This window comes from Aquarana catesbeiana, linkage group LG03 (genome assembly GCF_042186555.1).
Source record: "Aquarana catesbeiana isolate 2022-GZ linkage group LG03, ASM4218655v1, whole genome shotgun sequence".
Taxonomy (NCBI): Eukaryota; Metazoa; Chordata; class Amphibia; order Anura; family Ranidae; genus Aquarana; species Aquarana catesbeiana.
Genome location: NC_133326.1, coordinates 649,585,995 through 649,730,173, shown reverse-complemented (window position 1 = coordinate 649,730,173; position 144,179 = coordinate 649,585,995). Strand labels below are relative to the sequence as shown.

General features: G+C 44.7%; 2 long non-coding RNA genes and 1 pseudogene across 3 annotated transcripts; 2 read left to right on the top strand and 1 right to left on the bottom strand.

Annotated features, from left to right (window-relative positions):
- Positions 1-28,291: 28,291 nt before the first annotated feature.
- Positions 28,292-66,534, bottom strand: LOC141133322 (uncharacterized). 2 transcript variants are annotated; one of them, XR_012243048.1, is made up of 3 exons: positions 66,266-66,534; positions 56,686-56,803; positions 28,292-32,156 (listed from the first exon to the last, which is right to left on the bottom strand). It is a non-coding gene; the product is annotated as an uncharacterized lncRNA (long non-coding RNA). The 2 variants fall into 2 exon arrangements; XR_012243047.1 differs by lacking the exon at positions 28,292-32,156 and adding an exon at positions 33,510-34,694 and having other exon boundaries at positions 66,266-66,531.
- Positions 58,416-133,734, top strand: LOC141133323 (uncharacterized). Its single transcript, XR_012243049.1, has 3 exons — positions 58,416-58,520; positions 95,027-95,116; positions 132,954-133,734. It is a non-coding gene; the product is annotated as an uncharacterized lncRNA (long non-coding RNA).
- Positions 116,658-116,790, top strand: LOC141135817 (U2 spliceosomal RNA; annotated as a pseudogene).
- Positions 133,735-144,179: the final 10,445 nt, after the last annotated feature.

The following is a 144,179-nucleotide window of genomic DNA, read 5'->3' as shown; positions in this document are numbered from 1 at the left end:
ATTGGCAAAAAAACTTTGTTTGTATTGTCATTACTATGCTAATATTATAAAATGAAAGTGTATGCTGTGATCATAGATCTCCTTTAAAAATGAAGTATGGGTTTTTTTTTTCCCCATCATACTTACCTTGGTGGATGCAGCATCGGTCCAATGCTGCATCTGTCCCCTGGCGCCTCTGCACTGAGAACCGTGCGATCGAACACAGTGATTTTTTTAGATTGAAAATGTATACTTTATTTTGCAAGAAAATATACAAAAAACAAATACTTAAACAGGGTACATTCAGTACTGCGACGCAGCGCATAAATACACTACATAACAGTACATTGCCAAGCATACAAATAAATTACATTCATCCTGCGGTATGATGCCTAATGTGTTGTGCAGAGTAATAATACCCCGAAACATCACATCATGCATGACGCCGCATTACCCTGAAAGCAGTACTTCAAAACCATTTCACAAAAAATCCGGTCATACAGTCAAATAACATTCAAATGGGCAACGGGTGTGATGGGGGGGGGGGGTGGAGGAGGTGGGGTAGGGGAGGGAGTAAAAGAGTTCACAGGCCCGAAGCTTTATTTGAACTGCCAAAGGATACACGGGGGAGAGGGGGGGGGATGGGGAAATCTTCAGACTTCCTCTTCCTCCTTGAAGTCCATCAGGTGATAGTCTCTGAGCAGACTGTGAACCAGTCTGCGACAGTCCTCGATGGACATCCTCTCCCGCTGGTGGATGAGGCGCTTTCTGGCGCACCATAAAGCGTCCTTAAAGCAACACAGCACCCGCCAGGCACCGTCAATGTCCTCCTGTGAATGAGTTCCACAGAAGAGTCCGTTCAACACAGTGATGGCTCAGTTTTTACAGATCCCCGAGCAGAGAGCTGCTGACTGTCAAGCAGCAGCTCTCCACTCTGCCTCCCCATGCTCTCTGGACCTGTGGAGGGGCGGGGAGCGGCCATCTCAGACTCGCTGAGAGGCTGAGATGGGTATCAGTCCAGGCACCTGGCGGATCCAGACTTTATTGTCGTGATGACATGGTGCCTGGACTGATGGCAGTGACGTCAGCAGAGAGCAGACTTCAGACCGCTCTCTCCTGAAAATGGGTCATAGGAGTGCAAAACAAATTGCACTCCTGTGACCCATAGGCTCCTATGTGAACGGGGGCTTAGAGTGGCTTTTTTCCTTTGCAAGGTCCAATGGAGCTCTACCACAGCCACCCCATTCGTGCTCGCTCCTGTGAGAGTTAGGGCCCTTTAACACTGGGGCGGGGGCGGCGGGGGCGGTAAAGCGGCGCTATTGTAAGTGGCGCTTTACCGTCGGTATGCGGCCGCTAGCGGGGCGGTTTTACCCCCGCTAGCGGCCGAGATAGGGTTAAAAACCACCGGAAAGCGCCTCTGCAGAGGCGCTTTGCCGGCGGTATAGCCGCGCTGTCCCATTGATTTCAAGCCTGTAAACCGCCCCAGTGTGAAAGGGCCCTTATTCTAAGGTAATGAGAGCTTGTAACAAGTAATAAAAGTAAAAGTGACTTGTAACAAGTATAAAGTAGGTGTCATCCCAATTTGCCTACAAAAGTAGAAATACACTTTATAATAGCTCTCTTTTCTTTTTTTTTAATTTAATTCTTTATTTAAGTATCAAGGAAATTGGTACAGCGTTACAGAGTAGCACTAAGTAACATCCGAACACAGTCAACCTGAAAAAACATGCATAGCTCATCTAATCAAGCTGTAAAACTCAACTATTTTGTGGTTCCCAATTTTACCACAAAATAGGATGTTCCTACGTAGCCAGTAACCAATTCCCCGAAATGACTTTTATATATGAGAGCCGAATACTCGGTCCCAGAAAGCACAGTGTAGTATAGAATAAGGAGCGTAGACTCCTAAGAAAGAATAGAAGGCGAATATTGGATAAGAAGGAAAAATTAAACACAAAAGAGGGAAGATGGATGTGGGGGGAGGGGGGAAGGGAGTGAGTTCCCTCCAGCAGAGAGAGACCACCCTTCATGACCCAGTACACTCACTGGCATATTGAAAAACTATGGAGACTGAGATGTAAGCAATATCTGATCCCTGTAATAGAAGTAAGGAGACCAATTCTTCCAATACTTCTCCTCCTGTTCAATGCCATGGTGAGATTTTCCATAACCTGAATTTCCACCAGTCTTGTCCACCAATCAGCTATTGTGGGAGGACATGTACTTTTCCATAAGGCCGGAATAATAGCTCTCTTTTCTACCACAATATCTTCATTCTAACCAGAGCCATTCGTCCCTTTAAATTTTACATTTACAGAGAATCGACACTTCCTGGAGTGTCGGATCCTTCTATTCCCAGGCCGGCTCCAGCTTCATCTCTCTATTTCAGCTGCGAAAATCACAAAAGACGAGCGATGAAAGCGGCTGCATAGTAAACACAGACCCAAAGACTGTGACCTACAATGTTTTGTAGTTTTTTTTTTTTTTACATGAGCAATCTTTTTGGTCTTTAGGGTGAAAAATAATCCTTTCTGACCCCAGAAGGGCCGTTAGATTAGCTACCTGAATCCCAATATTACCATAATATCCAATTACTATTCTAGATTATATAACGTTTTTAAAAGAAAGCAGTGTAAGTACCTGATTGTGGCTTGGTATTAGCCTCTTCTGATCCCTGTACAGCAAAGCTCAGAATGAGCATGGGAGAAGCAACACAAGGAGTGTCCTCTGTGATGTCATCGTGAGGTGGCTGTCTCTTCTGGGTTTGGAAAACCGCTTCCTGATGACACACCACCAGGCTCTTTTCATGAATGGGAGCCGATGCCGCCTAGGATATGTGATGTGCATATCCAAAGAGGCTTTGGGAACACAGCATGTAATTCTGGCCTAGACTAAAATGGAGTACAGATGCAGACTGGAACATGGAATTTTTTTCTTAAAAAAAAAGTAAAAAACAAGTAAAAAACAAAAAATAGAAATTTTTCTTGTAGTGGGGCAAGAAGGGTTGAAGTGGAGAAAAGTTACATTTTAGTGTAAAGCCAGCCATAGATGCTTCAACTATGGGTAGTCTGATTGTACCCAAGTCGATCCACAATCAACTTAGGTACAACCAGCATGTTGGATTTCTACATGTGATTATAGGAAATGAATAAACTCCCATAGGTTGGCGTGTAAATTGCCATCATCCCTGAAGGAATTTTAAAATAGAAAACCTCAAAGATGGGATTTTAAAAGCAATTTTAGACAAAAAATAAATAAAGAATATTGTATATAAAAAAAGATATGAATTTATTAATACAAAAAATGGATCATAAAAAAAACAGAATAATTCTGTTTTTATGATAATTTTTTGTATTAATAAATACATATTTTTTTTATATACAATTTCTTTCTTTTTTTTTTTTTTTCTAAAATTGCCTTTAAAATCCCATCTTTGAGGTTTTCTATTTTCAAAATCTATATAGCCCTTAGCAATAATCACTGTGTGTTCTCCAGGCAGGGATGGTTCCGGACCCCCCACCGCATATATGCTGCGGCAGGGTGGCCCGGCTGCGCAAAATCACATACCTGTACATTTTTTTTTAGCACTGATCACTGTATTGGTGTCACTGGTCCCCAAAAAGTGTCACTTAGTGTCCAAATTGTCCGCCGCAATGTCACAGTCCCGCTAAAAATCGCTGATTGCCGCCATTACTAGTAAAAACTATTAAAAAAAATTAAATGTCCCTAAATCTGTCCCATAGTTTGTAGACGTTATAACCTTTGCTCAAACCAATCAATATCCGCTTATTGTTTTGTTTTTTTGTTTTTTTACCAAAAAATATGTAGCAGAATATATATTGGCCTAAACTGATGAAGAAATTTGATTTTTTTTTACATTTTTTTATTAAGAATGTTTTATAGCAGAAAGTAAAAAATATTGTTTTTTATTTTTTTTTGTTTATAGCACAAAAAAGAAAAAACGCAGGGGAGATCAAATACCACCAAAAGAAAGCTCTATTTGTAGGAACAAAAAGGACGTCAATTTTATTTGGGTACGGCGTCACACAACTGTGCAATTGTCAGTTAAAGCAACGCTGTGCCGCATCGCAAAAAATGGCCTGGTCAGGAAGTGGGTAAAACCTTCTGGAGCTGAAGTGGTTAAAGTGTTTCTAAACTCACAACAGTTAAATCAGTCTGTATATGCAGTAAAGCATGCTTGTTATACTCACTGTGGAACCTAAGGGGTCAATCATCTGCATTGTGTAAAAAGGCTGTTTGATCCTGTCTTCTCTGATCCTCCCCTCCTTCCACTGTCCCCTGATGATTTCCTGAAAACACAGAGTCTATGGAGTCAGGGTGCACATGCTCAGTTTGGTGTGTATTGCTAGAAAGTTTTTTTTTTCTTGGGAGAATGCATGTGATCAGCACTGGGCCAATCAGCACTGTCCAGACAGAGGGTCAGGGGTCTTGCAGTCTCATAGGACAGTCAGAAAACTCCTCCTACAAGCTTTAACCAGTGTTTGGCTGGACACTGATAGAATTCACAAGTCTGCTATAGACTGCTGATGAGAAACGGTATTTAGCAGTTTATATTTACTAAAATAATTGTATTTCCATGTTCTGCGTACTGTGGGAGACCAGATATAGTGAATGCAGGGTGTTGGGTTTAGTAATACAAGTTCTGCATTAACTGCTCTTACTGTAAGGAATCCTTTCGTAAACTAAGTAAATTCTCCTTGAACAGTTACTGCCTGTGTTCTGTATTATTGTGATTCACTAGCTGGTTCCATGTTCCTTTCAGCCCACATTTACTCTTGCAGGACTGTTTATTGTCCCTCTCTTGTGATGTTCGTAACAATTGATTTTTCTGAACACAGAGGCCTCCCCGCCAAGGGCATGGCCAGAATCCACATGTGAGCCAACCTTTAGAATGATGCTGCAGCCTTGCCCCGAAGGTCACTGACTGACTGTAGAGACAACTGTGGAGATTAATCTGATGACATTTAACTAATCAGTGGTGGGACTTGGCTGAGACAACGTCTCTTACATCACATCAGAACACTGCCATGTAAAGTTATTGTCTGCTCTGGGACTCATAGACTATGCTTTCCTGACTCTACTGTGATGTCACATTTTATATGCCGTGCTTCAAAAAACTGTAAAAGCAGTTCAAAACTTTCATCCAAAAATCTTTTTTTTTTCCTATTCTGAATGTTCAGTTTTGTATTTGAAATAACATTTTTCTGATCAGAGCTTGTTAAAGGATCACTAAACCTCCACTGTGCAGCTCGTTTTGCACAGAGTGGCCCCGAACCTGGTCTTCTGGGGACCCTCGGCGGCTGCCTTGGCTCCCCCCTGCAAGGACTCAACACTTTTTCATGCGAGCTCCCTCGCATGGTGTTGAGTGCTTGCGGGCGCGCTCCCGTGATACAGCCAGCAGCCATAACCGCTCACTGTATCACTCGGCCCCGCCCCCCCGGCGCGCCACCTCTTTGGATCTTATTGACATCAGCGTGAGCCAATGGCTGCGCTGCTTTCAATCCATCTACTCTAGTCAATCAACGGCCAGGCTGAGCGGCGAAGAGGATGTCGGTGGTGAGCGCGGGACTTTCGAGGGGTCAGGTAAGTAAAACGAGAGGGCTGGGTGGGGGGGGGGGCGGTATTGTCAGATGTTTTTTCACCTTAATGCATTAAAGTGGAGTTCCACCCACTTTGACAACTCTTCAGCATCCCTCACTAAACTGTGCACTGTAAACAAATTGGATATTTTTACATTTTTTTCCTCAGCACCTACTGTATATCTGCTGTATTCATTTTTCACTTCCTCCTCCCTGGCCGCGGCCCAGCGCATCATTTCCTGTTTGCAATGCCTTCTGGGAAGGGGCGGCAACTTCCTCTGACACTGCCGTTGCTATGGAAACCTGACCTGAAACCTATTACGCTGCTTGTGCTGCACTGAGCATGTGCGAGATCTGCAAGGATGAGATCCAGGAAGAAATACAGTCTGGCTTCAGATGCCCACACTTAAGATGGCCACGGCCTGCTGTAAGTTTATACAATAACAAACTACTGCTATAAACTAACAAAACAGACCTTAGTTTACAGACTAACTTTACTAGAATACATTAAGCTTGTGTATTATAGGGGTATTTTTATTTAAAAAGTATAATTTCGGCCAGAACACCACTTTGAGGTGAAAAAACTTTTACCTTTACAACCCCTTTAACAGATGCAGCCAGGTAGCGTAAAAATAGGCAGTTGAGCCACAATTTTACTATCCCCCAAGTTCCCTCAAGATGAAGAAGAGGGTTTAATGTCACTTTAAGAAAATATTTTTGATAAAACTGTCCCAAAGTTTCTTACCTGGAGATCCTGCCAGTAACAGTACTTCCTATTGCAGGGTGATAAGGCTAAACCAGTGTTTCTCAACCTTTTTTCAGTCAAGCCACCCTTTAAAATTATGGACAGCAAACATGTGCAGAACGAAAAAATTAGTTTGGTTTAGTTTCCGATAAATTCGTTATGTTACTAATTTCGTTTGGTTTGGTTTACTTTTCGTTAATTTTAGTTTTGTTTTCGTTAAAATTTGTTTCATTTATTAATTTTCTAACGAATTCCAGCTTTTCAAAACGAATTTGGATCGACTGATTCAAATTCTGTGTGAAGAAATAGCTGGTTGTTAAGCAGCGGGCCGGGTTGTCCTTAACAGCCATGAGTTATCATCTGTCAGCGGGCTTCCCCACTGACAGATGAATGTAAAGAAAACATACTGGCCTGAATTAACCACTTGCCGACCGCTGCACGCCGATATACGTCAGCACAACGGCAGCGGTGGGCAAATGGGCGTACCTGTACGTCCCCTTTAATTGGTGGGGCTAGCTGTTGCGTGCCCGCTGCGTACAGCGCGACCGTGCCTGCGATCGTGTCACGGAGCCGGCGATCGTGTCACGGAGCCGCAGAACGGGGAAGTGCCTATGTAAACAAGGCATTTCCCCGTTCTGCCTTGTGACATGACAGAGATCCACTGCTCCCTGTGATCGGGAGCAGTGATCGCTTTCATGTGAGTTAAAGCCCATCCCCCCCACAGTTGGAGTCATTCCCTAGGACACACTTAACCCCTTGTTCGCCCCCTAGTGTTTAACCCCTTCACTGCCAGTGTCATTTATACAGTAATCAGTGCATTTTTATAGCGCCATAATGTCGCAGTCACAATAAAAATCGCAGATTCGCCACCATTACTGATAAAAAGAAAAAAAAATAATAAAAATGCCATAAAACTATCCCCTATTTTGTAGACGCTATAACTTTTGCGCAAACCAATCAATATACACTTATTGCAATTTTTTGTTACCAAAACTATGTAGAAGAATACATATCAGCCTAAACTGTTAAAAAATTCGTTTTTTTATATATTTTGGGGGATATTTATTATAGCAAAAAAGTAAAAAATATTGCGTTTTTTTTTCAAAATTGACGCTCTTTTTTTGTTTATAGCGCAAAAAAACCCCCAAAAAACGCAGAGGTGATCAAATATAACCAAAAGAAAGCGCTATTTGTGGGCTGTGGCTCCCCAAGTAACCAAGATAGTCATACACAAATCCGTTGCCATCTGGGAGCTGCATGCAGCTGTCTAGGGGCAGGTTCGTGAATAACTGGGGGGGGGCAGGAGCGATGATGTCAGCGACAGCAGTATGGCCACACCCACTGTTTGCTGTGGCACGCTATGAGCACCACATTACTACTATCCTTGGGGCACCCAAAGGTGTCCCAGGCTGCTAAAGTGTTCGGGTTTGGCTTGAAGAAAAACTGGCAACCCTGAGACAGGCAGAACTCACAATATGAATGGTAAGCTTATATTGGATTATTAAATATAACTATTTGTCAGGAACCTAAGGTCAGCTGGGCTTATGTTTGTGTGCATGCTTATACTTGTGAGCATAGATGTGCACGGGCGCGCCCACAGATTCAGTGGCCTATTTAAACCAGTGGCCTGCCTAGCATCATTGCTGGATGGTCTTCAGCTGCACCTTGTGACTGAAAGCCTACTGACCTTGCTCTTTCTGACTATTCTTCAGATTCCCCTTGCTTGCCTATGTCTGCTACTGATCCCTGTTACCGACCTTGGCCTGGACTCTTGATTAAGATTTTGCTAGCAGGTCGCCGACCCCTGCCTGTCTCTGACCTGGATTCTGATCGCGATTCTGTACCTATCTGCTTGGCTGTGACTGAACTTGGTTCGTGACCTGACTCCTCACTTCTGTTCATCCAACTTCAGCATCTCCAAGTTCGCTGTATCAACTTCCTGGCACCTGCTCCCTTCCGCTGCCCTCGCAGTCTCTTTCTCCATCACCAGGGGTGCTTGGATGGGAATTGTGCAAAAGGCCACCCTCATCATCACCAGCTCCACTAAAATGGACATGACACTATTGTTTTTATTGTTAATACAATGTTGATGTTATAAAATGAAGACGTTTTCATTTTTTTCTGAAAATTGTGCCGAAATTTCGATGCAATATTTTTTAGCCACCCATGGGGTTATACATGTGTACTTTTTTACTTTACGCTTAGTATAATCCCTAACGCTCAAAAAAGCCCCATAGTAATGTGTAGGCAGGTGCCTACAAGAGGGTTAACATGTCTTCCTATGAGAGTTCTTGTGCTTCCTATCTGTGCTTGTGCCCTCATGTTAAATGAGCCAGCAGGTGCAAAATATTACAATGTCTTGATGTTGCACCGGGTCCTCGGCTTGACATTGGAGCTGGAGGTAACCAGGCTGTAAGGGTTACCATTTTCCGCCATTTTCAGCAGGGTTACTGCCCCCTACAGGTCAATCCTTATAAAAGGGGCTGCCTCCAAGTTCCTGGGTTGAGCCCTGGGGAAATACTGCCAAGATGTAGCTGGTTACTCTACTGGAGTGATCATCCCCTTTGGGAGGGTGATGGGAGCCTAAACAGGGTTCCTGGTGGGAGGTCTCAAGCCTTGTAGCTACTAATCATGGACTGCCTTCATGGATTACTGCCAATCATGGACTCACCTATCAGGTTTTTATTGCTGTCTGTCCGCTAGGGAGATTCACCCTCTCCCCTCACCCTTGGTCCTGGTGATCGCTATCACAGAGAGTGAAAGAAAATACCAATCTCATAAAGCTCTGTTGTATGACGACTACAAGAAGCTAATACCAGGTCACATTTAGGCACGTACACTGCTTGCATATGAAAATTTCATGTATTAGTTACATGTGCGTTAATGTGTCTTTTATATTTGTCTATAGTTACATAGTTATTCTGGCTGAAAAAAGACACAAGCCCATCTAGTTCAACCAATAGAGTTCATCTTTCAGGATTTAGACTTTTACGACTGTCCCTCTGCAGCTATGTCTTGATGAGTCTGCACCTCTCTGTAAAGACTTATTCATATTTTGTATGATCCGTACAATACAATGGCGGGCCTCTGGCGTTATTTCCAGATGGTAGCATGGAATGCAGCCAGTCATCTCAGTTTCATAATTAGAGGTAATCCTCGGCTTTTCCCAGTAATCAGGGTAAGCCAGTTTAGGTTTGTAATATATATTATGATGGAATTTCTCAGTCATTTCTGGTATTTGCAGAGTCCAGCCAACAACCAGTGGTCGTTTGTGGCCTGTAAATCACAGAGCAAAAATCACAAAAATAAATATATAAAAAGCACTGCGGTCAGACGCTCTGCATTCCAAAACATAAAATGACCATAAAGTGAAAATATATCAAAAATATTGGTGATGGGACCATGCACCACAGCTGTAATAATATAATACCTTGAAGGGTAAGGAAGGTGCTTAGTTCTTTAACCCCTTGTCTACCAAGGTTTGTTTATAAATTAAATTTACCTTTTCACAGCCAACTCTCAACTCTCAGGTAAGTGATCCAGGCAGCTCTAAAGCCCCCTGTTCACTTTTACAGGGCTCCAAAGGTGACGCCTCCCACACCACCAACCACTCCTTTTTTACCAGTGCCCATGGTTGTTCCCAAGTTTCCTGTTCCTCCAGAGAGCCCAGGGCCACTGTAAAATTCCTGAACACAATGTACAGGAGGAGATGGAGAAACTCCCATTCCACGATCTCCCCTGTGACTAATTAACTTGGAAGCAACATGTAATACATCACTTCTGGGTTAGGAGCTGCCATTCTTTGGCTCCTTGAGCCAGAAAAGCAGCTGAACCAGCACAATCTGTGCTTGACCAGCTGCAATGCAGGGCAGGGGAAACAAAAAAAGAAGACCCCACGGCAGTTGTTTGATACACAGTGATTTAGAAAACGAATGTTGTCCAGTTATGCCACGTACACACGAGTGGACTTTTCGACCGGACTGGTCCGACGGGCCGAGTCCGGCGGACAATCCGACCGTGTGTGAGCTTCATCAGACCTTCAGCGGACTGTTTCTGTCGAAAATCTGACGGACTTTAGATTTGGAACATGTTTCAAATCTTTACATCGGAACTCCGCCAGACCCAGTTCCGATCGAAAAGTCCGCTCGTCTGTATGCTAGTATGCTAGTCCGACGGACGAAAACCGACGCTAGGGCAGCTATTGGCTACTGGCTATGAACTTCCTTATTTTAGTCCGGTCGTACGTCATCACGTACGAATCCGTCGGACTTTGGTGTGTTCGTGTTAAGGCAAGTCCGTTCGTTCGAAAGTCCGTCGGAAGTCCGTCGAAAGTCTGTCGGAAAGACCGTCTGACTTTTAATGCAGAAAAGTCCGCCCGTCTGTACGCTGCATAAGGGTTTATATCTATTTTAATGATACAGCTAGCCAGCTACTGCTGCCTATCCTCTCTGTCTTCCCCTTTGTAGCTCATAGTTGTAGCAAATGGCAGGTGCACTTTAAAACTCAGGACTCAGTCCGCAGCAGGGACCTTTGCTTTTTAGGACGCAGAGAGGTCCTAATCACCTGGTGAAGCAGATTTCAGACCATCAAAATAGCATTTGAGCACAATAAACTATTTCTTAAAATTCTTACCCCAATACTTACAGTTAAAAACTTTCGAAGCTGTTGGCTCCTGCTCTCAGTTCTGCTTTCCTGATCTTCTGGTCTTCACAGGAAAGCATTAAAGTGGTTCCTTTAAATGTACAAGTTTGTTTTCCTTAAAGTGATACTAAACACACACTTTAATTTACATTATCCCTTCTATTTTTGTATATGGATGATAGCACTGTAAATATTTTAATTAACCACTTAAGCCCCGGACCATTTCGCTGGCCAAAGACCAGAGCACTTTTTGCGATTCGGCACTGCGTCGCTTTAACTGACAATTGCGTGGTCGTGCAACGTGGCTCCCAAACAAAATTGATGTCCTTTTTTTCCCCCACAAATAGAGCTTTCTTTTGGTGGTATTTGATCACCTCTGCGGTTTTTATTTTTTGTGCTATAAACAAAAAAATACCAACAATTTTGAAAAAAACGCATTATTTTTTACTTTTTGCTATAATAAATATCCCCAAAAATATATATAAAAAAACATTTTTTCCTCAGTTTAGGCTGATACGTATTCTACATATTTTTGGTAAAAAAAATCACAATAACCGTTTATTGATTGGTTTGCGCAAAAGTTATCACGTCTACAAAATAGGACAATTTTGACACATTTTTGGGACCATTGTCATTTTTACAGCGATCAGTGCTATAAAATTGCAATGATTACTGTAAAAATGACACTGGCAGTGAAGGGGTTACCCACTAGGGGGATAGGAAAGGGTTAAGTGTGTCCTAGGGAGTGATTCTAACTGTTAGGGAGCGTGGCTACGAGTGACACGTCACTGATCACCGCTCCCGATCACAGGGAGCTGTGATCAGTGACAGTATCACTAGGCAGAACGGGGAAATGCTTGTTTACATTAGCATCTCCCCATTCTTCCTCTCCGTGAGACGATGGCAGGTATCCCCGCGGACATGGAGTCCGCAAGCCACCTCTTAAAGGGCAACCTACAGGTACGTGATTCTGCCTGTACGTGCCCTTCTGCTTCAGTATATTTGCGTGAGGCGGTCGGGAAGCGGTTAAAAAGTACCCTTTTCCTAATCGATATACAGCAGTCACATGACCCAGCTCTTTCCTTGCCTGTCTGCAGGAAAACATAAGCAGGAGGAGCTTCTAGTTCTCTGCTGCTGGTCACATGTTCAAAACAAAAAAAAAACCTTTGGAGTTACAGAGTAAAAATAACTAATTATTATCAATAAACTGTTTTAAATTGTCATACAAATATACAGTATATTTGAAATAAAATCTTTATTATTTTTTGGCAATAACATGGCGTGGGCAGATTTCTGCCAGTCACAGTCTGTGTCACACCTCTCCAGTCTGTGTCTTAGAATAACAGGGAGGTGAAGCCTTCATCAATCTACCGCCCCCATTGTGTTTAGCTGGTTAGAGGGAGAGGAGGAGGAGAGAGTGGGATGTCATTTACCACTGTGTATACTCCCGCATGTGTGACTCTATAGTCACAAGATCTGCTCAGATGTGATAGGAAGGAAAAGCTCAGCATAGAAAATCGCTGATAACTGAGCATGTGCAGAGCTGCCAACACTGCTCTGCAAAATGTCCAACTGCAGTGGGGACATGAACAGAAGGTGGAGATAGAGAACAGCATGATCAACCAGATTTGTTTCAGAATACAGGAAACAAATCTCATAGGGACTGAGTGAGTGAGTGCATTCTACAGTCAGTCTGTTCGTTCGGAGAAGGTTGAGGGGATGAGGAAGGAAGGGCAGGGGAGTGCCTTGCCATTCTAGGCTATGGGACTGTGTGTTTCTATTGATGCACGCAGCGTAGGGAGAGCAGCTCTAGTCCCTGTATTTGAAGGTGGCTCCATAGGATGCTGCAAGACGAAGGAGCCACTCTGAAACAGGAAACCTGGGTCAAGGGTCATGGCACCAGCTTAAACCTGGAACATACTGTAGGCAAGGATGAAAAGATAAAGATTCTGCATACTCAGTCAGGGATGACATGAGCTGCTGAACGTGCCTAAAAAAATATAAGTTTAATATCACTTTAGGGCGTTGCAGCAAAAAAAAAAAAAAGAATTCAACAAAGTTATTATCAAGATCAAGTAAATAACAAAGCTGCAAAGAAAAATGTGCAACATGCTAGGAAAAGGACACATGTTAACCTTGATAATTTGTTCTGCCAAATTTTCTCCTCTTAGGGCTAATCCCAGGAACACATCCAAGTATATTCCGTGTATGAATATTATCACAGAATTCAGAATCCCAACAGACATGAACTGAAGTGGCAATATGTCAGCTGGGTAAACTTTAAGCCATCATTAACTGCTTGCCGCCTGCCCACTGTCAAATGACGGCGGGGTGGTGCAGCTCTTGTTTTGGGTTGCCGTCATATGATGGCAAACCAGAACGGCCGTTCTCGCGCCCCCGCAGCGCGGCGATCGTGGCCACGCCGTGTTGCTAGGACATGGCGCGACCCCGATCTGTGTAAAAAGCCATGTCCACGGCTCTGATCATCAGTGACCTGATTACAATAAAAAAATAAAGTGTAACAATAAATGCCCACCAATGCCAGCATACAGTGCCCACCAATGCCAGCATTTAGTGCCCACCAGTGGCAGCAATCCATGCCCACCAGTGTCCACAAGTGCCACAAATCAGTGCCCATTAGCCATGCCAGTCAGTGCTGGCAATCAGTGCCACCTATCAGTGCTGCCCATCAATGCTCATCACTGCTGTCCATCAATGCCCATCAGTGTCGTCCATCAGTGCCACCCATCAGTGCCCATCTTTACTGCCTATCCATGCCACCTATCCGTGCCCACCAGTGCCACCTATCAGTGCCCGCCACTGTCGCCTATCAGTGCCCACCAGTGCCACCTATTAGTGCCCATCAGTGCCACCTAACAGTGCTCATCAGTGCCACATATCAGTGCCACCTATCAGTGCCCATAAGTGCAGCATATTAGTGCCACCTCATCAGTGCCCATAAGTGCCACCTCATCAGTGCCCACCAGTTCAGCCTATCAGTACCCATCAGTGCCGCCTCATCAGCGCACATCAGTGAAGGTGAAAAATTACTTAGTTACAAAATTTACTGACAGAAAAAAAGTTAAAAACCTTTTTTTCCAAAATTTTTGGTCTTTTTTTTTCTGTAAAAAACCCAGCAGTGATTAAATAACACCAAAAGAAAGCTCTATTTGTGTGAAGAAAATGATAAAAAATGTGTCTGGGTACAGTGTAGCCTGACCACGCAATTGTCATTCAAATTGTGACAGCGCTGAAAGCTGAAAAAAAGCCTGGGCAGGAAAGGGGTGTTAGTGCCCGGTAGGCAAGTGGTTAAACACATACCTCCCAATTGTCCCTGATTTGGAGCAATGTCCCTCTGTCCCTCGTTCCTCCTCATTTGTCCCACATTTTGGTCTGATCTATATAGTTGTATATAAAATGCACTTTTTATCTATCAAAAAGTGTTTTCCAGAGCTAAACCTTTCATCTGATTTCTAAATTGCTGCATTTGTAAATTCCAAAAGCCAATATAAAGAAATAGTAGTGGTAAAAAACAACACTTGTGGGTTTAACCAATCTTTTTTTTTTTGTACAATTCTCCTTAAAGGGGGCGTGGCAGGAGGTGTGTCCTATGCCTACATACTTTTGCTGATAGGTGTCCCTCATTCCCATCTCAAAAAGTTGGGAGGTATGATTAACCACTTACCAACCGGCCCATAGCCGAATGACGGCTGCAGGGCGGTTGGATAACTCTGGGAGGACGTACTATGACGTCCTCCCGGAGAAACGGTCCCGCGCGCCCCCCCGGGCGCGCACACGGGAACATCCGTGTTCGCCGGGTCCACGGGACCCGGCGCAACACGGATCGCGGTAAAGGGCCAATGACAGCGGCCCTTTACCATGTGATCGCTCCGTCCAATGACGGAGCGATCACAAATGTCAACAAAGGCTGTGCTGCAGGGTCAGCACAAGTTCATCGCTCTCCTCTCCTCACACCGATGCAGCTTGAGAGGAGAGGAGAGCTTCACAGTGCCGAACAGTGAGTTTTTTTTTATTACCAGTGCCCAGCAGTGCCACAGCAGTGCCCCAACAGTGCCACAACAGTGCCCCAACAGTGCCACAACAGTGTCATCTGTGCCACAAGTGCCATCTGTGCCACATCTGTGCCACCTGTGCCACATCTGTGCCATCTGTACCCTCTGTGCCACCTCTGTGCCACCTCTGTGCCACCTCTGTGCCACCAGAGCCACACCAGTGCACACCAGTGCCCACCAGTGCCCACCAGTGCCACACCAGTGCCACACCAGTGCCACCTGTGCCCATCAGTGCCACCTGTGCCCATCAGTGCCACCTGTGCTCATCTGCGCCACTGCAGTACCACATCAGTGTCACCAGTGCCCACCAGTGCCGCCTGTGCCCACCAGTGCCGCCTGTGCCCACCAGTGCCGCCTGTGCCCACTAGTGCCGCCTGAGCCCACCAGTGCCACCTCTGTGCCACTACAGTGCACACCAGTGCAACCAGAGCCACACCAGTGCCACTACAGTGCACACCAGTGCCACCTGTGCCCAACCAGTGCCACCTGTGCCCATCAGTGCCACCTGTGCCCATCAGTGCCACCTGTGCCCATCAGTGCCGCCTGTGCCACATCAGTGCCGCCAGTGCCACATCAGTGCCGCCTGTGCCCACCAGTGCCGCCTGTGCCCACCAGTGCCACCTGTGCCCACCAGTGCCACCAGAGCCACCTCTGTGCCCACCAGAGCAACACCAGTGCAGCCAGAGCCACACCAGTGCAGCCAGTGCCACACCAGTGCCACCTGTGCCCATCAGAGCCACCTGTGCCCATCAGAGCCACCTCTGTGCCCACCAGAGCCACCTCTGTGCCCACCAGAGCCACACCAGTGCAGCCAGAGCCACACCAGTGCAGCCAGAGCCACACCAGTGCCACCTGTGCCCATCAGTGCTCATTTGCGCCACATCAACCTCACCAGCTACCAGTATGGCAAAACAATTATTTACGGCCGAGGAGGCCTACCAGCGTCTCAGCATGACCGATGAGAGCAGCGGGGAGCTCTCTGAGTCTCTGTCCGATTCGGATTCGGCCTATGAACCCGTGACAAGCAGCGGGTCCGATACAGAATCAGAAGAGGAACGTGTGCCCGTGAAAAGAAGGCGTTCTGGCGTGGAGCAGCAGCCTACTACCACCTCGAGAGCAGTGCCGTCCACCTCCAGGGCAGTGCCGTCCACCTCCAGGGCAGCGCCGTCCACCTCCAGCGCAGTGCCGTCCACCTCCAGCGCAGTGCCGTCCACCTCCAGCGCAGTGCCGTCCACCTCCAGCGAAGAGCCACTGCAACAAAGGCCAGGCACCAGTAGGGTGTCATCTCAGCCCCAAAGGGATAGAGGCCATGCCAGCCTACCCTATGCCCTTCAAAACCCCCTGTGGCTTCCCCCTAATTCCGGAGCAGCAAATATCCCCCCTTTTACCGCCCAGCCAGGTGTCCAGGTGAACACCGATAATTTTGTCATGCTCGATTTTTTAAATTTGATTTTCACCGAAGACTTTCTATCATCCATTGTGGCCCAGTGCAACCTTTACGCACAGCAGTACATCGTAAGCAACCCTGGCTCTAGTTATGCCCATCCCTTTGAGTGGAGAGAGCTTACCATAGCAGAATTTAAAATTTTCTTAGGCCTAACTTTTACAATGGGTCTCACAAAAAAAAACGAAATGTACTCATATTGGTCAACTAACCCCGTCCACCACATGCCACTCTTCTCTTCAAAAATGCCAAGATCAAGATACCTTATGATTTTGCGCTTCCTTCACTATAATGACAACACCCAGTGCCCTCCCCGAAATGACCCAGCATTTGACAAATTATTCAAACTTCGGCCACTCCTAAATTATTTCTCAGAAAAATTTCCCCAGCTATATACCCCCGACCAGAATATTTCTGTTGATGAGTCCCTTGTAAAATTTACAGGCAGGCTTGGCATCAAACAGTTTATCCCCAGCAAAAGGGCCCGATATGGGGTTAAAATGTATAAACTTTGCGACCGAGCCACGGGGTACATTTACGCCTTCCGGGTGTACGAAGGCAAGGACACCCAACTGCATCCCCCTGAATGTCCAGAATATATTGGAACCAGCGGCAAAGTTGTCTGGGAGCTTGTTTATCCACTGCTTGGAAAGGGGTACCACCTTTATGTGGATAATTTTTATACTAGCTTGCCCCTCTTCCGCAATCTTCACCGGAGGGACACCCCAGCATGTGGTACTGTAAGAACCAATAGAAAAGGCTTCCCGCAAAAATTGGTCAATGAAAGGCTACGCCGAGGGGATACGGTGGCTTTGCGGAACCAGGAGCTATTGGCTGTCAAGTGGAGGGACAGACGAAACGTCCACATGCTGACAACAATCCACAATGACACCTACGTGGAAGTCCCAAGAAGAAACGGCCCAATCCAGAAACCTGCTTGTATTTATGATTACAATTTATTTATGGGGGGAGTGGACTTCAACGATCAGATGATTGAACCCTACCTTCCCACAAGAAAATCCCGTCACTGGTATAAAAAAGTGTCCATTTATTTTTTCAGTTTGGCCATGTACAACACTTACGTAATTTACCAAGAATCTACTGAGACCCCCGTATCCTATCTGCAATACCAGGAACAAGTAATCTCCTCCCTTTTGTACCCTGAAAGCCCACCAGAAAATATTCGCTCTGATTCCGTGAGCAGACTCCACGAACGCCACTTTCCTGACAAAATCCCCCCCCGTGAAACAGGCCACAGACGTCAGAAAAAATGCCGGGTGTGCTCCAGAAGAGGAATTAGAAGAGACACCACGTATTATTGTCCCGATTGTCCTTCCCAACCAGGCCTCTGTATAAGTGAATGTTTCCGCCGTTACCATACTTCTCTACAATATTAGGGAAGTATGGTAAACGTAATTCTCATTTCCTGTAATTTTCCTCCACACCCCTTATGCCACTGCACTGAACCTGATTTACCTCAGCCTTCTCCGGAATCGACCCTGGCCTGTTATACGACCAAGCTTCTGCCTAACACTAAAACTGTACCTACCTCTGCCTTCTCCGGAACTGACCCTGGCCTGTTATACAACCAAGCTTCTGCCTAACGATAAACATACCTCTGCCTTCTCCGGAACTGACCCTGGCCTGTTATACGACCAAGCTTATGCCTAACGCTGATTTGTACCTACCTCTGCCTGCTCTGGAACTGACCCTGGACTGTTTGACCACGTTTTTTGCCTGCCTCTTGGACTGATCATTTACCCTGCTATGCTAGTGGGAACACAGGGGTCTCACATATGTGAGGGGCTCCAGAAATGTTTTTCTGGATGAAGAAATCTAACTTTTTAGTTTTCTCATTCCCAGATTTAGGGTCTGGAGACTCGGAGGCTTCAAAGAGATTTGGGTGGGAGAAGCCTCTACCCCTGTCCCCATTCTTTCCTGGTCTGCTACTTGGACCATGTTCCTGCTTACTACCAGGACCAATATTTTGGCACTGCTGGCAATGTCTCTACGTGCACTGACCCTGGACTGTACAAGGACATTATCCCTGCCTGTACTATGGACAATATTCCTGCCCGCTGCTTGGACAATTCCATTCACTGTGGATGACCACGTCCCTGCCTGCTGCCTGGATCAGGGCTCTCCTCCTGTGGACAACTGCACTACTAAAACTACAGGTAATCTTTTGTTTACCCTTTGCTCAGCAGAATGTATTTTAGGGTGTAATTCTTGGTATGTTCATGCTATGTGTTAGAAATATGAAGGGCCTTCAAAAATGTGATAGATTGTAAGGAAATTAGATGTGTAATTTATGCTCCTAGAACGCCTGAATGTGCTACTTCAATGTTGCGCCTCTGTATGTGGCCAGGTTGTGTAAAAGTCTCACACATGTGGTATCGCCATACTCGAAAGGAGTAGCAGAATATATTTTGGGGTGTCATTTTTACTATGTACATGCTATGTGTCGGAAATATCTTAGAAATGGACAACTTTGTGTAAAAAAAATGCGTTTTCATTTTTTTTCCACATTTTCCACAAACTTCTGGAAAAAAATGAACCATTCAAAAGACTCATTATGCCTCATAGATTATACGTTGGGGTGTTTTCTTTCCAAAATGGGGTCACTTTGTGGGCGTTTCCATTGTCCTGGTGCTCCAGGGCCTTCAAAAGTGTAATAGGTGGTTGAGAGATTAGATGTGTAATTTATGCTCCTAGAACGCCTGAATGTGCTACTTCAATGTTGCGCCTCTGTATGTGGCCAGGTTGTGTAAAAGTCTCACACATGTGGTATCGCCATACTCGGAAGGAGTAGCAGAATATATTTTGGGGTGTCATTTTTACTATGTACATGCTATGTGTCGGAAATATCTTAGAAATGGACAACTTTGTGTAAAAAAAATGCGTTTTCATTTTTTTTCCACATTTTCCACAAACTTCTGGAAAAAAATGAACCATTCAAAAGACTCATTATGCCTCATAGATTATATGTTGGGGTGTTTTCTTTCCAAAATGGGGTCACTTTGTGGGCGTTTCCATTGTCCTGGTGCTCCAGGGCCTTCAAAAGTGTAATAGGTGGTTGAGAGATTAGATGTGTAATTTATGCTCCTAGAACGCCTGAATGTGCTACTTCAATGTTGCGCCTCTGTATGTGGCCAGGTTGTGTAAAAGTCTCACACATGTGGTATCGCCATACTCGGAAGGAGTAGCAGAATATATTTTGGGGTGTCATTTTTGCTATGTACATGCTATGTGTCGGAACTATCTTAGAAATGGACAACTTTGTGTAAAAAAAAATGCGTTTTCATTTTTTTTCCACATTTTCCAAAAACTTCTGGAAAAAAATGAACCATTCAAAAGACTCATTATGCCTCATAGATTATACGTTGGGGTGTTTGCTTTCCAAAATGGGGTCACTTTGTGGGCGTTTCCATTGTCCTGGTGCTCCAGGGCCTTCAAAAGTGTAATAGGTGGTTGAGAGATTAGATGTGTAATTTATGCTCCTAGAACGCCTGAATGTGCTACTTCAATGTTGTGCCTCTGTATGTGGCCAGGTTGTGTAAAAGTCTCACACATGTGGTATCGCCATACTCGGAAGGAGTAGCAGAATATATTTTGGGGTGTCATTTTTGCTATGTACATGCTATGTGTCAGATATATCTTAGAAATGGACAACTTTGTGTAAAAAAAAATGCGTTTTCATTTTTTTTCCACATTTTCCACAAACTTCTGGAAAAAAATGAACCATTCAAATGACTCATTATGCCTCATAGATTATACATTGGGGTGTTTGCTTTCCAAAATGGGGTCACTTTGTGGGCGTTTCCATTGTCCTGGTGCTCCAGGGCCTTCAAAAGTGTAATAGGTGGTTGAGAGATTAGATGTGTAATTTATGCTCCCAGAACGCCTGAATGTGCTACTTCAATGTTGTGCCTCTGTATGTGGCCAGGTTGTGTAAAAGTCTCACACATGTGGTATCGCCATACTCAGGAGGAGTAGCAGAATATATTTTGGGGTGTCATTTGTGTAATGTACATGCCATGTGAGAGAAATAACCTGTTGTGATGACAATTTGGTGTGAAAAAAAATAAAAATAAAAAAAAATCTTCATTTTGCAAAGAATTGTGGGAAAAAATAACAACTTCAAAAAACTCACCATGCCTCTTACTAAATACCTTGGAATGTCTACTTTCCAAAAAGGGGTCATTTTGTGGGTATTTGTACTTTCCTGGCTTGTTAGGGTCTCAAGAAATGAGATAGGCCTCAGTACATCAGGTGTGATCAGATGTGATCAATTTTCAGTGATTGGCACCATAGCTTGTAGACTCTATAACTTTCACACAGACTAAATAATATCCACTAATTTGGGTTATTTTTACCAAAGATATGTAGCAGTATAAATTTTGGCCCAAATTTATGAAGAAAAATTACTTATTTGCAAAATTTTATAATACAAATGAAGAAAAATGCATTTTTTTACAAAATTTTCAGTCTTTTTTCATTTATAGCACAGAAAATAAAAAACCCAGAGGTGATCAAATACCACCAAAAGAAAGCTCTATTTGTGTGAAAAAAAGGACGAAAATTTCATATGGGTACAGTGTTGCATGACTGAGTAATTGTCATTCAAAATGTGAGAGCACCAAAAGCTGAAAATTGGTCTGGTTAGGAAGGGGGTTTAAGTGCCCAGTTGTCAAGTGGTTAAACATCTGGCACTGGTGAGTACCAGTGTTAATTTTGGCAGCAAATTTCGATTTAGCTTTGTGCCGCGTACACACGATCGGAAATTCGGCCAGCAAATTACCGATGTGAGCTTTTGGTCGGAAAATGCGACCGTGTGTATGCTCCATCGGACTTTTGCTGGCGGAATTCCCGCCAGCAAAAGATTGAGAGCAGGTTCAATCTCAATCAGGGTCGGAAAAAGTTCCTATCCGAAAATGCGATCTTCTGTACAAATTCCGATGCGCAAAATTCCTACGCATTCTCGGAAACAATTCGACTCATGCTCGGAAGCATTGAACCTAATTTACTCGGCTCGTCGTAGTGTTGTACGTCACCGCGTTCCTGACGGTTGAAAGTTCAGAGAACTTTTGTGTGACCGTGTGTATGCAAGGCAAGCTTGAGCGGAATTCTGTCGGAAAAACCATCCAAGTTTTTTCTGACGGAAAATCTGCTCGTGTGTACGCGGCATTAGTCTTTTGACTAAAATGGAATTTTAGTTTTAGTCCCATTTTATTCTGTTGCAATTGTTTTAGTTTTAATTGTATTTAGTTAACTAAATCTCCAGTACACTTTGGTTGACTAAGCCCAGGTTCACACTGACAGCGGGATTGAAACGATTTCATTCCCGCATGTCAGTCTGACTTCGGGGGCGATTTCAGAGATATCTGTGCGGGATCCTGCACAGATGTTCGTACAAATCACACCCCGAAGTTACCAAAAGTAGTACAGAAACTACTTTTGGGAATTGGTGCGGTGCCGCACGTCAACGACATGCCAAATCGCATCAATGTGAACCTAGGCTAAAATGTCATTTTAGTCGTCTAAAATCGAAGGGGGGTAGTTAAATTGTAATGCATTATGTAAGCATTTCTCTACAATTTACAAACTCATTATATACTCCTGGAGTGAAAAATCTAATATGTTATTATTTAGGGCCAGTTCACACCATAGAAACGCAGTCCAGATGCGTTCCAGGTGCTTTTTTGCATGTGCGTTTTTGATGCGCTCCTGATGCAGTCCAGTGCTTTTATTCCCCCCTCTTTTTTCTTAACCTTTAATAAGGACAAGTGTGTTGCAGTGCGTTTTTGGTGCATTTAGGTGCGTTTTTGATGCGTATTACAGCGTTCCAGTACTGTCCAGTGCAGAAAAAATGCAGCATGTTCTACTTTTTTTTCTGGAACTGGAACTGACCGCATTGGTGCAGGGGCGGACTGATAACTCATGGGGCCCTCGGGCAATAGGAGATTATGGGGCCCCCGGGCACTGAGAGATTATGGGGCCACACAGTATACACACACACAGTATACAATCACACAGTATACACATACATGTACACACAGTATACACACACACAGTATACAATCACACAGTATACACATACATGTACACACAGTATACACACACACAGTATACAATCACACAGTATACACATACATGTACACACAGTATACACACACACAGTATACAATCACACAGTATACACATACATGTACACACAGTATACACACACACAGTATACAATCACACAGTATACACATACATGTACACACAGTATACACACACACAGTATACAATCACACAGTATACACATACATGTACACACAGTATACACACACACAGTATACAATCACACAGTATACACATACATGTACACACAGTATACACACACACAGTATACAATCACACAGTATACACATACATGTACACACAGTATACACAGACAGATGTAAAAAAAAAACACAGATTTATACATACTGTCCCTGGTTTTACTGAGGCTGACAACCCTGATGGGGCCCCCTAGTGGCCCAGGGACCCCGGGCAGTGCCCGAGTGGCTCAATGGTCAGTCCGCCCCTGCACTGGTGTGAACTATGCCATTGAAAACCATATAACCAACTTTCCATGCGTTTTTGATGCAGAAAAAAAACGCACTGGACTGCATATGGTGTGAACTGGCCCTTAGGGTATTTAGGTTTGAACATGCACTACAGACCAGTGTTAATTTTGACGTCAAATTTCAATTTAGTTTTAGTCATACTCTTTTGACTAAAATGCCATTTTAGTTTTAGTCACGTTTTATTCATCTCAATTGTTTTAGTTTTAGTCATATTTTAGCCGACTAACCTAGTTCTAATTTAGTCGACGAAAATGTTTGTTTGAGAAATTAACACTGGTGAGTACCGATAAGTGAAATGACTGTAAGCAATCTGTGTATATACAAGTCAACATACATCCATCACCAAAGACTAAAGCCGGCCATAGATGGTTCGAATCTCAGTCGGTTCAGCAAGAAGCAGCCGGGATTCGAACCATGTGTGGGCAGGCTGAATGTACCCAAGTTGGTTGACCCATCAACTTGGGTACAACCAGCCTGTTGGATTTTACATGTGATTATTGTTAGCGGACATTAAAGCCACTAGCAATAATTGCTGTGTTCTGAACATGGTCAGAAGGAAAAGAAAAGAAAAGAAAATCGCTCTGTCTATAGACGGCCTTAGGCTGGCTATAGATTATACTTTTGGTTGATCGAAAAAAAAAAAAAAAAAAAGGATTCTCTCATCCACACAAGCGAGGCAGATGGAGGAATCCTCCCCATTGAGTTACTGTATTTTTTTGCCGATCGTTAGGGCCCTTTCACATTTGCTTTCCGATCAGGTCCGCCTGTCAGTTTTTCAGGCAGACCTGATCGGACGCTCCATTCACCTCTATGGAGCGGTCGGATGTCAGCGGTGACATGTCCGCTGACACCCGCTGATATCAAATCGGATCCTCTCTGCAAAATCCAGATGGATGGAGACCCTATTTTTCCATCCGTCTGGCTTTATGTATTTCTTCCAGATCTGTGCGGTTATCCAGTGTCAGACCTTTCTTCTGTGTAGGAGTTTCCTGTAATAAAGACCGCTCACCGCTGCTCTCTCTACTTGTGCGGGGGGGCTAATCTTGTCCCCTCCTGTAGTTTTCTGCAGGCAGCCTTTAGTGGGTGGAGCCTGCTGGGCCCCTCCCACAGTTCTGCTCTCTGCACAGATAAAGTCAGGGCTTAATTCTCCGTATATGAGGCAAAAGACATCTAATATGTTTTTTGTTTTGTTTCTTTCTGATTTTGGGACAGCCTATTGCATGTATTGAAATGTACAGTGTAATATGTAATGATTCATTTTTGTTTTGTTTATACACATATTAGATGTCTTTTGTCACATATAGGAGAATAAAGCCCCGAGGAAGCGGTGACCACCGCAAAATATGTTGGCTTTTTCTGCACTATATATGTGATATGATACTTGATACTTATGTGATGTGTCTTTTATGTGTATTTGGGTGGCTTTTTGCCCTTCTGTGTTCTCTTTTTTACTAATAGTATATGTATTAATGAATAATTTTGACTGATATATTTATGGTTAATTTTCACCTTTGGAACTACCATTTAAAAGCCCATTTTCTATTTATACCGTCTCTCTATAACATTTATCGGGCTGGTGCTCTCTAATGCCGCGTACACACGAGCGGACTTGCCAACGGGCTAAACTCTGCATTTCCGAAGGAAAGATTTAGAACATGTTCTATATCTGAGTCCGTCGGAAATGCCGACAGAAAAAGTCCGATGGGGCATACACACGGTCGGAAAATGTCCGACCAAAGGCTCCCATCTGACTTTTTCTGTCGGGAAGTCCGGCTGTGTGTACGCGGCATAAGGTGTGGTTTGTGTGCCCTCCATATTAGGCCCTCACAGTTTATAACTTTAACACATTCAGATGAAAGTTTAGGTGCCCAGAGTTCCGCTTCAAGGCTACAAAATGCTAAAAACTAAAAGCAGATAAAAAGAAGTCTTTGGGATTAATATAAAAGAGAACAGCTGTGTGATTATTTGTAAAAGAATCTTAATAAAGTGAAACCCAGCTTGCCAAACTGTTTTCGGACAAGACATGGGAAAAAATCTACTGTTTTTTTTATATGAATGAAAGTGATTCTGTCACTTTCCCTCATCGGAGTTCATACTAGCCCACCCACTGAACCACATATATTCACCTTTGTCACACTCTCCTGCCATTCCACAGTACTGTCAGAGCCACTGGGTATAGGGGATCATGTGATGTCCCCCAAAATACAGTGAGCAGCCCGGAGCGGTCAGTCACCTGGCCTGAACACTATTAGGTGAGGGTTGGTTTGACATCATCGACCCCCCGAGAAAGGTCCAACACCATCTGACATAGAGCTATCGAATATTCATCACATGCCTGGCGAAGGGGTCCTGCATGGCTCCAAAACGTTGCACTTTGTTCTCTTTAAATGATGTGATCATTCTTCCATAAATCTTTTGGACGATGTTAGATGGTCTGTGGTGTGCTAGCAAATATATGCATATATGCATTGACTAGTAAAAGATTCTGTCACTTTGTCCTAAAAAGGGGAAGGGTATTAAAGGAGAATCCCAGCCTGAGCTTTTTAGGCTGGGCTTCTCCTATGGGTCACAGGAGTGCAATTCGTTTTGCACTCCTGTGACCTGTTTTCAGCAGAGAGTGGTCTGAAGTCCGCTGTCCGCTGACCTCACTGCCATCAGTCGAGGCAACACATCATCCCAACTTCCGAAGACTGCATCCGCCAGCTGCCTGGACTGATGGCAGTCTCAGCCTAGCCTCCCAGCGAGCCGCTGAGATGCTGAGACGGCCACTCTCGTCCCTCCACAGCTCAGCGCTCCCGTGAGCATGGAGGAGCAGAGCAGGAGAGATGCTGACTGACAGTCAGCAGCTCTCCACTTGGGGAGGAGTGAGAACCGAGCCATCCGCAATGTTCGGTGGCTCGGTTCTCAGTGCAGAGATGCCGGGGGGACAGCTGCATCCTCGGTCTGATGCTGCATCCACCTAGGTAAGTATGAATATAAGAAAAAATAAAAAAACATACTTCTCTTTTAAGTATATTAATGGGGAGATCCGCTTAAAAAAAAAAAATTAAAAGTCAACAGCTACAAATACTGCAGCTGCTGACTTTTAATAGTTGGACACTTACCTGTCCCGGGGTCCAGCGATGCAGGGGAACGAAGCCCCACTCGTCTCCCCCTCCTCTCTGTGGGGCCGGCATTGTCACTGTGGGTGCCCGGGCACGCACTGCGCATGCGCGAGCCACACGGCGCACTGTGACTGCCAAATCATCTGGGACCTATGACATGTCCCAAATGATTGCCGAGAGGGAGGGGGGAGAGGTGAACTGACTTCTGGCTCCGCAGAGCCCCGGGAGGAAGTGGGAGCGGAAACCCTCTTTTTAAACCCCCCCCAGACAAACAAACAAATGACATGCCAAATGTGGCATGTCAGGGGGTCACCTTCCCTTAAAGCGACAGTTCATGGGTGGAATTCTGCTTTGGGCTGTATTAAGGGGAAGGGTATTAAGTATATTAAGGGGAAGGGTATTAAGTATATTAGACTTCCTGGCCCGTTCACCATTTTTATTTGTAGCAGTAGTTTGTCCATTTTGTCCATTGCAATGAGCAAGTGGCAAAAGATATGGGACAGTGGATGGAAGATCCAAATGATCACACCTAAAGCATATATAAACAGAACAAAAATGTGGTGGCAGCATTTGTACAGTTAATAATGTATAAGACTAAGTGCTGCATAGAAGGAACCAATGTGCTTGAGTTGTTAGAACAATATTCTTAACAGGAATGGAGCCCCTCAAAATATCCTGACTCACGAGTTATCGGGGAGAGTAGGCACATCCCCATCACCTGAGGTCCAAGCAGTGTCACGTGTGTAAGCCTATAGAAATATTGATTTTCAGAAGATCTCTATTTGCACAGGAACTTCTATGTCATCACTGTCATTATTAGGATTATTTGTAAACAAATCCTTTTAAGAGTTTTCTGAATGACATCTAATGTCAAGGTCCATAAATCTTACAGTTATTTGTCAAAGTTCTGTTCGCTCTTTGAAAGACATAGCTTGGGGTGACATTCCAGTAAACTAGCCCTTGCATCTCAAGCAAGGACTATTTAGGAGGCTGAATTCAAAATTTGGTAACAGCTGCTCCATAAATTCATAATCAGCATACCTTCAGCTGATTTCCATTCACGACTCACTGTCACACAATGTCGACGTCTTGGTAGGAAGCAGACCAATCTCTTTCCTTGAAGATCTAGCCTAGTGGCAGCAGAGACTTTAATTATCAGATCAAAAACTTGTGTAAGCTAAAATTCCTGAAATATTGAACCTTAGTTTTCAATTTAGTCCCAAGTACCTATATAGAAATTAATTTCAAGTGTTAGAAAGAGGTCATTGGGTCTTTTAAGGTGCTTGCATTATTACTAAAGACTCAAAAAGATAGAATTATCTGATATTTCTTCAAAATTGTGTTAAAATGTGGATTCTGAGAGACGGTTCACACAGGGGCGACTTGTCAGGCGACATAGCTGCCTGACAAGTCGCGTCCCGTTCTGTACAATGGAACTGTTCTAATAAGCTCCGACTTAGAAAAAGGTTCCTGTACTACTTTTGGGGCGACTTCAGGCAACTTGCATTGATTTCTATACAGAAGTCATTTTGCAAGTCGCCGCTGAAGTTGTGTGCAGGTCGCCTCATAGAGTTGGCCTGCAAGTCGTGTTGCCCCTGTGTGAACCGGCTCTGAATGGCTATCCTACTCTAGCCATAGGAATACTCTGGTCTGATTTTGATTGATTACCAATGGTCCCTACTTTCTTCCCATTGGGAGCCACAGCTTGGAAGTGAAATGGGAGAGGAAGGGGTTTGTTTTGGGTTGTTTTACTGTATATGCTTTTATCTTTAGTTTTATGGGGGTTTTTTTGATGATGCATTATTTGCACTATTTTGCTATGTCTGAATGCACCTTGACGGAGCCCTCTGAGTGTACCTACCATGAAGAACTTTTAGTTTATGACCCTGCGTAGTCAACTTAGAGACCAAGTTTTTATTTTGCTTTTTATGGCTTCTCACCTATTATTTAGATTATTGTAATCTTGGGGTCTCCTAGCCAACTATTGTACCTTGTCTAGGTCTTTGTGTAATTTTTGTGTAATTTGTTTTGTATATTTTTTTACAAAAGCAATAAAAAGAAATTTATTCAAAAAAAACTTTTTGTTAAAATGTACATATATTCACTATCCTAGCAGACATATATCACAAATTAAAATGGAAACAATTCCCTCCTTGGAAAGACTACCCCATATATAGCCAGCCCAGCACATTACTAACAAAACGTGTGTCAAATAGTCAGGAGGTACATTTTGCTTGGCTTCAATGGAAGTCATTTTTCTCAATGCATTTCACATATCAAGCCTTATCAGGTGACTAAAAAGAGAAACTTTGTCAATATTCCTGCCGTCCATCCAAACCACAAACTAAATAGATAGATCTGAGTTTCTCTTGTATCCCAAACATGTCCCCATGCAGGAGGGGAGAAAGCAAACCCTCTGAGATATCTTAGTAGAGGCTGTGAGTAGCGTCCATGTGTGTCATACAAGCCCTATCAATTTTTAGCCTTCAGTTAACCTATCCCAAGGCTTCATCTGTGACATTGTTAAATTGAATCATTATATATATACTGTATACTCTAGTCATTGGTTTTATATTCAACTTCGCTCATTGAGATCTATTTATCCAATATGTCAAGGATCTGAGATAACCAGAGTGGACCCATGCACAATAATACTGTCAGACTTCTGCAGCTCCCCGCACGCAATAGGGGAGGGAAATGACCACCCTGTTTCACAATTGTCCTGAATTGTCCTGATCCGTGACCTTGATTCACCATTGGATAACATTTTTTTAGTGCTCAGCGAAGTTCAGTTGTTTCCTAGGGTCTCTAGTTAATTATCATAAACTCTATCAAACTACGTTAAATCTCAGTGACTGAGTTACTTAATCACTAAAGTCCCTGAGTCAAACTCAAGAACACCCCATACAAGGAAGGATTTATTCAGCTGTGTCCATAATTTAACATTGCCGGATCCCTAGTCATAACATTACATGAAAATGTAGAAGCTTCAGTATAAAATCTTCTTGGTGTTTGCTCTGCCTCTACTACTGGACACTAAAAACCTACAGCTGACTACGGCGATCACTTTGCACTGGCTGTACAGGCATGATCCATATTGGAGCATGGTCTTTCACAAGACAGATTTTCCTGCAAACATGCACATTTGTTCCAGGTGTATATGCTTGTATGGATTCTGAAGGAGGTAGGATTAGATCTTGAGCTCTGGATTATCTTGGTGGAAAACAACAGTAGTGCTCTGTAAATTCTAACCTACTTTGTACCACCAACAACAAAATACTTTATTTGAAAAGTGACACAACCAATGGGTGTGTATATGTACATATGTGGCACATAGTAAAATAGTGACGGTCCTGATCTCCTAGAGTGCTGACTGTAGCCTACCACCTGGTGCTTCTGAAGGCTGGGAAAAAGGACAGCAGTACAGTGGAAATATACAGTATGTACAGTATGAGTGCCCAACCAAGTTTTGTTAAGCAGACCGTGCTCAATTGCTTAGATTTTGAACTCCCTCTAGGTGCTCCATGTATTGGTTTGCATGAGGTGTCAGCCAAAGAACATTTGGTCCTCAAATAAAGAGCTGTCCAAGGCCAGGACAAGAACAACAGTAGTAGTGTGGACGAAAAACTATTTAAGCAGGACTGTGATTCTGAGAATGTCAACTCTTTAAAAGAGTTTGGCTTATTTCTGTATCAGTGGAAAGAGTAGAATTGCTGGGAAGTACATTAAAATTGTTAGGCATAGCACCTTTAGGTTGGACACGAGGACCCAGTGGTGGAGCCAAAGAGCAAGGTTTGCAAGGGCATACTTTTGCATACCAGAGAAAGTTCCTGCTAGGAACTACCGTGTAAGTAAACAGAGTTGCCCTTAGTAAAGTTCATGTTTGTTGTCATGAGAGTGTATTGCCTGATCTGTGTATCTCACCACTCATGTACCAAGTAAAGTGCTCTTGTTCTGCATTTCACTTATTTGTAATTTTATGGATATTTTTCAGGCTCCAGCCAATGCTCTTCGGTTTTCTTTTTCAATAGTATTCTTTATAGTGGTAAAAGTATTTTATGGGTAAACTGACTAGCCTCCTGTCCTGGAAGGAGAGATTTATAGATTTTTGCCAGAGGTAGGATGAACCTATACTCCAGCATACAAAGGTTCCACTCATGGCCTAGCACAAGTAAGAAGTAACAAGCTGTAGTCAAACTCAAAAACTGGTTCAAGTTTGTGCTGGACCTAAGGAAAAGATGACATGCTGACAGGTCATAATCAATACAAATGAGTGCTGGAAACACCTGTTGTGCTGAGACTCCATGTGCAAAAGGCATAAACCAGCTCTGGGAGAAAGTGCCGATAACAGCTCCTCTTGCAAGAGGCCATCCCACCTGCCACATGTAAACACTTTAAAGACAGACTGCTACAGAAACCTTTGTCACCCTTGGTAACCACTTGTGTCATTACACTGTATTAACTCTTGTACTGCTGTCTTCATACCCCAATGTGCTTAGCTGACCCACGCTTTAAACTATGTGTGCTGGTTACTTGCATTACACCCCTGGGTAACTTCAGACTAGGCAAGGACAAAGTTTCAAAATCTTTACTGGAGACTCTCAGCATAACAGTTCCAAAACAAAGTGCACAGACTTTTCCCTAAACTAATCCCTAACTCAGGCTTGTGGCTGCCCCAGTGTACCAGCACAGGCAAGAGTCCATGCAAAGCACAGGCCACAGTGGCAGTACTCCAGAACTGGTGTTCTTCAGGAAGGACTGCAGGTCCCGGCAATCCCCCTACATGATAAATATGACCGCAGGCAAACTTGTTCTCTGAGGTGGGCTGCTCCCCCTTCTCTCTTCTCTGTAAGCAGCTGAAGATTACATGCTACGGCTTGTCTGTGTCTTTCCTTCCCATGCCAATTGTCTGTACCTGGGCAGAGCCCTCCCCCCTTTTATTATCAGCAGAGGGAAAAAGACAGAGCTCAGCAAAAAGTGCGGGAAACCAGGGTAACTGTTTCCCTTCCGGCTGGGGCAGCAGCTGTCTCACTAACCAATATTTCAACCTGCTTTCAAACCACCTGCTTAGATACTGAGTTGCAAGGAATGACCATTCTAGAGAATTAATTTAGGCCCTACTTTGGATCACAACGGTTGCTTGGGGAGAGAGCCTGGTTAGCAATTGTCACAGCAAGCAAAATGATTATTGTTGTGAGTGGCCTTATTTAGATGGATCTAAAGCTCTAGGGAAAGAAGCATGGGGTTATTATTGGGAGGGGGCCACTTTGTGGAAGTCTTATTTCATCATAGGCCATTACTGGAGGCCCATAAAGAGCACATGTGTAGGACATAAGGAAAAGGGGCATTTGGCAGAAGTGGTATCATACAAAATAATCACTAATCCAGAAAAAGCCAGCAGGACAATAATTCATCCTATTGAGACCTGGCTGCATAAATGTCCCAGGTCATGACTAAGTAGGTTAATGGAGCCAGGATTATGATGAAAGCCCTACAGCATGCATGTTTAAAGCCCAACTCTGGGTACTGCCCCCCGTGCTCCCCCTCCCTGTTTGTGTGTTTATAGTTACGTTTTTTAGATGCCCATAGGCTGGTCATGTGATGCCACAGTGTCCTCTTCTTCTTAAACTTCTTCTCCTTTTTTTGCCCTGAAAGCTTTATATCTGCAGTGCAAGATCTTATGCGCTACTCGTCTACTAGTCTCAAAAGATTTGGAATGAGATATGATGATGTCATTACTTTTCTTTTTGCTGGAAGCTATGACATGAGAAAACAAAGCCCTGACTCTAGCAAGATGGCCACCTCTACACAGAGGCACAAAGCAGAACAAGGCATGGTAAGGCAGTAAAAGTGGAACGAACAGTTTCTGGGAGACCGCAGACAATGCTGAAGACTAGTCCTTTCCCTCCGTCTGACTTGTTTTGGGTACAGCTTCCAGGGTTCAGTTCGACATCTTCTGGGGGATACATAAAAAAATGTCCATAGAGTTTGACTTTAAAGCTAAATTTCAGACAAAACGTGGCATATGTTAACTGTCATGTTTGGTGAGTGATTAGATAATAAAGGAGTAGCAACAAACCGATATGTCATAAACTCGACTCTCCTCTGCTGTCAGCATGTTCCCTATTAGCACATGTGCATGCAGCAGAGCCTGTTGGCTCCTAGTGCTGCTTCCCATACTAAGTAAGGGATGGCAGAGGATGATTGCAAGACAGCTTTGGGTACTTACATTACCTGGATAATAAATATATTTTATATTTAAACAGATTCACGCTTGCATTTAATAGTACCTTTTATATCTGCTTGGAGTTCAGCTTAAAAAAAAACAGGTTAGCAATGGCAGATTTCATATTTCTCTTCTGACAGTTTCCCTTTAATGTTAACATTATTCTCTTTATCATACTGTAAATCAGGGCTCGCCAAACCCTTAGGTTGCTATGGCAACTAGAAATTGCGTCCTGGTGCCTGGGCTTTTGTCAGCCGTCCACATCCACCTCTCACTTGCCGACCACACTATTGCTGAAAGATGGCTACAATGCGGTTGTCCAGTTCTAGGAGGCCATCTATTGATGTCCCCCCAGGCCCCTCTTCTCTCCCCTCGCACACATTGGGCGCACTCTGTGATTGCTGATCACAGATCGAGGTAAAGGGCCAATCACAGAAGCCCTTTATCATGGGATCAGCTGTGTTTGATAATCGGCTATCCTGTGACAGGGGACATTTACACTGATAATCAGCATATGTATCAGTGACCATCAATACAGCAGATCAGTGACCAGTGACTATCAGTGACCATCAGTGCAGTATATCAGTGACTATCAGTGCAGCATATCAGTGACCATCAGTGCAGCATATCAGTGACCATCAGTGCAGCATATCAGTGACCATCAGTGCCGCCTATCACTAACCATCAGTGCCGCCTATCAGTGACCATCAGTGCCGCCTATCAGTGACCATCAGTGCCGTCTATCAGTGACCATCAGTGCCGTCTATCAGTGACCATCAGTGCCGTCTATCAGTGACCATCAGTGCAGCATATCAGTGACCATCAATGCAGCATATCAGTGACCATCAGTGCTGTCTATCAGTGACCATCAGTGCATCATATCAGTGACCATCAATGCAGCATATCAGTGGCCATCAATGCAGCATGTCAGTGACTATTAGTGCAGCATATCAGTGACCATCAGTTCAGAATATCAGTGACCATCAGTTCAGCATATCAGTGACCATCAGTGCCGCCTATCAGTGACCATCAGTGCCGCCTATCAGTGACCATCAGTGCCGCCTATCAGTGACCATCAGTGCCGTCTATCAGTGACCATCAGTTCAGAATATCAGTGACCATCAGTTCAGCATATCAGTGACCATCAGTGCCGCCTATCAGTGACCATCAGTGCCGCCTATCAGTGACCATCAGTGCCGTCTATCAGTGACCATCAGTGCAGCATATCAGTGACTATCAGTGCAGCATATCAGTGACCATCAGTTCAGCATATCAGTGACCATCAGTGCCACCTATCAGTGACCATAAGTACAGCATATCAGTGACTATCAGTGCCGCCTATCAGTGCTCATCAATGCCGCCTTATCAGTGCAGCCTCATCAGTACCCAGAAGATTTTCAGTCTTTTTTAGTTTATTTAGCAAAAAATAACAAATCTAGTGGTGATTAAATACCTCCAAAGAAAAGCTCTATTAGTGTAAAAAAATAAAAAAATGATAAAAATGTCTTATGGATACAGTGTTGTATGACCGCTCAATTGTCTTTCAAAGTGTGACAGCGCTGAAAGCTGAAAATTGGCCTGGGCAGGAAGGGGGGGGGGGAGGGTGCCCGGTAGGCAAGTGGCTAAAAAAACTGGCTCCTAACTTTTTTAGCTGCCTCCTAGATTCAAAGCTAATTTGTCAAGCCCTGCTGTAAATGTTAAATTGTTCCTAGAACACGTGACTTTGCAATCCACATCTTTGACCCGGGCACATATACCTTCAGGCGACCCTCTGTGATGAATTATTCACTAATGAGGTGATATGCTAAAAACCAAGACTTTGGCTGTTGACTGATCTAAGTGCGAGAAAACAAATCCATGTAGAAAAAAATTCAGTTTAACTGGACCTTGACTCGCCGACCTCTCAGACGTCATCAAACAGCGGCGACAAGGACGATGGCTAGATCAACTTTGCTCCGCTATCTGCAGCTTCACATTTCACACTTTAGCGGACTGAACAGACCATGCTGACGTATCTGCCTATCAGATGATAAACACACAGCGATGTACATGATACACATACTGTATATTGCTGTCCATGAACATGATGTCCATTTTTATGCAGCCAACAAATAAAATGATTCCATGACGTGTTTTTTTTATTTTAATTTTTTCCGTGTCTCTTTCTCTCTCTACTTCGTTTTTTTTTTTACTTTTTTTTTAACTTTCTCCTTGTATTGCCCATCTTTTGCCTGTACTATTTTCTTCTGTATCTGCTTCTTTTTTCTGCTGTAAAGAGATTATAAGCCAGTCAAAATATAATATAGGCATTAACATAATTTACGGTAATTTTAAAATTTTTTTGCTCCTTGTGTAGAATCTACAATTGTTACACAAGCCATATTGTAATTTTATGTTATTAAAAATTACCTTTCCTATAAAAAGAATTTACAAAAAAAAAAACAAAAAACCTTTCCCTTTCAATCTGTAGCACTTTAATGTTCTGTGAGATTTTATGGCAACCTGGAAGTGTTATGACACACTTAGTGTTTTTTAGTGTTTTTTCCTCCCCAAAATGTAATTTCCTGTTTGTATGATTTAAAAAGTTAAATATACCAGCACAAAAAGTTAATAATAAATAGATTTGTATTGGCTCACTGATTTTCCTGCAAGTCTGCACTAAGATATATTTAAGCATCCTCTACAAAAAGAAAATGTCAAAAATGAGATACTCCCTGAGGGTAAATTGCTTCTAAGGGATGCAGACCCTGCAACCTTTCTCATCAGAACACTGAAAGTGCACCAGGTAATTATAATGAGCCAGACCCTCCCATTCAAAATCAGTCTACACAGGACATGGTCAGAAACAGGTAGAAATCTGCCACAAAGTTTGTTAACCACTTGCCGCACGCCATATAGCAGAATGACGGCTGTAAAGTGGTTTCAGTATCCTGACTGGGCGTCATATGACATCCTCAGGATATTAAGCCACTGCGCGCCCCCGGGGGCACGCATCGCGGCGATCGTTGTTGCGGTGTGTCAGTCTGACACACCGCAACTCCGATCTAGGTAAAGAGTCTCTGACGGAGACTGTTTACCACGTGATCAGCCGTGTCCAGTCACGGCTGATCACGATGTAAATAGGAAGAGCCGGTGATCTGCTTTTCCTCACTCATGTCTGACAGACGCGAATAGAGGAGAGCCAATCGGCTGCTCTCCTGACAGGGGGGGTCTGTGCTGATTGTTTATCAGCACAGCCCCCCCTCGGATGCCACTCAGGACCACAATCATGCTGCCCAGGACTACCAGGATGGCCATCCACACTGGACCACCAGGTATGCCCCCCCCAGACCCCCAGGGAAATACTAATTTGTGCCCAGGCAGCTGCCAATCAGTGCCCACTCACAATGCCTACCACTGCCAGTGGCACCAGGGATGCCTATCAGTGCCTCATATCAGTGCCACGTATCAGTGCCACGTATCAATGCCCATCAGTGCCGCCTATCAGTACCCATCAGTGCCGCCTATCAGTGCCACCCATAAGAACCCATCTTTGCAGGCTTTCAGTGCCCATCAGTGTCGCCTATCAGTGCCCATCAGTGCCCACCAGTGCCACCCAGTGCCATCCATAAGTGCCCATCAGTGCCGCCTATCAATGCCCATCAGTGCCGCATATCAGTGCCACCCATCAGTGCCGCCTACCAGTGCCCATCGTCAGTGCCCGTCAGTGCCCGCTCATTGGTGCCACCTCATCGGTGCCGCCTTATCAGTGCCTGTCAGTGCCGTCTTATCAGTGCCCATCAGTGAAAGAGAAAACTTACTTATTTACAAAATTTTATAACAGAAACAAAAGCAAAACTTTTATTTTTTTCAAAATTTTCGGGCTTTTTTTATTTGTTTAGCAAAAAATAAAAACCGCAGAGGTGATCAAATACCGTCAAAAGAAAGCTCTATTTGTGGGAACAAAATTATAAAATTTTAGTTTGGGTACAGTATTGTATGACCGAGCAATTGTCATTCAAAGTGTGACAGCACTGAAAGCTGAAAATTGGTCTGGGCAGGAAGGTGTCTAAGTGCCCAGTATTGAAGTGGTTAAAATCCTGGCAATATAAATATACATTTTGTTTTTTTTTTGTAAACAAAATTGGAGTTACCATTAAGTTACCTACTGGTGTAGGGTGGCAACTGTCTACTGAGCACCACAACACATGTGCATGCATTGGGTGGCATCATGCATTTACGCAACAATAGTGTGAGCCCAGCATTATTGTTTCTGTCTTATCATCTAACTGACCTAGGGAGGCCTCTCTAAGAGCTTTAAGAGTATTTTTCAAAAATGTAAGTAACGTTATGGATTTCCCTATATTACGATGGCTGTAGCAAAAGTAGTCCAAAAGTGGGCACAACGTTTTTATTAGCTTACATAGGTTGTTCTTAAATATTGAAAGGAACGTATCAGCGCATAGTGGTCATGTGGATACGGATTTAGTTACAAGTGCTGTTGATGGCGCCAGAGATTGAGGCATGCGCAGTATGCGTCAGCGGCCGGCCTGAATGATGTCACGTCGGCTACGCCGATTGGTGACTACAGGCGGGGCGGATGTACAAGAGACGCTTCCTGCGTCTCTCTTTGTACAATCCACACTACCAGCCGCTCTTCACGAGACGGCTGTGTGGCTCGATGAGGGTAACAACCTCCCCCCCTCCATCTATCTTTTTCAGCTGATTACCCAGGTAAGCCTTGATGCACAACTGCTCATTAGACATTGCTAAATAGTGATAGATGACCTATACCCTACCTCCCACTATATTTATACTTACGGCAAATTATCTTCCTCTATGGGTTTATTTCCTCAACAGCCTCAGTACACCTAGAGATTGGGACTACTAACCTCTTATACATTTAACCTTATATGAATCTTGATGCAAGCCATCACGTACCTCTGACACCAGACTCTCGTCCATCAAGTTAAAATTGATGTCCATTGCAAGCTATTGATACTTGCTAATAAGGTTACTCCCACTTACATAGCTATAACCTACCAGGGTAAGTCCAATATACACTGCAAATCTGATTACCATTCTGAATGTGGAAAAACTCTATAAATATGCTATAGATCATTCCCCATACAATTATCAATCAATTTAATTTGATTACCTCCTCAAAATTTTATTATTGATATTTGCATATAATATATCCTCTATCCTTTCTTTCTCTTCCCTGTGTGTTCCTCCCCCCCCCATCCCTTCTCCCCCCCCCCATCCCCCTCCTTCATCCCCCTCCCCCCCCTTTCCTCCCCCCCCCCTTTCCTTCCCCCCCCCCTTTTTTTCTCCCCCCCCCCCTATTGTGTCCTCCCTTCCCTCTACCCTTACCTGCATATTCAGCTTATATCTTATGTACTATTTAACCTTCTTTTCCTATTATGTTACATACGCCCCTACATTGTCTGTCTTTCGCCATGACCCTGTAGGATGGATGCATGTCCTTGGGTCCAGGAGTCAGCCTCTCCTATTACACCATTACACGGTTTCTCGTGGTTTCTCCACTTACCCCTATTCAAAAATACTATACCATTACTTAAATTTACTATATTATGATGAATTATTTACCGTAAATGTATTGTTCATTACAGTACTCAATTCTGTGCTCCTGAAGAAGCGCATGTGGCGCGTAACATGTCGAGCCCATACAGAATCTGATTATCACCACTGCATAGCTTCTGGTTCAACGCAATGTAACTATATTGATCAAGACCTTTTGACTTTGAACACTGCTTTAATCACTAATTTAACCATATAGCTATGTATGGAGTGCATAATTTGTAAAACTGTTTAACGCTGAATTGAACTTTATTTTGCTTCTCTGTTTTATATTGCTTTTTAATATTTTCTAAATAAACTGGAATTTTAATAACATAATTAGTAATTACTGTGCCTTTAAAGTCTTGCGCCCACAATTTTTCTATTTCCTCCAATCTACATAGGTTGTTCAGATTTCACAAGTTGGTAGAGTAAGGCCCCTTACACACGGGGCTGTCCGCTATGTCGGACTCCGCTTGCTCAGCAGGGATCGATCCTTTGATCTCCGCTGGGCAGGCGGATGACAGGTCCGTCTCCGCTCACTGTGCAGAGATGGACCTGTCAGAGCCCCGCTGTCCTCTATGGGGGATCGGATGAAAACGGATTTGCCTGTCTGTTTTTATCCGATTCCATCCAATCCTCCAGGCAGATGGAGAATAGGGTTTCCATCCATCTGGATTTGGCGGATCGGATAGCGCCAGATGCCAGCGGACATGTCACAGCTGACATCCGGCACTCCATAGAGGTGCATTGAGTGTCGGCTCAAGTCCACCTGAAAAACAGACATGTGTGAAAGGGGCCTAACTCTTTCTCTATAGTAATTTTTTCTTTTTCATTGCAGGTAAACAATTGATTCCAAGCAGAAGAAACGTGCCATCAAGCAATGCCTTGTCATGGGTGACTCTTGTCAATAGTGTCATCGCCGTAAACATTCTGTAGCCTTCTGTGGATGATGGACAGCCTGCACCCCTACTTTGTTGCCAACTCAATGATGGCACGTTGCTCCTGCTTGGAATCCATTACTTATCTGAAATAAAAAAGAAGAGTTATTATAGAGTAAGAACTGCTCTACCAGCATGTGAAATTTGAAATACCTACAGTCATGTCCAAAAATATTGCATGGAATGTGTCAGATTTGGCTTTTTGTTTCTCCACTTTTTTGTGTCATACCAATACAAACAAAAGAAATAAACATGAGAATACCTAAACAATTGTGAATGCCGCACATTTCTGGGGGAAGTGGTGCATTATCTGAGAGAAATGCAGGGGTGCCAATATTTTTGGCCATGACTGTATGTAAGTTAACCACTTCTGGACCGCCGATATATGCCCTAACTTTGAAGAGGAATATCTTTGTTATGGCAGCAGCTAGCTGCCTTAAGCATAAAAAGAAATAACTCTGGCCAGACAGATGATACAACGACACAGGCCTTGCTGTTCTCAAGGATGGGGAATCCTAATAAACAACGAGATAAAAAGAAAAGAGGGGCGCACCAGCCATGTGCATTATCTTTTTCTAAAAGTGTTTATTAAATAAAATAATAAAGGAAATTACTCACAAACGGTAGTGGAACAAGGTGCAATGTGAAGACTGCACCGACTAGCAGCAAGTGGTTCTAAGATGAGCAAAATCTTCCAGTGCTGAGGAAGAAGGGATGTGCCCTTCGAAACGCATCAGCTGGTAGTGACGCTTGTGTGCTCTACGATCTTTGGAAGGTTTTGCTCATCTTAGAACCACTTGCTGCTAGTCAGTGCAGTCTTCACATTGCACCTTGTTCCACTACCATTTGTGAGTAATTTCCTTTATTATTTTATTTAATAAACACTTTTACAAAAAGATAATGCACATGGCTGGTGAGCCCCTCTTTTCTTTTTAGCTAGCTGCCTTAACCCTGGTATCCTCTTCTTCGGCCCGTGTTCCGGTTTCCGATAATAGTGGTCTCTGCGGCAGATTCGCTGCAAGATCACTTATATCAACGGCGGGAGAGGGCACCTCCCACTATGCTCCGGTGCCGTTGGTACGGAGTATGGAGACGAGTGAGGGGCAGATGGCCCCCACCCGTCTCCATACCATACGTTAAAACGTCACTTCCGCCCATAGCTCTTAAAGGGCCATTTTTTTTTTTTTTCAAATGACATTTTTTTTTTTAATTGCATTTTAGTGTAAATATGTGATCTGAGGTCTTTTGGACTCATATTTAGGAGGTCCTGCCATTTTTTTTTCTATTACAAGGAATGTTTATATTCCTTTAAAAGAACAGTGTAAAAATAAAAAATAAAAGGTAAAATAAATAAGAAAAAAAAACTTTTTAAACGCGCCCCGTCCTGCTGAGCAGAAACAAACACATACGCGAGTAGCGCCCGCATATGAAAACGTCATTCAAACCACACATGTGAGGTATCGCCGCGATTGGTAGAGCGAGACCATTAATTCTAGCCCTAGACCCCCTCTGTAACTCAAAACATGCAACCGGCAGAATTTTTTAAACGTCACCTATGGAGATTTTTAAGGGTAAAATTTGTCGCCATTCCACGAGCGGGCACAATTTTGAAGCTTGACATGTTGGGTATCAATTTACTTGGCATAACATTATCTTTCACAATATAATACAATTATTTTTTTAATTCAAAAAAGTGTATTTTTTCCAAAAAAAAGTGCGCTTGTAAGACCACTGCGCAAATATGGTGTGACAGAAAGTATTGCAATGACCACCATTTTATTTTCTAGGGTGTTAGAAAAAAAATGTATAATGTTTGGGGGTTCTAAGTAATTTTCTAGCAAAAAAAAAAAAAAATGTTTTTAACTTGTAAACAACAAATCTCAGAAAGAGGCTCGGCCCTTAACTGGTTAGTAAAATAGTTATGCCTACTTTTGCATTACCTTCGGTACAGCCCTTGTATAAATCATTCATAATTTATGTACATTTAAACCCAATCACTAAAATCTCATATAAGCTTCAACATGTTAGTGGAAGTCCAAAAGTTGTTTTCAATCTTTAGTATCTGCAGCTTTCAATAAAAATCTGCTGATCCTGCCATGAAGGTCCTTGTCCAGGTTCTTCCTGTTATGTCACAACTGCTCCTGTGTTGTCTCTCTGTTGCCTGTGCACCTAGTAGAGACTACAAGTGCCTGTGCCGACTTAGCAGTGCTGTGAAACTGATGCTGGCACAGGTGCAAGGAGACAGCAAGTGACTTAAAAAGGCTGTAGGAGGAGAATAGGTAATAACAATATTTTATGGGAAAAAAACACTGCCGTTGTTCAAAATACACAGTGCCTTAGCAAACTAAATGTCACCCAGTTAGGATTTAGGTCTACTTTCACAAAAACACATTGGGGCTGATTTACTAAACTATAGAGTGGCAAATCCGGTGCAGCTGTGCATGGTATCCAATCAGTTTCTAAAATCAGCTTGTTCAATTAAAGTGGTTGTAAAGATTTGTTTTGCTTTAAAATAACAAACATGCCTATACTTACCTGCTCTGTGCAATGCTTTTGCACAGAGCAGCCCCGATCCTCTTCTTCTGGGGTCCCACGCCGACGCTCCAGGCACCTCCTCTTCATCTGGTGCCCCCGCGCAAAGCCGATTTCCCATGGGGGGGGTACCCATGCGGGCTTGCTCCCGAGTCCCACTGCTGCGTCCATAGACACAGACAGCGGGACTTGGCCCCACCCCCTGCTCCCGTGTCACTGGATTTGTTTGACAGCAGCAGGAGTCAATGGCTCCTGCTGCTATCAATCTGTCCAAAGAGGAGAGAGACAGTGGCTGGAGCTGCTGTGCTTGTGCACATCGCTGGATCGGATGGGCTCAGGTAAGAAAAAAGGGGGGGGGAGCTGCAGCACAGAAGGTTTTTCACCTTAATGCATAGAGGTGAAAAACCTTAAAGAGGTTGTAAACCCACATTCTATGCATTAAGGTGGAAAACCTTCTGTGGTGGTGCCCCCCCCCCCCCGAGTCCCTGTTTTACTTACCTGACCCCGATCGTTCTCCGGCCGGGAACGGGCACACGCTCTAGCTGGTGTCTCATGTCCTGATTGAATAGATTGATAGCAGCACAGCCATTGGCTCCCGCTGCTGTCAATCAAATCCAATGACGCGGCGCCGGAGGGGCGGGGGCGGGTCCTGCATTCTGTGTGAATGGACACAAATGCAGGACTCGGGAGCGCGCCCGTATGGGTGTCCACCAGGGAAAGTGCTTCTCCAACGTGGACACTCGATGCGGGGAGGAGCCACGAGCGCCACTGAGGGACCCCAGAAGAGGAGGACCGGGGCCACTCTGTGCAAAACAAACTGCAGTGGAGGTAAGTATGACATGTTTGTTTTTTTTAAACAAGGGTTTACAACCACTTTAAGGCTTTACAACCACTTTAAGCTTTGACAAATAAAACGTGGAAGCTGATTGGCTACCATGCACAGCTGCACCAGATTTTGCACTTTCCAGTTTTAGTAAATCAACCCCATAGACATGTACGTGTTCCCCTGCCATACAGTGTATTAGTGGTTGGTTAATTTAGGAATGGATTTTTGTATATACAGTCCAGCAACAATAAGGACGGGACACAAATGGCAGCTTACACGTGAATAAACAAAAACACACATGCCGTTGATATAGACTTTGTATTCTCATGATAACGCGATCCTTTGGCTGAACCCTCAACCACAGTACAGTGGAAACTCCTATACTTCCCCATCTTGAAAGACAGGCACAACACTGTAGTAATAAAACATTATTACCACATAATTAATATGAGTCATTCTCCCAAATATTATTGTTCCAGGTGAATTGTTGGTTGTACCAGGGAGAGATTTATTGCCCCTGCAATATAGACTGCTGTAGAGGGCTCTGAATGCCTAGGTGGCCTGGGGGGCCCATGGGACTCATGGAGCTTGTGTTCACGCCTTGACAAAATTCCCCTCTATTGCTGCTCAGCCAACCTTTCAGTAAGTTAATAGGACCAGATCAGGGAGTGTTAAGCCTCATACACACGATCTGATTTCCCGCAGACAAAAACCTCGGACTTTTGTCCAAAGGCGTGTGCCTGGATTTTGTTTTGCATACAAACTGCAAGGAATTGTCGGCCAACAAACACGAACGTAGTAGTATTGTTCGGCGCATGCGCACTGTAGACTCTGATGCAGCCAGCGTCATGCTACGATTGCCTCCGCCCTCTTTTTGTCCACATGCCCCTCATGGCTTCCTCATCACACGTCCACATCCCGGCCGTGACGTCAGACGCCGCCGGGATGGAAGGAATATAAGAATGTGGCGTGACACCGCAATCTTCTGTCGTAGGCTGTCTGTCCAAAGGAGAGGTTATATCTCTCCCACCCTATGCCTGTTTGAACCTTCACTATTGGTAAGTGTCCTATCTGTGGCTCTGTTTGACTCCTAAATGGGCTACACATATGGACTTTATCTGACTGGTAACTTTTGCTTTCTAGCTGTACCCTTATACATCCATATTTTTGGATATCAGTCCTGCTGCCTATGATCATTTGATTGCTGGCTATGGACTTTTTTGGCATATTGATTCAATACCGTTTTTTACCTTTGCAGTGAGGATTCTTTACCTCTAGCAAAAAGTTTTTTGATTCTACTGAAGGTAACCTTTATGAAAACATGGTGCTCAGACTCTATGCCCCCTTTTTTCACATTAATTGTTCATTCCATCCCTTATACTTTTCTTGTCCTTTTTATTAAGGATATACCAATTCCATGTCCTTCTGTGGCCATTTTGGACGGATGCTTTTACTTGAGAGACCTAGATGTTGCTTGTGTATTTCTGATGTTATCCATCGGCAGTATTTTTACCAAATATAATTCATATTCAATCCTTGGCAGCCTGGTAAGATTATAAATTATGATTGATTGATTTGTTGTTTGATCTTTTGACTTTCTTGATTTTTTCAGTTTGTTATAAGTTCATGTATGACATGCCATCAATATAAATATATCTTCATGCTTTTCAATTGTAAATCTCATTATGTGATATGATATCTCATCCATGTTCCTACTCTTACTATTTTTAGTACTCCTTAATCTATACCAAAACTCCTGAAGAAGCTCCCAATGAGTGAAACATGTAGAGTGGTATTCTTTTGAGTGGTATTTTTTCGATTCTCTGCTTACCATTGGATGTGGATATTGAGATACATAAAATTTTTTAACTATGTTGTGTAATTTATATTAATTGTAATAAAATCTTTTTAATGGATAAGTCATACATGTTTATTTACCCTATTTATCATAAAATACAAACACCTTAAAAGTCCCGGGGTTTTTCCAACCTCTTTTTCCTCTCCCTTTTGACGTACTACGTGTTTTTTTTAGCTCTTTAGCGCCACCCTTTGGGCTCCTTCTGCTAATTTCGTGTCAGTAGAAGTTTGGTGAGTGTTGATTTGCACTTTTCATTTCGCGCTTTTCATTTAGTGCTTTTCGGTTCGCGCTTTTCATTTCATGCTTTTCAGTTCATTTCTGAATGGCCATTCGTCAACCAGACATGTTGCAGAATCGGAGGAGATAACGTGTTATTTATTATTGGCTTAGGAGTTATTGCTTTGACCCAAGTCCAGTCCAGGAACAGGAGGAGGAGGAGGAGTTCTTGGACCAAAAATTGGTTGCTTTATTAATCGTGACCAATTATGTCATATGCTTTTGCTGCGGGAGCTCCAGGAGAATAATCCAGATGATTTTTGGAATTATCTCCGGATGACGGACTCCTGCTTTCACCAACTCTTGGCATTGTTGACCCCCTATATTAAGAAGCAGGACACATGCATAAAGCTTTTATTTTATTTTTTGGTTGAATAATGATGATTTGATTTGTTATATTTTCTATATTTTTGGATGCATAGAATGCACTTTTTGGTTAAGTTCTATTGGCAGATAGCATGTCTAATTTTATTTGTTACATAGTAAGTGAGGTTGAAAAAAAAAGACACAAGTCCATCAAGTCCAACCTATGTTTTCTTTTTTTAATGCACAATAAAAAAATTGTGGAGAATAATACTTGTGTTGGCTTGTGTTTTACGTCAAATGACAGTTTGGGAGTAGGCAGTTACATTTAAAAAAATACAATGTAAAATTGACAAGGGACACCAACGTAGTTGTATCTTAATGGTGTTGTGGTAACTTGCCCAAAAAAAACCCCAAAAAATAATAATATTATTCTTGATATCACTAGAAAAAAAAGCCTTTGAAAATTAGTTTGCAATAACTCCATCAGTATCACCAGCAAAGCAGCTTCATTATTATCCCATTAAAGAAGAAGAGAATTGTGCGCTGCATTTCGAGATTTCATAATTTGCCGCGTCACAAATGTTAATTCTCCATTACGAACGTTAGTTTACAAGACCGACTCATCCTTGCTTCCGAGCATGCGTGTTTGTACTTTGGACTTTTGTCCGACGAACTTGTGTGCACACGCTCGGAAAATCCGACAACAGACATTTGTCCGTGAAAAATTTTAAAGCCTGCCATCCAACATTTGTCTGCGGAAAATCCAACAATTGTCTGATGGAGCGTACACACGTTCGGATGTTCCGCCAACAGCCTGTCATCACACAATTCCGTTGGAAAATCCAATCGTGTGTACGAGGCTTTACTGTTCAGAGCCCACTCAGTTAGGTTAGCACTCATCAGCTCCACTAACATAGACAAGTGGTTAACAAGTGCAAAGACACAACCGAGTACTTCTGGGGTGAGTCATTCAAACAAGAACTAAACAGTTGAAATCTACAAAGAGGGAATGCCCATTTCTGTCATGAGCATTTGCAAGGATCCCATAATTTATTTCCACAAATAAATATTTAGTACAGAGCTCACCCAGGACACAGGACTCACAAATCATTATGGGTTCTTAAAGTGGTTCTAAAGTCAGAGGGTTTTTTATCTTAATGGATTCTATCCATTAAGATAAAAAACCTTCTGTGAGCAGCAGCCCCCCTCAGCCTCCCCAATACTTACCTGAGCCCCATCTCGATCCAGCGATGCTACACAAAAGTCTCGGCTGTCTGGGACTCCCCTCCTTATTGGCTGAGACAGCAGCGGGGTGCCATGTGCTCCCGCTGCTGTCACTCAAAATCAGTGAGCCAATGAGGAGAGAGAGGGGGCTGCTTGCTGTGGGAGTACTCGGCAGGAGGGAGGGGCCAGGAATGCCGGCGAGGTAGCAGAGCAGGTAAGTACAGCGCCTTGCAAAAGTATTCACCCCTTGACATTTTTCATGTTTTGTTGCCTCACAACCTGGAATTAACATGGATTGTTTAAGGATTTGCATCATTTAATTTACAGAACATGTCCACAACTTTGAAGATGTTTTTTTTTTTTTACTGTGAAGCAAACAACAAATAGGACAAAATAACAGAAAAAGCCAATGTGCATAACTATTCACCCCCCTAAAGTCAATACTTTGTAGAGCCACCTTTTGCGGCTATCACAGCTCCAAGTCGCTTTGGATAAGTCTCTATGAGCTTGCCAAATCTTACCACTGGGATTTTTGCCCATTCCTCCTTGCAAAACTGCTCCAGCTCCTTCAAGTTGGCTGATTTGCGCTTGTGAACAGCAATCTTTAAGTCTGACCACAGATTTTCTATTGGATTGAGGTCTGGGCTTTGACTAGGCCATTCCAACACATTTACATGTTTCTCCTTAAACCACTCAAGCGTTGCTTTAGCAGTGTGTTTAGGGTCATTGTCCTGCTGGAAGCTTAACCTCCGTCCTAACCTCAAATCACACACAGAGTGGTACAGGTTTTGCTCAAGAATATCCCTGTATTTAGCACCATCCATCTTTGCCTCAACTCTGACCAGTTTCCCAGTCCTGACTGCTGAAAAACATCCCCACAGCATGATGCTGCCACCACCATGTTTCACTGTGGGGATGGTGTTCTTTGGGTGATGTAATGTGTTGGGTTGGCGCCAGACATAGCGTTTTCTTTGATGGCCAAAAAGTTGAATGTTAGTCTCATCAGACCATAGCACCTTCCTCCATACATTTTGGGAGTCTCCCACATGCCTTTTCGCAAACTCAAAACGTGCCATTTAGTTTTTGCTGAAAATAATGGCTTTCTTCTGGCCACTCTGCCATTAAGCCCAACTCTATGGAGCGTACGGCTTATTGTCATCCTATGTACAGATACTCCAGTCTCTACTGTGGAACTCCTCAGCTCCTCCAGGGTTACCTTAGCTCTCTGTGCTGCCTATCTGATTAATGCCCTCCTTGCCCGGTCCGTGAGTTTTGGTGTGCGGCCGTCACTTGGCAGGTTTGCTGTTGTGCCATGTTCTTTCTGTTTGGTTATGATAGATTTGATTGTGCTCCTAGGGACCATCAAAGATTTGAATATTTTTTTATAACCTAATCCTGACTTGTACTTCTCAACAACATTGTCCCTTACTTGTTTGGAGAGTTCCTTGGTCTTCATGGCAGTGTTTGGTTAGTGGTGCCTCTTGCTTAGGTGTTGCAGCCTCTGGGGCCTTTCAAAAAGGTGTGTATATGTAATGACAGATCATGTGACACTTAGATTGCACGCAGGTGGACATCATTTCACTAATTATGTGACTTCTGAAGGTAATTGGTTGCACCAGAGCTTTTTATGGGCTTCATAACAAAGGGGGTGAATACATACGCACATGCCAATTATCAGTTTTTTATTTCTGAAAAATCACAAACTCAAAATTTCCCGCGCTTAGGACAATGTTTTAAAGGAGAACTGCAGCCCCCCCCCAAAAAATGGAAAAAGCCACCGAGGTGGAATCCAAAAAATTAAGAAATCTCTGGTGGGGAATGTGGCGCTGTTCAGAAATATTTATAATAGGATACTAATATCCTACAAAGTGATGGTAATATATAAAAAATACTGTGAAAAAATCATGAACAAATAACATATCAGGTGTATGTGTCACAGGTGTCAAACAACATATAATAAAACATATGATTGAAAAATCCAGTGCAAATGCGGTGTAAATAATCCTAGAAAAAATATACGTGCACTCAAAAAAGGACAGCAAAAATAATAGTACTGATCTGCAAAATCGCAAAGGAAAAAGCATAAAAGATACCCAAAAACATTATATATCCAAAATATGTGCAGATATGAACAATAGTATGATAAATAGTGTAGTGATGTGGCAGAAAAAATCACCATCCAAAAGATATTAGTGTCCGAGCAGATTAAAAGTCTTATATATAAAAAGAAAAAAGAAAAAATTCTGTGAGAAGTGACTTTGCTTCCAAACGAATCCCGTGTAAATAATTGTGATCGTTGTGTAATCTCCTTCTCTGGAACCCCCAATTGTGTCCCCACTCACCGGAAAGCCCAACCCCTGCAGGGGTAATGGGCAAATGAAAGTAAATCCACCAGCAGGAAATCGATCGATGTCCCCCTCTATGTTTCCGTGATCTTCTTCCTGGTTGGGCTGTCAATGGTCTGTCAATGGTCCTCCAAAAAAGTCCACCAGATCATGTCCATATGTATGGGGAAGAGAGGAGCCCCATATATCGCGCGCACGTGGCCACAGGGCGGCAAATTCAAAGGGACGTACCTGTACGCCCATTTGCCCAGCCAAGCCATTCTGCTGACGTATATGTACATGCGGCGGTCGGCAAGTGGTTAAAGTGTATGTTCACTTTTGCAACCAAATTGGGATAATACCTACTTTATATTTGTTATATGTTCCCATTAACATACATGAACTTTAATGGCAGGCATCCCAGTCTTAGTCCTTAGGGTTCAATACTGAGTTGGCCGACTCTTTGCAGCTATAACTACTTCAACTCTTCTGAGAAGGCTGTCCACAAGGTTTAGGAGTGTGTCTATGGGAATGTTTGACCATTCTTCCAGAAGCGCATTTATGAGGTTGGACGAGAAGGCCTGGCTCACAGTCTCTGCTCTAATTCATCCCAAAGGTGTTCTATTGGGTTGAAGTCAGGCCAGTCAAGTTCCTCCACCCCAAACTTGCTCATCCATGTCTTTATGGACCTTGTTTTGTGCACTGGTGGGCAGTCATGTTGGAACAGGAAAGGGTCATCCCCAAACTGTTCCCACAAAGTTGGGAGCAAGAAATTGTCCAAAATGCCTTGGTATGCTGACACCTTAAGAGTTCCCCTCATGAGCCCAATCCCTGAAAAACAACCCCACACCATAATCCCCCCTCCAGCAAATGATTTGGACCAGTGCATAAAGCGAGGTCTATAAAGACATGGATGAGCGAGTTTGGGGTGGAGGAACTTGACTGACTGAATTAATTAATTTACAAAAATTCCCTGGCCAGCAATAGAAAATAATAACTATGCATAAAAGCTGGCAGAATGTTCACTTTCCAATTACAAAGAAGTAGCCTTGCTATGTAAATTCTCTTCACATCCGTCTGGCAGAATTAAGTCTGTGCTGCAAAGAGGATATCCGTGTGTGCATGCTCTGAAAAGAGAGGTTATTAGCTTAAAGCGTTTGTAAAGGTGTTTTTTTTTTTTTTTTAAAATAACAAACATGTTATACTTACCTTCACTGTGCAGCTCGTTCTGCACAGAGTGGCCCCGAACCTCGTCTTCTGGGGTCCCTCGGCGGCTGTTTCAGCTCCTCCCCGCAAGCATTCACCACCTTAATGCGAGCTCCCTCGCACGGTGGTGAGTGCTTGCGGGCGCGCTCCCGTGATACAGCCGGCGGCTATAGCCGCTCGCTGTATCACTCGGCCCCGCCCCCCGGCGCGCCGCGTCATCGGATGTGATTGACAGCAGCGCGAGCCAATGGCTGCGCTGCTTTCAATCCATCCACTGCAGCCAATCAGCGGCCAGGGTGAGCGGAGGAACAGATGTCGGGAACGCGAAGCTGACTTTCGAGGCGTCAGGTAAGTAAAACGGGGGGGCTGGGGGCGGCGGTTCTGTCAGAAGTTTTTTCACCTTAATGCATAGAATGCATTAAGGTGAAAAAATTTTTACCTTTACAACCCCTTTAAGGCAGCGCCATGTGTACTCTTTACACCTCTGTACGCTGCACTGTTCAGATAATCCAAGCTCTATTATAAAATAAGGTCAAATACCTGAGATGGGAGAAACTCTAGATGTCTCCTACTGAAATGTATACATTATTTGGTTTCACTGAACAGTCACATGCTGAGATTCTCAGTCACAGCCCGTTTCTCCTTCTTTGAACCTCTTAGTAGTTAAAAGGTGACAATGCATTTTTCTACAAGGTGTAACTACTTGAGTACCAGCCTGTAATACCCCTTCACTACTAGGCCATTTTTCAGTCTTCAGTGCTGTGATAGTTTGGCCAACAATTACTCATGCAAAGCTGTACTCAAATTTGTTTTTTTTAGATAGGTAGAGCTTTCTTCTGGTTGCAATTAACCACAGGCGGTGGTCTCAGCGGGGGGGGGGGGATCATCGATAGTTTCAAGAAACTATTAGATAATCACCTGAATGACCTCAACATACAGGGATATACAATGTAATACTGACACATAATCACACACATAGGTTGGACTTGATGGACTTGTGTCTTTTTTTAACCTCACCTACTATGTAACTATGTAACTTCAATACCGGGCACTTTTCCCCCTTTCCATTAAATGACAATTGCGCAGTCATGCAACGCTGTACCCAAACAACGTTTTTATCATTTTGTTTTTGTTTTGGTTTCCGTATGACTGCATAATTGTTCAAATCCAGTCAATGGTCTGTGTATCTGTTTAGATTCTTGAAGTCTCTTACAATACGAAGTCAAATGTAAACGAGTAAGCCATGTGATCTTAGAGATGAGTCACGTAGGTACCGCTGTCACTATCAACAAATTGTTGAGCTGTGGGCCAGGAATCTCTAGGTGTCTAGAGTAAGTGTAAATCTGCCTTCCGGTAGGGCCGGGTTATCGAATAGAGGTGTTAGGGGGCTCGGTTCGGTGGACAATGAATATGTCTCTTTCCTTCGGTACCATATCGCCAAAGCATCTCTGGTAAGGGGGGACAGAAGAGTAAGAGATTTATGAGTCTTATTAAAGCCCCAGAGAAGAGCTCTTAAGTCAACTGAAGAAAGATCCTGTTCCACCATTGTTGAAGCTTTGCATAGGGGACGGGGGAACCACTCCAGTATGCGAGAGAATATTGCCGAGTTATGATACAACTAAAAATCTGGTAGGCTCAACCCCTTTTTAAAGGTAGGGGAGCATAACAATTTATGCTTCAGTCTGGGGTGGCTCCCCTTCCAAACAAACCAAATTGCCATGGAACGGAGGGCATGAAAGAATGCGGATGGGAGAGCTATCGGGAGTGCTTGGAACAGATACAATAATTTGGGAAGTATGTCCATTTTTAATGTACTCATGCGACCGAACCATGACAGCGGTATGTCTTTCCTATCCTCGGAGAGGCGTTTCAGTTTCGTTAGAAGTGGGCTATAATTTAGGGCGTAGATCTCCGACGTGCATTTTGGGATGGCAGTACCTAGATAGGAGATGGAATTCGTCTGCCATTGAAAGGAGAAATTGGCTTTGAGGGAGGCCAGGGTGTGTTGTGTTAATGAGAGGTTCAATGCTTCAGTTTTAGAAATATTTAGCTTGTAGTTACTAAAGTGGCCGAACCTGTCAATCTCAGCAAGAATTGATGGGATACTAATATGGGGTTGGGTCACATAAAGTAGGAGATCGTCCGCATATAGAGAAAGTTTATACTGGGAGGAGGTAGTCTGGATACCATGTATATTTGGGTTTAACCTAATAGCCTGGGCAAGGTGTTCAATTACTAGGGCGAACAAAAGTAGGGATAGTGGACAGACCCGTCTGGTGCCATTTGAAATCGTAAGCTTATCTGATTGTGTTCCATTTACCAATATGGTGGCTGTAGGATTAGAGTAAAGAGACATAATACGTGTTAGCATTCTAGGACCTGATCCTATTTGTGTAAGGCTGGAGTGTAGAAATGACCAGCTAACCCTATCAAAGGCCTTCTCTGCATCACAGGAGAGAAGGCAGGTCGGGGTGTTGGTACGATGGGCATGTGTTATTAAGTGCAGTGGCGTAGCGTGGGTTGTCAGCGCCCGGGGCAAGGCAAGTAATTTGCGCCCCCTAACGCGTGGACTTTTAGCACTCAATGAGTCCCTTCGACTAGTACAGTATAAAACTCCTTACCCCCTATGTCACAGATCAGCTGCGGAGCTGATCTGTGTCTTACCTTTACTGCTGTAGGTCGGCTGGCACCTGTTGTTCCACTTGCTTGAGCAACACTTATTCCTGAGCACCCTTCCTGTAACCTGCTTAAACGGACTTCTCGTGAACTGATCCCTTGTGTACCAACTCGGCTAGTTCTCCTGATTACGTTGTCTGCTGCCCGCCCTGACCTAGGCTCACTATCTGGCTCTCCTTTTGCTTCATCCATCCATCCATCTGTGTCTGACAGTGTCTTCTGGTACTCTCCTTGCGAGCAGGGTGAACCCGGGGGTTGCTGTATTGAATCCAACAAGCTCCTATATCTTTCTTTTAGCATCTGTAGGGGGTTATTCCTGATGGTGGGCCTGGGCATTTAAAAAGGATCAAGATACTATAATATTAAGCCTCTATGTAGGTAAGCATATAAACAATGCAGTCAAGACCAGCTTCAAAAACGAGCCTAAGCCTTTTGACCTTCCTGGGTGAGATTGGATAAATTGTCTTGGGTCACACATAACATACACTAACAAGGAGGATAATGAAAAGGGAAGAACTCCGTGCTATGGGTGAAATGTACAAAATAGCTGCTCCCCTCAAACTGCTTAGTGAGCAAGCTTTGAGCTAGTGGGGGGTGTATAAAAATAAGGGGGCGCTTAGTAATAAATAATAAATTAACAGTGATCAATAATACATAATCGTTGTGAACAATACTGAACAGATATCAACATGAAATAAATATAATATAATGTGTATTTATTTCATGTTGATATCTGTTCAGTATTGTTCACAACGATTATGTATTATTGATCACTTTTAATTTATTATTTATTACTAAGCGCCCCCTTATTTTTATACACCCCCCAACAAGGAGGATAAAACAATCCAAAATTCTGTATACAACATTTGGCGCTCCTGGAAGTAAGAGATACACAGACCAATATTATTATGGTAAGCTGCTGCTTAACCACTTCCCGACCGGCCCACGCCGATGTACGTCGGCAGAATGGCACGGGTGGGCAAATGGGCGTACCTGTAAGTCCCATTGAATTTCCCGCCGTGCCATTGCGTGTGCACCGGGACCTCCGTGAGTCAGCTTGCGGGTCCCGTGGACTCGATCGCTGCGGGGATACCCGCGATCGCCTCACGAAGAGGACGAACGGGGAGATACTGATATAAACAAGCATCTACCTGTTCTGCCTAGTGACAGTGTCACTGATCTCTGCTCCCTGTCATCGGGAGCAGAGATCAGTGACGTGTCACACACAGCCCATCCCCCCACAGTTAGAAATACTCCCTAGTACTGACTTAACCCCTCCCCTCCCCCTAGTGGTTAACCCCTTAACTGCCAGTGTCATTTACACAGGAATCAGTGCATTTTTATAGCACTGATTGCTGTATAAATGACAATGGTCCCAAATATGTGTCAAAAGTGTCCGATTTGTCCGCCATAATGTCGCAGTCACAATAAAAATTGCTGATTGCCGCCATTACTAGTAAAAAAAAATTATTAATAAAAATGCCATAAAACTATCCCCTATTTTGTAAACGCTATAACTTTTGTGCAAACCAATCAATAAACGCTTATTGTGATTTTTTTTTTACCAAAAATATATAGAAGAATACGTATCGGCCTAAACTGAGGGAAAAAAAATGTTTTTTTCATTATTTTTTTGGGATATTTATTATAACAAAAAGTAAAATATAATGCGTTTTTTTTTTCAAAATTGTCGCAATTTTTTTGTTTATAGCACAAAAAATAAAAACCGCAGAGGTGATCAAATACCACCAAAAGAAAGCTCCATTTGTGGGAAAAAAAGGACGTCAATTTTGTTTGGGTACAACGTCGCACGACCGCGCAATTATCAGTTAAAGCGACGCAGTGCCGAATCGCAAAAAGTGCTCTGGTCAGGAAGGGGGTAAAATCTTCGGGGCTGAAGTGGTTAATTAAAGCAAAAAAATCCACACATAGAGCAAATGTCAAAAATCACCCTGGCAGGCGCATCACTTAACCTAAGGGCCCTTTCACACTGGGGCGGTTTGCAGGCGCTATTGCGCTAATAGCGCCTGCAAACTGTCCCGAAACAGCCGCTGCTGTCTCTCCAGTGTGAAAGCCCCGAGGGCTTTCACACTGGAGCGGTGCGCTGGCAGGGGCGGTGTGGGCGTCGGCGGTAAAACATCGCTTTTTCTAGCGCTGCTTTACCGTCGTTATTGCAGCGGTATTCGGCCGCTAGCGGTGTGGTTTTGAACCCCGCTGGCGGCTGCAAAAGGGTTAAAACCGCTCGTATAGCGCGGCTATAGCCGCGGTATAGCCGCACTGTCCCATTGATTTCAATGGGCAGGAGCAGTTTAGGAGCGGTGAATACACCGCTCCTTCACCGCTCCAAAGATGCGGCTCTAAAAAAAGTCCTGCTAGCTGCATCTTTGGAGCGGTGAATACACCGCTCCTGCCCATTGAAATCAATGGGACAGCGCAGCTATATCGCCGGCAAAGCGCCTCTGCAGAGGCGCTTTACGGTGGTTTTTACCCTTTCTCGGCTGCTAGCGGGGGGTAAAACCGCCCCCGCTAGCGGCCGAATACCGACGGTAAAGTGCCACTTACAATAGCAGCACTTTACCGCCGACGCCGCCCCCAGTGTGAAATGGGCCTAAGAAAATGATAAACACAGTGGTGATGTTTTTACTATTTTATGTCTGAAGCAATGATGTGCATTTATGGACACTTGCAGTGAATGAGAGAGAAATACTGTAGGCAGCCAGTATAGTGAAAGTCTTTCACAACATTTAAAGCCAGCCATGAGAAGGGAAAAGAAACTCCTTGGAGGACTGACTGACGCTGCTGACCACCATACATATACACTGATCTGCGGCTGCCGGCTGCATACAGTATTTCTCTCTTTCTCTCTCGTCATCCCCCCCGCCCCCGGGGCCATTATAACAAATCAAGGGGGAGTCTCACTCTCACTCACACTCACCTTGCTTGTCCTGCCTCACTGCCTGGATTGGAGGATAAGAGAAGGAGAAGACAGCGGCTACGAATGGGTCATGGGCGGAGGCGGGACTTCAGGAGCACTCACATGACCCCCATACGGCCAATCGCAGGGCGCCGGACAGTTAACATGGCGGCCGGAGCGCGGGGGACACGGAAACATAAAATTAGGAGGCGGCAGCCAGTAGTGACACTACTGGCACAAAATTGCGCCCCCCTAAATGTCGCGCCCGGGGCCACGGTACCCCCTGCACCCCCCACGCTACGCCACTGATTAAGTGTATGGTTTTGGTAGTGTTGTCCCTGGCTTCACGTCCAGGGACAAATCCCACCTGGTCTCTATGTATGATCTTGGGTAGGAAGGGTGAGAGGCGATTTGCGAGAATCTTGGTGAACAGTTTGAGGTCTATATTTAATAGGGATATTGGTCTATAGTTAGGGCATAAAGAAGGGTCTTTACCTGGTTTTGGGATAACTACAATTTGGGCCTGAAGCAGGGTTGAAGAGGGGAATATCTTCTCATCTAGAGCAGAAAAGGCTTTCACCAAAAGGGGTGACAATAGTAAAGGGAAAGTTTTATAAAAGCGAGGAGAAAACCCATCTGGACCTGGGCTTTTGCAATTTTTGAGATGCTTTATGGCCTGTATAAAATCATTATCAGACAGAGCGGACTCCAAATCCTCCAGATCGGAAGATGGGATGGTGGGGAGGGCAGTTTCTTCAATATATGAAGAAAGGTCCTGCGGAGGGGTACCAGAGTGGGGTTTAAATGGTGATGTCTGTGGAGATAGGTTGTATAGAGTCGCATAGTATTGACGGAATTCTTCAGCTATGGCCGAATTGTTCAGTATTTTCCCTTTAGTGGAGGAGTTAATAAATGGGATAGGGCTTCGCATCTGGCGAGGATGCAACGAATTCGATAGGTGTCTACCACATTTATTGGCTTGGAAGTAGTGAACGAATCTCCCTTTACTTCTAGCCACTAACGATCTTTCCTCCAAAATTTGCAAAAGATCCTTCCTGGCATTAATCAATTCTAGCTGTGTGGATGAGTCGGGATTGTGTTTGTGTGAATCTTCCAAAGCAGCTATGGTGGCAAGGAGGCGTGTTATGTCCGCCGTGCGTTCCCGTTTTAGTCTAGAGCCATGTTGAATGAATTTACCTCTGAGCACGCATTTAAGCGCTTCCCATTTTGTGAGAGGGTTTGTGCCGTCTCGTGCATGGTCGGTGACAAAGTGCTTAATGGTCTGTATGATATCTTGATTACAGACTGAATCAAATAACAAGTTGTCATTCAGTCTCCATGAGGATCTAGTTTTGCACGTCGGGATCCTCCCTAAACTTAGGTGAATAGGAGCGTGGTCTGACCAAAGAGTGAGGCCTATAGAAGTGCCTGGTTTGTAGTCAAGTAACGATTGGGAGATGAAGATGTAATCAAGTCTGCTATAAGATGAATGTGCAGGGGAGTAGTATGTGTAGTCCTTAGTGGTAGGGTGTAGAACTCTCCATACGCCCACCAGGGAAAGGTCAGAAAAGAGTGTTCGCATTCTGGTCAGAGAGGCTGGGGAAAGTGAGGACTTACCAGTGGAGGTGTCGAGACGAGGTATCAAGGCTACATTAAGGTCTCCTCCCAGGATCATATTGGTCGTGCTGAAGCGTTTCAGACGCGATATCACCGTGGACAGAAATTGTTGCTGGTCCTGATTTGGAGAATAAATATTAATAATAGTGTAAATCATGTTCATATATGACAGTTTAAGGAAGATATATCTCCCCTGAGGGTCTACATAGGAATCTAGCACATCTGGTGTAAATGTAACGTGAAATGCAATGGAAACCCCTTTGGATTTGGCAGATGGGTTAGTGCTGTGGAACCAGGTAGGGTATTGCCGGTGGAGTAATTGCGGGATGGTGTCGGACCTAAAGTGAGTTTCCTGGAGGAGGAGAATTTGCGTACGGAATTTATGAAAATTATATAATATTTGTCTCCTTTTCTCCAGGGTATTAAAGCAGTGGCGGCCCGTCCATAGGGGCGCATGGGCGCCGCCCCCCTCCAGGCAGTACCAAAAAAAAAAAAAAAAATGTCAAAAAAAAAAAAAAACATTTTTAATGCCGGCCCTTTAAAAAAAAAACAAAAAACAATAAAAGGTCCTTTAGTGCACTGTGTGCGGACACAGTGCGACGCCGGACACATTGCACTAAGGGGAAGCACCACGTCTATGCAATCATGAGATTGCAGACATGGCGCTGCATTTGCGGGTGTTGAGCCCGCCTTGCGGCGCTTTCCTAAGCGCCGATTAGCTTCTGCCCGGCGATCATAGTATATGTTACTATGGCCGGGCGGTTTGATTGACATCTCAGTTTGATGTCACTTCCTGTTCTCATTCTCCCATTGCGCCCGGGAGAAAGGAAACAGGAAGTATGAAGAAGACACCACTGGAGAGGACAACGGCAAGGTAAGTAGTACACTACCGCTGTGCTCCCGTGGAGAACAGGGGGGGGGCTGCACAGGCTGCATTGGGGGACACAGGCAAGGCTGCATTGGGGGACACAGGCAAGGCTGCATTGGGGACACAGGCAAGGCTGCATTGGGGACACAGGCAAGGCTGCATTGGGGGACACAGGCAAGGCTGCATTGGGGGACACAGGCAAGGCTGCATTGGGGGACACAGGCAAGGCTGCATTGGGGGACACAGGCAAGGCTGCATTTGGTGGACACAGGCTGCATTTGGTGGACACAGGCTGCATTGGGGGACACATGCAAGGCTGCATTGGGGGACACAGGCAAGGCTGCATTGGGGGACACAGGCAAGGCTGCATTGGGGGACACAGGCAAGGCTGCATTGGGGGACACAGGCTGCATTTGGTGAACACAGGCTGCAATGGGGGACACAGGCAAGGCTGCATTGGGGGACACAGGCAAGGCTGCATTGGGGGACACAGGCAAGGCTGCATTGGGGACACAGGCAAGGCTACATTGGGGGACACAGGCAAGGTTGCATTGGGGGACACAGGCAAGGCTGCATTGGGGGACACAGGCAAGGCTGCATTGGGGGACACAGGCTGCATTTGGTGGACATAGGCTGCATTTGGTGGACACAGTCTGCATTTGGTGAGACACAGTCTGCATTTGGTGAGACACAGGCTGCATTTGGTGAGACACAGGCTGCATTTGGTAAGACACAGACTGCATTTGGGGGACACAGGCTGGCTGTATTTTGTGGGACACAGGCTGCATTTGGTGGGACACAGGCTGCATTTGGTGGGACACAGGCTGCATTTTGTGTGACACAGGCTGCATTTTATGTGACACAGGCTGCATGTAAGGACGGACTCCGCTGGGGACACCTGATGGCATCTGGTGGCAGGCGACGTGGCTAGTGACACGCTCAGGGCTCCCACTGATTCTGCATTATGGTGAGTTGAATGATTTCATTTTATATTACAATGTAATAATAGAATTAATGCGCTTCAATTATCCTGACACCATAACAACCATGGTTCCGGGATGATTGAAGTGCTAACACCAGGTGTTTGGAATATCTTTATCTGCTGATTGTTAAACTTTCTAGAATACACATACTTCTATTGTTGTGTAGGATCTGGGCCTGCTGTCCCTCCATCCCTCTCTCCCTCCATCCCTCATTCATCTCAGATGCTAACCACACCACCTTAGAGCCACTCCCACTATTTTGCTGAAACCACTCCCATTTTCACCAAGTGGGAGGGGTCAAAAAGGAAGGGCGGGGTCTGGCGCCCCCCCATCCTAAAACTTCACCAGCCGCCACTGTATTAAAGCCCCTACAATTTAATGAGGAGATCTTCAGGGAGGGTTGCATTGCCATAAGAGGAGCAAGAGGAGAGAGGTACTGTAATGGATATGAGTGAGGCCCGCTGTCTCAATGGAGGGGAGAGAGAGAAGGGATAGTGGGAGGCTTAAACGCCCTCTAGTGGTAAACATCAGGAGAGTAAGCGTATAGGGTGAAAAAGTGAGAAAAAAGAAAGAGAAGAAAGGTGCCAAGGCCTTAAGGGCCATACTAGGGTGTTGTAGTCAACAAGTCAGCTAATACCAATATGGAAGCTGAAAATCCTAAGGGGGGGTATGAGGTTAGCGCACGGAGGGGCCCGCACACACTGGGGAACAACTTCAAAAACATTTTTATAATAACGTTACGGCTCAAGGCCCTTCTCAAAAGGTTAAACTTTATCCGACTATATTTCCGTAGGCCTCCAGAGGGTAAAACCCCATGAGTGCCTACAATTTAACAATAAGAAGGGTCATGTATCTGGCTTCAATATAAAACTAGATTCAATCAAATATTGCATAGGGTGGGGGGGGGGAAGGGATTCATTGAGGGGTGGGGCAAGTGAGCACCAACAGACATAACTCTCGGATATGAGATAACACACATCTAATGGAAATATCAAAACCTGCAAATAAAATTGTAAAGTGTTAAAGTGGTATAGGAGCTCAAAGTCCCAACATATCCGGGGCAGCTCCACAGGTCAAAGTCCTGCGAAGGAAAAAAAAGGTAACTGGTCCAAAAAGAGGACCCGACAAAGTCATCCAGCCGTCGATTTGGAGGCGTCTGATTTAGAACGTTTGTTCTTCTTGGATTGTTTGCGCCAGCCAGCAGGAGGTTGGAAACCAGGGGTTGCTGCATGAAGCGGCCAGTCCGGCAAAGAAATTTGTGGAAGTTCAAAGGTACCCAGGAACTTTGGGAGGTCACCCAGAGTGCGGAAGAATGCCGACTTCCCTTCGTGGGATGCAGATAGATTGAACGGAAAACCCCAGCGATACTTGATGTGTTTTGCTTGCAGGGCTCCCGTAAGGGGCTTCAATGCACGACGCATATCAAGGGTCAGCTTAGAGATGTCCGGGAGTAAAGATATTTGAGTGCCATTAAAGTAGATGGCTACTTGTGCACGTGCGGCTTGCATTATAGCATCTTTGATCGCGTAGAAATAACGTCCCTGGGATGTTCTAGATTGGGGTTCTTGGGGCCCAAAGCTCTGTGTACCCGGTCCAATTCCAGAGGGGCGTCTTTATCTTTCTGTATTAGATCGTTGAAAACGGCGATGACTGCAGGGGCCAGATCCTTGGTCTCGATCGACTCCGGAAGGCCACGGATGCGTATGTTATTACGTCTGGCCCTGTTCTCTTGGTCATCTTGGTGGTACATTAATTGCTGTATCTGTAGAGTATGCTCATGTAGGATGTTTTCATGAGATTGCAAGGCAGTGACAGTTTCTTCTACAGTATGCTCCACATCCTCCAGTCTGTTTGTGACAACTCTGCGCAGCTCTGCAATCTCCTGTTTATATGAACGCTCCAGCCTCTGCACACAGGACTCAAAGTCATGCTTATTTGGGAGGGCTTTGATGTAGGCCTCCATGTCCCAGCTATTGAATGACCTGTGCGATTCTGGGGAATGGCTAACTGATCGGACTGACTCATTTTCAGAGTCTGAAGGGGATCTGGTGCGCTGCCTGGTTCTCAAACTCAGTGTGGATCGTTGTGAGGCGGCCCCCTGTGAGGCTGTATGGGAGCCTGAAGAGTGGGTCGGCGCCATCTTGGATGAGGGGGGGGCCCGGTGATTCGGCCCTAAACGAGTGAAATAGCGATCAATTTCCCCCTGTATTTGCGGTTCTAGGGTATGCTGAGAGTCTCTGCCACCCCTCTTCCCCATCACAGACCTCTGATCTGGCTTTGTGAAGCTCTACGAGCCGTGGAATGTCCGGCGGGTGCGGGAGCTCCAGGAAGATGCGGCCGCTCACTCCATGCGCCAAGCCACGTCCCGGAATTCTTCTTTAACCTACTTCTTGGGAGCCATGGACATCATGCCCTGTTGAATGTGTTATCAAACCATCCTGGGCTCACAGGATAATAATGCAGGAAATGGCTGCTCTCGGCATCATTCAGGACCCACCCACTCCTGGAGGTAGAGAACCCTCAACAGGGCCGGGATACGGGGTGGGTAAGAGGGGCAGCTGCCCTGGACACTGTGGTATCATGTGAGGTTTTGGGACACCACAAAGAGATTGGGGGGAGAGGACTTGTGTTGGGTGGGGGAATATGGGGGGGGTAGTAGGTATATATTGTTCTAGGAGGGGGAATTTGGGGAGGTGTGCTAGGAGTGGTGATTTGGGGGGGGGGGGTTGTGCCTTTAGGGATGATTGAGAGCATTTGTGTTAGAAGGGGAAATTTGTGGGAGATCTGTGCTAGGATGGGGATTTGGGAGAGGGTTTTGGAAAATGAAGGGTAATTTTTTTTTGGGGGGGGGGGTATTGCGCTGGTAGTATATGTAGAATGATAACATTTGAGCTTAGCATGCTGATTAGAGCTCGATTTTTTTTGTAGGGGGAGTGGATTTTTGCTGACACATAATTCTCATACATCTCGGGGGGGCCAATTTGGCATGTTCGCACTGGGCTCTAGATAACCTTGTCCCAGCACTGACCTCAATGTCACATAATGGGCAGGAGACTGCAGGATTTAAAGCAGAACTAAATCTTCTTTTTACACCCATGTAAGCTTTTCATTGTTTCTAAGGAGAAGGTATCATGGCTGATTAGACAAATTTTTGGACAATCTCACAGTGTCTTTATCCCCCCACACAGTGAACTATACCTCATTAACTTGTGGGGAGGTGCAGCATGGCACAGCATCAGTAATTACACAGACTCCGATTGTAGAGAACAGAGCTTGTATTAATGCAGAATTCAGTAATTCACAACAAACCCGGCGGTAAGGCACCCGACTGGGAACACTCATGGCATGTAACAGCAATGTGTAGCAAAGCAGGTCCCAGATGTGCTGGCAGCATCTGTCTAGAGGGGTGGAATGCGGCCTGCCCCCTCTGGACCCAAATAGTGAACAGTAGGCTCAAAACGACGCGTTTCATCTAAGAAGACAGCATCTGGGGATGAAACGCGTCGGATCGAGCCTACTGTTCCCATTGCATTACCAGTCCTGCTATACAAGCGCTTGTTGTTCTACTTAAATGTGAGTGTTTCCATTTACCTTTTTAATAAATTTCCTGTTAAGCGGATTCACACTATGTGGGATTTTTATTTCATTTATGGCCATACATCTGTGAATCCATGTTACGGATTATATTTCTGAAGTTCTGCCTCTTGAGACCTGTGTCCCCTGGAGGAAAGTGGGATTACTAACTTCGGGTGTCTAAACATCCACAAAGGCTGACGTTCCCAGCCATTGGTGCATTGTCACCGCAAAGCTCTGACGACTCATTTGGCATATGCCTTATTGAGTCCATATGTTCCGGTAAGCCTCAGTTTTATCGGTGGTGATTTCCTTTATTATTCTTCACGCACTATTATGTTTATATCTGGAGGTTGATATCTAGTTCATCGGGATCAACACTTCAATAATACTTTTTGTCACAAACTTTTTTACTGTTTTGGACTAGATTTCAATGGTTTTAACCACTCTTCTTAGCATGGATTTTTAACGTTGATAACTTTGCACTTTATATTTATATATGTTTCTACACACCCAAGTATATTTTCCACACGTTTTGAATGTTTAAATATTAGTCATCCTCATATGACTTAACACCATTTATATCTAGCGCTGCACCAGTGCATGTAGTTAAGCAAATATAAAGCACTTAAAAAGATAATCAGCATTTTTTAAAATATTTTATAAGTTATGCTACACTATATTACCAAAAGGATTGGGCCGCCTGCCTTTACACGCACATGAACTTTAATGGCATCCCAGTCTTAGTCCGTAGAGTTCAATATTGAGTTGGTCCACCCTTTGCAGCTATAACAGCTTCAACTCTTCTGGGAAGGCTGTCCACAAGGTTTAGGAGTGTGTCTATGGAAATGTTTGACCATTCTTCCAGAAGCACATTTGTGAGGTCAGGCACTGATGTTGGACCAGAAGACCTGGCTCGCAGTCTCCGCTCGAATTCATCCCAAAGGTGTTCTATCAGGTTGAGGTCAGGACTCTGTGCAGGTCAGTCAAGTTCCTCCACCCCAAACTCGCTCATCCATGTCTTTATAGACCTCGCTTTATGCACTGGTCCAAATCATTTGGTGGAGGGGGGATTATGGTGTGGGGTTGTTTTTCAGGGATTGGGCTCATGAGGGGAACTCTTAAGGTGTCAGCATACCAAGGCATTTTGGACAATTTCTTGCTCCCAACTTTGTGAGAACAGTTTGGGGATGACCCTTTCCTGTTCCAACATGACTGCCCACCAGTGCACAAAACAAGGTCCATAAAGACATGGATGAGCATGTTTGGGGTGGAGGAACTTGACTGGCCTGACCTCAACCCAATAGAACACCTTTGGGATGAATTAGAGCAGAGACTGTGAGCCAGGCCTTCTCGTCCAACCTCATAAATGCGCTTCTGGAAGAATGGTCAAACATTCCCATAGACACACTCCTAAACCTTGTGGACAGCCTTCTCAGAAGAGTTGAAGTAGTTATAGCTGCAAAGAGTCGGCCAACTCAGTATTGAACCCTAAGGACTAAGACTGGGATGCCTGCCATTAAAGTTCATGTATGTTAATGGGAACATATAACAAATATAAAGTAGGTATTATCCCAATTTGGTTGCAAAAGTGAACATACACTTTAACCACTTGCCGACCGCTGCATGTACATATACGTCAGCAGAATGGCTCGGCTGGGCAAATGGGCGTACAGGTACGTCCCTTTGAATTTGCCGCCCTGTGGCCACGTGTGCGCGACCCTGCTGGGAGCTCCGTGAGTCGAATCGCGGGTCCCTGCAGATTTGATCGCCGCGGGGATACCTGCGATCGTCTCACAGAGCTGATAAACGGGGAGATGCTAATGTAAACAAGCATCTTCCCGTTCTGCCTAGTGACACTGTCACTGATCATAGCTCCCTGTGATCGGGAGCTATGATCAGTGAAAGCGGGGTTCCCACTCAAAGAAAAAAAAAATAAAAGTCAGCAGCTACAAATACTGCAGCTGCTGACTTTTAATAATCGGACACCTACCTGTCCCAGGGTGCAGCGATGCGGGGGATCGAAGCCCCGCTCGTCCCTCCCTCTGCTTGGCGGTGCCGGCATTTTAACTGTGGGCGCCCGGCTGTGGCTTCACAGCCGGGCACCCACTGCGGAAGCGCGAGCCGCGCACCGTCACTGGCCACGCAATTATCTGGGACCGGTCACGTGTCCCAATTGATTGACAAGAGGGAGGGGGGAGAGGCAATCTCCCTTCCTGCGCCGAGGGAAGTGACGTCAGGAGTCCAGGCGCCAAAGGAGGCAGACTACGAGGGACCCCCTAGCAACAGGCATTTAGAGGTGAGTAAAAAAACATTTTTCTGCAAATTTTTTTTTTTTTTTAAGCACATTAATATTTTTTTTTTTTGGAGGTGGAACTCCACTTGAAGTGCCGTTCGTAGCCCATCCCCCTAACAGTTAGAAACACTCCCCAGGACACACTTAACCCCTCCCTAGCCCCCTAGTGGTTAACCCCTTCACTGCCAGTGTAATTTTTACAGTAATCAATGCAATTTTATAGCACTGATCGCTGTAAAAATGACAATGGTCCCAAAAATGTGTCAAAAATGTCCAATGTGTCCGCCATAATGTAGCAGTCACGATAAAAATCGCAGATCGCCGCCGTTACTAGTAAAAAAAAAAAATATTAATAAAAATGCCATAAAACTATCCCCTATTTTGTAGACGCTATAACTTTTGCGCAAACCAATCAATAAACGCTTAATGCGATTTTTTTTTACCAAAAATATGTAGAAGAATACGATTTGGCCTAAACTGAGGAAAAAAAAAGTTTTTTTATACTTTTTTGGGGGATATTTATTATATTTATATTTATTATATTTATTATAGCAAAAAGTAAAAAAATAATGTGTTTTTGTTCAAAATTGTCGCTCTATTTTTGTTTATAGTGCAAAAAATAAAAACCGCAGACGTGATCAAATACCACCATAAGAAAGCCCTATTTGTGGGAAAAAAAGGACGTCAATTTTGTTTGGGAGCCACGTCGCACATCGCAATTGTCAGTTTAAACGACATAGTGCCGAATCGCAAAAAGTGCTCTGGTCTTTGGCCAGCAAAATGGTCCAGGGCTTAAGTGGTTAAGCACCTCTGACAGTTTTTAGTATATCTCAGCCCCGGTCGCAGCCATTTTTGCTGGACAGCTCAGTCTACATGTACATGTGGAGAGAAATTTAAAGAAAAGCATGTAATTAAAGCGGAGGTTCACACAAAAATGGAACCTTCGCTTTTCGGAATCTTCCCCCCCTCCGGTGACACATTTGGCACCTTTCGGGGGGGGGGGGGTTGCAGATACCTGTCTAATACAGGTATTTGCACCCACTTCTGGGCATAGACTCCCACGGGATTCTACGCCTCTCCCCCCCCTTCTCCCCCGCTGTCTGCTGGGAAACACACGGGTCCCAGAGACAGCAGGGACCATCCGGATTGCGCAGTAGGGAACCGAGAAGTGAAGTCGCAAGGCTTCACTTCCTGATTCCCTTACCGAAGATGGCGGCGGCAGCACCCGAGAGCCGAGCCTGGCATCGCAGGCGCCCTGGACAGGTAAGTGTCCATATTTTAAAAGTCAGCAGCTGCAGTATATGTAGCTGCTGATTTTTAAAAAAAAACATTTCGGCGGACCTCCGCTTTAAAAAAAGATAGGAATTAATTTACAAAAATTCCCTGGCCAGCAATAGAAAATAATAACTATGCATAAAAGCAGGCAGAATGTTTACTTTCCAATTACAAAGAAGTAGCCTTGCTATGTAAATTCTCTTCACATCCGTCTGGCAGAATTAAGTCTGTGCTGCAAAGAGGATATCCGTGTGTGCATGCTCTGAAAAGAGAGGTTATTGGCTTAAGGCAGCGCCATGTGTACTCTTTACACCTCTGTACGCTGCACTGTTCAGCTAATCCAAGCTCTATTATAAAATAAGGTCAAATACCTGAGAAGGGAGAAACTCTAGATGTCTCCTACTGAAATGTATACATTATTTGGTTTCACTGAACAGTCACATGCTGAGATTCTCAGTCACAGCCCGTTTCTCCTTCTTTGTTTAATAAATTTTTATTCAAGAAAAATATACAGCAAGAATACAAGTAAAACTCAAAATAGAGAGCATTTCCATTTTTACAATAAAGCAAGAAAACAGTACTCACATATCACATTGATTATAATAATTCTATAGTTGCCTTCAGGGAGATCCATAAAGTCAGCTCACTAGCTGATTGGGCAAAGAGTATAAACTATGTGAGCACTATGAACCGAACGTAGTTGAATATAAACATATTGCATTAGTTTATGAAAAAATAAACACTAATAAAAAAAAGTAGTGGGAGAGAAATGTAGGAAAGAGGAAGTGAAGGAATAGAAGGAAGAAAGAATGGGAGAGAGTATAAGAGGAAGAATTGGAAGAGAAGGGGTTAGGAGGGAGGGGAGGGAAGGAGGAGGGTTGCCGGCATGCATGGTCATGTATTGAAAAGAGAGGTGCGTTAGCGAAGTTAAATGCAATGCTAGGAGGCTAAGTGTGAATGATAAGTTTAAGGGGTTTGTGTGATAATATTTTTATATGTAGAAGTGGTTTGAAATTTTTTCCAAGGATCCCATATTAGAGAGTGTTTCTGAGAGGTCCCTCTGATGTTGTGGGTGATACTCTCCATGAGGTGTACATTGTCAACCATTTGTAGCCAATTTTTTATAGAGGGGATTACCGGTTGACCCCATAAGGTGGGGATTAAGGCCTTAGCAGTATTCAATAGATGAGGAATGATTGAGCGTTTGTACGACCTTATGGGAGTTTTTGTAACATGAAAAAGGGTAGCCCACGGGTCATTTGGTATGTAAACATCAGCAATCTGAGCAATCAGATCATGAATGAGGTCCCAATATTGGCGGATAAGAGGACAAAACCACCATATGTGTGCATGAGTAGCTTCGTTCCCACAGTTCCTCCAGCACAATGGGGAACTGGCGGGGAACATTTGATGCAGTCTAACTGGGGTGTAATGCCATCTAGTGAGCAATTTATAGTTAACCTCTGACATTTTTGAGGCTAGTGACGAAGTGTGGGCCAATTGAAGGATCCTATCCTTTTGGTTGTCAGTTAGGAAAAGATCGAAGTCTTCTTCCCATTTAGTCAGGTAAGGTGGGAAGCCGGGGTTTTGAAGGGTGATAAGGGCTTTATAGAGTAACGAAATGCTATGTAGAGGAGGGTCTTTTGGATAAAATATAACTTCTATATCGTTTAAATCACTGATGCCCCTAATAGGAGTAGGAAGAGAGCTTAAGAAGTGTTGTATTTGGTGGTATCTCCACTTATCTAAGAACGTGACAGGTTTAGGGGCGAGGAGCACAGATAGTGGTTTTAGTACATTGCCATTTAGAATATGATGGAGCAAGAGAGGCTCTTCCGGCCTCCATGATTTAAAGCCCGGGTCCAGAAGACCTGGCAAAAAGTATGTATGATTGAGGAGAGGTAAAAGAGGGGAGTCATAAGTCCAGGAAAATTTTTTGTGTAAGGCATCCCATACATCTAAAGAGGATATGGTGAGAGCCGAGGTAGTACAAGTAAGGCTTCTGTGGGAGCGGGGTATCCAGGGAGCCATTGAGAGATCCATGCCACTTAAGGAATACTCAATTTGTACCCATAACTTCGAATTAAGAGCATATTTCCAATCAGCAAGTCTGGCCAAAACAGTCGCTTGGTAATATGCTTTGAAATTGGGAAGTGCCAGACCACCTGAACATTTGGAACGAAACAATAGCTCTCTGGATATTCTAGGATGTCTGTCCTTCCAGATGAAGCGAGAGATCATAGAAAAAAATAGTAAAAAAACCCACAGGGACACTCAATGGTAGCATTTGAAAGAGAAAGAGGATGCGAAAGAGGATGCGAGGTAAAACGTTCATTTTAATTATATTTACTTTCCCTAACCAGGTGTGGGACAGGTTAGACTAGTTTCGTAGGTCAGTTCTGATCTTGTTTAAAATGGGAATATAATTGTATCGAAAAAGGATTGGAGATTAGGGGTAAGATAAATACCTAAGTATTTCATACATTTTGGTTCCCATTTAAAAGGAAAGAGGGGTTTGAGAGAGAGAGCCTCGGACTTAGGGATGTTAATGTTTAAAATTTCAGATTTAGATAAGTTTATTTTGAAGTTAGAGATTGAGTGAAACGTGGAAAATGCACACATCAGGTTGGGAATCGAAATACGTGGTTGTTGGATGAAAAATAGAACATCATCTGCATACGCTGCGTATTTATGGGATCTGTTACCTATTTGTATGTCTTTGATATTAGTATTGTTCCTAATTGTAGCTAAGAAGGGTTCTAAGGTAATAGCAAAAAGGAGAGGGGAGAGGGGACATCCTTGTCTGGTTCCATTATGTAGAACAAAGGGGTCACTTAGCGTCCCATTAATTCTAATTTGTGCTGAGGGATCAGAATAGAGGGATGAGATGCGATGGAACATTTTGGGTCCCAGACCGAAGTGACGTAGGGTCAGCTTTAGGTACTCCCAGTCCACCCTATCAAAAGCTTTTTCTGCATCAGTGGAAAGGAGTAGGGTGGGCTGGGAGCATCGCTGAACGTATTGAATCAAGGAGATTGCTCGAAGGGAATTATCTTTTGCTTCTCTAGTGGGTATGAAGCCTGTTTGGTCTGCCGAGATCCATTTAGGTATAAGGGGGAGTAAACGGTTTGCCATTACTTTGGCGAATAATTTAATGTCAACATTTATTAATGATATTGGTCTGTAGCTGTTACAAAGAGTAGGGTCTTTATCTGATTTGGGAATAACAGTGATATGAGTTGAGAGTGATTCAGGGCGTAAACCTGAGGAGTGAGAGATAGAGTTTGCATATGCGGAGAGACGAGGAAGCAGGATGTCACTGAATGTTTTGTAATAGAGAATAGTGAACCCGTCTGGTCCGGGGGCTTTACCAGAAGGTGAAGACTTTAATGCTACTTGAAATTCCTCAACTGAGAAGTCTTCTTCTAAGTCTTTAAGGACAGATGTGGGCAATTTAGGAAGGTTAGCTTCTTTCAAGTAGGAAAGCATGCGGTTCCGTCTCTCCTTTTGAGGAAGAGAGGATAGGTCGTTTTTGACGTTATACAGATCTGTATAATAATCTCTGAAGGCTTTAGCAATGTCTGGAGTTGAATGGGCGAATGCACCTGATGTAAGTTTGATTTTGGGAATAAATGATTGCGATTGTTTAATTTTTAATGATCTGGCTAACAATCTACTAGGTTTGTTCCCCCATTCGTAAAATTTCTGTGACAGACGTTGGAACTTTCGCTTGGTTTCTAAATTAAGGAGGGACTTTAATTCCTCTCGTTTAAGTGTGAGGGATTGAAGGTGTTCAATATGTAAAGAAAGTTTATGTTGCTTGTCAAGAGCCGCTATCTGTTGTAAGACCTGGTCAATTTGTTGACCATGCTCCCTTTTCTTCCGAGCGCCAAGCTCAATGAGTCGGCCTCTAATAGTAGCCTTGTGAGCCTCCCACACAATAGAGGGGGAGGTATCCGAAGGTTTGTTTTCCTTAAAGTACTGCGATAGATGAGAGGCCAACATGGAAACCTCCACTTCATCCGAGAGAAGGGAGTCATTCAGCTTCCAATTGGTGGAGCGTCGGGGTAGGGAAGGCATGGTCAATGTCATTGACACGGGTGCATGGTCTGAAATAGATGCGGTGCCTATGTGAGTAGAGTGTAAGAGGGGGAGATGAAAGTGATCTATGAATATATTGTCTATTCTGGAGTATGATTGATGTGTTGAGGAGAAATGTGAGAAATCCTTCTCCTTAGGATGAAGAAGGCGCCAGGCATCCATTAATTGAAGATCAAGAAGCCGTTTTTTCACAAATTTCAGTCGTTTAAAAGAGATATTAGAACGATTTTGTGACGTATCCATAGTGGGGTCTAGTGGCATGTTTATATCTCCCGCTAGGATAGTAAGTCCCTTAGTAAAGTGTGACAGTTTGGTCAGTATTTGGGAGAGGAAGGCTGGTTGATTATGGTTCGGGCAATAGATATTTGCAAGAGTGCATTGGGTGTTTCCAATAAATCCCCTAAGAAAAAGAAAGCGACCATGGTCATCCGCAAGCATATCGGATAATCTGAAGGGCATGTTTCTGCAAAAACCAATAGCTACCCCCTTGGCCTTATTGGTGTCTGATAGGCTGTAATACCACTGTGGAAAGTTAGGTGATGTTAGTTTAACAGGTGTCGTATGAGTTAAATGCGTTTCCTGAAGAAAAGCAATGGAACATGTGGCTTGTTTCAACTCCCGATAAACTTGATGTCGTTTAGCAGCAACATTAAGACCCCTAACATTATAGGATACAATCTTTACCTTAGCCATTTAGAATAGGGTGTGGACCTTCAACCTAGCTTGCCATGCATGCCAGCAGGGAGGAGAAAGTGGGGGGAAAGGGGAAAGAAAGAGGGAGTAGAGAGAGAGATGAGGAAGGCTAGAGAGAAATAAACATATACAGCAAATATACATGTAAATCAAAGAACTTGTGGGAAACAGAGAAATATCACGCAGAAATCTGCAGTGGTCCCGTTGGGGAGAGAGAGAGCGAAAGGCCATCCCAATCCCTGAGCAGGGGTGGGATAGGACAACTTCAGGGCCGTTCACACTCGCCCACCCCAGAAGGAAATGGGGGCGGGATTAAGCTATAGGATGGAGGTAGTGAGGGGAGAGTGCCCCGACAGCACACGGCCTGTAGAAGATACCAAATAACTTGTAGCCAACAAGAAAACAATAAGTTCCAGTTAGAAATATGAAAAACCATACAAATAAAACTAAAGTCAGTGTAAACAATGTACATCCTACAAGAGTTCACGCATGTAGACCAATTTGGAGTATGAGCAGAAAAAAAAAAAAAAATTAATTAAACCCCCCCCCTAAAAATAAGAAGAAAGATCAAACATTGGTCAGCTTAATGGCAAGACGGCTTTGGTCATGTGTAGGCAAATAAAGGTAGAAAATCACAGCGGCCATAGTCGGACATTAAAAAAACAAAAAAAACAAAAAACAAAAAAAAAAACAAAAAAAAAAAAAAAAACCCCCCTTGTAGGAGAGAGATTGGTCACATTAATGATCGAGGCGTGGGTGAAAAAGTAACAGTTTCAACCATGTTTTTGTGCGGAACCCGGAAGAGAAGTGCGCCTCTTCTTTGAGGGGGTTTTTTTCCATAGAGAGTCCGTGGAGCAGGAGAATTTGGGGACTGGGTCCTGTCAGCCTGGAAGTTCCATGGGTGAGAGATGTAGATCCTGCAGAAAAGTTGGAAGTTCCTCAGGAAATCTCAGCGTATGGGAGCGGCCATTTTTTGTGGCTATCAGGAAAGCCCCATCTGTATGTGATCCCGTCTGATCGTAGTTGGTCAAGGAGCGGTTTCAGAGCTCTACGACGATCTAAAGTATCCTTAGAGAGGTCCGCATAGATGGTGATGGTAGCCCCGTCAAAGTCAATGTTAGGCAGCCCCCGCATCTTTACCATGATGGCATTTTTATCTTCAAAGTAATGCAGGTGACATATAACATCCCTGGGCATATCTGAGTTAGCATTACGGGGTCGAAGGGCACGATGTACACGGTCAAAGCGTATCGGTGCAGTGACAGGGTTACCCAGGATAGTGTTAAAAATGCCTCTTATAGAAGGTTCGAGATCATTGTCTCCAGTGGCTTCCGGCAGACCTCTAACCCGTATATTATTTCTACGGTTACGGTTCTCGAGGTCCTCGAGCTTATACATAGATGCACGATGGGCAAACGCCAACTGGGGTAATTCTTTAATAGCTGATGCTTGCGTGTCTTGGCGCTGTTCCGTTTCCTCTACTCTGACCAAGATATGCGACATATCAGATCTGACTGCAGTTATTTCTTTTTTAATGGATTTCTCTAAACTGTGAAACATACCTGCAAGTTCTTTTTTAAGACCGTTCATTAGTGAGGACATTTCAGACCCCGCGGGGGATCCAGGATCGTCCATAAGGTCAGAGCAATAGGAGGATGCCGGAGAGCTCTCTCTCACAGATGCGGCGTGGGATGATGGAGAGGCGCTTGTTCTCGAGGTTCTGGCTTGGTCGTCACGTGCGTTGGCTAAGTATTGCTGGATGGATCCAGTGGAGACTGGAATGGGTAGTGATCTCTTGTTTGGACGCTTAACTGGGGCAGACCGGGTTCTAGGTGTTTTGGCGGGCATAACTGGAGCTATATGGCCGATAGCTGTAAAGAGTACCTCCCCTCACATCTGAGCAATATCACCCATTCATCAAGATGTTATTAGCGCACAGGGAAATAACCATGCAGGCAGTATGCAGGCAGCATTAAATGTACTCCAGCAATTGCAGAAAGGAGCAGGGAGGGTTAATAGCTCAGCTCTGTAAAGGGGGGGGTCTCGCTGCAGGATGAAAACCGTACTAGGACTTCAGTGAGGTGATCAGTGGAGCAGGTGAGTTAGAGGAATGTTTGGAGCACCAAGATGGCCGCCGGCTTCCAGAAGTAGGCCGAAGCCGCGGACTTTCCTGATGGCCGGGTGAGCGCCGCCGTCAGTTAAGAGGGTAGTCTCCGTGCGGTGCGTGGATGGAAGAGGGATGCTGTTACTCACTGTGTCCCGGTTGGTATAGAGGGCAGATCGGCTCCCGGTTGATGTCCTAAGACTTGATACTGCAGGCCGGAGGCTCCGAACGAGCGGTAGGCCGCAAGATGGCGTCCGGCCTCAGGGAATCAGAGCCGAGGCAGGGTTCACGGGCAGGGTTCCGCCGCTAATCACCCGCGATCTGTGGTAGGGCGGGGAACCGTCGACCCGGGGCAGACGTTCGCTCAGCACCCGGGTCACCAGAGCGGCCGGCCGGAGGCTCCGGTCGGGCAACAGGCCCCAATATGGCGGCCGGCGCTCCCGGCGCGGAACAGTCTGCAGGCCCGGAACAAAGCAACCGACTGGAGCCAAGAAAGGACCCTCCCGGAGTATAGCAGGGGAGTCCAGGAGGCTATATAGGCGTGATGGGGGCTCAGAGAGGTGAATTAGCCCCTGGATGGCGTTGGATTCTCTGTGGCTTTGAGGAGCTCAGCTAGCCCACGTCCTCCTCGGTGCACGTCCAGACACGCCCCCCCGTTTCTCCTTCTTTGAACCTCTTAGTAGTTAAAAGGTGACAATGCATTTTCCTACAAGGTGTAACTACTTGAGTACCAGCCTGTAATACCCCTTTACTACTAGGCCATTTTTCAGTCTTCAGTGCTGTGATAGTTTGGCCAACAATTACTCATGCAAAGCTGTACTCAAATTTGTTTTTTTTAGATAGGTAGAGCTTTCTTCTGGTTGCAATTAGCCACAGGCGGTGGTCTCAGCGGGGGGGGGGGGGGGGGGGTCATCGATAGTCTCAAGAAACTATTAGATAATCACCTGAATGACCTCAACATACAGGGATATACAATGTAATACTGACATATAATACTAATCACACACATAGGTTGGACTTGATGGACTTGTGTCTTTTTTTAACCTCACCTACTATGTAACTATGTAACTTCAATACCGGGCACTTTTCCCCCTTCCCATTAAATGACAATTGCGCGGTCATGCAACGCTGTACCCAAACAACGTTTTTATCATTTTGTTCCCACAAATAGAGTTTTCTTTTGGTGGTATTTGATCACCACTGGGGTTTTTATTCTTTGCTAAACAAATAAAAAAGATCGAGAATTTTGAAAAAAAAAAAAAATTTTTTCAGTTTGTGTCTGTTATAAAATGTTGTAAATAAATACGTTTTCTCCTTCACTGACAGGCACTGATGAGGCTGCACTGACGGGCACTGATGAGGCTACACTGATGGCCACTGATGAGGTGGCACTGATGATGAGGCACTAATATGCAGTACTGATGGGCACTGATATGCATTGATAGGCGACACTGATGGGCACTCATAAGCGACACTGATGGGCACTGAAAGGCCGCACTGATTGGCACTTATAGATGGCACTGATGGGCACTTATAGGCGGTACTGATGGGTGACACTAATGGGCACGGATAGATGGCACTGATAGGCAGCACTGATGAGGAGGCACCGGCAGGCATTACTAATGGGCACTGATTGGCATCCCTGGTGGTCATGGGTGGGCTTACCTGGTGGTCATGGGTGCACTTCCTCGTGGCTCAGCACTGATAATCAATCTGCGCAAACCCCCGTCCCGTCAGGAGAGCAGCCAATCATCTCTCCTTTACTCCCTTCTGTCAGTGCGAGTAGAGGAAAGCCGATAAACGGTTCTTCCTGTTTACACTGTGATCAGCTGTGATTGGACACAGCTGTTCACATGATAAAGAGTCTACGTCAGAGGCTCTTTACCGAGATCAGAGATGTGTTGTGTCAGACTGACACACCACACTAATGATCGCTACTCTGCGCGCCCCCTAGGGGCGCGCAATCGTGGCTTATCCTGCGTCACATGACGTCCAGTCAGGATAATTAAACCACATTCTACTATATGGCAGGCGGGAAGTGGTTAAAAGTTTTTTTTTGTTATTTTTTTCTATAAAAAGGGGAAAACAAGCAAACATTTTGCAAAAAAAAACAAAAAAAAACGGTTTCCCTTACTTTCTGTAAAAAATGTCAGAATAGAACGAAACTCCCCGAAATGACCCTTTTTTGGAAAGCAAGAACCCCAGGGTCACCTCATTTTTGGCCACAATTTTTAGGAGAGGAAGAAACATGCGGATACTGGGAGGGGAGGTTAAACATGGAGCTTAAGAATGGCGCACTAGATAAATGAAATGTACAGAAGAAGGAGGAAGTGAAGGGGCCAATGCACAGGTCACATAAAGTGGCATCATGGAGATGAACCGGATAATGTTCAGTTGTGCAGGATAAGGGAGATGAAATGGTTAATATACAGGTGACATAGAGGCAGCGTTGGAGATACGTTTAGAAGATGAAGGAGGGCAATAAAAGGGTTTAACCACTTAAGGACCGCCCCATGTACATATACTGCGGTAGGGTCGGCCCTTCAGCTCAAAATCATGTACCTGTACATGATTTCTTCTTCCTGGTCTGGAGCACGCCGCCAGAGACCCGCTCCCGCTGTGATTGGACACAGCGAGAGCCAATCAGCAGGTCCGGCGGACCCGATGTCCACCGGGAACCTGGCAATCGTTCGGAGAGAGGCAGAATGGCGGTCTGCCTATGTAAACAATGCAGAACGCTATTCTGCCAGAGGGAAAAATGGAGATCTTGTGTTTCTGCCAAGCAGAAACACAGATCTCTGTTTTCCTTTAGTCAAAGCGCATCCCCCACAGTTAGAAAGCAACCCCTGGGGACACATTTAACCCTTTGATCGCCCCTGACATTAACCCCTTCCCTGCCAGTGTCATTAGTACAGTGACAGTGGATTTGTTTTGGCACCGATCACTGTATTTGTGTCACTGGTCCCCAAAAAGTGTCACTTAGTGTCAGATTTGTCAATGTCACAGTCCTGCTAAAATTTGCTGCCATTACTAGTAAAAAATATAAAAAAACAAAAAGTCCCTAAATCTATCCCATAGTTTGTAGACGCTATAACTTTTGCGCAAACCAATCACCAAATTTGATTGTTTACATTTTTATTGGATATGTATTATAGCAAAAAGTAAAAAATATTGTTTTTTTGTTTCAAAATTGTTGGTCTTTTTTTGTTTATAGTGCAAAAATTAAAAAAACCGCAGAGGTGATCAAATACCACCAAAAGAAAGCTCTATTTGTGGGGAAGAAAAAGACATCAATTGTATTTGTGTACAGCTTCGCATGACTGCGTAATTGTAAGTTAAAGTAACACAGTGCCGTATTGCAAAAAAAAAAGGCCTGGTCAGGAAAGGGGTAAAACCTTCTGGAGCTGAAGTGGTTAAAAAAAAAGATTACTGTTTCACTGCATCAGAATGAATGGATCAGCAGCTGATCTCTCTTATTTGTCTGTTGTAGGGGGAAGGAGAGGGATCAGCACTATAAACAATACCATGTGATCACTGTGACGATCAATCACAGCGATCACATGGCACCCAGCGGCTTGGATCGGCTGGGTACAGTGTCTCAGTGTCTACAGTGTGCACTAGGTAAATAAAGGGCCGCCGATTCGCTGTTGATAGATGTACATTGGTACATAAGTGGTTAAAGGATTACTAAACCCAAGAACGTAAATATAATATATTGCAGACTACTGTCTTAAGATGAGGTGGCTGCATTCATTTTCTTTTTTTTACACTAAGAACATTTTAAATACAGAAAATACCTGTTGATTTTGCCAGAAATCCGGCATCGTTGTGACTTCTGTGAGCTGAGCTGAAAAACTCTTCCTTCCTAGCTATCTTCTGCAAACTACCAATTGCCCTGCCCTCCATGTAATACAGATGGAGAGACATGGACATTTTTGTAGTCCATTCAAGGAGAGCAGCCTGGGGTGGCAATCATGGTTCCCTCTATAGATACTGTGGAGGAGTGACCCCGGGACAGGAAGTGTGTTATTTCCAGTATTACCAGATGAAAATAAACTTGGAAAAAAAGAAAATAAATGTCCCACTTCTTAATGTACCTGCAACTCCGTACCTGCAACAACGCATACCACTCTTAATTCGGGGCCTATCAGTTGGAGCTTACCCACTTACCCACTAGTTAGAATCCCTATTGAGAGATGATTCCATGGTTAAACCCCTATCCCAAATCTTATGCTCTCTGTTCATGATGGCCTGGAAGGTCTTCATTCCAAATGGTGGGTGGATGTGCCGGATATGGATGTGGAAGCCTGGGAACACGTATGGGAGTACCCCTTCCTTCAACTGGTAGCCGTCAGAGATTGATTGATCCAATTTAAATTATAGAGCCTACTTGACGCCACAGAGACTAAAATCTCCCACTGACACCAACAATGGTGCACCATTCCTCTCACTGACAACAATGATGGGGCACTATTCCTTCCACTAACATCAACGATGGCACTGTTCTTCCCACTGACACCAACAATGGGGCACTATTCCTCTCACTGACACCAATTATGGGGCACTATTCCTTCCACTTACACCAACAATGGGGCACTATTCAACCCACGGACAACAATGATAGGGCACCATTCCTCCCATGGACACCGATGATGGGGCACTATTCCTCCCACTGATACCAACAATGGGGCACTATTCCACCCACGGACACCAACAACGGGGCATTATTCCTCCCACTGACACTAATGATGGGGCATTTTTCCTTCCTGAGCGCACATTTTTTGGCATGTTTTTCTCTCAACTCCCATAGCACAGATCATTGGTCTGCCCTACACATGCCCTACACATGCCCTACACATGGCAAAGTAGCTCATGGGACTGCGTGTTGCGGTTTTCACATTTGTTACTGTGCATTTTGCTGTTTGTCATTTGTTTCTTTACACAGCAAAATGTGTGTTTGCTCCTGCGTTTAGGGTGCCGTTAACAATTATTGGCGCTGAAAGCTCAACTAGTTCATTTTAGGTGTATAAAGGTGGCCATACACTATACAATCTGATTGTACAATCTCTATCTCCTTTCATCACAAGTACATTAAGTAAATGTGGATTCAAGTATTTACAGTATATATACTGTATATCAGGTTCATGCAAAAAAAAAATAGATCACGTGTTTGACATTAGAACTGGTACATTTGCAGGAATAGTGTGGAAAACTCGAAACACGGGTTTCAACCAGACCAGTTGAGCCTGTATGATGAACTGTAAGTGACACATGTTGTGGCTGCCATTATTTTTCAGTTTTTTTAGAACAAAACATAGTGTGTTAAGAAATATCATAGAAAAGGAGTAAAGGAATAAAGAAATAAAAAACATAGACAAACGGAGAGAAGGAGAGGGAAGGTGGGGTAGAAATGGGTTCAAACATAAAACTATAGCAGGATGGGTAGGGAAGGAAATGCCAGGATAAGGAAGGAAAATAGGTTAGATATTATGGGATGCCAGGGAGGCTAAAGTGCCATTAAAGCCTTGAGTATGTGTGTTATGAGTAGATTTGGTCATGTGTAGTAGGTGGATGGTTAGAGACCTTTGTATAGGCTTACTGGGGGTCAGATTATCAAAATTGTTATGGATTTCCATCTAATAGGAAGTAATAAAGGGGCATTCCCACCAAATGTGGAGGAAGGAACCAGAGGCACCACATCTTCTCCAACATACGGAGGTTCCTCAGGACATTTATTGTAGATTTTGTGGGGTCCTACCTGTAGGCTGAGGGGTCGTTGAGGACCCAGGTGGTAGGCACCCAAAGGAAAGACTCTGCACACAAAGTGGTTGAGAATGCGGAATATATTGTTAACAGTTCCAGTTACAATAATTGAGTCTATTCAACAGTAATAACTGAGCAACAACACTTACACAGGAGATGGACCTCCAGCAGGAGAGAGGAAGACCGAGGTCAGCGGCACCTGGCACAGGGGTGAAAGGCAGGCAGATGCAGTATGCTCTAAATAGCAGAGAAGTCTCCAAAGTAGTCTGCATCAATCCAATCCCTATACTTTCCCTCCTCCTCCAGAACCTGTCACTGCACTAGGTTCACTCTCCCTGACCAGAAGGTACCTGTCCCTAACCTCACCACACAGAATGTGCACCAACTGCAGTGAGCCAAGGCTTTTTTGTAATCTGCCCTCACCAAAGATGGCCGCAGGAGTCACACAAGTGTCAGTGTCCAATTGGACAGCAACCCACTCTTTGACATGTATGGAGGCCTAAGAGGAATAGGTCTGCAAAGTGGATGCAACAGCACCAACAGCACAAGGGAGGTCAACCTGCACTTGCTTACATACTAGGGTTGCCACCTTTTCTTCAAGTCAAACCCGAACACTTTAGCGGTGCACAGCGATTTTTTTTTATAGATATATTTTGCTAATAAATAACATTTCTAATCATATGAAGTTAATAACAAGAGTCCCCCTTTACATCAGAGTCCACAGAGTTCCCTTTTTACATCTGAACTCGCAGAGTTCCCTTACACTGTAAAGCGGGACTCTGCAGACTCTGATGTAAGAACTCTGGGGACTCTAACATAAGGGATGCTCTGGGAACCCTGATTTAAGGGGGAACACTGAGAACTCTGATGTAGGGAGAGGACTCTGATGTAAGGCGGAACACTGTGGCCTCTGGTGTAAAGTGGAACTCTAATGTAAGGGGTGCTCTGAGAACCCTGATTTACCTTAGTGTACTCACTACTCAGAGGCAGGAGAGAGAAAGGGGGAGGGGGCAGTCACAGACAGGGATGGATGGTGAGTTCACTCACCCTTTGGAAGTCAGCACCTCTCATCCAGATGTATCTGAGGCTGCTGGACTTCAAATTTAAGGCCCCCACTTTCCTTTTCTGAGGCACGGCACCGGGGATTGGAGTATGGACAGACACAGAGGGGTAGGGGTGGGAGGAAGAGGAGCAGATCAAGCCCTCTCTCCTCTCCTGTCTGTGTGTGTGTGGGGGGGGGGGGATGTTAGTGCTGGCTTTGGGCAGCATGATAGAGAATGTAACAGACACTCTCAGCTTAGACAACTGCAGCCAGCAACCCTGCTGGGAGGCCATAGTCCGGTCTGAATAATGTGTCCGGGTCTCAGGTAGCACGATTCCAAACCCGAACTGTCCCGGTGAATCCCGGACAGGTGGCAACCCTATTACATACCTGTCACAGACACTTGTCAAAAGTACTGACTATGCCTGCCTTTTCTGTCCAATTGTCCCACTCCCCCTCTCATACAAGCCATACTATCGGTTTCCACAATGGAAAGCACTCTATGAATGGAGGAGCTCTTTTCATTGTGGGATCTGAAAGTACAGCTTCTATAAATAGGGCAGGGAGGCGGACAGGGTAGGAATAGTCGGCACTTTTGACAAGTGACAGGTGAAACTGCTCATATTAACCCTGCAGCACCGTAAGATCATAGCTGGGGTATTGGGGGGTAGAGGATGGAAGATTTCAAAGAACACGGCAGCTACCAGCACACAGGATACTCTTCATTCATGTAAGTACAGTCCCTAGTGCTAATAAAAAAAGAAATTAAAAGAGAAGTATGGGGTTAGTTTTTTTTCCTGAATCATACTTACCTAGGTGGATGCAACATCTGTCCCTCGCCAGCTCTAACACAGAGAGGCGAGCGATCTAACACCACTGATCGCTTGGTTCTCAGAGCTCCCTGAGCAGATAGCTGGTGACTGTCAGTCACTGGTTCTCTGCTCTGCCCCCCTCCCTCACTCACTGGGCTGTGGAGGGGGCGACAGCCGCTGGATCAGCCTCTCAGGGGCTCGCTGAGAGGCTGAGCCGGGTGCCTGTCCAGGCATGTGGCTGAATCCCGACTCCATTGGCGCGATCTTGCTCGAGCCTGGACCGGCTCTGTGATGTCAGCCGACAGCAGGCTTCAGCCCGCTGTCTGCTAAAAATGGGTCACAGGAGTGCAGAACGAACTGTACTCCAGTGATCCACAGAAGAAGTATAGCCAAACGAGCTTTGGCTGTACTTCTTTAACTAAACTTCAGCTTTAAATGACTGGTTGGGCAACATGGTCTACTAATAGATGACGTTTAGCTTGCTAAAGCACCATGCATTATAAACATTTGCCATTTTTTTTTTCATAAAATACTGTTTTCACCCTTGGTTATATCTCAGCATTGCTGATCTAATCCAACCTCTTTCACCCTCTTTCATATACAGTATCTCAGCACATCTACTTGTAGTCTCCACCATGGTGACAATGCAGGGGCATAATAGGGAGACAGTTGTTACCCCATAACAGGAAGGGCCTCAAAAAGCACCCCCCCCCCCCCCCATGGTCGGGTCACCAGATATTTTTGCAATAAAATCTGCACGTTTAAAAAAGACAGAAAATAGGTTTTCACATGATGAAGCTTATGTAAATGTTTATTGATTGGGTTTAGAACTACTTTAGGGGTTCTTGCACACATGTGCCAAAAACGCCAATGTTTTTAGGCATTCGACCTTTTTTTACTGATCTGAATGCAGCTTATTGCTTTCAGTGGATCACGTAAATATTAGTAAACTAGCGCAGTGTTTAGATCAGTGAAAAAAAACATGCATTGATGGTAAGCATTTTACGTGCTTATGAAAATGTGCAGATACACACGAGTATGCACATACAGTGGGGACGGAAAGTATTCAGACCCCCTTAAATTTTTCACTCTTTGTTATATTGCAGCCATTTGCTAAAATCATTTAAGTTCATTTTTTTTCCTCATTAATGTACACACAGCACCCCATATTGACAGAAAAACACAGAATTGTTGAGATTTTTGCAGATTTATTAAAAAAGAAAAACTGAAATATCACATGGTCCTAAGTATTCAGACCCTTTGCTGTGGCACTCATATATTAACTCAGGTGCTGTCCATTTCTTCTGATCATCCTTGAGATGGTTCTACACCTTCATTTGAGTCCAGCTGTGTTTGATTATACTGATTGGACTTGATTAGGAAAGCCACACACCTGTCTATTTAAGACCTTACAGCTCACAGTGCATGTCAGAGAAAATGAGAATCATGAGGTCAAAGGAACTGCCTGAAGAGCTCAGAGACAGAATTGTGGCAAAGCACAGATCTGGCCAAGGTTACAAAAAAATTTCTCCTGCACTTAAGGTTCCTAAGAGCACAGTGGCCTCCATACTCCTTAAATGGAAGACGTTTGGGATGACCAGAACCCTTCCTAGAGCTGGCCATCCGGCCAAACTGAGCTATCGGGGGAGAAGAGCCTTGGTGGGAGAGGTAAAGAAGAACCCAAAGATCACTGTGGCTGAGCTCCAGAGATGCAGTCGGTTGATGGGAGAAAGTTGTAGAAAGTCAACCATCACTGCAGCCCTCCACCAGTAGGGGCTTTATGGCAGAGTGGCCCGACGGAAGCCTCTCCTCAGTGCAAGACACATGAAAGCCCGCATGGAGTTTGCTAAAAAAACACCTGAAGGACTCCAAGATGGTGAGAAATAAGATTCTCTGGTCTGATGAGACCAGGATAGAACTTTTTGGCCTTAATTCTAAGCGGTATGTGTGGAGAAAACCAGGCACTGCTCATCACCTGTCCAATACAGTCCCAACAGTGAAGCATGGTGGTGGCAGCATCATGCTGTGGGGGTGTTTTTCAGCTGCAGGGACAGGACGACTGGTTGCAATCGAGGGAAAGATGAATGCGGCCAAGTACAGGGATATCCTGGACGAAAACCTTCTCCAGAGTGCTCAGGACCTCAGACTGGGCCGAAGGTTTACCTTCCAACAAGACAATGACCCTAAGCACACAGCTAAAATAACAAAAGAGTGGCTTCACAACAACTCCGTGACTGTTCTGGAATGGCCCAGCCAGAGCCCTGACTTAAACCCAATTGAGCATCTCTGGAGAGACCTAAAAATGGCTGTCCACCAACGTTTACCTTTGACTAGCGTTCAGAGAGCTTTATCAAAGCCTGCCCGAAGCCTTGTTAGAAGCAAATGTAAAACTAGCCGTTAATGTGTGTTGAAGCCGAAGCAAGTGTAAATGAGCCCTAAAGTCCTGTTTACATGTTGCTTTTGCTTTGCTTTTGCTTTGCTTCAAAAATTATACCCCATGTAGCTTTAGTTGTGCTTCAAAGCGTCTTCAAAGCCTCCATAGAAGTCTATGGCAAAGCTCACTTGAAGGCCCACTGAAGCCACACCGAAGCCTCATTGAAGCCCAACGAAGCCTCACCAAAGGCTCATCGAAGCCCAACGAAGCATCACCAAAGGCTCATCGAAGCTCCACCGAAGCCTCATCGAAGCACCAAGCCAAAGCAAGGTGTAAACAGGACTGTAAGCTAACCATTTTATTTAGTGACAGGGGCTTTGACTAGTGTTCAGAGAGCTTTAACAAAGCATGTCCGAAGCCATGTTTTGAAGCAAGTGTAAACTAGCCCTAAAGGTGATTTTTTTTTTCTTAGCTAATTAGAAAATAGAAAAAGGTGAACTAACCTCATCACCGCTGCACTTAACTTTGTGGGTGATGAAGTTTCACCATCCACGCAACCTGGTCTTAGGGTTTGCATACCACACTGTTCTTCCTCTTCTTTCCCTAGCGATGCCAGGACAGATCACAGTGGTTCTGATTGGTCAGACTGGCTCCGATCCATTTTGACATTCATAGAAAAAGAAGAGAAGAAACAGTGTTGTTTTTCAAACCCCAGGACTGTTGCGCAGGGCTATGTGGACGGGGAAACTATTAACCACAGAGGTAAGGTCAGCAGGGACTGAGGAGTAGGAAGGAAGGGTGCTAGTTCCCCTTTCATTTTTTACTGGAGAGGTGCACTGACCCTTTACGGGAACCAAACGCACCAGAATGGCATCAACTTCTGTATTTTTTTTTGCTGCGCAATAATAATAATGATGTTAGTATCGCAGGCCACATAACAGATGCTATGCGATTTATTTCTGGGTTTACAAACATGGTTTCCTTAGCATCCGTAATTGACTTTTGTTCCGAGGATTGTGTACTCGCTGTTGCCTCTGTACTCAAACAGACCCAAGTGAGGGCGGTTGCCAGGAGGTGAGGGAAGCACGTCTGTGTCAGAATCACACCACTTTGTAGCTCAGCCCCTTTCCTGTACAAGGAAGAGATAGGAAGGAAATATTTATAGTATGACAAGAATCTGGAAACTCTCAGTATTTTCTACACCTTCCTTCAACAATGCAGACAAGAGCTGCTGACCCACCCGGGCTGTAAAAGTTATGACAGCGGCTTTGTGCCAAAGAGCTGCAAGGAGTCACCTGTCCCCTGACCGATAGGCCACACCATATTCTATACAGATTTCAGGTGAAAGCTTATTATAACATGAATGCCATCAATCGCTCCCCAATTAAACTTGGACTCCAGATCACAATAAAAAGCAGCTTCTTCCCTGAGTATGGGTTTTTGTTTTTTTCCAGATATTTTCAAGCTATAAATCAGTCTAAAAAACTTTAACCACTTGCTCACTGGGCACTTAAACCCCCTTCCTGCCCAGACTAATTTTCTGCTTTTAGTTCTCTCACACTTTGAATGACAATTGCGCGGTCATGCAACACTGTACCCAAATGAAATTTTTATCATTTTCTTCACACAAATAGAGCTTTCTTTTGGTGGTATTTAATCACTGTTGGGTTTTTTATTTTTTGCTAAAAAAAACACAGAAAATTTTGAAAAATACAAAAACAAAACAGTTTCTTAGTTTGTTATAAAATGTTGAAAACAGGTAATTTTTCTCCTCCTTTGATGTGTGCTGATGAGGCTGCACTGATGGGCACCGATAGGTGGCACTGATGGTTGGTACTAATGGGCAGCACTGACAGACACTGATAGGTGGTACTGATGATCACTGATGGGTGGCACTGATGGGCACTGGTAGGTGACACTGATAGGCAGCATTGATCAGTGGCACTGTTGATGAGGCACTGATGGGCCTTGATTGGCAGCACTGGTGGGCATTGATAGGTGGCACCGTTGGGCAAAGGTAGGTGGCACTCATGGGTACTGATAGGTGGCACTGGCAGGCACAGATGAGGCAGCTGCAGCTCTCTGTGTGAGGGACCGATGTCCGCTGAGAGCGCGAGGGGAAAAAAAACCTGATTCCCAATCTTCTGTTTACATCACATGATCAATTGTCATTGGCTGACAGCTGATCACGCGGTAAGGGGCCGGGGATCTCATAGACAGGGGGCGTGCAGGCAGCTCATGCACGGGAGGAAGTCATATGACGGCCTTCCAGCAATTAAGGCCCACTCTGTAGCCGTCGTTCGGCTATAGTGCGGGCAGGAGGAGGTTAAGGAGCTTCAGCGAATGTTTAGGTTCTATCTAGCCATTGCAGGCTGTGTGATCTGAGCCTAAAGTAGATTGCAACATTTCAGAGCTATGCAGGACCCCTTCATCAGGCTTGTGACGTCACATACCCTGATGAAGGGGTCCTGCCTGGCCCTGAAACGTTACAATCTGCTGTAATGGTGTGATCACTGATTAAAGCTCTGGACCCACTCTGGAGATCCTTGGTGTGCTGGTGACATTTTATTTCTTTGACTTGACACGGTTCCAGCCATTGTTCGCTACAACACCCGTTTATATACACAGCCATTTCTACAGGAATGTGTGCGTTGGGATTAGTGCGTTGGAAGCTGAGCCTAAAGTAGGCCCAATGGACCTCAGTGATGTCGACTATGCCTGACTTTTCCACCACCCCTCCTCCATTAATACAGGCCATACTAGAACTCCCAAGTATCCCTCTTTTAGGTCCAATGTACTAATCAGTATATATAAAAAAGTACCATTTTTATAACAAAAGTATTTCCTTCCTCTTCAAGGCATTTTTTCACCTTTATTAAAAAACAACCTATGAAGATAAGGGGAGTCTGTAGATAAAAACAAACTGTGCAGCTTTGACCAAAATTTAATAATGCCCTTACTAAAGGTGTAGGCCATTTTTATATCTCATGATGCTCAACTGGAAGACGTTGCTAAGGATGTTACTATGAGGCTCCTAGCTGTTACTGCTCACTAAGGATGAGCTCCGGCGTGTTCGCACACCCACACGTGTAGAGCCCGCCAGGAAGTCGGCACTGCGTTGCGCTAATCACAGGCAGTGAGACATTTCCCGATCTCTGCAGCCGCGCATCGGGACAATGTCTCACTGCCTGTGATTTGCGCAGCGCAGTGCCGACTTCCTGGCGGGCTCTGCACGTGGGCTGTGCGAACACGCCGGAGCTCATCCTTACTGCTCACCTCCATCTTCACAGTAGTGAGCTTCTTCTCTGAATAAAACCACCTCACATGCTCTTTCTCTCCCTTGATGCAGTAGCTCTAAACTCAGCGTTTGAGAGCTCACTCCTGTGATGGTGAAGGCGAGCAGCTGGGTGTGTCTTAGCAACGTCCTAGAAGTTTTCCAGTCAGGCTTCATGAGGTACATAAATGGCTTTACCAAGGGCATTATTCAACTTTGGTCAATGCTGCACAGTTTGTTTTTCATCTACAGATGCCCCTTAACTGGATAGGCAGATTTTTGGTAAAGGTGAAATAAGCCTCAGTTTAGTCCAAAAAAAAAAGTAGTAAAATAAACACGTAGCGCTGGTAGATTTGCAATCTACCGCATGTTAGGTAAATTTAGTAAATTGTGCGTTAGGAAGGTTAAAGTTTGCCTCTGTTCCAGCTTGGCTGACGTTATGTGTGTTTCCATGCTGACCGGTGGGTGTCGCTGTTGCCACTGGTCAGGGTTGGAAAGGCAACGTGTTGAAGCGTATGGATGCTCCTCTGTCCCAGGGGCACGCTCGGTGGCGGTGGTCCTCCGAGTTGCATTCTGGGCGAGGGTATTTATGGGACAGACGCCATATTTTGGGGTTCGTTTTACAGCCACCTGCTGGCCCTCCTGGCCGACAGGTATTCGTTAAGGAGCTACCTCGTGGTCCTCCGATCGGGAGGCCCACGATACAGCGGCGCAGGGGTGGGTCCAGAGGCTTGTCTGGGGCCTACCACCGTGGCCTGAGGAATGGTCCTGAGCTGTCGGTCCTGTGTGACGAAGCTGGACAACCGAGGAGATCCCAGGGGAGGACCCGTCTTGGAGAGATCACGCAGCGTGCTGGTCTATAGAGGGGCCTGGTGACTCGGTTGGAGGACGTATCCAAAAGTAACTATACAGCATAGTGTTGCTGGCTCGGCTTAAAGGTTCAAGCACTGTGACTGACTTTCACTACAGAGAAATCTATACATCCTGTGGCAGAGGATTGTACGGATTTTGTTCCCAAACAAGTCTGTGGCAGAGACTTTGATTCGTGCTGCGTACTGGCTGCTAGACCGGTGAGAGAGGCCTATCCAGACGAGCAAGGAGTGTTTCCCACGAGGGGAGCGCATTTCAAATAGTATTTGAATTCTACCGGGACATTTGTCAAGAGAACCCTACCAGAGAATATTTGAGTTTCTTCTGCAAGTTTCCTTTCTACCTCATTCCTGCTACTTCCTAAGTCATTTGTTTAATAAAGCATTGAAAACGTACTCCAGTGTTGGTGCGTGTGTTGTCCAGGAGTAAACTCAATGGAACCCCTAGACCCGGTGCCAGTGAAACAGAGGGAAGCAAGGTGAAGGTAACAGACCCGCTTAAACCAGCAGCTCCACCGTGAGTTAGTGCTACACACAAAAGACGGGACTTACTATCAATGCAAAATGTCCCTAGTGCTGCTGGCTCCTGCATTAGTTGAAAGCCTTCCTCCTCAGAACCGCTCCCCCCCCACCCCTTTACACTTGGCAACATAATCTTCCGGTGCAGTGGGGGTTAATAAACCTGATGGACCTAAGACTGGCACTCATCAAGAATGATAACTATGCCAACCCCTACAGCCTCTAAGTATCAACTATACCCCCCCCCATATTGTAGATTCTATAAATGAAACATGATCTATGAATGAAGGACATGTTTGCCTTTTCCGTTCATTGATCAGTGGGTGGCTGAACAGTGGCTCAGCCTCCTATTTTTACTGTGAAAGAGCCCTAATGCTTCTGGATTTTTTTCGCCAGTCTTATCTAAATAAAGACAAAGCCACTTTTTTCAAGTACCATAGACAAACAGATTTTCCAACAATTCATGTTGTAAAGCACTGCGTAAACTGTTGGCGCTGTATAAATCCTGTCTAATAATAATTCATGCCATAATCACATATTAGTACAGGAAGAGGGCTTCCTCTAGATGCTCATTCAGTCCCAGCGTTATGGAAGTCACACATGAATGACCTCATCTACCCGAAGTCTCATGTCTGTAGCAGGAATACAATGCAAACCTCATTAGCGGTGGATTGTGTTCCGTCATTTCTTGATTTCCTAACAGAGAACTGTGCATCATAGGACAGTATGGAGAAATCTACAGTGTGCCAACCACGGGCCTCTTGACCAACAAGACACATCATTGTCACAAGCCTAAAAAGTTTGTTTTTTTCCTTTAATCAGAATGAAAATGTAACAAATTTCCTGGAAAGTTTTGGTTTTACAGTGAGAGACAGAATAACTACAAAAAAATCCAGAAGAACGCATTTCAAAAATGTTATACGTTTGCATTTTAATGAGTGAAATACGTTTTTGACCCCTTCGCAAAACATGACTTAGTACCTGGTGGCAAAACCCTTGTTGGCAATCAGAGGTCAGACATTTCTTGTAGTTGGCCACCAGGTTTGCACATCTCAGGAGGGATTTTGTCCCACTCCTCTTTGCAGATCCTCTCCAAGTCATTAAAGTTTTGACACTGACGTTTGGTAACTCGAACCTTCAGCTCCATCCACATATTTTCTATGGGATTAAGGTCTGGAGACTGGCTAGGCCACTCCAGCACCTTAATGTGCTTCTTCTTGAGACACTCCTTTGTTGCCTAGGTCGTGTGTTTTGGGTCATTGTCATGCTGGAATACCCATCCATGACCCATTTTCAATGCCCTGGCTGAGGGGAGGAGGTTCAAACCCAAGAGTTGTCCTGTCCCCGTAGCAGAAAAACACCCCCAAAGCATAATGTTTCCACCTCCATGTTTGATGGTGGGGATGGTGTTCTTGCGATTATAGGCAGCATTCCTCCTCCTACAAACACAGCTAGTTGAGTTGATGCAAAAGAGATTGATTTTGGTCTCATCTGACCGCAACACTTTCATCTAGTTCTCCTCTGAATCATTCAGATGTTCATTAGCAGACTTCTGACAGGCTTGTACATGTGCTTTCTTGAGCAGGGGGGACCTTGCAGGCGCTGCAGGATTTCAGTCCTTCACGGTGTAGTGTGTTACCAATTGTTTTCTTGGTGACTATGGTCCCAGCTACTCTGAGACCATTGACAAGATTCTCCCGTGTAGTTCTGGGCTGATTCCTCACCGTCCTCATGATCATTGAAACTCCACGAGGCTTGCATGGAGCCCCCAGACCGAGAGAGATTGACAGTTATTTTGTGTTTCTTCCATTTGTGAATAATCGCACCAACTGTTGTCACCCTCTCACCAAGCTGTTTGGCGATGGTCTTATAGCCCATTCCAGCCTTGTGTAGGTCTACAATCTTGTCTCTGACATTGTTGGACAGCTCTTTGGTCTTGGCCACGGTGGAGAGATTGGAATCTGATTGATTCATTGATTGCTTCTGTGGACAGGTGTCTTTTATACAGCTCCTTTTAAGAGAGTGCTCCTAATCTTAGCTTGTTACCTGTATAGAAGACACCTGGGAGCCAGAAATCTTGCTGATTGATAGGGGATCAAATACTTATTTCACTCATTAAAATGCAAATCAATTTATAACTTTTTTGAAATGCGTTTTTCTGGATATTTTTGTTGTCATTCTGTCTCTCACTGTTAAAATAAACCTACCATTAAAATTATAGTCTGATCATTTCTTTGTTAGTGGCAGGGCTTTTTTTCAGGGGGAACTTGGTGGAACTCAGTTCCACCACCTCTGGCTCAGACCCTTTGGTGCCTGCTCACCACAATCACTTGTAAACACAGAAGTCTGGTTTCTGTGTTTACAAGCGACAGCTTTGCACTCTGTGTGTAATGCAATCCTGGTATTTAATGCCCCTTTAAGACCCTCCTACTGTTTTTGTGAAATGTGACTGAACATACCCACTATTTGATGTTAATTGGAGGGTGTGTGTAGGGGGAGGGGTTTTGTGGGGCCGTGGTTAAGTTCCAGCACCTATTTTTTGAGAAAAAAAGCCCTGGTTAGTGGGCAAAGGTACAAAATCAGAAGGGGCTCAAATACTTTTTCCCCCACTGTACATGACTTTTGGATATGTTTGAAAAGGAACATGATGAATGACACCACAATGCGCCGTGCATAGCGCGTTGCCATGTATTGTTGCCACAATGCACAAGTGTGAATGGGCCCCTAAAATAAATCTGTGCTTTTGCCATTTAATTTTTTCGCACCCCTTTAGAAGCATATACCCATTTTTCTTTGCCCTGCTGCTCAATTCCATTGCTGAGATCAAGGAAAAGAAGTCCTGTGTAGTCTTAAAAGTCACTCTAATGGAAATTTTCACACAGCTCCTCCTTCAGGCTCTACAAAAGTAAGGTGTGCATTACATGCTTCTCTATATCTGGACGTATGAAAGTAGTTTATTTAATCAGTTCAACTGAATGAATCGGGGGGCAAGTAGGTTCTGCTAGGAGGAAGGCTTTCAAAACAAACCTGTTGTTGGGCAAAGCACCGATTTGAATAAAAGTATAACTAAATGCCCCCATTAAGAAGATTGGCTGCGCTGATGGGCACTAAACAGGCTGAGCTGGTGGGCACTGAACAGGCTGAGCTGGTGGGCACTGAACAGGCTGAGCTGGTGGAAACTGAACAGGCTGCATTTATGGGCACTGGTGAGGCTGCATTGATGAGCACTGGTGAGGCTGCATTGATGGACACTGGTGAGGCTGAGCTGATGGGCACTGGTGAGGCTGCATTGATGGGCACTGAACAGGCTGCGCTGATGGGCACTGAACAGGCTGCGCTGATGGGCACTGGTGAGGCTGCACTGATGGGCACTGATTAGGCTGCATTGATGGACACTGGTGAGGCTAAGTTGATGGGCACTGGTGAGGCTGAACTGATGGCCACTGGTGAGGCCAAGCTGATGGGCACTGGTGAGGCTGAGCTGATGGGCACTGGCGAGGCTGCATTTATGGGCACTGAACAGGCTGAGCTGATGGGCACTGAACGGGCTGCATTTATGGGCACTGATGAGGCTGCATTGATGAACCCTGGTGAGGCTGAGCTGATGGACACTGGTGAGGCTGCATTGATGGGCACTGATGAGGCTGCATTGATGGGAACTGGTGAGGCTGCACTGATGGGCACTGATGAGGCTGCATTGATCAGGCTGCATTGATTGGCACTGGTGAGGCTGCGCTGATGGGCACTGATGAGCACTGGTGAGTATAATAAACTCTACAAATGTGCTTTAAAATGCATGGTTTTCCTTTTCCTGCTTTTATGAACAAGAAAATAATGATGTTATGCGGTTGCGCTGGTATAATAATGCTATGGGGCTGGTATGAAATGATTTCTAGAAATAACATATATATCATACAATCACTCCATAAACACATACCACAATATATCATTTGAGGAAAATAAGCTTAGAAAATAGTTTACTATTTGCCAATAAAAATAAAAAAATAAAAAAAAAATATGTCCCCGGATTTCATTTTAAAAATCTGGTCACCTTTCTCTATAGCAGCCAATCTTCTTTTTACTGAAATCCTCCTAAGAAAGGAAGAATTCTGATTGGTGGATATGGGTTCGTCTTGCTGAGCAGCAGTTTGATGCAAGCTGCCATTTCAGGTTGGTTTCTGTTTATATAAGAGAAGTGTCCCTCCCACCTATCTCTAGTAATCTGACAATGGCCAGAGGCAGGCATGAAATCTATCTCTACATTATGTAAACTGTGCGAGGAAAGAGGCTTCCCAGCTGTTCTTCCCCCGGTACGCCCAATCCTGGTTTCCTACAATTATGAACACTCTTCTATAGAAGAATTCCATCTGTACAACAGGATTCCGGAGAATCAAAGCTAAGCCTGGAGCAAAAATACAATCAGCTCTCACAACCACGTGTGTAAAAGGATCTCCATTCTCTGGATGAGCAGATTAGACAATTATTTAAGTAATTGGTGCTGTCATAACATGCTGTAATTCCTTTATGGGTCTGCATGTTGTACATTCCTGACATGTACAAATATACAGCAATGGTAGAATTTTTCAAAACAGCTCTACTATTACCCTTCATCTCCATTCAGTGACTTTGCCTAGGCTGGGGCGATGTCATCAGTCTGCTGCAGGTAGGAGGATACATATCCCCAGTCTCCTCTTCTCCAGTGATGAGGCTACAAGGTTGTAATTTTATAGCAAGTCACAAGGTGAGAGGATGCAGCAGGGGGCTTATATGTGTCAGACATTTGTGAATACAGTCAAGAATACTTCTTACATTGGAGGTCAGAGCAAAGCATACTTCTTACATTGGTGGTCAGAGCAAAGAATACTTCTTACATTGGTGGTCAGAGGGAAGATTACTTCCTACATTGGTGGTCAGTGCAAAGAATACTTCTTACATTGGTGGTAAGGAAAAATAATACGTCTTACATTGGTGGTCAGTGGGAAGAATGCTCCATACATTGGTGGTCAGCGGAAGACTACTTCTTACATTGGTGGTCAGAGGGAAGAATACTTCTTACATTGGTGATCAGCAGGAAAAATACTTCTTTAATTGGTGGTCATTGGAAAGAATACTTCTTACATTGGTGGTCAGTGGAAAGAATACTTCTTACATTGGTGGTCAGTGGAAAGAATACTTCTTACATTGGTGATCAGCAGGAAGAATACTTCTTACATTGGTGGTCAGTGGGAAGAATGCTTTTTACATTGGTGGTCAGAGGAAAGAATACTTCTTACATTGGTGGTCCATGAGAATAATGCTTCTTATTTTGGTGGTCAGTGGGAAGAATGCTCCTTACATTGGTGGCCAGTGGGGAGAATGCTCCTTACATTGGTGATCAGCGGGAAGACTACTTTCTACATTGATGGTCAGAGGGAAGAATACTTCTTACATTGGTGATCATAGAGAAAAATACTTACATTGATGGTCAGTGGGAAGAATGCTCCTTACATTAGTGATCAGTGAGAAGAATGTCCCTCACATTGGTGGTCAGTGGAAAGAATACCTTTTACATTGTTGATCAGTGGGAAGAATACTTCTTACTTTGGTGGTCAAGGGAAGAATGCCCCCTTACATTGGTGATCAGTGAGAAGAATGCTCCTTACACTGGTGGTCAGTGAGAAGAACGCCCCTTACATTGGTAATCAGTGGAAAGAATACTTTTTACATTGGTGATCAGCGGGAAGAATACTTCTTACATTGGTGGTCAAGATAAGAATGCACCTTACATTGGAGGTCAGTGATAAGAATGCCCCTTACATTGGTGATCAATGGGAAGAATGCCCTTACATTGGTGATCAGTGGGAAGAATACCTCTTACATTGATGGTCAGCGAGAAGAATGCCCCTTGTATTGGTAATCAGAGGGAACAATACTTCTTACATTGGTGATCAATGAGAAGAATGCTCCTTACATTGGTGATCAATGAGAAGAATGCTTCTTACATTGGTGATCAATGAGAAGAATGCCCCTTACATTGGTGATCAGTGGGAAGAATGCTCCTCACACTGGTGATCAATAAGAAGAATGCTCCTTACATTGGTGATCAATGAGAAGAATGCCCCTTACATTGGTGATCAGTGGGGAAGAATGCTCCTCACACTGGTGGCCAGTGAGAAGAATGCCCCCCCAACAGATAGTTAAAAAGATCATTGGTGGGCGTGTCCTGGCTATGGAGGAGTGAGGACGTGCTTTGCCTCAGCTCCGCTCACCTTTTACCAAAGTTACCTACACCTAATGGCTCCCCCCATGTCACCGCGACCACTGCAGTCTTCCCAACTGCCACAGACCAACAAAACCCGGCAGGGACAGCTGGATTCATATTTCCCAGGGACCCGAGGACAAGGCCGTGAGTCCTCCAATATGGCGCCGACCGGGAAGACACAGAGAACTGCAAAATCCTCTCAGCCAGCCGCGGCTCGGCCGTCGAAAGGGACAGCTTCCCTAACCTGAGTCACTCACCATCCCCAGGGTCGGTGAGTGACTAAGCCCCCCCAGTCTCCCCTGTATCCCTGGATGGCCGTTCTGAAGTGTCCGACTTCCTGGGCGATGAGGACATCAGGCGCCATATCATGTCCCTCCCCACTAGAGAAGATCTAGAACGCTTTACATGCAGAGTGGAGAAAGCTTTCACTGAAGATGTCGCCCAGCTGAAGGCTGATACTTCACATTTGGGCAACAGAGTGGAATCCCTAGAAGAGAAACTAGAGGAGGTTCTCCCCACCAATGGCATCCCTAGGGGGGCCAGAGGGGGCCCTGACCCCACTAACATTATGCTGTGCCCCATTATGTGCGGCCCCCCCCCCCATATGAAAAAAAATTTTTTTTTTTTTTTTTACAAAAAATCAATGTCTAAGAGGGAGAGAATCCCCAGTCAGCTCCTGCGGGTGATTCCTCCCCCCTCCCTCTGCTTGCTGACACTGCATAATGCGAACGCTCACACAACCACGGCCGCCCGATCTGCTCCTTCCCCTGCATCCTCATTGGCAGGGAGAAGAGCGAGTTGCAGGAAGGACTCCACCAGGACTCTCAGTTACTGAAAAAACAGACTGATTTCTCCCATCCTTAGGACAGGAGAACCAGCCTGTAAATTCCAAGAGATGCCAGACCAGAGCAGTCAATAGCAGGGGCAGGACAGCAAGAGGAGGCTGGGAAACCCCACAGTGGCAGAACACCAGGGCCCGGAGGCAAGACAACCTTTGCAACCCTGATAGTTCTCCCATTGCTTTGGATCCTTATATTTTCTTGGTATGCTGGTGACATATATATATTGTTTTCTGCCACCCTGGGGGACCCCAATACAGTAGGAAGGGAGCTCACTGCAGAACATGTGAAAGGGCCGTTGTGGGGTCGTAGTAAAGGGCCCCAGTATATATTTATATATCTCTATCTATATCTATAGATATAGATATAGATACATTTGCCCAAACCAAACTAACCCCCTCATCTGGTCTTAACACCTTGTAAGATGCGGTGGACGGGGATGGGACTTCCTACCTTCCCCCCCTATGTTGGCACACGTTCCCCACGTAGGCCCCCCTTTTTTGGGTACAGTCCCTTATTGGGACACTAGGTCGCGGTCCCCCCCCCTTTGAGTGGGAGGTCCTCACACCCGGCCTACAGATGTTTTATTTACTGATTTGGTTAACGCTACTTTATTGTGTTTTTTTTTTGCATTGACAGATAATTCTCTGTCTTTATTCTCTATTCTTTCTTCTCTCATCTCTTTCCCTCCTTCTTCTCTCACTTATCCTCCCAGGAGCGTCACTCTGCTTCGTGGTCTGCACCGGGCGAGTTGGAATACTCTGCATCCATTCCATCTTCCGGATCCTCCATGACTACACTTAAGGTAATATCCTATAAAGTACGAGGCCTCTGTTCCCCAGGGAAACTAAACAAATTATGGTGGGAACTTAAGAAGTTAGGAGCACAGGTGGTCCTCTTACAGGAAACCCATTTTACCCATCAATCCCTACCTATACTACCCACCAATTTATATAACCAATGGTTCCACAGTGCCTCCCCTACCTCCAATTACCTCCCTGACCTTCACAAAACTTGCCAGATCTCAGGGAGCAAAATGGACTCACAGGGCCGTTACGTCTTTTTGAAAGGTACTATCACGGGAAAGTATACTTTCGCTACAATCTATGCTCCCAATTCTAACCAGATAACCTTCATAGATGCTACCCTTGAACTACTAGTAGAATTTAAAGAAGGCTTTGTGGTCCTTGCTGGGGACTTCAACATCGGTCCAGATCCTGTACTCGATACTTCTAGCTCCCGACCCTCGAGCTCCTACGCTTTCCTTAAACATTTCCGCAAGTCCCTTCAGACACACCTCTTACTGGATAGCTGGAGGATCCTTCACCCCATGGGTAGGGACTTCAGCTACTACTCAGCTGTCCATCAGATTTATACTCGCATAGACCACATTTTAGTTGACCGCCCCATGCTGGAGCTCCTGCAGTCTGCGTCCATCGGGAACATCACCTTGTCCGATCATGCACCAGTTGGGGTGGTTCTCAATCTTCCATCTGGCACTAGGGCCTGGACGTGGAGGTTAAATGAAAACCTGCGGGACGATACTGCAGCGGCAGCCGGGGTGACGGAGGCCATTACTAACTATTACTAACTATTTCGAGGAAAACACTGTAGATGACCTCAGTGCAGGTATGGTGTGGGAGGGGCATAAGGCAGTAATCAGGGAATAATTGATATCATTAGGTTCCAAGCTCAAAAAAATGCATCAAGCAGATTTTGTAAGAGTTCTTGACGCCCTTCAGGAGGCGGAACTTAGACATAAGCAAAGTAGAGACCCTGAGGCATTGAAGAGGTTGACTGATCTGAGGGAACTGTTTTTGCGTTTGCTAGATCGGCAAACACGTAGACAAGCCATATATATATTTATATTATTTGGCGTCGGCTGGTGTCCCACCCTTGAATACGGACCAATGCGCAGACCTGGAATTACCGATTCCCATCAGTGAGATAGAAATGACAGTAAAGTCCCTGCCAAATGGGAAGAGCCCTGGACCGGATGGTTATACGGGAGCATATTATAAGACTTTCTTGCCCCATCTAGTACCCCACATGTGTAACTATTTCAGCTCCATCGCAGAGGGGACCCTCATTCCCCCTGAGGCGCTGCTAGCTCATATTACGGTACTGCCAAAGGAGGGTAAAGACCCAATGCTTCCCCAAAGTTACCGCCCCATATCCCTCCTTAACGTCGACGTTAAGATTCTAGCGAAAACCCTGGCGAATAGGCTTGGGCGACTTATGCCCCATATCATTCATCCTGACCAAACTGGGTTTATCACTGGGAGGGAGGCGAGGGACAACTCCATAAGAGCCATTCAGCTCATCCACTGGGCCCACACCTGTCCTGATCAGAAGCCTTATATAATTCTTTTGACCGATGCTGAGAAGGCTTTCGACCGTGTTGATTGGTCATATCTAAGGGCAGTATTAGAGGCCCAGGGGATGGGACAGCACATGCTAACCTCAATTATGGCCATATACTCTACCCCTTGCGCACAAGTCAAGGTAAATGGAGTGCTCTCCCCCCGATTCCCAATCAGAAATGGCACGAGACAGGGGTGTCCTTCTTTCCCCCCTCCTCTTCGCACTGGTACTAGAGCCACTGTTATGTACGGTAAGAGCGAATGCAGACATAAGGGGCCTGAAGGTGGGGAACATCGAACACAAACTATCGGCTTATGCGGACGATGTGCTCTTCCACTTTCGGAGCCTCTGATCTCCCTGCCAGTCCTGATGAGTGAACTAAAGCGATTCGGGAAGCTCTCCAATTTTAAGATTAACTTCTCTAAGTCAGAAATACTACCCATTCACCTGACCCCTTCTCTAGCAAATAGTCTACAAGTCGCCTTTCCCATTACCTGGGCCAAGTCCTCCATTAGATATTTGGGTATACGATTAACGGACTGGTATGACACCCTCTACTCCGCAAATTATCCCCCCTTACTTGAAGCGGTCAAGAAAGATCTTTCCCAATGGGCCAAGACAGCCTTTACGTGGTTGGGTCGCATTAACATCATAAAAATGAACATTCTGCCATGCATACTCTTTCTTACAAATGATACCAGTCCGCCTGCCCAGAGAATTTTTTACCCGAATGAATATTATGCTGTCTGGGTTTGTATGTAACACACGGAAACACAGAATAGCTCTGAGGGTGCTATGGCGCTCAAAACAGACAGGCGGTCTGGGTGTCCCAGACATCCTGGGATACTACAGAGCTATCGCTCTTCAAAGGATCCTCAACTGGCATTTCCACACCCAGTCCAAGCTCTGGCAGGGAGAAACCTGGCCTATGCACCATGGCTCTCTCGGGAACATAGAGGACTGTCTGACACTACCTCCCCACTAAAGGTGCACGCTCTCTTAAAGCGGGGTTCCACCCAAATTTTGAACAATATCTGTATGTATTCTCTTCCTTGCCTAGATGCTGACATGCCGTTTAAAAAAATTTAAATCGCCGTAATTACCTTTTATTTTTCTATTCTTCTTTGCACTTCCTGGTTCTCCTCCCGTGGGAGTAGGCGTGTTTCTAGCCTCTCCCAGACTCCTGGGAGCTAGTCTCAGGCTTCCCAGGATGCCACTGAGCATGTGCGGGAACGAGCGGTGAATGCTGGGAGCACAGCATTCACCACATCCAGGAAATAAATGCTTGTGGGCTTCAAATGCCCACAATGAAGATGGAAACCACCTGCAGTGAATAATATAAGTTATTCTTTCCGACGAAATCTGACACAGGCGGACATATTACACACAATATGTGAGTATATAATGCTGAGAAGAAAAGTTTGTGAATGAACTAAAAAAAAAAAAAAAAACGATAGATAGGTGGACCCTCGCTTTAATTTGGGATCGGATAAACCCGACCTTAAACTTATCTCCTCCCTTGTCCCCGCTGGCTCCGTTAGGAGGGTTTCTGTGGTTCCCGCCAGGTGAACAATTGGCCTTTTTTGGCCCTTGGGTGGATGATGGCAATGCCAGTCGTGGAAAACTAATGAGAAATGGTAAGTTACTGAGCTTCGAGTCCCTCCAGGCCAGACATAGTGGGTCCCAAATGAATTTTTGGAGATATAGAGAACTCCACCATTTTTTTGAGGTCCATGGTCCCTCTATAAGGGACATTTCCTCTCTTACACCCTTTGAACGCCTTTTTGTAGAAGAAGAACCGATCCCTCATATGATCTCGGAATTGTACCACCTATTAGGTTCTACCAAGACATAGACCAGCTTACATAAGGGCATGGGGGAAAGACTTTAAACTAGATTTCTCCGCGGCTCAGCTGACACACCTCTACCAGCTCACTCACTCCAGCTCTATAGAGTCGAAAACCCAAGAAAATAACTATAAAGTTCTGTCGCGCTGGTACAGGGTGCCGGCTGATCTAATGCGTATCTACCCCTCGATATCCGACCAATGCTGGAGGGAATGTGGCCATAAAGGCACACTCTTACATATTTGGTGGGAGTGTCCCCGGATCAAACCATACTGGGCAGACATTAAATCCCAAATAAAAGAAATCCTAGACCTGGATATCCCTCTATTACCGGCTCACTTCCTCCTACATATTCCCCATATTCCGATTAGCAGATGCAAAAAAAGCACACTGCCACATCTCTTAAATGCGACCAAGCGCCTACTCCCAATCTATTGGAAGCAGTCCAGAATTCCCTCAAGGGAATAGATTAAAAAAGTAAATGACATTAGAGAGGCCGAACATTGGACAGCGACTTGCAGAGGCACTGTGGAACGCTTTAACATTACATGGGGACCCTGGTTGGACTATGTGGCCAACCCGGGGCAAGCAACCTCCAGCTTAGACCTGGCACTGCTGGAGCTAGCGGAACCGTCCCTTAGATCTCGTTTAGACAATGGCACTATGGCCTCGTGAAAACCCCTTCTTCCCTCTGCTCCCTCTGGAGGCAACTCGATCCTGGTGAAACTCGCCCGGTGCAGAATTGAAGACCCTACCTCAAATCGCAGGTATGCTCTGCCCCCCCCCCCCTCTTTCCCCTCCCCTAATCTTTTCCCTTTTTCTCCCTCTCTTATTATTCTTTTGTTTTTCTTCTATCTACAGTCTTCTTGTTCCACGGTCCAGGTCCTCTTACATTAATTCTTTCTTTTTCTGTACAAATTGGACTTATGGTCATAGTGGCCAGCTGTAGAAAGGGAAACCTCCTCTAACGGGGTTGGCCTCAGTTTTTCCCCTATCAGCACTAACAGAGCGCCACGGGCGTCCCTGTCTGATGCGGTGGGCCGGGAGAGGTTGATGGAGGCTGATTCGGCCCCCCTCTCTTGGGACTACTGCCAACGGGATGCCACCTATCCTTTTGAACACAAAAGCACCCCATTGGAGGCGGAGCTAGTTTTATGCAGGCTTCTGCTCTCTTGGTGAATATTAGATAAACTTTTGGGATACGGATCATAAAATGCACTGACATTCTAAGTACAAGGAAGGGTGATTTCACTGACCTGTATCAAGGCGTAATTTCTATTTTTACTGATATGCCCTTTCTTCTTTCTTATCCTCAAGATAGTCAGTACATGTATGTGTGTTTTTCCTGGATTTCGCATGTCTCAATACGGGTTTTTGACTATCTGATTTTGTTGTTTCATGCTAAAATTGTTTCTAAATAAAGATTTTACAAAAAAAAAGATCATTGGTGTCAGTGGTTACTTTTTGAAGAAGCAGAATTATGCTTGTTGCTTAAGGAACCCATAGCAACCTCTGAAGGAACCCTGGGTCCTGGTTCAGAAAGGCTGCATATAGAGGCTACAGTGACACTTGCCATGATGATTGAAGGAGAAAAGTACAGCTTTTTGTTCTCACAATAACCAAGTTTGGAGATAGGCTAGCAGATATCTTAGGACCTGAGACAAACTATAAGCAAACAAAGTGGCTGGATCAAGGCTCAGTAGTAGGATTTTTCTAGTCCACTGTCACATTGTAAGTGCCAGGAACATTGTCCTCAAAGCAGTGTGGTTGTGCTGCCACCTGCAGGCTGTCAGCAGTCAATGGAAGCACTAAGTAATAATACTGTATACGTATGCAATACAGCGTCATTGGAATTTTATTACAGTCTATGCAGTAAGCAAAAGAACTACGAATTGTAAGTGATTCTGTGAAGTTTGATAAATGTATCGTTAAAGTGACACCAAACGATATCCTTCTTCTCCCAAAAATAATCCATACACATCCACTACTTAAAGCGGAGTTCCACCCAAAAGTGTCCATTTATTAAAAGTCAGCAGCTGTAGTATTTGTAGCTGCTGGCTTTTAATATTTTTTTTTCTAGGTGGACTCCCTCTTTAATGGCCTGTAATCTATTCTTCGTGAATTTTTTTCTTGCTGTGTTTTTCTGCCTCGCTGTAACATCCTCCTTACATACAGTGGGAGTATGAAGAACAAATGTAGCCACCCTCCAACAGGAAGTCAGATCACAGCAGCAGCACAATAAAAGGAATTTGGAGTTGACAGAGCAATGGAAGGTACTTTATTTCTGGTAAGATGACATACTTGAATCTATATTTTAAGCCAGAATAGTCCAAAATATTAAAAAAAAAAAAAAAAAAAAAAATCAACAAAAAATTCTTATGGTTACAAGTAATTTTCAATTACTATTTAAATGTCTTGATGCAGAAATTACACATTTCAAATTTAAGACTCAAATAAAGCGGGATTAAACCAAAAAAGCAAAAATGGATTATATTGTAGCTTACCATTTTTTATTTTTTGATACAATCTTATATACAAAAATAAATAAAAAAATCTTAGATGTGATTAGACATGTGCACTGCCGAAAAAAAAAACATTTTTATTGTTTCTTTTTTTTTTTAATTTATTGGCTCATTCGTTATGATCAGCATTCGTTATCTCCTTAATTCGTAACTGTTCGGATGCATTTGAATTTGTTACGTTCCATTTGTTTAGATGCAGTTTTCGGTATTTCGATAATTCATAACTTCAGATGCATTCGTATTTGTTATGTTCCAGTTGTTTAGATGCGGCATTCGTTATTTCCGATAATTCGTAACTTCGGATAAATTCGTATTCGTTACGCTCACTCACAGACAAATTTGAAAGGAAATTCCAATACCTATAATTTAATTAATTATTATTATTAATAAATTATTATTTATTAATAAAATATTATTATTAATAAATAATAATAATAATAATCAAAACTATAACAATGGTTAATAATTTAATTATAATAGAAAATACAAAAAACAAAATTATCCAAATGTTTTTCGTTCTTTCGGACTTTCGTTTTTATTTTCTGATTTTCGTTCTTTCTTATTTTCCGATTTTTGTTTTCTTATTATCTGATTTTTGTTCTTATTTTCCAATTTTCATTCTTATTTTCCGATTTTCGTTCTCTTATTTTCTGATTTTTGTTTTCTTATTTTCCGATTTTCGTTCTTATTTTCCGATTTTCGCTCTGATTTTTGAATTTTCTGATTTTCATTCTTTCGAATTTTCGTTCTTTTAGAAAATTAGATTTTTGAAAAAAATGGTCAAATACTCTTTCATTCATTCGGGTGCTTCCAAATGAATGAATATGTTGAAATTTTGACGAAAAACACATTCGGAACTAAACAAATTGCACATGTCTAGATGTGATGGCTGCATTCATTTTCTTTTTTAGGCTTTCTTTCTTCCATTGTCACCTGGTGATCCGGCCAGTAAGTCTGTTGTTTTTCAAAAGAACAAGCTCTCCAGCAGATAACAGTTAACAAAGATGAGACAAACCATTTACAACTGACAGAGGTACTTACAATGATCAGCTTTTAGTTATTCATGTAAAAGGAAAGAAAAAAACAGTTTGCTGTAACTGATTTTAAAGTGTTAGCTGAAGTTTGGCTTCAATTTGTTAGTGTATCTAAATCTGCTAATACATCTAACGCTTCCCTCTCCTCCGAGGCTGACAATGCTGCTTTCCAAAGGTGCCCCCTGTGTTCCTTCATCCAGAGTGGGTGCATTCTAATACAGGAGGTGTGTTACCTCAGGTGAAAACAGAGGGAAAAAGCCCCAAAAAAAGAAAACGAATACAGTCACCACATCTAACGACTGGTAAGCTGCATTGTTTTCCATTTTTGTTTTGGGTTTATTACCGCTTTAACCGCTTAAGGACCAGTGCCATCATTATACTGGGGCAGGTCTGGGAGAATTGCCATAGGTGTACAATGGCCACTTTAAGAGAGATAGGGGGTGCGACGCCAGAGCCGATGCGTGTGACTGGTAGCCGCGATGTCCGCTGGCCACCCGCAATCGCGGGAAAGAGAGCCATAACGGGGATCTGTCAATGTAAACAGACAGATCCCCGTTCTGACAGGGGAGGAGAGACAGATCTGCTGTTCCTAGTGATCAGGAACAGTGATCTGTCTGTACTCCCTGTCAGTCCACTTCCCCAGAGTTAGAAACACCTCCCAGGGAACACATTTAACCCCTTGATCGCCACCCTAGTGTTAACCCCTTCCCTGCCAGTGACATTTACACAGTAATCAGTACATTTTTATAACACTGATCCCTAAAATGTGTCAAAAGTGTCAGATCTGTCTGCTGCAATGTCGCAGTCCTGCTAAAAATCGCAGATTGCCGCCATTACTATTAAAAAAAAAAAAAAAAAGAAAAAAAGAAAATCTAAAAGATAAATCTATCCCCTATTTTGTAGACGATATCACTTTTGCGCAAACCAATCAATATACGCTTATTGCGTTTTTTTTTTTACCAAAAATATGTAGAAGAATACATATTAGCCTAAACTTATGAATAAATTTGGGTTTTCTTAAATAAATTTTTTGGGATATTTATAATAGCAAAAAGTTTTTTTCAGAATTGTCGCTCTTTTTTTGTTTATAGCGCAAAAAAAATAAAACCCGCAGAGGAGATCAAATATCACCAAACGAAAGCTTTATTTGTGGGGAAAAAAAAGTACATAAATTTCGTTTGGGTACAACGTCGCACGACCGCGCAATTGTCATTAAGGGGACAAATCCTTCCGGTCCTTAAATGGTTAAAACCCCACTAAAATTGTGAATATAATAATGGCAGACTAGCAGAGAAATTTAGTTAGCAAAAAAAAAAGTTTGCTAAAAACCCTTGCAACTTATATAGTTAATTGTAACCACCGAACTGCCGCATGCCGATATACATCCTAACTTTGAAGAGAGGTATCTTTGTTATGGCAGCAGCTAGCTACCTTAGCCCTGGTATCCTCTTCTTCGGTGGGCGCTCCTGTTTCCGATAATAGTGGTCTCTGCGGCAGATTCGCCGCAAGATCACTTTTATCGGCAGCGGGAGAGGGGCACCCCCTTCTGCCGCTCTCTGGTGCCCTCCGCCGCTTACCGGAGCCGTCGGTAGCGGCTTCTCCTTCCTGGGTATGGAGACAAGTGAGGGGAAGATGTCACTTTCGTCCATAGCTCTTAACCACTTGCCGACCGACTCCTGTACATATACATCGGCACTTTAAAGATAGATATCTCGGTAACGGCAGCAGCTGCTGCCACAACCGAGCTATCCATCTCTTCAGAAGCCAGTTGTGTTTACGATAACGGTGGTCTCTGCAGCGGATTCGCAACAAAGATCACCACTATTGGTGGCGGGAGAGGTGCCACCCCCCTCCCGCCGCTCTCCCGCACCCTCTGCCGCTTACCGGAGCTGTCAGCAGCGGCGGAGGCGATCGGGACCTGTCCGTGGCTAGGTATGGAGACGAGTGAGGGGGAAGATGGCCCCCACCCGTCTCCATACCATGGCAGGGCGCAAGCGATGTCATAACGTCATTTCTGCCCATATGTCTTAAAGGGCCATTTTTTCAAATGACTAATTTTTTTTTTTTTATTGCGTTCAAGTCCAAATATGAGATCTGAGATCTTATTTTTTAATTCAAAAAAGTGTATTTTTTCCCAAAAAAGTGCGCTTGTAAGATCGCTGCGCAAATACGGTGTGACAGAAAGTACTGCAATGACCGCCATTTTATTCTCTAGGTTGTTAGAAAAAAAATGTATAATGTTTGGAGGGTTCTAAGTAGATTTCTAGCAAAAAAAAAATGTTTTTACCTTGTAAACAACAAATCTCAGAAAGAGGCTCGGTCCTTAAGTGGTAAAGAGATTTAACTTTCGCTATAAAACTGGAGAACACCTCCACCTTAACATATCTCCATAGCGCAGGGAGAAGGTGTTCTGTCACCTGGAGAAGAGAACTGGTAAAAGCTGTTCACATTGTTGGAGACATCAGATCAGTACAGAGGAGGTTTCAAGAACACTGGATTTCTGGCAGGATCAAAATTATTTTTTATTTATTTTGTATTAGCAGCAAATGTAGATAGCCTTAAAAAAAGAAAAAAAATGCAGCCACCGCATTCAAGGACTTGTAGGCTGCGATATATTACATTTTTGTTCTTGGATTCAGATATATTTAAAGCCACCCGTATCTTATTAGTGTCCATTCATGTTAAGGAAAATTTGCAGCTCACAAGACTGTCAGGGAGTCGTTACAACAAAGACAGCAGTGTCTGAATCCCTGTGTTATGTGATCGAGGAAGCAGCTGACCTTCATAGAAATAGATTTGTAACAGGCACATTTTCAGCAAACGTGGACTTGTATGGAGGGGTCTATGGGAGAACTATAAAATGAACCCCCATTTAGTCCGGCCTTCTCCAACCTATTTAGCCCAGAAGAAACCTAGAAATAACAGGTCTTAAAGTGGTTGTAAACCCATATAAAAAATAAAAAAAATAAAAAACCCTGCAAGACAAAAAGGCATAATAAGCTAGTATGCACAACATGCTAACTCATTATGAAATACTTACCTTAAATGGAAGCTGTTGCTGCACACCGCTTTGACCGGCAACGTGTCTCCCGGAGTTATTTCCGGGTTTGCGGGCTCTGGCGCTGTGATTGGCCAGAGCCACGATGATGTCTCTCCCGCGCTTGCACGCGGGAGCCGCTGGTCACAGCACAGGCCCTTTAGAAACGGCACGATCGAGCTGTTTCTTCAGTGCGCATGCGCCGATGATGTCGGCGCAGGCATATATGTTAAATATCTTCTTAACCTGCAGACTATACTAAGCTAAGTAGGGCAATAACTTCTCTGCAGGATGTGCAAACCTTGCAAAAAGATATAAACAAATTAATGGGGTGGGCAACTACATGGAAAATGAGGTTTAATGTAGAAAAATGTAAAATAATGCATTTGGGTGGCAAAAATATGAATGCAATCTATACACTGGGGGGAGAACCTCTGGGGGAATCTAGGATGGAAAAGGACCTTTGGGGTCTTAGTAGATGATAGGCTCAGCAATGGCATGCAATGCCAAGCTGCTGCTAACAAAGCAAACAGAATATTGGCATTAAAAAGGGGATTAATTCCAGAGATAAAATGATAATTCTCCCACTCTACAAGACTCTGGTCCGGCCGCACCTGGAGTATGCTGTCCAGTTCTGGGCACCAGTCCTCAGGGAGGATGTACACAGCGGCTCAGGCAGACCAGATTGACCGATATTTCAGAGACAAACCCCGCTCCGCGCCGGCAGTGAACTGCAGAGGAACATGTGGTGATAGTGGGCCCTCATCAACCCTCTCTCCCATCATGGAGGTCTCACACAGCCCAATGCATAACTCCCTCACAGGCATCCCGCCTTTGTTAGACTCTCAGTCCGGCACTTCGAGCAGCCAGGGGATGTCTACTCTCACACCCAGGGACGAGGACGACATCAGGGCGCTACTGAGAGCCCTCCCAACCAAAGCAGACTTGGCAGCCATGGTGTCGCAGGTGGAGGAGCAGCCGTGACTTCCAGCAAGTGCGGGAGGAAGTACAGAGTATCGATGTGAGACTGTCCAGCGGGGAGGCAAATATGGAGGCTCTGGAGGCTCGTATTGCTCACTTAGAGTGGACACAGCAGTTAAGCCAAGAACAGTTGGCGGAGATGCAGCTGCACGCAGAGGATCTCGAGAACCGAAGCCACAGGAACAACTTGCGGCTTCGAGGGATACCTGAGGCCACGGGGTCTGAGAATCTGCAGGAGACTGTGCGGGCAATCCTACAAAAGATCATGGAGCCAGAACCCGCTGTGCAGTGGGAGTTTGACAGGGTGCATAGGGCACTCGGCTCCCGGCCAGGGGAACAAGATCGTCCCAGAGATGTGATTTGCCGGCTTCATAGGTACGCGCAGAAAGAAAGTATCATGAGAGCCGCCTGGCAGAAGGGAGCGGTGGATTTCGACGGGGCGGCTATCTCCGTCTTTCCGGATATCTCTCGGGCAACCCTACGGAGGAGAGCCATGCTCAAACCCCTGCTGGAATATCTGCGCGGCACTCAACTTCAATACCGCTGGGGATTCCCGCTACAGTTAACGGTCCGTAAAGCGGGTGCCTCTTACACACTGAGACGCCACTCGGATCTCCCGGAGCTGTTTCATTTCCTGGAGATGGAGGAGATCCCCATGCAGGACTGGCTGCTCTATCTTTCTGGCGGAGATCTTCGTCTGAGGCCGCAGGCGCCGCCTCCGACACAGCCACGCCGCTCTTCAAGACGCAGACGGAGGGATCACACACCGATCAGAGCCCAAGATCCGGACCCGTAACACCAGCAGAAGCCCACAAGTGAGTGTTCCCGGGACTTGAACTTTCTGCCGCTAGACTAAGGGATTTTCACCCCCTCCCTATCTCCTCTCCCTCCCCGCCCTGCTTGCTAGCTATGCCCGCGGCCCCTGAGGTCTGACCCCAAGACGATTTTGGGTGGGGGGGAGGGGGTGGTTGGGAGCTTGTTGGGGGGGGGAGCGGCCGGGGGTCGGGGGAATACTTATTCCTTTGCACGGACTTCTGAGGATAGCCACGGGGGGAGATGCGGATCAAGTACAGAGGACTTTGCTTGGAGGGTCAGTTGGATCAGAGATCATTTGCCTAGCATTTGCTTTACGAGTAACATGTATTGTCTCTGTCCTATTTCATTGATTTCAAGAGGGTCGAGGGGGGGGGTGTTGTCTGCGGGTTTACTAAGAGGGGACTAATTGTATGGAGCTTAATGTCCCATTTGGGGCGGGCTGACACAGCATCCAGTTGAGGGTAACCTCGTGAATTGTGCGGATTTATTGGGGATGCTGCTCAGCCTGCAATAGAGGATCCCCCTCCCTCTTCCTTGCACCTCCCTCACCCCCCCTTCCCCCCTTTTCCTTCCTCCATCCTCTCCTCCTGACCCGTGAGTTCAGGGCTCCTCCTTCCTATTTACCCGCCCCCTTTGCCCCGTCTCCTTCCCTCCCTCCTCCTGGCCTTCTCCCTGCCATGTCCTTTCCGCATTTCCCCCCCCCCGCCCCTTCATTGGGGGTGGTGGTCTTCGGGGGAACATGAGCTGTGGATGGGGGGGACGTGGTTCAGGGGATTAATTGTCAAGCGGCTGCTGGGGTAATGCAGAATATCCCGGGGACTTCTTGCAGTGGGGTTATATCCTCCACTCTGTTGATAAATCCCTCTTCCTGGGCAGTGAGGGGGAGAGATTTCCCTGTTTATACAAGTTTATTTTGATGATGTTTTTATGTTGACCTGAGAGTTTGCACTGTTAAATATCCAGTCAGGGCTACGCCCTTAGCTAGCTTAAAGATTTGGGGCCATTACATAGACTTAGCCGGATATATCAGTCATTTATTATCACTGTTTTATCTTATAGACTGGTGGGGGATAGGGAGCCTCTATGCCCTGCTGTACACAACCACTTTCCCCACATAGGGTTACATCCAGTTAGTGGCTTCTCTTTTGGGGTCACTAGGGTGTTTGGAGATTAGGTCTCCCATACGCGTTTGCGTATTAGCTGTCTATGTCTATGTGTATTTTTGTTTCTGTTCTCTCTATCTTCTCTCGTATCTTCCTTTCTTCCCTTCTCCCCCCCCCCCCCCCTTTTTTTTTTTTTCCCCCCTCCACCAGTTCTCGCCATGACCAGCAGTGGTCAGGAACCAGTTCGCTTGCTCTCGATTAATGTAAAGGGTCTGAACACCCCAGAGAAGCGCACTATTGTTATGTCTAACCTGAAACGAACAGGGGCTCACATTTGTTTCCTGCAGGAGACGCATTTTCGTGCTGACAAAATACCTGGTCTCAAGAATTGTCTCTTCCCGGTGACTTACCATGGGTGCCCATCTGACTCCAAGTCCAGGGGGGTAAGCATTCTGATTCGCAATACTACTCCGTGGCAGGAGAAAGATAAGTGGAGCGACACGGAGGGTAGGGCACTGTTTGTGAAAGGGACACTGGGTGGCTCTATGGTTACCCTAGTGAACCTTTATCTCCCAAACACAAACCAGATTACTTTCCTTGAACCAGTCTTGACCAAGCTGGGAGAGTTTGTTGAAAGGGCAGTGATACTGGGAGGTGACATGAATTTCATCATGGACCCTACTTTGGACTCATCTAAGACCACCTCCCAGCTCTCCTATGCGGCACTGAAATGCCTAAAGAAAAGCTTTTATGCTTTCCATCTAGTAGACGTGTGGCGGATTCTTCATCCGAACCAACGAGATTACACTTTCTATTCGCACCCCCACGATTCATATACCCGAATTGACCTAATTATGATGCCCCAATCTCTTCTGTCTAGGGTTACGTCAGCATCGATCGGATCTATTACATTCTCAGATCATGCCCCGGTTATGGTGGACATAGACATCTTGACACCCATAACCAAGCAGTGGATGTGGAAGATCAACGATTCTTTGATCCAGATGCCTAAGGTGGTCACGGAGGTGTCTAAGGAATTGAGGCAATTTTTTGCCGAAAACACAAACTCAGAAACAGCCTCAACAATCGTGTGGGAAGCCCACAAAAGCTACATTAGGGGTCTCTTAATAAAAATAGGGTCCCGCATCAAGAAGGCCAGAGAGCAACAGACCTTGGAACTCCTAGGTAAAATCCGATCCTTAGAGGCCACCCACAAACGGTCGCTCGCTGAACAAGCATTGGCAGATTTAACAGCATTGCGGAATCAATTACGTATCATGGCTCTACATAGGGCAAAAGAGGTGATAGCCAAATGCAGGAAAACGTTCTATATGCACAGTAACAAAAGCGGTAAACTGCTGGCACGAGCTCTCAGAGCCCAACGGGCACGAACGTTTATCCCCGAAATATATACTGAAACTTACCATAAGGTTCACACCACAGAAGCCATAGCAGAACAGTTTCGAAAGTACTACACCTCTTTATACAACTTGACACGTCCTTCTTCTGAAGGGGCGTCACAGGTGGAACAGGGTAAGATACAAGATTACCTACAAAGATCTGGTTTGCCTCAACTATCAGACGAGGATTTAAACAGCATTGGAGAAACCCATCTCGGCGGACGAAGTAACCCGAGCGATGGCGAGCATGCAATTGGGCAAAGCCCCGGGTCCGGATGGATACTCCCTGCTATACTACAAGACCTTTGGGGATCTTTTGACTCCGCATTTCATTTCGGCATACAACGCTGCAGGTGAAGGCCTTGCCCTTCCCAGAGACACACTACGCGCTCACATTACAGTTATTCCAAAGGAGGGCAAAGACCCCCTACTATGCCAAAGCTACAGGCCGATCTCATTACTAAACATTGATTTGAAAATGTTCACAAAAATTCTCTCCATTCGGCTTATAGACCTGATCCCTCAATTGATTCACTCCGACCAAGTGGGATTTGTTCCCTCGAGGGAGGCACGTGACAATACAACTAAAGCAATCAACCTAATATATGCGTCACGGAAACTGAAAACTCCGATGGTGCTCCTGTCAACAGATGCGGAGAAAGCGTTTGATAGGGTAAGCTGGCCTTTTCTCTTCGAAACCCTCCGGAGTTTGGGTCTCAGAGATCGCATGATGAACTGGGTGCAAGCAATCTACTCCTGCCCTTCGGCACAGGTCAAGGTGAACGGCCACCTATCTTCATCATTTCAAATAACAAATGGGACAAGACAGGGATGTCCCTTATCGCCTCTGATATTTATCCTGACCCTCGAACCTTTCCTAAGATTTATCAGAGATAACCCGAATATCAAGGGGCTTAGATTGAATGACACCCTTTCCCCTAAAATAGCTGCCTTTGCAGATGATTTGCTTTTCTTTCTGACCAGCCCACTGACGTCCATCCCAAATCTGCTTGCAGAACTGAAGACCTACGAAAAACTGTCTTTTTTCCACATTAATTACCAGAAATCCGAGGCTCTAGAGATCAATCTGCCACCATCCTTGGCTGAGTTGATTAGAGTAGACTTCCCTTTTAGATGGGCCTCATCCCACATTAAATACTTGGGCATTTATTTGCCAAGCAGAAAAGAAGAAATCTTCTCTCTCAACTTCCCTCCCCTCTTAACAGCCATAAAAAAGGATCTCCAGACCTGGCAGAAAGGAATGTTTTCATGGTTTGGGCGGTGTGCCATATTAAAAATGAACATTATGCCGCGGTTACTTTACCATTTCCAGGCTCTCCCTGTACGTATTCCTGCGTCCTTCCTTAAAGCAGTTAACAAAACATTTGTGAGGTTCGTTTGGGCTCAAAAACCACCACGCGTAGCCCAGACCACCCTTAGATTACCAAAGCTAAGAGGGGGTATTGCCTTACCGGATGCGAATCTCTACTTAATGGCATGTCACTTGACTAGGATACTAGACTGGTGCCGACACAGTACCTTGAAGCAGTGGGTGCAAATAGAATACACCTTAGCAGGAACCAGATTGGATTTGTTGCCTGGGTGTCATAAGCCCATGCCCAACCGAATAATTAAACACCCGACAGTGGGGGAAACGTGGCAAACGGCCCGCAAAGTTTTCCGCGATTTTTTGGTCGCTCCACTCCCGTCCCCACTCACCCCCATTGTTGTAAATCCAGCGTTTGCGCCAGGTCTTGATGACCCCAGATTCTTGCAGCTGCTGGAGGTTGAGCGATCTCAAGCAAGACACTTTCTTATCGATGGCCAGTGGAAAAACAGGCAACAAATCACAGAGGATCCAGCCCTGGTGGGTTTGTCGTTTTGGCAGAAAATTCAACGTACTCATTTTATTGGCTCGCTGCCTACGCCGGAGTTGTTTGAGAGGCAATTAACCACCTTTGAACTGTTGTGTGTGGAACAAACTCCACTGAGACATGCCATCTCCCTGACTTACCAACTGCTACTTGATCAACCTCAGGACTTCAGACTTCTCTACATATCCAAGTGGGAGAAGGATCTAGGGTGAAATTTACAGAGAAACAAATAGATCGGCTCTTTCTTTTTGCTCATAAGATATCCGTATGCGCCAGACATCAAGAGGCGGGATACAAGCTACTAGCTCGGTGGTACTACACCCCGGAAAAAATACATCAGATGTTCCCCCAGAGTTCAAACCTATGTTGGAGATGTGGAGAGGAGACCGGCTCCCTGCTACATGTCTTCTGGTCATGTTGAACCCTCCGCCCTTTCTGGACGGAAGTACGGCGCATAGTGCAAAAATTCACGGACTGAGAGATACCTGAGACCCCTGAATTCTTTCTTCTTCAACACCACGAGTTTCCCACCAAAGTATATAAGAAATCAATTGTCCCTCTCCTGATCACGGCGGCGAGGAATTGCATCCCCCTGTGTTGGAAGCAGGCGCAGCCCCCATCAGTGACCATTTGGTTGAGAAAGGTGTCAGAAATCAGGGCAATGGAAGACCTGGTGGCCACAGAGAGAGGCCTTAGTGAACAATTCTCCAAAAAATGGTTTTGGTGGCACGAGTTTGTTTACTCTGCGGAATACAATGAGCTGATGGTCTAACCCACAACGATACAGCGATCGCGCACGTTTCCCCCGAAGGGGGTGGCGAAACTGGTCGGGGGTATGTTTACCTCCTCCCCGCCCCCCCCCCCCCCCCCGTTTTATTTATTTATTTATTTAGTTTTTTGTTTTTTTTTCTCCTCTCCTCGCTTTCTCTTTCTTCTCATTTATTCATCTTTCTTCTTCTTCTCTGGTTCTCTCTCTTGGGTCGCTTGATCCCGGATCAAAGTGATTCACACTATTTCCCTCTCTATATAAAATTTGCCGTTTAAAGAGTGGTCGTGTGTCATACAGAGCCTCCCTTTCCTTTACAATCTGATGGTACCCCGTAGATAATGAAAAGTTTTACTTATATATAAAAGACTATACATCGGAGTGCCATGGACGAGACCGTTATTGTATGTATTCATTTTTTATTTTAAGGGATTGTTTCTGTGTTTTCATATGATTACCTCTTTCAAAAATAAAAATAAAGAATTTAAAAAAAAAAAAAACTTTTTTGCGGAAGGGAGTTTAACAAGACACGTGGCCACTCATTAAAATTAGAAGAAAAGAGGTTTAACCTTTAAACTACGTAGAGGGTTCTTTACTGTAAGAGCGGCAAGGATGTGGAATTCCCTTCCACAGTCGGTGGTCTCAGCGGGGAGCATTGATAGTTTCAAGAAACTATTAGATAAGCACCTAAACGACAAACGGGGATATACAATGTAATACTGACATATAATCACACACATAGGTTGGACTTGATGGACTTGTGTCTTTTTTCGAACTTACCTACTATGTAACTATACTATGTAACCGTGCAGGTTTAGGAGATATTTACAGTACCTAGAGGTAAGCCCAGTAAAAAGCTTTACCTGTAGGTACAAGTGGTGTAACAGGGTTTACAACTGCTTTAAAGTATAACTAAAGGCAAAATGTTTGGATGGAGTGCAGAAGGATTAGAACACCTGTCAGGTTTTATTGCTGTCTGCGTCCCCATTAAGGGAATTTGCCCTCTCTACTTGTTACCATGATCATTGAAAGTGAAATAAAATTCCAAATTTTGGGTTGTCCCCAGAAAAGTAATAAATCTTCCAATGGGGACACTTCTAGTTCTGGACACCAGGGGGTCCCCAAGGAATTCCCTTAATTTTCAGGAATTTTATTTCATTTCCTGTTTGGCTATGGGACAGAAAGTGAAGGAAAATCTCCCCAGTAGCACACAGATGGCAAAATAAACTGACGGGGTAATAACCCTCCTTTACTCTATCCAAAATGGAAAAAAAGTTTTGCCTTCAGTTCTACTATAACATTAGTATAGCCCATGCTTTACATATTTTATTACGTGCTTTACTATAGTTTTGGGGGCCATAATAAGCAAATTCGTTTTGGAAAAAATCTTCAAAAGGAATGAATGTTGTACAATGTGATTGGTATGATAGACAAACATGGCAGGGTTCCACCCAAACAAGGGATAATCTCCCGTAATTCTAGACTTCTGATCGATCCGTTGGGTAAAGGGGGCAATTATCAAGCAATAACAAGTGATAACCTACAAACACAATCATTTTTATAACAAAATTGATTGAAACTCCAACTCCGCGTGTGTGATACATCAAAATATGCTTTAATGACTGTGCCACAAGCAAGAGTGTAACAGATGTACAAACCTCAGCACACTCATTTTATTAAAATTAAACTGTTTCATTACATAAGCTTTTCTACACACAGCTATGAGATAGCAGAGATTATCCACATCTCTTCATCCCAAGAGGTTCATACCGCAGTCCTTCTCGTCCTCACCGTCCTCACAGTCTGGATCACCATCGCATTTCCATGACAAGGGTAAACATAGATTCTTGCTCCCACCACAGCTGAACCAGCCAGGGCCGCAACCTTCCAATCCTGAGAAGAGACCCATATAGTATATAAGAAGGCAACTAACGATTATTCTGAATTAAATGTTAAGCCCTTTTCACACGGACGTTCTGATCAAGTCCACCTATCAGCTTTTCAGGTGGACCCAATCGGAACCTCCATTCTTCTCTATGGAGTGGCGGGTGTCCATCTACAACCACCTACATCCAATCCGATCCGCCAAAAAGAGTCTAGTGGATCGGGTGTAAACAGACAGGCGGTCCATTTAGATCTGGCCGCCCATGGAGGAGAGCGTTCTGTGTCTGCTCTGCATGAGTGAAGCGGACGTGGACCTGTCATCCGTCTGCTCAGCGGGGATCAGCGGAGAGATCTCCCGCGCTGAGCAAGCCGTTCACAGCTGCAGATCACAGCTGCATATTAGCTCATTATGCCTTTGCCTTACAGGTTTGTTTTAAATGCACTACACTGGAGCCAATATCCCTGAATATCACAGAGAATATACACATGTTGTATCACAATGCTGCCATTTTTTTTATCTCATTGCGTTCAGCTAATGGGGCCCTGTCTTGTCAAGTGAATTGGGCCATGCCGCAACTCCCCTGCAACAATGTGCAATGAATACATTCACAGTGCGATGCGTGAGCTTTTAGAGGTAAAAGAGGCAAAACAGGCAGTGACGAGGCTACCTAAAGACTTCTTCAGCACATGATGCCGCCTGAAAAGCAATCTACCGTGAATTGCTCCTCAGATCGCTAATGCAAGTGTCAACAAGCCCATAGTGTTGTCAGGTGATATTGTTGTACTATTCCTGTATTATGGCCTAGAAGACGTTATCCACACCTTTTCATCACAAGAAATACATACCGCAGTCCTTCTCATCTGAGCCGTCCTCACAGTCTTTGTCATGATCGCACTTCCATAACAGGGGAATACATAGATGTGTTCTCCCACCACAGTTGAACTGGGTAGATGTGCAAGCTATGGATTCTGAGAAGAGACCAACAGTATATAAGAAGGTGACCAAGGATTATGCTCAATTAAATGCTATATGGCAAGCACAGAAGTGCAGTGCTTGTAATTGATGTCCCTTAGTGCAGGCATGTCGGGCTCAGATTAGGGTTGCCACCTCATCCCTTTAAAACCAAACACATATGAATTACACAGGTTATGTGGCTAATTTAATGTAGATAAGGCACTAAGTGAGTTTAATTACCACCTTAATTAGCCACAGGACCTGTGTAATTAATATGTGTTCGGTTTTAAAGGGATTAGGTGGCAACCCTAGCTCAGATGCCACAAGAATCCTGTTTATATGGAGTTTGCATTGTATTTCTGTGTTTATGTGGCTTTCCAGGTTTTCTAGTTTCTTTTGTAGCACCCTGATGTTTAGGCAGGGCTGCTATTAAATTTATATTGCCAGGCGATATTTGCCTTGGCCAATTGTTAGATCAATTGATTTCCCCCTAATTCTGGAATTGTTGCACTTCTCACTTCTCTCACTAGGTGGCCAGGTATCTGGTGACATTAGATAAGACAAGGGCATGGCAAGGACAGAGTATGAATGAATGGGGTGTCTCAGCCAATGGACAGGGAGTTTCTTGGGTCCCTTGGCCTGCTGGGAGAGCCTATTTATTTGGGTGGAGTCAGGGAATCGGGGTTCTGTGCCACCTGGACGGCTGTCTGGGTGGACGTGTGTTATGTTGCCCCGGGCTTCTAGGCCGTAAGCCTTAGGCCTAACCCGGGGACATCTGGCTGCTAGGCTGTCTGGGGGGCCTATCCAGCAGCAGGAGAGCAGCGTAGGGTTGGGACTGTGGGCTTGTAGTCCAACCAGAAGTAGCGGTTCTGCCGGCCGGGGAGCCAGTTGCATTTGGAGGTAGAGGGGAAGCTGTTGCCAATAAGGGACCATCCACCTTGCTACCAGAGACCACAGTGAGTGAGCTGAGGCCAGTACCAGAGCAGACTTCTTGCCAGCCGGGGACGGTGAAGCAATGGGAAAACTTCAGCCAAGTGCCAAGTCAGGGACCCAGCGGGACAGCAAAGGTGATGCTTGTGGAGCATCAGTGAGTGCCAAGCCAGGGACCTAACGTGTCAGCGGGGGTGAAGCTTGAGGAGTATCTGTGAGTGCCAAGCCAGGGACCCAGCAAGGAAGCAGGGGTGACGCTTGAGGAAGATACTGAGTGCTAAAGTGTAAGAGCTCAGGGGATCCCGTGTCTAGTGGATCTGAAGTCTAGTGAGAGAGAGAGACTGGAAGTTAGGTGAGTGAAGACCCACAGTGAGTGAGTGTGGGGTAAGGAGAACTGTTCGTGTTACAAATAATTGAACACCATTATCGTTAGTGACTGTTTCAAGATTGTTACCATAGGAGACAGCAATCCTACCTATACAGAAGTGGTGTCTGGCTGGATGCCTTCACCCGTATAGTCTCGGAGTCTGCCAATTATCTTTGCATCCACCTAAGGGTGTCCTGGCCCTAACCCAGTCTCCCACAGGTCTGTTTATGAGAAAATAAATCTCTTTGCATTCAAAAAGTATCTGAAGCCCACCTGTTCATCTTGCATTACACCCACCATGCCTGGTAACCCACTCTACGTTGAAGCATGTCAGCTCTCCCTAACTCCAGAGGTAACCATCAGGCCTAAAGAGGCTTGGACTTTGCTACACTTTTAATAGCCATACAGCTGTTTAACTGGTTTATACTCACTATTGGTACCAGTGTGTATAGTTCGGAGAGAGAACTTCGCTTCTCGGCCTTTTGGCTAAGATCAAGTGTAGTATCTGTTCTTATCAGTTTCCAGGAGGTGGCGCTTGCTTCCGTCCCTGATCTATGGCGAAATAGAGACGGGATTGCGGTTTCTATGCAAAACCTGCTGGAGTGAAGGTGACCTGGAGCGGTTCGTAGCCGAAAGGGAAGCCTTCTGATGGGGATGGAAAACCACGGTGTCTGAACCGGAGGGTCGGGACCCTGGCCTTCTGGCCTGGATTGGGGCGGATCTAGCTCCAGACAGTTATTCGGGAGAGAACACTTACTCCCCTCTTGAATGGGTGGGGGGAGTGGTTAGTACTTCCCGAATGTAATTAGGAGGGAGTGATGGGAGCGACGGCAGAGCCTGATGGTAAAGGGCTCTTTTCCGGCTTCCTGATCTCCATATCCTTCCTGTCTGTGGTGGGGTCTGCTGTGGTCTGGGTTGGGGGGTCAGGGATGCTTCGAAAAGCCAGTGGTGAATGTGCCCCTGAAGTGGCAGTTCAGGGGTGCCGTATAGTCACGGTGTGAAAGCACTTGATTTTATGGCACCATGGTCACTTCACCACAACACACGTTTTTCGCACCTGCCTCTTGGGCCGGGCCTTTTGGGGATCAGGGTAAGGTCCTTCTCTAGTGGAGAACTCTGTACACCCGTTGCACGTTTTTGTGTTTCACTCTTTATGTGTGGGCACTTTTTTTTGGCACCGGGTGGAAGTTTTTGAGGTGTGTTTTGCACGCCACTGGCTTAAAAAAAAACCAGGTACCAGTGTGTGCCTATATGAATGTGGAACAGACTTTAGACTGCTAGCTCATTCAAGGGCTGGGACTGATATGAATTCATGTTCCCTGTAAAGCACTTTGGAAAATGTTGATACTTTACAAAATTAGATAGACAACTAGATAGTAAGACAAAATGCTTACTATTCACACATTTGCACTTTGGAAAATGTTGATACTTTATGAATAAGACAGACAGATTGATAGTGAGGTAGGATGCTTACCATTTACACATCCTATCTCGTCACTAAGGTCATCACAGTCAGGTTCTTGGTTGCACCGCAGATTGCCCTTAATACACTTGCCATCATTGCACTGGAACTGATCCGGGCTGCAGGTTGGTCTTTCTATAACTATACAAAAAGCATGCATTTAGAAAACGTTTGAAGCAGGGCTCATCTTTAACAAACAAAGAATCTTCAGGTTCTGCTCAAAAACGGCTACTCCTGTTTAAGGTGTAATTGAGCTCTCAGTACAGCACTGTGCTATATATTGTGGAAACAGACACAATAAATAGAGATGGACCAAACACCCCCCGTGTCCAGTTCACACCAGAACTCTCAAACATTGCGAAAGTTCAGAGCCGAATAATGAACCCCATTGAAGTCTATAAGACCCGGATGGAAAAAATCAAAAGTGCCCATTTTGAGGGCTTGGATGCAAGTTATTTAGCATACAAATGGTATGGGGGTCTGGGTACTGTCCTAGGGGACATGTATCAATGAAAAAAGTTTGTAAAAAACATAATTTTTAACTGAGCAGGGACTTACTGATGCTAAAGTAAAACAATAAAAATGAAAACTTACTTTAAATATAGTGCCTTATGGGGTCCCCTTAGTCTGTAAAGTAATGCAGCTGTACTGTGTATAGAACCTGCTGCAGCAAAAATTACATTTATAAAGGCAAAGAAAAGACATTTTCCCTGTAAGCTTTCTTTATTTGATAAACAACGGCTTGGGGAGCCAGTCTGTAAGATGAGGCCACAATTTAGTGCACTTGGAACAAGATAAGAGATTTTTTGGTTAAATTCTGGTGTCTGTTTTGCAGACTTTGGATAGAAGTATCAGGTGCAGAAAATTGGGCTTTGGGTGTTGGTGGTGCCTTTGCACCGTAACCATATAGAGCAGAGGTCGGCAACCTACGGCCCGCTGCCGCTAAATGTCCGCAAGCCGGGTGCACGTGAACTCATCACGTGCACTGAGGGGCCGAACATTTAGCAACGGCAGGATAGGGTGCGGCCCGAGGGCTGCCGACCCCTGCTCTATTCCTGCTTTGGAAAAGAGCCGTGCGGCTTAGCCGCATCGGTTGTTATCCCAAGAAGCACAAGGAGACGCCCCCTTCTGCCGGCTTCCGCGGCTCGTCCGGGCTCTCCTGTCCCACCGGGAGGCCCAAGTGATCAGCCGGCACGTGATGTTATGACATCACTTCCGGTTTACAGAAGACTTAAAGGCGCCAAATTTTTAAAAATTACAGTATTCAAAACAGTCAAACTTGGCGTTTTGAATGCTTTTAAGTCCAAAGGAGGGATTTGGGGTCTTATAGACCCCAGATCCCTTCATAAAGAGTACCTCTCACTGCCTATTACTGTCACAAGGGATGTTTACATTCCTTCTGAGAGCAATAAAAGTGATCAGAATTTATTTTTCAAAGGGGCAGTATAAAAAAAAAAAAAATGTAAAGTGCCCCTTCCCTCCCTGCTTACACAGCTGGGGGAGGGGGCTGTGTGATGTGCAGGGGGGCTGCAGGGCTGGACTGGGACAAAAATTTGGCCCTGGACTTCATCCAGACCCGCCCACTTTAATTTTGCAAACACACACAAAAACAGTATATAAACTATACCCCCCTATACCTTGTTCCCCACCACTGCGCCTCGGAGTAAACACCAACTTTAATTGATGATAAATGTTGATGCAAATGTCTAACTACAGCTGCCACATTGTAAAAAATCTATTATACCATATAATTTTTATCTATAACGTGTCTAGTATATGTGGATCAGACGTGAAAAAAAAAAAAAAAAAGGGGCGCTTCCTAAAAATAGATTTCACCCTTACAGTGACTAATTACTCTACTAGTGAACACCTATTAAAGTATACATCATCATAACAAAAATAACATATGTAAAAATATGGTGAACACCAAGTGAACAAAATTACAAGTTATAACACAGTGCCAGTACTGCAAAAAGATACAAAAAATACATAGAGGATGAAGATGTAAAGTAATTGTATATACTTTGGCGTATATAAAAATTGTGATCCAGTGACAGAAACAAAAGTTCATTTAAATTCGTGCCAAAAAGTCCTCAGAACACCATGTGCAGAATCCTCTTTCAAAAACTTCCACCACACCCGGGTGTTCGGTGAGCCCACTCCCAATGAAAAACTCACTCACCAGCTCCAATTGCCCCCACTTGCGTGTAAGGCTGTAAAGCTTAATGATTCCGAATCACCGGGATTCAACTAACAATTTCTCCATCCAAGTACACGTGCAAAATACGTTCCATATGTGAAATGAGAAAAAATGCTCCAAATGGTGTGATAACGTAAAACCAGTTTATTAACACACACTTCAAACAAATCTCCAATGGTTAAACTCACACTATAAAAATATAGTCCTTAAAAATAAAAGATTCCTAAGGAAAATCTTTTGGTTATGGGGGAGATCCTCTCTTTGACTAAGGGCCCAATTGAGCGCCAATAAGGCATCATCATGCTGTATGATGGAATAAAGAGAGGAAACGTCGGCTGTGACCAAAATTGCCTGCTCTCTTCCTATCAGGCTCACATTCTGCAAACAATTTAAAAAATTCTTAGTGTCCCTTATATATGAACGGGTATTAGTGACACTCTTTTGCAAGAACCGGTCCAAGTACTGACCCATTCTGGCAGAGACCGAATCAATACTGTTGACAATAGGTCTTGCTGGAGGATTAGAGGGGTCTTTGTGGGATAGTGGGTGAGAGAATCGTACCAGACGCCTGCTTATCTCGGGTCCGCCGTGACCGCATACCCTCAGGAGGTTTTACAAGTTGCTGTGTTGTATACTGTTTATACAGTGTGCTGTGGAGGTTGCTGTGCAAGTTTTATATTTTTATAGTGTGAGTTTAACCATTGGAGATTTGTTTGAAGTGTGTGTTAATAAACTGGTTATACGTTATCACACCATTTGGAGCATTTTTTCTCATTTCACATATGGGTATATTGGCATTAATATTAATATAATGCCACTGGTCAATTATTAGTTTAATGCCACTGGTCAATTATTAATTTAATGCCACTGGTCAATTATTAATTTAATGCCACTGGTCATGGTACCTGATCAATAATTTAACCATGACCAGTCCAGTGGCAGTACATTTACAGTACAGATTTACCCCTACCCCCGCCATGCTGCATATTCAGTTACTATTACATATTACTTTCTTATTAGTAAAGTATTAGTGCTTACTTGAATCACACACAGTCACAGTCAATTTGGTTCCTGTCTGACTGTACTTGCTGGCTGCCTGCAACTTGGTTCTGGTAAGGTAACTTCCGAATCCTCCTCCTCAGCGGTGCTGGCTCGGCCTCGGCTCCTCTTGGTTGCAGGCTTGCTACGCTACGCTCCTGGCTCCGCCTCCTCCTCCTATGTCCCCGGGCCACCTCCGCCCTCCGGCCGTGAGTGACGTCACAGCGCCAGGACAAAGAGGCCGCCCAAGGCTGTAATGTTAGGGGAAGAGCCTGGGGGAGTGACTAGTGAGTGGCAGCCAGCGTCATGATGATGCCGGTGCCTGTGTGACGCCGCCCGCCGGGTGCAGGAGCGGAGGCGCCCGGCGACGGCGTTATTCTAACAATGACAACGGAGACTCAGAGAGAGTCAGAAGCGTAGTGGCCCACTGCCAATTGGCCCACCGGGAAACTCCCGGTAGTCCCGATGGCCAGCACAGGCCTGGGGGGCTGTGGAATGTAAAGGGGTCCAGAGGTGTGGGGCTGTGTAATTTAAAGGGCTCCAGAGGTGCGGGGCTGTGTACTGTAAAGGGGTCCAGAGTTGCAGGGGGCTGTGTAATGTAAAGGGGGCCAGAGGTGCGGGGGCTGTGTAATGTAAATTGGACCAGAGGTGCGGGGGCCGTGTAATGTTATCTTCATTTATTAGCAGATGAATGTGGCCCTCCATGCATTCACATACATTGAATCTGGCCCTTAAGTGGAAAAAGGTTGCTGACCCCTGCTATAGAGGTACTCTTGCTGAATCAAGTAATGCCTGTGTATAGTCAAGGAGCAAGTGGCTGATGCTGTGTTCAAATAACTCAGCTGACTCCTCCATGCATGATGCTGGGGCTATGACAGGATTAGCTGTGGACAAGGAGGAAGAATAAGCTGCAGAATAAGCCACTCTGGCAGCTGCAGTGGACTGTGCACTAGTCTCTGCTTGGGTGATAGAGGATGAGGATGGTTTAGTAAGCCAGTCCACCAACTCCTCTGCATGCTGTGGCTGGATAGCATGGCAACATCACTAAACAGAGGAAACGGTTCCCTGCCTGAGGACGGACCACGTCCACCTTTGCCTCTGGACACATATGTTGCTTGCCCCCTCACAGTGCCATGGGAACGTCTCCCTCTCCTTGTTGGCCTCCCAGACATGATAGGGGGGGGGGGCTTATTACCAAAATGTAATAGAGACCGGGAAATGTGTACTTGGATGCACTTTAATCAATGGAAAGTGGTGTTTGATGCACTTTAATTTGAGTACTCAGTAAACAGACACACTGTAATATACTGCAGTAAAAGTGCACTCACGCACGTCAATATACTGCAGTAGAAGTGCCCAGATGCACTAAAACTGCCCTGACACTCCACACTGACACACTTCAATATACTACAGTAATCCTGCCCTGACACACTAAACTGACACCACAGTAAAAATGAACGGTCACACTACACTTGCGCTGCACTATTACTGTATTGACACTAAACTGAAAATGAACGGTCACACTACTTTCACGCAGCACTATCACTATATTCACAATACACTGATACTTTACACTCACAATAGAATCACAATAGCACACTATAGCACACTAACTCGCTAGCAGCACTGAACAGAGCCCTGTTCTGTCTCTCTATATTGAGTACTCAACAAACGGTCGAACGCCCCCCGACAATTCGGGTGTTTGCTGAATAGCCGTTCACACATCTCCTTGGCGGCTCTGGAGCGGCTTGCACAGGAGTCCTGTGTGTCTTTGGCTTCTATTCAGGCAAAACTTCATCCCTGAAACAGAGAACAGGGATGCACCGGATGCCTGCTGCAAGCCGCATCCGGCCTCAGTCTGAACCCAGCCTTAACTCTATTTAGACTAAATGTCCATCTAAGACTGCCCTGTCCACAAGGCAACAACACTACTATGCCATTTCACTGGTGAACAGTGTTGTCAATCAAATATTGATTAATCAAGTATTTTCACATCTAGAGATTAACCACTTGCTGACCAACTCAGGTTGTACATCGGTCTGTGTAAGGAGGATAGCGGGAGCACGCGCACACGCCCGCCACGTGCCACGAGATCGTGGCCGTGGGTCCCGCGAAGTCGATGTCCGCCGACGACGAGTGACCGCTGTGGACTGAGGCAGAATGGGGAACTGCCTATGTAAACAAGGTGATTCCCCGTTCTGCCTAATGACATGTCAGAGATCTTCTGTTCCCAGTGATCGGGAACAGTGATCTCTGTCATGTCCCATTGAGCTCATCCCGTCTACAGTTAGAACACACCCAGGAAACACACGTAACCCCTTGATCGCCCCCTAGTGTTAACCTCTTCCCTGCCAGTGTCATTTTTACATTGATCAGTGCATTTTTATAGCACTGATCAATGTAATATTGCCACTGGTCCCCAAAAAGTGTCATTTGGGGTCAGATTTGTCCGCCACAAACTCAGGACCGACTGACCCATGTTCAACTGCTGTTCACATGGAACCCTTCTCCACTTCGGCCTTCAAAGTTCTTGTTTGAATATTTGCTACTACCACCAAGATTTGCACCCGCGGCAGCTCTCGCTAAAAATCGCAGATCGCTGCCATTACCGGTAAAAACAATAAAAAATAAATAAAAGTCCCTAAATCTATCCCGTAGTTGGTAGATGCAATAACTTTTGCGCAAACCAATCAATATACGCCTATTGCGATTTTTTTACCAAAAATATGTAGAAGAATATATATATATATCAGCCTAAAATAATGAATAAATTTGTTTTTTTATATATTTTTTTGGATATGTATTATAGCAGAAAGTAAAAAAAAATGTTTAATTTCAAAATTGTCTGTCTTTTTTTGTTTATAGCGCAAAAAAATAGGATTTTTGATTTACCGTAAAAAACGTTTCTCTGAGTTCATTGACAGACACAGCGCTTCCTTATTCGGAACCATAGGGTTTTATCGCCCCCTACAGGAGTAAGACACTAGGCAGAAAAGACTTGGCTACGCCCATGGGCAGTCCTAGGTGATATACACCCCCCCTCTCTGCTATAGGCCTTCAGTTATGTAATAAGCAGTATCAGAAGTAAAAAACTCCATGGAGGGGCGGGTGCTGTGTCTGTCAATGAACTCAGAGAAACGCATTTTACGATAAGTCAAAAATCCTATTTTCTTATTCGTTCATTGACAGACACAGCACTTCCTTATTCAGAACCATAGGGATGTCTCAAAGCAGTGACAAACATGAGGGGTGGAGCAGCCACAAAATAACAGGTCAACCAGACAACCTGGAGCTCAACGAGAACAACTGGACCCCAACCTGAACCATAAGAAAAACCTTTTCACGAGGGAAAACACCCTCTAGACTACATCCTGCAGAACCTTGCGGCCAAAAGAGGCATCCGCAGATGCCAGCACATCCACCTTGTAAAAGTTTGTGAAAGTGTGCAATGACCAGGTGGCCGCCTTGCAAACTTGTGTCACTGACGCCTGGTGACAGAAGGCCCAGGAGGCACTCACTGCCCAAGTAGAGTGCGCCTTCACCAGGAAGGGAGGATCCCGACCCCTGACAGAATAGGCCTGAGTCACCGTCTGTCTGATCCATCTACTAATGGTCGCAGAGGAAGCAAACAGCCCCTTCTTTGGCCCGTCCATGATCACGAACAGGGAGTCTGACCTCTGAAAGGACTCAGTGACCGCCAAATGCACCCTGATCGCCCGAACCACATCCAAGTTGTGTAAGGCAAATTCCCTTGGATGTTGCGGCCTGGGACACAGGGAATGCAACACAATGTCTTTATTTAAATTGAAATCAGAAACAACTTTTGGAAGGAACAAAGGACAAGGACGAAGAACCACCTTGTCCTTATGAATCTCCAGGTAGGGTGTGTGACAGGATAGCACCGCCAATTCCGACACCCTGCGAGCAGAGGTGATAGCCACCAAGGCAGCCACCTTCTGTGACAGAGTGAACCGGGGAATTTCTCAAATATTTTCAAACGGAGCCTTCTGTAGAAACGAAAGCACCAGATTATAGTCCCACGGTGGCAAGGGAGAACGCACAGGTGGAACCACATGTCGCACCCCCTGCATGAAGGTACGCACCAAGGAATGCGAAGCCAGGGGGTGTTGAAAGAAAACCGCCAAAGCCAACACCTGGCCCTTGATGGTACTCAAGGCCAAATTCTTTTCAATGCCCCTCTGAAGAAAAGTCAAAATCCGAGCCAACGAAAAGGAACGTGGGTGAAGCCCCACTGACTCACACCATGAAATGCACGCTTTCCAAGTCTGATGATATACCTTCCTGGAAGTAGACTTCCTAGCTTTGAGAAGTGTCGGAATCACAGACACAGGTAAACTTCAATCCTTCAACACCTGTCTTTCAACAGCCAGCCCTTTAAAGCCAGCGACGGTAAAGCAGGGTGGAAGATCGGCCCTTGAGATAGGAGATCCTCCCTGAGAGGCACGCACCAGGTCAGCGTACCAGGACCACCGAGGCCAGTCCGGGGCCACTAGAATGACCAGAATTCCTTTGGCCTCGATCCTGCGTAACATCCACGGCAGAAGCTTGAGAGGAGGAAAGGCGTAGATCAGACGATACTGGCCACCAGAGCGTCTGAGGCATCTGCCAGAGGGTCCCGAGACCTGGCTACAAACCTCTGCACCTTCCTGTTGATTCAGGATGCCATCAGATTTACCTCTGGAAATCCCCAGCGCAGACATATCTGTTGAAATACCTCCTGATGAAGGGACCACTCCCCTTGGTCCAACGCTTGACGACTGAGGTAATCCGCTTGCCAGTTGTCCACTCCCGGAATGTGAAAGGCGGAGATGGCCAGGACAAAACGCTCTGCCCACCGTAGAATGTCGGCTACTTCCAGACTGGCTAACACACTCCTTGTTCCTCCCTGGTGGTTGACATAGGCCACCGCCGTGGCATTGTCTGACTGGATCCATGTCGGAAGCCCCTGAAGTCGATCCGTCCAATGATCCAGACAGGGTCTGATTGCCCGAAGTTCCAGGATGTTGATACGTAGCCTGGATACCTCCATCGTCCAGTGATCCAGAGCAGAGCTCAGGCCCAGAACTCCTCTCCACCTGGACAGACTGGCATCAGTGGTGTCCACCGTCCAGTGCAGTGGGAGAAATGATTTTCCCTGCCGAAGAGCCGGGGAACGAAGCCACCAGATCAGGGACCCTTTGGTTTCTTGGCTCAGCCGAATCTGACTGTCCAGAGATTCTGGACATTTGTCCCATTTTAACAAGATCTCCTTTTGTAGGGGTCTCGTATGGAACTGAGCAAGCGCGACCGCTTCAAATGTAGACACCATCAGGTCCAGCACCCGCATGCAAGTCTGCAGGGAGACCCACCTGCTGGACAGCAGTGAGCGAGATGCCACTTGTAACTTCTGGAGTTTGTCCTGTGGAAGGAACACCCTAGCCAGAGTGGAATCCAGCGTCAGACCCAGATAATCCAATTTCTGAACTGGAATCAGCGCAGACTTTTGGTAATTTATCAGCCACCCAAAATCTGCCAGAGTCTGAATAGCGATCCCCACATTGCCCCTCAGGGTCGCTGGTGACTGCTCGCAGCAGAAGGTTGTCCAGGTAGCCCAGAACAACAATTCCTCGCTGGTGCAGCAGCGCCAGAACCGGGGCCTTTGGTGAAGACCCAAGGAGTGGAGGTAAGACCAAAGGGTAAGGCCACAAACTGATAGTGCTCCTCTCCCACAGCAAAGCGGAGAAACCGCTGGTGTCGTGCACAAATCAGAATGTGCAGGTAGGCATCCTTGATGTCGACGGAGGCAAGAAAGTCCCCCTGAAGAGATGACACCACGGAGCGAATGGACTCCATTCTGAACTTCCGCACCCTCACAAAGTGGTTCAGGGCCTTGAGGTCCAGAATAAGATGTACCATACCCCCTTTTTTGGAGATCGTAAACAGGTTTGAATAAAAGCCCTGGAAACGTTCCGACACTCACCCCTTGAAGCAACAAGCTTTGTACCGCGCCCCGAAAGGCTAACAAGCGGTCCGGAGACAGACACAGATTGAATGGAAAAAATCTGTGATAAGGTTGGAAATAATAGGTTAGAGTTCTACTTAAAATAGTTTTTCATTTCTCTGCATAAATGTGTGTGTGTCAGTATATGTTGTAAGACTAGCTTAAGTCTTTCCAGATGTGTAAGACCAGCGTGATGTATGTTGAAATTATACTGCTTGTTACCTTATATGGAAATTTGTTGAAATATGTGATTCTGTAACCAGTCTATAAAAGGCCCCAATAAAGCAGTTAAGTTCAGTTGACAGTACGGGACCTTTAAGGCTCGGATCTGATATACAGAAACTCTTGATTCTGTGTTTTACTTCTAATAGAGCTAATTTGGCAAAGCAATATAAACTAGAGGCAATTCAGTTGAGAACTGCACTTAACATTTCTGGCGCCCGAACAGAGACTTACCGATGACACTTCAAGAGGTGGATGAATGAGTACTGACGGAACAAAAGGACAGGCATTCCGGGAACCACAGATTGAAAACCTGGCCAGGTAAGAAAAAGCTTTATTTTTCTTATATTCTGTGCTCCCCTGATTTGTGCCTATCCGTTCTGTCAGTTACGGTTCTCCTGGTTTTAAAACACCAGCCTCTGTAGTGGTGAGTCTAGAATTACTGCATATTTTGGTTTATATTGCTGGAATTATTTGTTGTTTGTTGTCTGTCTGTCTTGTTGAGAAAGTGAATGAGCCTTGTCAAGGATGGTATGAGTTAGAAGGGGATTGCCGAACTAAGCAACGGAATGCGCCCTTACCTCACTCACATGAGTTTTGGGGGTCTGACGCTTATGCTTAACCTCACATCTAACTCATAAACCATAGACGGGTTGAAAGTATAAGCCCTGTCTGCTCCATAAAGCAGGGATAAGAGTGTATGAGAGGGATCCCAGATACGGGGGGGAATAAGGTCTCCATAAGCCCGGAGATCTAGTCGGATACCTGGTCACTTAAAGGAATGCTTGTATATGTTGTAGCTGTCAGTCTGGTCATAATATTTGTCAGTTGGCTAGCATATAAAGTAATTCGATTTCAGAAATCTCATCCTGGAGAGGTTTTTAGTATTCTGGCACCCTAGGAGGAAGGCAACGAGGAACTAGTGTAGCTTTTTTAGTATTTTGTATTGTACACTAAGTGTCCCACACGCTACCTAGGCACGGACTGTCAGAATGGGCCAGCAGAACACGAAACCCCGTCAGGGAATTGTGGCGCATTATACGGTGCCACAGATAATTAAAAACATCTATGGGAAAGATGAAGCGCGGGACTTAAAGGATGTCCTTCGTAAATTTAAGGTGAAAGGAGCAGCGGGTTTAAACCCGGATGTATGGAGTGAAATAAAAAGGGACAGACAAGGAGAGGTGTTAGAGAAGCAATGGATGCGTCAGGTTCAATGCTTAATTAAGGTCTCAAATAGAGCGAAAGAAGAGGGGTGGAAATATAATCCAGATTGTGATGGTTGGGATATGAAAGATAGAAGAACAAAAAATGTTGAAACTTTAAATAATCTTAGTTCAACCATCCCACCCCCATACACTGACATAGAGCAAAATTCGCATAAGCCAGGGTTATATCCTGTACTTGAGGGGAGAGGATGGGTTTGTCAGGTTTGTGGAACACAGAACCCAGAATGGGCAATAGAATGTGTGCATTGTGGGGCACAAAAACCTCATGCAGAAACTGTAGCCCCCGTACGCACTGATACACGCATTGTACAGGTAAATAATCCAGAATTTGGACAAGTAGCCCATCCACACGCCCCACCTACTATTACTCGTAGGATGCAAATAAGGACTTGGAAGCCTTGGTCAGCAGACACTCTTATGGCATTAATACAGAGCGCCCCAGACCCGGTAGCAAAGCCAGTTGCTTTCTGTAGATTTGTGACACAGTTAATGAATACACATGAAGCAACCTGGCAGGATGGGGAGGATTTATGCAGACATAAAATGACTCTGACCCTATTTAACCAGACTGAAATAGGTCCGCACCGACCTGCAGACCGAGCTGACGGGGATAGCAATCTAGAGGCAGGACACGTCAGACACATAGACTCAGGGGCCCCTTTTATTGTTAGATTAGAAGCTTTCTGTCAGGCAAAACAACAGGAGAGGGGGTCAATATCACCCATGAAACAAATGCCAGGACAGACTGTATCGGAATTTTACTTATCTATGGAAAGTATGATGGCAGATGAGGGATTGGATTTGGCTCTGCCAGTCATGATCCGAGCCTTCAATAGACAGTTTATGGAAGGATTAAATCCACAGATAAGTGAAAGACTGAAAGCCTGCACACCAGAATGGAGGGCAATTAGAGATAGAGGGTCGTTGTTACAGAAGGCACAAGGCATAGAGGCGGACTTAGCAGAAACCAAAGGGAGGAAACATCATGCAATCAATGCGATTGTGGGTCCCCAAGAGCAAGGTAGAGGTTCCTCTCGCAAACCTCTTACCTGTTACTACTGTAACAAGATTGGTCACATCAGACGCCACTGCAGGAAAAGAATAAGGGATGAAGGAGATGAAGGTGTTAATTCTCCAGTTAATCAGAGAAGAAACCAGCCCAGGGTCAATAACAATAATGGTGACATAAGGCGACAGGGAGATGATCCACGGGCATGACTCGCCCCGGTTTTAGAAAGATCCAAAACAAAGATGCTTAAGACCACTATAACGGTTGGTAATAAGAAAATTTCTTGTTTAGTTGACACAGGAGCTTCACGCTCGTTGCTTTCTGATTCTGAACTACTCCCTGAGCAAGAATCACCTGACACTATATTGATAACTGGATATGATGGCATTTTAGCCGACGCCCCGCTGACAAAACCTCTAAAAGTTAAAATAGGGAACCACATGTTCCTTTCACGTTTTCTGGTATCTAGAAGAGCCCCCACTAATTTGCTAGGAGCTGACATTTTGCAGAAAATAGGAGCTAACATTACCTATCACCCAGATGGCACTGTCACCTTAGCTATAGGGGATAATCAAGAACACATGGAGATGTGTAACCTGATACAATACCTGGAGGAGGAATCGGAACTGTCCGGTCCATCTTCTCCAGATTTGGATCAGATCTTGTCATCCCTTCCGGAAGAACTATGGGAGAAACATCCAGCTGATGTTGGACTTTTGCCCATACCTCCGGTTATCCTACAGCTGATTCCAGGAGCAGTGCTTCCCCAACAAAAACAGTATCCACTCAGTGCACCCCAAGAGGCGTCCATAGAAATGCAGGTCCAATCCTTGTTAAAAAGCGGAGCTCTAAAAGAGGTAAAATCACCGGCGAATACTCCTTTGTATCCGGTTAAAAAGAAAACGGTAGCTGGTAGTCCGGTTAGGTACAGAATGGTCCAAGACCTCAGAGCAGTCAACAAAATACTAGCCCCGATGACACCTTTAGTACCCAATCCACATACGTTACTGTCACAAATACCATCAACCAGTATGTACTTTACGGTTATAGATTTGGCCAACGCTTTCTTTTCCGTCCCGCTTGCGGAAGAATGCCAACCGTGGTTCGCATTTTCCCTAAAAAATCGACAACTAACCTGGACACGCCTACCTCAGGGTATGGCGCATTCACCTACCTTATATTCGCAAGCATTGCAAACGGTGTTGGGAGAATGGGTACCACCAGATTCCTGTGTGTTGTTACAATATGTGGATGATTTATTGTTATGTTGCCCGGACAAGGAAACTTGTTTGGCTACCACCCTTAATTTGTTGCGATTCTTGGCAGAAAAAGGTTGCAAGGTTAATAAGAAAAAGTTGCAAGTGTGTCAGAAAAAAGTTATCTTTTTGGGACATTGTATATCACAGGGTACACGACATCTCACTGGGGAGAGGGTTCAAGTGATAAAGGGAATGTTACCCCCACGGAATTTCAAACAATTGCGTATGTTTTTAGGTATTGTGTCATATTGTAGATAATGGATACCACACGCTAGCGCTTTGATGCAGCCATTATACGATTGTTTGAAAATTGTACCGTATATGCTTACAGAAGTAGCTTATGAGTCGTTTGTCACTTTGAAAAGGTTATTGATTTCTGCCCCGGCTATTGGTATTCCAGATTACACCAAGACATTTCATTTGTACATTGCTGAAATCACTGGACACGCCACAGGTGTTTTGACACAGGCACATGTAAAACAAAGACCCGTTGCTTACTTTTCAGCAGCATTAGATCCAGTGTCCAGAGGTTCACCGTCCTGTGTACAGGCGGTAGCAGCGGTGTCGATAATCCTAGATAAGTCTTCAGAGATTGTTCTAGACAATCCAGTTGTAGTGCACACCACACATGACATACATGCAATCTTGTCTCAAGTACAGCCCAAACACATTTCAATGGCTAGGCAATTAAGGTTACAGTGTACTTTACTTTTACCTCCAAATGTCACTTTTCAGCGCTGTACAACCTTAAATTTGGCCACCTTTTTGCCTCTTCAGTCACCAGATTTGGCAAGGGGGAATAATAGTGCTAATAAGGAAGGAGATGAGGAAACTGACACCCTTCTGTTTAAAGAGATAGATGAGCACGATTGTTTTCAGTTCATGGAACAGGAGACAATGGGATTCCCACATGTTACAGATACACCAATCTTAAACGCTGAGCACACTTTGTATATAGATGGCAGTAGGTTTGCTGATGACAAGGGTAAATATCACACAGGGTATGCTGTAGTGACTGATACACAGGTGATTGAAGCACAGCCCTTACCAGCCCACATGTCAGCACAAGAAGCAGAATTAAAAGCTTTAGAACAAGCCCTAGAATACTTAAGAGGACGAGAAGGGAATATTTACACTGACTCTGCCTACGCTTATGGTGTAGCGCATGATTATGGCCACATATGGAGGGCTAGAGGTTATCTGACAGCAGCAGGTACACCTGTAAAACATGGAGAAGGGATTAGGAGAGTCCTGAACAATCTTCAAAAGGTTAAACGAGTGGCCATTATGAAGATAGCGGCACACACGAGCGCAAAAACAATTGAGGCAAAAGGAAATGCATTTGCAGATTTGACTGCAAAACAGGCAGCTCTAGGGGAAGGAAGCCCCGAGACCTTAGCAGCGGTAGAGGTGAGTATCCCAGAACCAACATGGCAGTAAATTACAGGAGCAAGCAGGGGAGAGCGAGAAAGATAAGTGGGTCAGGATGGGAGCAGCACCAGACCTTGACAATGTATGGAGGGAAGGAGGCAAAGTATGCCTACCTGCCTCTCTGTACCCAGCAATGGCAGCGGCAGTTCACCTACCCACACACGTCAGTTCCAATTCCATGTATAGGATTGTGAACCAAGGATGGCTCGCCCTTGGATTCAGTAGTACTGCGAGAAACTACTGTGCAGCCTGCCAAATCTGTCTCCTGAATAACCCAGGACAGAGAGTAAAAACCCCACGAAAACACCAGGTTCGGGCCCAATACCCCTTCCAGAGACTGCAAATTGACTACATACAAATGCCTAAGAGCGGCCCCTTTGAATTTGTCCTCGTGTGTATCGATTTATTCTCAGGTTGGCCTGAAAGCTATCCAGTAAAATCAGCCACAGCAAAAGCCACAGCCAAGAAACTGATCACTGAGTTAATACCTAGGTTTGGTCTTCCTGAAACCATAGAATCAGATAGGGGGACACACTTTACAGGAGAAATCATGCAGAATGTGATGACCATGTTAGGGGTTCAACAAAGTTTCCACACCCCTTATCATCCACAGAGTTCAGGGTCAGTGGAAAGAGTAAATGGGACAATAAAGTTGAAAATACAAAAAGCCATGCAAGAGTTAAACAAGCCATGGCCAGAATGCCTGCCTTTGGCTTTGTTCTCTATAAGATACACTCCAACAGGGAAAACAGGATTGTCCCCATATGAAATACTTTTTGGGAATGCACCTAGATTAGGTCTATACTTTCCACAGAGTATGCAATTGCAATGTGATAGTTTGACTGCATATGTGATACAATTACAACAACGTCTAACTAAGATCCACAAAAGTGTGTATTCTTCTCTTCCAGACCCTAACTCAATAGCAGGTACACATACACTGCTACCAGGAGATTATGTATATGTTAAGAAACACACCAGAAAGACATTGGAACCTAGATTTGAAGGTCCTTATCTAGTGCTTTTGACCACAGCCAACTTCAGTGAAATTGGAAGGAAAAGCAGCCTGGATCCACGCATCACACTGCAAAAAGAGTCTTGAACCGAGAGAAACAGAATGAAGATCCCTCTAACTATGATAATAGTGCTTGAATGTTTTCAAATGTTTGTTTATACATGGACTCCGGGTATCAATGTAACAGTTCATGAAAATAGTACTGATCTTAGATGGGTAAATCAGGATAAGAGTATAACACAATATCCTTACTACGAATGGTATACGGTAGGAAATTTCACGGTGTCAGGACAGGAGGGTCCTTTTTATATGATGCAGAATATGGAATCACCAGTAGGGTGGATAAAAGCTAAATCACAAGCACAAGTAAACATAACTTTCCATTGGAGGGACAATTTAACATGGCCCTTTAATAACACACCGCATAAATGTCATAAGTTAGGTCCATCTGAAACATGGAGAGAAGTAAAAGACAAATTACTACAGTTACTTAGAACTCCGAATTCAAAAGAATATGAGATAGCACAGAAGGGAAAAGGTCCTAGACCAGCAAGGGGAAGTGGGCAATTCAATCTAATAGGTCCTCTTAGTACCAATCAATCTGCAACTTATATTTGTACAGCATGGTATTTTGTACCAGTAAGGAAATGGGAAAACACAACAGGAGGATATATACAATGGCAATATAAAGATAGAAGACGCTCTACCCACCATCTTCGAATCCTCTGTATTAACTCCTATTCCTAGATCTTGCATAAATGTTTCGGTATCACAACAGAAAACAAAAATCAAATTTAATGTAACTTTTCCCCAGCTACCAGAATGTAGGTATCGCCGAGAATGGTATGATACAGTTCTGGGAGCTGCAGGAACTGGAATGGGAATAATGAATGGGATACAGATGGAAATGATACAAAATAAGTGGAACCGTGCAGGAAGTCACATAGCTGATAGTTTAATAATTACAAGCAAATGGTTACCTACAACATTCGAAACACAAATTAGTCAGGTACAATTAACTAAATATCTCAATATTATGGTTAATCACACAGCACTAGCCAGTCTGGAGTTGTGGAAAGAAAATCAGGAGTTTATAAACATTAATAGAGCTCGAGATGAGCTACGATTAGGGAATTATCGCACTTGGATGAACTATTTCAAGGGTTTAAATTTAGAAAGTACATGGTTTGAAGTACCAGGAAAAGAAGTTGAATGTGAGGAAAGATGGTGTGCTGGAAGGTTTGATGTATACAAAGTGGAGGAGGTCCAGGTAATGTGTAAGTTAATAGTGATGCCACTCCTGATAGGAAAGGATCTACCTGAATTTTGGTATCCTGAGATTTATGGACACTATGTAGATACACAAAACATGACTCATGATCTAAGTCTATGTGTTAAAACTAATAAGGGAATAGTCTGTGGGAGAAGTTCTCCAGTCTATGAACCTTGCTTATTGAAACATCAATCTAACATATGTAAATTTCAGAGATTACCAGTAGGTGTAGGAAACAGATTTATGGAGATAAGACCACAACATATTTGTTTAGTCACAAATGATCAGGAAACTATGGAAAGTTTAAATAAAACGGCCCCTTTTTCAGGATGCGTAAAGAATGTTAAAATGCTTAAATGGCAGAATGACACTTTCCTTTTTGAACCAGATGCACATAGAATATTTAATCTAGAATGGATGGTAGATAATCTTACTGATAATACTCCTTTTATAATATCATTAGAGCCCTTACGGCAAATCTTAAATGAGTCCGAAATACTTAGAAAACACATAGAGACACAAGAACATACCCTTCAAAATAATCTAATATCTGCGGTTATAGATAAAGGGAAATTAATACATTTATCCTCACAAATAAGAGATGAAACAACACATCATTGGTATGATGTATTTGCTGGATGGTCACCCACTGCTACGGCAATTTTTAATTGGATGCTCAATCCGATACTTATTCTAATTTTAGCTTTTGTACTGCTTACCGTGATAAACTGTTGCTTATATAGGAAGATTAAGGCACGAGCAGACAGAATGGAAAGAGAAAGGTATTAGGAACTCTAATGACAAAAAGGGTAACTTGACATCACCCCTTTTCTATTCTCTTTGCTTATAAGATGCAGGTATGGATTTGAGGGATGAGGGTAAATAGAGAAGACTTATCCTCCTCTGACAACCCGCGGTCAGGGATAGTACTCTTTGAAGTATCGGCTGTTCACTTGTTTGCAAGGACCCAGAATCGTGGAGGGGATGATATCAAAGGGGGAAATTGATAAGGTTGGAAATAATAGGTTAGAGTTCTACTTAAAATAGTTTTTCATTTCTCTGCATAAATGTGTGCGTGTCAGTATATGTTGTAAGACTAGCTTAAGTCTTTCCAGATGTGTAAGACCAGCGTGATGTATGTTGAAATTATACTGCTTGTTACCTTATATGGAAATTTGTTGAAATATGTGATTCTGTAACCAGTCTATAAAAGGCCCCAATAAAGCAGTTAAGTTCAGTTGACAGTACGGGACCTTTAAGGCTCGGATCTGATATACAGAAACTCTTGATTCTGTGTTTTACTTCTAATAGAGCTAATTTGGCAAAGCAATATAAACTAGAGGCAATTCAGTTGAGAACTGCACTTAACAATCTGCTTGGGGGCAAATCTGGAACTCGATCATGTAACCAGACAGAACCACTTTGTGGACCCACATATCGTTTATCAGAGAAGTCCACGGGCCCGGAAACCAGTGTAGACGTCCACCCGCTTGGACTGCGGGTGAGGGCGCCTCTTCTTGCTGATAGAGCCTTATCTGGGGGTCTGGAGAAACCCACTCTCGGTTTGCCCAACCAGGGTCGATTGGAGCCTCCCGAGGGGGCTTGAAAGACTTTGAGCCTTTGTCAGTGTACCCTGAGGGACAAAAAAACTTCCTGTGTGCCAAGAAGGAAGGACCACACTTGCGACTTGGCTCCTTTCCCTTCTTTGACTGTGGAAGAAAAGTACTCTTCCCCCCGTGACACCCTTAATGATATCATCCAGAGTGGCCCCAAACAAATGATCGCCTTAAAAAGGCATATCAGTTAGGGCTTTTTTAGAGGCCTGGTCCGCAGTCCAACACTTCAGCCACAATACCCATCGCAGCACTACTGCTGAAACAGACAGCTTAGAAAGCAAGGGAGCCGCATCCAAAGAGGCATCGCAGATGGCACTGCAGCCCCTGGACCAGCTGGTCCGCTAATTCAGTGAAGGCAGGAAGAAACCGATCACCCTCCAGGTCACGGCACAACAGCTTCACCCACTCTGTCAGCGTTTGAGACACCAGGGCAATGCCGAAGTGCCGAATCCGCAATAATGAACATAGTGCGGCTCAGAGACTCTGCCTTCCTGTCAGCCGGATCTTTAAAGGCTGGAGAGTCTTCAACCGGAATCATGGTGGTTTTGTTCAACCGAGAAACCGGAGAATCCACCACCGCTGGAGTCTCCTCAAAGGGGTAACGCACAGCAAAGCACTTTGGGATCGCAAAGGGACGTTTTGGACACTTGCTGCCTCAGGTGTAGACCCACACACACGTGGCATCCGAGGAAGAAGAAAACACAGGAGTCAGTGCCAGGTTACAAGGAGGAGCTTCCGCCTGCTAAAAACGCCGTCCTAAGTTACACAGTAATGGCCGCCCTTGCCTGAGCACAATCCGAGCAACCCAAACATGGCCCCAGCCATAGGAAGTCAGCAGGCACTAGAGGAAAAGACGCTGGCTACGGCAAAATCGCCACCGGCCACGCTACACGAGGCTGCCACGGATCCAGATGAGAAACCTGCAGCGTCCAGGATGAACGAGAGAGAGAAAGACAGGATCCGGGCACTGGACCCAGTGCCTCCCCCCAGGTAAGCACAGCACCCGGCAGCGTGCACCCCCCGCCCACCAGTACTCAACCTCATCCCCAAGGATCCACCCGGCACACTACCCCATATGGAGGGGGGAGGGGGAAAGGGGGGGTTACCAAGGGACCTCAGGGCCAGGAAGAGAGGGTGCAGGGACAGAGGGGAAGTCACAAGACCGACTGACCTGGGGAGGGACCCGCATCCGCCACAAACCCACCAAGGGGAGAGGGGGACATTTACTCGCTATACCAGGACCAAGCGGGCACTGCTTCAGACAATACCTCCTCACCACCGAAGTGGGGGGCTGTTGGCCATGAGGGACACTGCAACTCGAGCCGAGATCCGGTTGTATGTGACCTCAGGAGACGTTTAACTCGCGGGGCCAGCCCCCGTCCAGTGGGGCTTTGTTGCGGCCCACCTAGTGCGTAGCTGCGGTCTGCACGCGCTCGCTGGCCAGACTGGGGAGACCACTGGATCACGTGTCCTGCCCGTTGCCCAGCCCCGCAGACGATTGTAGCTCTCACCGGAAAAAAAAACAGGAAAACAACAAAAGAAAAATAAAAATTGCCAGAACTAGAGATCCCAGCAGGGAACTAGGTCCTTACTCCTGACTAGTGATAAGTGCAGTTTTCAACTTAACTGCTTCTAGTTTATATTGCTTTGCCAAATTTAGCTCTATTAAAGAAGTAAGACACAGAATCAGAAAGTTTCTGTATATCAACTCCGAGCCTTAAAGGTCCCGTACTATCAACTGAACTTGTCGGCTCTTTATTGGGGCTTTTTATAGACTGGTTACAGGATCGCATATTTCAGCAAATTTCCATATAAGGTAACAAGCAGTATAATTTCAACATACATGACGCTGGACACATCTGGAAAGACTTAAGCTACGTCTTACAACTGACACGCACATATTATACATAAAATGAAAAACAACTTAAGTAGAACTCCAACCTATTATTTCCAACCTTATCAATTTCCCCCTTTGACATCATCCCCTCCACGATTCTGGGTCCTTGCAAACAAGTGAACAGCCGATACTTCAAAGAGTGCTATCCCTGACCGCGGGTTGTCAGAGGAGGATAAGTCTTCTTTATTTACCCTCATCCCTCAAATCCATACCAGCATCTTATAAGCAAAGAGAATAGAAAAGGGGTGATGTCAAGTTACCCTTTTTGTCATTGGAGTTCCTAATACCTTTCTCTTTCCATTCTATCTGTTCGTGCCTTAATCTTCCTATATAAGCAACAGTTTATCACGGTAAGCAGTACAAAAACTAAAATTAGAATAAGTATCGGATTGAGCATCCAATTAAAAATTGCCGTAGCAGTGGGTGACCATCCAGCAAATACATCATACCAATGATGTGTTGTTTCATCTCTTATTTGTGAGGATAAATGTATTAATTTCCCTTTATCTATAACCGCAGATATTAGATTATTTTGAAGGGTATGTTCTTGTGTCTCTATGTGTTTTCTAAGTATTTCGGACTCATTTAAGATTTGCTGTAAGGGCTCTAATGATATTATAAAAGGAGTAGTATCAGTAAGATTATCTACCGTCCATTCTAGATTAAATATTCTATGTGCATCTGGTTCAAAAAGGAAAGTGTCATTTTGCCATTTAAGCATTTTAACATTCTTTACGCAACCTGAAAAAGGGGCCGTTTTATTTAAACTTTCCATAGTTTCCTGATCATTTGTGACTAAACAAATATGTTGTGGTCCTATCTCCATAAATCTGTTTCCTACACCTGCTGGTAGTCTCTGAAACTTACATATGTTAGATTGATGTTTCAATAAGCAAGGTTCATAGACTGGAGAACTTCTTCCACAGACTATTCCCTTATTAGTTTTAGCACATAGACTTAGATCATGAGTCATGTTTTGTGTATCTACATAGTGTCCATAAATCTCAGGATACCAAAATTCAGGTAGATCCTTTCCTATCAGGAGTGGCATCACTATTAATTTACACATTACCTGGACCTCCTCCACTTTGTATACATCAAACCTTCCAGCACACCATCTTTCCTCACATTCAACTTCTTTTCCTGGTACTTCAAACCATGTACTTTCTAAATTTAAACCCTTGAAATAGTTCATCCAAGTGCGATAATTCCCTAATCGTAGCTCATCTCGAGCTCTATTAATTTGAATGTGATAAGATAGTGTAGAAAAAGCACATTGAGTAATGTTTATGAACTCCTGATTTTCTTTCCACAACTCCAGACTGGCTAGTGCTGTGTGATTAACCATAATATTGAGATATTTAGTTAATTGTACCTGGCTAATTTGTGTTTCGAATGTTGTAGGTAACCATTTGCTTGTAATTATTAAACTATCAGCTATGTGACTTCCTGCACGGTTCCACTTATTTTGTATCATTTCCATCTGTATCCCATTCATTATTCCCATTCCAGTTCCTGCAGCTCCCAGAACTGTATCATACCATTCTCGGCGATACCTACATTCTGGTAGCTGGGGAAAAGTTACATTAAATTTGATTTTTGTTTTCTGTTGTGATACCGAAACATTTATGCAAGATCTAGGAATAGGAGTTAATACAGAGGATTCGAAGATGGTGGGTAGAGCGTCTTCTATTTTTATATTGAAACCATAATGTTGCCATTGTATATATCCTCCTGTTGTGTTTTCCCATTTCCTTACTGGTACAAAATACCATGCTGTACAAATATAAGTTGCAGATTGATTGGTACTAAGAGGACCTATTAGATTGAATTGCCCACTTCCCCTTGCTGGTCTAGGACCTTTTCCCTTCTGTGCTATCTCGTATTCTTTTGAATTCGGAGTTCTAAGTAACTGTAGTAATTTGTCTTTTACTTCTCTCCATGTTTCTGATGGACCTAACTTATGACATTTATGTGGTGTGTTATTAAAGGGCCATGTTAAATTGTCCCTCCAATGGAAAGTTATGTTTACTTGTGCTTGTGATTTAGCTTTTATCCACACTACTGGTGATTCCATATTCTGCATCATATAAAAAGGACCCTCCTGTCCTGACACCGTGAAATTTCCTACCGTATACCATTCGTAGTAAGGATATTGTGTTATACTCTTATCCTGATTTACCCATCTAAGATCAGTACTATTTTCATGAACTGTTACATTGATACCCGGAGTCCATGTATAAACAAACATTTGAAAACATTCAAGCACTATTATCATAGTTAGAAGGATCTTCATTCTGTTTCTCTCGGTTCAAGACTCTTTTTGCAGTGTGATGCGTGGATCCAGGCTGCTTTTCCTTCCAATTTCACTGAAGTGGCTGTGGTCAAAAGCACTTGATAAGGACCTTCAAATCTAGGTTCCAATGTCTTTCTTGTGTGTTTCTTAACATATACATAATCTCCTGGTAGCAGTGTATGTGTACCTGCTATTGAGTTAGGGTCTGGAAGAGAAGAATACACACTTTTGTGGATCTTAGTTAGACGTTGTTGTAATTGTATCACATATGCAGTCAAACTATCACATTGCAATTGCATACTCTGTGGAAAGTATAGACCTAATCTAGGTGCATTCCCAAAAAGTATTTCATATGGGGATAATCCCGTTTTCCCTGTTGGAGTGTATCTTATAGAGAACAAAGCCAAAGGCAGGCATTCTGGCCATGGCTTGTTTAACTCTTGCATGGCTTTTTGTATTTTCAACTTTATTGTCCCATTTACTCTTTCCACTGATCCTGAACTCTGTGGATGATAAGGGGTGTGGAAACTTTGTTGCACTCCTAACATGGTCATCACATTCTGCATGATTTCTCCTGTAAAGTGTGTCCCCCTATCTGATTCTATAGTTTCAGGAAGACCAAACCTAGGTATTAACTCAGTGATCAGTTTCTTGGCTGTGGCTTTTGCTGTGGCTGATTTTACTGGATAGCTTTCGGGCCAACCCGAGAATAAATCGATACACACGAGGACAAATTCAAAGGGGCCGCTCTTAGGCATTTGTATGTAGTCAATTTGCAGTCTCTGGAAGGGGTATTGGGCCCGAACCTGGTGTTTCCGTGGGGTTTTTACTCTCTGTCCTGGGTTATTCAGGAGACAGATTTGGCAGGCTGCACAGTAGTTTCTTGCAGTACTACTGAATCCAGGGGCGAGCCATCCTTGGTTCACAATCCTATACATGGAATTGGAACTGACGTGTGTGGGTAGGTGAACTGCCGCTGCCATTGCTGGGTACAGAGAGGCAGGCAGGCATACTTTGCCTCCTTCCCTCCATACATTGTCAAGGTCTGGTGCTGCTCCCATTCTGACCCACTTATCTTTCTCGCTCTCCCCTACTTGCTCCTGTAATTTACTCAGCTGCTGCCATGTTGGTTCTGGGATACTCACCTCTACCGCTGCTAAGGTCTCAGGGCTTCCTTCCCCTAGAGCTGCCTGTTTTGCAGTCAAATCTGCAAATGCATTTCCTTTTGCCTCAATTGTTTTTGCGCTCGTGTGTGCCGCGATCTTCATAATGGCCACTCGTTTAACCTTTTGAAGATTGTTCAGGACTCTCTTAATCCCTTCTCCATGTTTTACAGGTGTACCTGCTGCTGTCAGATAACCTCTAGCCTTCCATATATGGCCATAATCGTGTGCTACGCCATAAACGTAGGCAGAGTCAGTGTAAATATTCCCTTCTCGTCCTTTTAAGTATTCTAGGGCTTGTTCTAAAGCTTTTAATTCTGCTTCTTGTGCTGACATGTGGGCTGGTAAGGGCTGTGCGTCAATCACCTGTGTATCAGTCACTACGGCATACCCTGTGTGATATTTACCCTTGTCATCAGCAAACCTGCTGCCATCTATGTACAAAGTGTGCTCAGCGTTTAAAATCGGTGTATCTGTAACATGTGGGAATCCCATTGTTTCCTGTTCCATGAGCTGAAAACAATCGTGCTCATCTATCTCTTTAAACAGAAGGGTGTCAGTTTCCTCATCTCCTTCCTTATTAGCACTATTATTCCCCCTTGCCAAATCTGGTGACTGAAGAGGCAAAAAGGTGGCCAAATTTAAGGTTGTACAGCGCTGAAAAGTGACATTTGGAGGTAAGAGTAAAGTACACTGTAACCTTAATTGCCTAGCCATGGAAATGTGTTTGGGCTGTACTTGAGACAAGATTGCATGTATGTCATGTGTGGTATGCACTACAACCGGATTGTCTAGAACAATCTCTGATGACTTATCTAGGATTATCGACACCGCTGCTACCGCCCGTACACAGGACGGTGAACCTCTGGACACTGGATCTAATGCTGCTGAAAAGTAAGCAACGGGTCTTTGTTTTACATGTGCCTGTGTCAAAACACCTGTGGCGTGTCCAGTGATTTCAGCAATGTACAAATGAAATGTCTTGGTGTAATCTGGAATACCAATAGCCGGGGCAGAAATCAATAACCTTTTCAAAGTGACAAACGACTCATAAGCTACTTCTGTAAGCACATACGGTACAATTTTCAAACAATCGTATAATGGCTGCATCAAAGCGCTAGCATGTGGTATCCATTGTCTACAATATGACACAATACCTAAAAACATACGCAATTGTTTGAAATTCCGTGGGGGTAACATTCCCTTTATCACTTGAACCCTCTCCTCAGTGAGATGTCTTGTACCCTGTGATATACAATGTCCCAAAAAGATAACTTTTTTCTGACACACTTGCAACTTTTTCTTATTAACCTTGCAACCTTTTTCTGCCAAAAATCGCAACAAATTAAGGGTGGTAGCCAAACAAGTTTCCTTGTCTGGGCAGCATAACAATAAATCATCCACATATTGTAACAACACACAGGAATCTGGTGGTACCCATTCTCCCAACACCGTGTGCAATGCTTGCGAATACAAGGTAGGTGAATGCGCCATACCCTGAGGTAGGCGTGTCCAGGTTAGTTGTCGATTTTTGAGGGAAAATGCGAACCATGGTTGGCATTCTTCCGCAAGCGGGACGGAAAAGAAAGCGTTGGCCAAATCTATAACCGTAAAGTACATACTGGTTGATGGTATTTGTGACAATAACGTATGTGGATTGGGTACTAAAGGTGTCATCGGGGCTAGTATTTTGTTTACTGCTCTGAGGTCTTGGACCATTCTGTACTTAACCGGACTACCGGCTACTGTTTTCTTTTTAACCGGATACAAAGGAGTATTCGCCGGTGATTTTACCTCTTTTAGAGCTCCACTTTTTAACAAGGATTGGACCTGCATTTCTATGGCTGCCTCTTGGGGTGCACTGAGTGGATACTGTTTTTGTTGGGGAAGCACTGCTCCTGGAATCAGCTGTAGGGTAACCGGAGGTATGGGCAAAAGTCCAACATCAGCTGGATGTTTCTCCCATAGTTCTTCCGGAAGGGATGACAAGATCTGATCCAAATCTGGAGGAGATGGACCGGACAGTTCCGATTCCTCCTCCAGGTATTGTATCAGGTTACACATCTCCATGTGTTCTTGATTATCCCCTATAGCTAAGGTGACAGTACCATCTGGGTGATAGGTAATGTTAGCTCCTATTTTCTGCAAAATGTCAGCTCCTAGCAAATTAGTGGGGGCTCCTCTAGATACCAGAAAACGTGAAAGGAACATGTGGTTCCCTATTTTAACTTTTAGAGGTTTTGTCAGCGGGGCGTCGGCTAAAATGCCATCATATCCCGTTATCAATATAGTGTCAGGTGATTCTTGCTCAGGGAGTAGTTCAGAATCAGAAAGTAACGAGCGTGAAGCTCCTGTGTCAACTAAACAAGAAATTTTCTTATTACCAACCGTTATAGTGGTCTTAAGCATCTTTGTTTTGGATCTTTCTAAAACCGGGGCGAGTCATGCCCGTGGATCATCTCCCTGTCGCCTTATGTCACCATTATTGTTGTTGCCCCTGGGCTGGTTTCTTCTCTGATTAACTGGAGAATCAACACCTTCATCTCCTTCATCCCTTATTCTTTTCCTGCAGTGGCGTCTGATGTGACCAATCTTGTTACAGTAGTAACAGATAAGGGGTTTGCGAGAGGAACCTCTACCTTGCTCTTGGGGACCCACAATCGCATTGATTGCATGATGTTTCCTCCCTTTGGTTTCTGCCAAGTCCGCCTCTATGCCTTGTGCCTTCTGTAACAACGACCCTCTATCTCTAATTGCCCTCCATTCTGGTGTGCAGGCTTTCAGTCTTTCACTTATCTGTGGATTTAATCCTTCCATAAACTGTCTATTGAAGGCTCGGATCGTGACTGGCAGAGCCAAATCCAATCCCTCATCTGC